The sequence below is a fragment of the Strigops habroptila genome, chromosome 6 (genome assembly GCF_004027225.2).
Source record: "Strigops habroptila isolate Jane chromosome 6, bStrHab1.2.pri, whole genome shotgun sequence".
Taxonomy (NCBI): domain Eukaryota; kingdom Metazoa; phylum Chordata; class Aves; order Psittaciformes; family Psittacidae; genus Strigops; species Strigops habroptila.
Genome location: NC_044282.2, coordinates 65,164,995 through 65,296,004, shown reverse-complemented (window position 1 = coordinate 65,296,004; position 131,010 = coordinate 65,164,995). Strand labels below are relative to the sequence as shown.

Here is a 131,010-nt window from a genome sequence, read left to right as displayed (position 1 = left end):
CAAATGATGTCTGTGGCCTTAACCTGCTTTCAGAGGTTGGTTTGAATGGAAAGAGGCATCCATGATAATGGAACAGGATGGATGGGAGATCACTGCAGGTATGAGGAGAGGATAAGGGAATGAGGTGAGGTGAGGATAGGCCTTTTTCCAGCCTTAGAGTTCTGTGCAGACCTGCAGAAGTGCCTCTGGAAATGAGCAGCTATGCTTTCTGCAGTTGGTTTGTGCATGGCCGCTCTGTTCTGCGCAGCTCTTTGTGTCATGTGTAAAGCAGGTGATTTAATGAGCTAATTTGCTTTTCAGCTGTAGGAAACTGCCTGGATCTAATGCTGGTGAAAGGCAGCAGCTTGGCACAGCAGCTGGGTAATGAAGCCCCTTCTTCCTTTCCAGAGCCAGGAGTGGGGCAGCTTGGTGTGTTGACTCACGGCAGGGCAGGAGCATGTTGGTGGGAGGTTGCTAGGGGCTTTCCCTGCGGAGGCTGTGGATAGCCCAGCACCAATGGAGCCTTCTGTTCCCTCTGCTGACTCAACCACCGGGTTCAAGCAGCACCATGGGCACGTGGTGTGGCTCTGAGGTGCGTGGTGCAGGCTGGGGATGAGGTTTTCTGATCCCATCTGTGCCAGGCTTGTTACGCCTGCAAGAATGAGGCTGGTACCCTGAAAGGTTTAACAACGTGATGAAGTCACCCCAGCAATCCTCCTCTACTCGAAGGTGCTCTGCAAGTCCCACAGTGACCCTGCTGGGGCATACTTGATCTCCTTCTGAAGAGACATTTTCCAGCCCCAATTCTAAAAATACATTTCCAATTTTGCAATCTAAATCTATCCCGATGACTACAGATACCTACCTGCACACTGTCTTTCAGCCTGGATTAGGACTGGTTGCTGTTGAGTTAGACCAGATTTCCCGGTCCTAGCCTTGGCTCGTGCAATCCCTGTTTCCTTTCCTGTAAAAGCATTGGCAAAGCTTGTCTATTTTTAATTGTAGCACTTGGCTTAAACATAAGGGCTGTGATCATGCTGGAAATGCAGCTTCTGAGGCTCTGTCGTGGCTACAGATCACTTGTACATGCGCTGTTGTGTATCCTGTGAGAAGGACCTGGGAAAGCATCTCTGTGGGAGCTGTGATGATTCCTGTGTCGGGAGCTCTGTGGCAAGCGTGGCCTCTGCATAGGCAGCAGCAAGCCTGCCCCTTCCCAGGTGCTGCTTCCAGGGCAGCAGCAGGAGCTGAGGCCCCTGTTTCCTTGCAGAGAACAGCACTGTTCAAACCGTGCTGTTGGATGCGGTATCCCATGGTAACGTACACCGAGCTGGGGAAACACGGATGTGTGCTACTGCGTGAGAAACAGCCTGCTTCAGCTGTGCTGGGTGCTGCTGGTTGTTGGTCTGGTCCTGTCTCCCTCCTGAAAGAAAAAGGGGTGGCAGGTTTAAAGAGCAGAAGAAAAGTGCTTTTATTTCCCCAGGCCTACGCTGGTGCCCTGTGGGAGCAGCCATACTCAACACAGCCTTGGGGACTGCAGAGCCTGCGGTGGGACCAGTGGCTTCACATGTGCCTGAGGCTTAAGCCCCAGTGCCTGAATCTTTACATTGCTGTCTTGGTTCCCTTGTGAGCTGCTGCACATCCTCCTCCTCTTCCCTCCAGCCCTGATATGGTCCTTGCAGAAGCAGGCTCCCGGCAGAACCTTGCGTGGGATCAGGTGGGGCATCGGCTGGGGCTGCATCCCTGAGGCTGAGCCTGGGAGGAGATGAGTAACTGGAGGCAAAGCGCCAGCTCTGGCAGTCAGGAGCTCCCTGACACTCTTGATTTGGCTGCTGGTGCGCTCAGCTCTCCATCCCTGTCCTACTGCCCCTCTTGCAGGGCTGGAATGGGAACCACCACCAACGTTGCCCTATTCTCTGGCCACCACAGATGTACTTGCGGCAGCAGCAAAGGCACCAGCAGATACTCAGTTCTGCTGTCCCTGATGAGGGCCCATCGCTACCACACAGGGGGTTAAGACATAGCTCATCCTCTGCGTGGGTACCAGTGACCTTACAAATCAACTAGAGAAGCATTTTCCTGCTGGCAGAGGCAGCTCCTTTGTAATTTGGCAGCGCCTGCAATATCGTGATGTTTTTATTTTGAAGGCTTTTGCTGATTTAGTGTCACTAAACAGCTCTGAGGCAGGAGTAAATTATTAATCTGCTTTGACTTCCTTCCTCTACCCTGTCTACATACATAACAGCTCTGCACTGAGATCGCTACTGGAGATCTGGTGCCTTTCAGAAACATGGTGAGGGTATAGAGTCCTTGGGAGTGATAACTCACGCCAGGATTGTCTGTTTTATCTCTTCATAGTGAAAACATCTCATTAAAAGGCTTCCCCTCTGCAGCACATGATGGACTCCTAAGGATTCCCCATGAGCGTGCCACACAAAGCAAGGGGCACAGAGACAGTAGATGAGAAGTGCAGTACACTGTTCAATCACTTGGGGAGGAAGCTTCCTTATACATGTTCCTACTACTAATGCCCAAGATCATTCTGTTTGTTTATAGCTCATTGTCTTTTGTCTCTTCATTTTGTTTCTGCTTCAACCCCCCCAAAAAAGTTAAGTCAGATCCACTTTTCTCTGCAGTTTTTATTCGGCAGTTTCTCACTCATGTTCACTGTGGTTATGATTATTTTTTTAAGTGTTTCTATTGAAATATGTGACTTTTAATGCATTGAACATTAAATTGGAAAATGCTGGAAATGTGAGCTGGTCAGGGATAAGGGAAGAGCAATGGCTTTCCTGGGCATCAGCCACATGAAGCATGAGTCTTGTGGTAAGCGCAGCATTTCATCTCTGGGCTGAGGGGATCCACTTCTTTCCCTGGATCAATCCTCAGCACCTCCCACATCCCAACCCCCCGACACCTGTAAAATAACACTTCAATACAACCACTTTACAAATGGGATCTACCTTCGCTACTCCCTTTGCTTGGCTGCAATTTAGGAGCTGAACGAACACAAAGCCTTTAGTGCTTCCCTATCCTCTTCTCTCCGAAATAGTATTTTTAGCTGATCCCAGAAGATTTGAAACAAAACAAATGCATGCAGCGATATTCTAAACTTGCCTGGATGCAAGGCTAAAAACTGCAGCTCGCTGTCATGCGCTGTAGGAGAGGAATTGAGTCAACTCATCCTTTCCAAAAACCCATGCTGCTTTCTTTTTTTTTCCCTGCCGTGTGGGAGGAGGAGAGAATTAGTTATTCAGTGGAATGAGGACAATTAAAAGCAAACGCAGCTTCCAGCGATGCCATCATCTGTTCTGTTAGCCCTGAGCAACACAGAGACAACCTGGCTTTTTAATTGGCCTCTTTTTCTCTCTCTCTCTGGCCTGTGCTTTCAGTTGGTACAGTGGCTGACACTTTCAAGTCCCCATAGGTCTGCGATGTTGGTGTGCCCGCTTTCATTTTGCCTGGACAATCGCCTTAAATGTGACTTTAAAGGGGATGAAAGGCTCCAAATTGTGGTGGATTGTGGTGTCACCTGCCCAGCTTGCCTTCTGTGGAGTGCATGGGGATGCGTCCTTGGGTCCCACCATGGGATGAGCCTGTGGTGCCATCCTCCACCACTGCTGGAGGATAAATGTTGTCCAAGATGGGTCGCAGGGATGTGAGCACATCTCTCATCTGCTGCCCCTTCCACACAACTGGTGGTCAGGGTGGCAAGCCAGGCAAAGCCAGTCCAGGCTTTGCAGAGCAAAGTTGCCAGGGCCTCAGTGCATTTGGTTTAGCTTGCTCCACTTCCGAAGGGAAGCTACAGCAGAAGGTCTCTGAAATGCCATAGAACAGTACAGAGCATGGGTATTAAATGCCTTTAAAGTGGCTTCAGAGCAGCTTTCCAGAGAGGCAGGGAGAGCAATGCCCAAGACCTCAGCTCCGCCGTTGCTCCGGGTGTTCTCAGTGTTACTCAGTGTTTCTGCCAGCGTCACTTTTTATCACTTGGAAATCTCGCTCCGCCTGTTCTCCAGCAGCAGAAGCAGAAGGTGTGTGTGGAAGCGCCTTTGGGCGTCGATGAATCAGTGCTCGTGTCGCTCATGTCGCACTCCTTGGCAACTGCCTGCCAGGGAAAGACATCGCCAGAGCCGGCGCAAATGCCTTTGCAAAAGGGGACCTTGAGTAGAGCCTGTGCGAGCCCTAAAGGAAAAATGACTCCATCCCCCCATCCTTAAAACAATACTGCCAAATGCACAGTATTTATCCAGTGGAGTGGTTTTCATACTGAGGAGTGCTGGGATTAGTGTTCCTCACAGCAGCATAAATATATTTATAGACCATGCGTGCCTGCATTTTGTTATATTTTGATCTTTATAGGCTAATGGTTAATAAAGCCAGGGTGTATTTATGTTTCTGCAGGGAAAAATATGTTGAATGGTATCACATAAGAGGCTTAGGTTCTGCTGGCCCCAAACAATCTTTCAGAATGTAATTTAGTGGCTAATTCATAGAATGGTTTGGCTTGAAAGGGACCTTAAATCTCATCTAGTTGCAACCCCCCTGCCATGGACAGGGACCAGGTTGTTCAAGTCCAACCTGGCCTTGATTCACACTACAGAAGTATAAAGGTGGGATGTTAGAGGTTGGCTTCCCCAGGACAGAGCAGAGAAAGAGAAGAGCAGCTATGGGAGTCCCCAGGGTGGGGGTATTTAACCCGCCTTTGCTCTAGGTATTCAATGCATCCAGCCTGTTCTGTGTAGCAGCAGTCTCTGAATGACTTTTCTCATCCCAGCTTGCCACCTGGCAGATCCTTACATCCTAGAGTCACAGAATAGTTTGGGTTGGAAGGGACCTTCAAAGCTCATCTAGTCCAACCCCCTGCAATGAGCAGGGACATCTCCAACTAGATCAGGTTGCCCAGAACCAGATCCAGCCTGGCCTTGAATGTCTCCAGGGATGGAGCATCCACCACCTCTCTGGGCAACCTGTGCCAGTGTTTTATCACCCTCATTGTAAAGAATTTCTTCCTCGTGTCCAGCCTGAATCTCCCCTCTTTTAGATTAAAACCATCACACCTTGTCCTGTCGCAGCAGGCCCTGCTAAAGTCTCTCCCTGTCTTTCTTATAAACCTCTTTTAAGAACTGAAATGCTGCAATAAGGTTTCTCCAGAGCCTCTTCTTCAGAGCGAACAACCCCAACTCTCTCAGCCTCCCCTCACAGGAAAGGTGCTCCATCCTGTATACAACCGGTCAGAAATCACCTTATATTTGCTCCCAGAATCTGAGTAGCAATGTGAAGCAGTGTTGGGTCCAAGCACCCCACAGGTGATTCTGTCCCATCCGTGGCAGAACCTCCACCAGGGAGCTGTCAGCTGATCCATTTAATATGGGCTTTTCTGAGAGGGGACACTGCTAATCTTTTACTCATAGTGTCATTTCACAGCAAGTCAGGTGTCTTACAAAACTCCATTGCGACTGCCTTATATCTGCCAAACTTGTTATCTCAAAGGAGGAAAGCAGGTTTGCCAGATGTTTTTCTTCAGAAAAAACCCATGTTGATTTGCATAATGTTATTTTCCTTTATGTGTGAGCACTGATCAGCTTTCACTTTATTTTGCTCAGTAGGGATGTCAGATGAGCTAGTCTAAAATTTTGAGTAGCAGATCTCAGTGTCTCTGGAATTTCCTTACTATTTCAAAGGAAAAAAACCCAACAATAACACCATGGAAGGTCCTCTCCTGCATTGGTCTGCTCCATGGCAGGGTTGGTTCTACTCAAATCCTGCTTGCAAGCGTTCATTTCACTTACCCTTCGAAAACCTGCAGTACTGGAGACTCCACAACTTCTCCAGGCAGCTTCTTCAACTATCCTCCTAGTGAGAAATTGCTCCTCATCTTGAACCTAGAGTCCCCAGAAGGAAAACTTATAGCACATCATTACTGCTTGCTCCCCCCACAGAATGTGGAGTCAATAGTTTTTTCTCCCTCCTTCTAGCAGCCTTTTACATAGTTGAAGGCAATGAGCTTATTTCATCTCATCCTTTTCTTCTCCACTCTAAAGCAGTCCTTTTGATCTTCATAGGCTGTGTTTGACAGGCTGCTGGGGTTCTTGCTTCTGTGTCCTGAATGCTGCCTTCAACTTCACCATGTCCTCCCCCAGGCCCTCCACTTGACAAGTGAAGTAAGAAGGTCCCTGCCAGTGTCCCGCATGCTGTGTATCCTCCAAAGACTCCTACTCACCTCCTCCACTAGTGAAAAATATCCTGATAGTTCTTCATTTCAGTGTATTTTTGCACATTGGAAAGCATTGCAATTTTGGGTGCCTGAGCTCCGAACATGGAGCAATTGGGATCTTCTACAGAGTCCTTCTTTCAGGTTTTAACTGCAAGGTGAAGGGGACGATCCATACCAAAACTATGCAAGCAAGTATTAGTGCTGCTGACAGTGTTGCAACTGACACTGCCGCTGGTGTACATGGAAGTGGGGCTGTGCACCCCTGGGATGGGCATAGAGCAAATTCAACCCAGAAAAACTGGATGGAGAGGCTCCCTCCCTACGATGGGCTTCTGTGCTTCTCCTGGAACACCTGCAATTTGTTGCTCTTTGGAGGACAGATCCTGCATTAGGACCAGTTGTACGTGGATTAACAGTCTTAGACAGCCAAGCCTCTTCCTTGTGAAACCAGCTCATTAATGAACAAAGCTAGAACTCATCAACTCCCCCTCTAATCAAAGTATCTGAAGAGCAAGTTGAGACCAAAGACTTACCTACTGTTTGGGGCTATTTTTTGTTTTCTTAAAGAAAAAAGCCCCAAACAGCTCAAAGCCAAAGCTGTTGTGTCCAAGCACTTCTGCAGGGTGTGGAAATAAAGATGTTACAAATTTCTGTACTCCTGTTATCGACCAAGAGCTTCCCCCATCTGACACTGAATGAACTCATCCAACAAATGGGCCTGGAATCAAAAAAGGGAGGAAAGGTGCCTAACAAGCCTTAAACCTCTGATATTCAATTTATTAAAGTTTAATGATGAGCTATTAATAATGAATGGAGCCAGGACGATGGGAGAACTGCAGTATAATGGCCTCAAGATTTGTAGTTAGCCAGATTTCTCTACAGAGCTGGGAAAGAAGAGGGCAGCTTTCAAAGGGGATGAAAAGGCTCCTCGGAGGGACATATGCAAGCTGCAGTCTGCGGGCTGGGTAGATTGGTGGAAGAGTGTTTTAAGTGTTTCTTCCATTAAAAGCTGAAATGGGGGTGGGTGTTGCACATGGCTTGTAAGGAAAAGATACTTGTGAATGCCAAGACCTTGAATATAATATAGGGAATTTGGGTCGTTTCCTCACTGATGGTGATTTCCTCTGTGAAATTAGCACTTTCTCCCTGCATCTGCCATCTCTTGTGGTATGTGCACAGAAATACAGCCTCCTGCCTCTTTGGGCAGATATTGGGAGCCGGTGTTCCCGTGGTGGCGGCTGTCAGGGACATACAGAACTGGGGATGTGATGAACATTACACCGTGAGCATAAACAACTCGCTCGCCTGTTCACCTCGTAGTAACGTTGTCTAGACCGTTTCCTTTGGTGGCTGCATGAGCCAGGGTTACTCAAGTGAAGATGTACAGTGAAGATACAGCACATTTGTGACTTCCCTTTCCTAGCTGCCAGGCCAGCTGCCTTATCAAAGAGAGAAATGGAGTCGGTTAGGCACGGCTTGTTTTTGTAAGCCTGTAGCAGTTGCTTTAGGATCACATGGGTCTTTAAGATTAATTAATGCTGTATTTGGATGTCTCCCTAGATATTGAGAATAGGTTGTCTGGTCCTGTGAGACCTCTCCTGTCCCCTGCAGTTTATAAAGTCATTCACTAACAACCATTTGATTGGTTTCTTGAAGGCTCCAGAGTAAATTTTACTTGTCCCTGCTGACTCTGAATTCCTCTCATCTCTCTCTTTACTATTGTTTAAGCTGTTCTCTTCCTCATCTGGCCTGTATTTCCTGTCTCTGGTTGTTACTATGAAACGTGTTAATAAGCATCTGGATGCCATTAACATATTTTGTGAGAACAGAAGCAGGATAAAAAGTGGAAATTGCAGACAGAGCCTATTCAGAAATAAATCTGTGTTTTTTCATGTTTGCACCAGGAGCAACTCCCAGAGGAAGACATCTTGCACCCTTCTCGTGCTTGTGAAACAGACCACTAGGACTGATTAATAGCAGTAAGGTAGGTGTAAAAACACCATATGAACAAGGCAATTGCCATGTGGTTGTAAGAAATGCTTTCGCAGGATCCAGAGGGTATTAGAAAGAGCTTGGTGTGCTTGTGGTCATCTCAGTAAGACATGTCCTTATAAGCATTTCTGTTCTGGCTCTGCGAGCAGGGAATAAAAAGAGGCAGGACAGAAGAGTGCTGATCACTTTTCTCCTTGCTTTTCAGGGCTGGGTGAATCCACAGAGTGTATCTGAAGCTCTTTTGAACAGTCACCAGCAGATGAAGTCATTGGAGGCCTCACCCACACCACACAGTTTATTCAGCCAGCTGCTGTAGGTCTTTTAACAGAGGTGCTTTTTAATATTCACTGACATCTTACTAAGTCAAGCACTGAAAAATGTCACTTTGATTTTGACATGCTACCCACAAAGTATGATGTGTTTTCTGTTGTGTGTTGTTGTCAAGGTGAAGAAATGCACTAACGTGGATTTTTAATTACTTTGATCTTGAGCTCTGATATAAGCTGTAAGGGAAACATCATCCTAGATGAATAAAGAGGTGGTGCAAGAGCTGATCAGACCTCTGGTGAGGAGCCAAGCCCTTCAAATGCAAGGAGGTGATTTCAGTCTTGTTTCTATCTCTAGCTTCTTCCATCCAGTTACTCAGTTCCTATAAGAGGCTTGTGCTGGGAGCAAGCAGACACCAGGAGACAAGAAAAGACATGTATTGTCTGAAATTCAGGTACTCCTCATTTCTGGAAATCTGGGGAAAGGCTGCCATCTGCTGTAATACAAAGCGGTTGCTGGAAATAAATCTGACCTAAATGAAATCATAGTAGTCACGTTGAAGCTGTGATGAGCTTAGCGTAGAAGCAAGGTTAAGACAAACAAAGGCAAACGCTATGCTTAAAGGCCTGTTGATGCTTTCCCCACGGATCACTCTCCTAATAACGGCTATTGCTCATCCCTACAAAATCGTGCCTTTAGAGTAAAAGAATTATTCTTGTGGTCCTCACCTGCTTTAATCCCTGGGATTCCCAGTCAAGGTCAGAGATGGGCAGAGATAGCAGGGTAGTCTGCTGCAAGGGGACAGTGTGCTGCTCCCTCAGTTCAATCTGGGCACCCATGTACTTCTGAAGCCTCTCAGTTCTACAGTTTTATAACTCACAAAGGTGTGTGGTTTTCTTCTCAGATACCTAAAATAGCAACAAGTTAGCTTGGCCACTTCTGCATTACTTGGTTGAGATTCCTGTGGCTGTCCTCTCTACCAGTGGACCTTGCAACCTAGATGAGTGCCAAATCTAGAAAACCATCTATAATTCAGGGCCTTTATCTCTGATCTTCAAAACAAAATCTGTACTGAACCTTATGGTAAAACTAGAACCTAATTCATACCTCTGAAAATTCCTAAAATACCAGCCTTGCTTGCTTGATACCTTCTTTACACATCACCAGCTTGGTCTGCTTTTTCTGTACTTCTTAATTTTTCTTACTCCACATCATCACTTCCTTTGAAGCTGCACATTTTGATTCACAAGTAATCTCAGAAACAAGAGCTTTTAGTTTTGCCTGAGTAAAGATAGACTGAGGGGTCAGAAAGAATTGTTCCAAATAAACAAGTTAGTACGGGAAAAGGTAGGAATAAAGGACAGGAGCTCCAGACACCACACACACTGCATGGCTGTGGTGCGGCAACTCCAGCAGGGGCATGTTCCTTGAGTCCTTTAAGAATCAAACACCTCCTCTCAACCATGCTTAGGTGAAAAGGATGCACATAGGAGACGTAGGTTTTAGAACATTTGGGTTGTGTATTGTCTGCTTGTAGGCATGTGTCCGTCCCTCTGCCAATCAGTGCCTAATACATTAAAATCCAGTAAAGTCAGGATTTTTCGCTGTTTCTGGGATACCAGGATGGTTGGAAACAGTGAGGTCTGCCAAGGAAAATCACTGATTTTTGGCTGCGTTTTGTTACAGTGGTCAGGAAGTCTAACATCATATATTGCTGAAGAGATGGTCAGCTCAAGATGGTAGGTACTTGAGCCTAAATGGTGGAAGTGGACGGAGAAGGGCCAATAAAAGAGAGGTAAGTATTTGTCAGCAGTACAAAGGTGTGGATAACACTGGTGAAGACACCCGGGATGTGATGTAGACAGAAAAAAGGTACGAGAGAGAGAGGAACTTCTTCGGGAGTATCTCAAAGAGCATCAGGATTAGAGAATAAATCTACAGGATGCAAAAGGAGAAGACTTACATAGACCCAGCAAAGTTGGAGGGCTTGATAAAGCATCTTAACCCCTGTGGATGATTCAAGTAAACGCTATAGGGGAATTCAATATCCATCAGACATACCTGGTCTCTACACGGTGATTCCTTGTTGCCCAACAGGAGAACCTCTTGTATTTTTCAGCAACTTCCCATGTTGCTGTTTAATTTAAAAGGGAAGCTCAGAGTCCATGGTTGATGATATTGGAGTTGCTGCTCAGACCAGACTGTTTCCCATTACACTTCCCTGAAAGCATCCCACTAGAATCCCTCCTTTTGTAATGTTGGGGTGGCAGTGGCCGAATTCAAAGGGAGTGCTGCGCATAACAAAGCTAGCCTGGAAAGCTGACATAAAAAAAGCCAGAGCCCCTGATGACTCAGGTATTAATGTACTCCACTTCATCAGAATAAGCTGCCATCTGATAAAATGTGCTCACTCCAGATACAGAAGCAAGAGCTTTCAATTTTATGCAGCCTCTTTACTAAAGACTGACAGTACCAAGAAGAAACTGGGTTAAATGCAGATACATCTGCAGCATGTCTAATGTGCCGAGGAATGTCTTAGAGCCAGGAGGAGCTCCACTACCATTGCAGTTATGGAGGAATAAATGCTGTATCATTTAGGGGCAACAGGAGAGATTTGGCATCCCTGCTTGATGGGCTGCCTTTTTGTTGTGACAGTGTCTTGGTGGTGTCTGCTAAGAAACTGTCCTAGACAGAGCTATTAACCTCTACCCTGATGCAGCCACTTTTCCTTCCTGCAAACCTCTTCTTCTCACACTTTGTACGCTCTAACATGCAGTAACGGCCCAGTTCATTCTCATCTCTGAAGGAAAATGTGGGTATTGTCCTCCAGCATCGACCAGGCACCCATCCTGCCCTGTATCTTGCTTCCAGCAAGGATACAGCATGTCAGGTGGTGGCCTGTGAGCACAGAGGTGGGCCAGTCATCTGTCTTCTCTACCTGGGTCTGATCCTGAGCTCCAATAGTTAGTATTTGGTTCAAAATTGTTGTATGTGTTAATTTTGAAAGCCACTAATGTTGCCCTATGAAACCATCAACCCATTCTACGCCTTTCTAAGCCCCTGTCTTGAAAGGTTTCTTGTGGCATTGAGCTCCATGCTCCACTTACACATGCTATTGGCATGAAAAATTCAGTCTTAATATCCCTTCACATCACTGAAGACAAGAAGAGCAGAAACTCTCCATCTGCTTTCTCCGCAGTGTTATTTTATATATTTCTTTTATACCCTTTGCTTCATCCAAGGAGAGCTTTTCCTTGATCTTTGGTTGTTCCTGTCGTTGTTTAATGCTGTTCTTTCAGAGACAAGATTACCCACTACACTCGGTGTTCCTGGGGGACCTGCCCCTCTAATTACACTTAATCATTATTTTCCTTCATGTTCCCTATGGATCCAAATACCTTGTTCACTTTTTTCACTTGCAGTTCAAGCTGAGCAAAGGTTTTCTGTGAAAGCTTCTGAAGGCTTGCGATACCAGGACCTTGCAAGCAAGAACCTTCTAAAAATACCACAGCATCCCAGGAAAGGAGCCCAGATATTACTAGAGATAACCCAGCTTTTACAATAGTTGGCTACTAGTTCTGCCACCGAGCAATAATATGCATTTCCTTACTTTTTATTGTCTCTTGCACTCTCTCATATCTGGGAAAACATTGCACTACTTTGTTCTTTTTACTGCTTATTTTCTACATCACAAAACCCACTGTTTCCCCTGTTTCTTTTCCAGGAAGACTCCCGAACCAGAGTGAGTGTAGGAAAAAACCCTGTCATATTTCTGTTGTTTTTTGAGAATGCCAATTTAACTCACAGGTCTGAAAAAGTAGCAGTAGAAAACTTTTCCTGGCTAAGACTGCTGGGGATTGGACTTGTTTACCTAGGAGAGTCTTTATAGGACTATGTCCCACATTCACAGGAATAAGGATGTTTGTCATTTCATATCACCAGGGCACTGTACCACGCTGGCAGTGCTGAGTCACGCTTCCCTGCAAAGCCAACGTGGCCCTTGGCAATCAGTAGGAAGCAGAGATAAGTGGAACGCTGCAGTCAGAAGACTTACCATAAAAGCATACTTTATGGAAATAAGTTGTACTAGAAGAGGTAGACAGACAACACATCAAGTGAACTATGCTTGACTGACTCACAATTTTCTCACCCAACTCTGCTGGTAAATCAATGGCCGTTCTTATCTGCAAAGAACCGTCAGCACATTCAGGCTGCAAATATGAGAGTTCACAAGAGCAGACACGCTGTGCGTCTTGGGGGAGTTTAAACCAGCCTTTCTTCTCGAAGTCACTAGAAATCACACACTGAGTACCCTACAGTCCCATGGGGAGGGAGATATCTCGGGCTGGACTGGCGTTGTTACTGCCACTGTGGTGTTTAGCCAAAAGATGACAGTCAGAAAAGCAAACAGCAGGAGGTAACTGCACCTCTGTCACCCTTTCCTTCTGGTCCACAAATCTGTTGCAGCATTAGTTTATTCTTCCCAAAAGGAACAGAGGGCTTTGCTGTTAATACAAAATGCAACAGAACAATAGCATTTAACTCAGAGATAACGTCAATGAAGCATAAGGTAGAAAATCAAACAAGAAATCAAACAATTTGTTACTTTTCCTGTGTGAGCGGGTAACAAGGCTCTCTTCATTGCAACTGAGAAATACTAAAGGTCATGGGAGGGGGCATGGCTAAAAGGTCACTTTGAGGGTAAGGCTTTCCCCTGTGTCTCTGGCAAAATCAATCACCGTGGTTTTGAACATACCTCTCTGGTGAAAGAGAAACACAGACCTGAGGTTTTCAACCAGATCAGTACTTCCTGGGTAAATGTCAACTGAGGGCTAAGCCCAGCTCTACATAAAGGTCATTTCACGCTAAGTGAGTGATGCAGAATTTCTTTTTAAAGCTGCTCTGAGTAACCAATTGAGATTAACCTGGCAGGATGTCTCCCTGACTTGGGTGAAGGTGGTTCAAGATCAGAGTTGTGAACCTCACCAGCTGAGCGCTGAGGTCAGTCCTGCACAGCTGGACTTGGCCCCAGCTCTGTTTGCAGACAAGGACTGGGCACATTGCAGTGTTGAGTGTGTCAGCCCATGATTCATCCAAGGGAGGCACAGAAAATAGTATCCATGCTGCAGCACTCACCTTCAGCCTCAAGCTGACACATAGGGCTGGAGAGGGGAAACTTGGTTGATCACTGAGGCTGTGGGAAGGGTTTTCCCTTCAAAACCAGCATCTGTAGTTAATAACCACCCATAGCTGCTCCTCTGCTGGGGATTCCCTTTCTTTCCCCCTTTCCCCTCCCTTCCCATCCCCTCCCTTCTGTCTCTCTGCCAGTGGAAAGTGGTTATGTAGATACTCCCAGGTCCCTTTCCAGAAAGTCAGGCTGCTGAAAGCAAACAATGAGTATGATTTGGGCAAGCCCAAACTTTCCACCTCACTGGTGAGTGCTCGCGGGAGCCATGGGGACACCCCCAGCCAGCTGGCAGCAACGATGAGGCAGCAGGGCAGGAATGGCATCCTCAACCCACACGGCTGAGGACATTCGTCTGACACAACAGTAAGTAACACAAAGCAGAACCACGATGGAGGACAGGGCTAACGCAGCCTCCATCCCTCCCACAGCCTCTGTGATTTCACTGACTTTATCCATGTGAGAAAATTCTGCAAACTCAGTCTTTCTGTAGTCTGGATCTATACACAGTGATCAGTTTTACTCATGCTCATGATCTCTCACTTTATTGCAACTGTGTTACATTCTAGGGGTTAGAAGACAGATGGACTGCAACTAATGTGATCCCCAAGCAAAAAAACCCCAAACCCACCACACTTTCCCCATGAGGAGCGTGTTGAATGTGTGTCTGCAGCCTGAACACAGTTGAGACTGCTACGGACAAAGAGGTTTCTGCCAGGTAGTGGAAAAGATGCTACGAAAAAATTGTGAGTGACATTTGCAGGTTGTTGGAGAGAAATTCCCATTGGCTTCCTAACAAGCATTTCATATTTAACATGGGTTTTTTTACTGCTTTGCTGTTCCAGATTTCAGTAAAGCCTGTTTGAGCTGTGCTGAGCTGTTATTAATTCCAGCTCCTCAGAAAGCCAAGGATGGTATTTTGAAGCATGAGAAGGTACATCTTTATTTTCTAAAGCTGTCTGGGAAAGGTACAATGGATGTAAAGAGAGCGCAGCAGTGGCGGTGATGACAACTGATGCTAAAGCCAACAGTTATGAAGTAAGAGTAATATTAAACTAGTACTTCTTTCTGGTGCTGCCACATTTTCTCTTTTTAAACTCATTGTATAAAACAGTTACCTCTTGCTGGGTAAGATGACATCAGATTTCATTGCAATTTCACATGCAAAGCAGCAAATGGAGCCATTTCAGCTTACGTCAGTGTCTCCCAGACCATCACACACACGTGAGTGGCAGTCAGCCAGCCAGGCTGAGTAGCCTTCAGTCCACATAGGAACACGTTAAGCTGTGCTTTCAATAAGCTTTGCAATGAAAATTTTGGTGCTGTACGAGCCGTGAGCCACAACCATTGTAAAAACAGCCAGGAATATTCTGATGCAAAAAGCTTGGGATGCACAGCCGCAGTTTTCCTTCTCCAGTTGTTGTGGTTTTAGGGCGTTAACATGAATCAACAATAGCAACAACACCACCACCACCCAAACCTCCATCTGGGCATGAAATGACCACTTGCAAACAGGGCTGGAATGTTTTGCCTATTGGAAAACAGCTGTCCTCATGCTGTAAATAAAAGGGATTTGAAGGTACTCCCTGTGCGTGCAATAAATTGTGATGTTGCACAACTAGGGCTGCAAGACGTGAGGGCTGAGGCTGTGATTATCTCAGGGAAGTGTCCTGGGCTGATCTTCACCATGTTCATGCTTTTCTGTGTGGGCTGTGGATGAGTTTGTTTGGCTTTGTAGCATCCGGCCTTCTGGGCCTTGCAGATAGGCAAGTGATAGGCAAGTGAGAGGGAAGTAATTGCATGGTAGGCATCTTAAGATCCTTATTTGTGCCCCATGGCATTACTCAATATTTCACAATCTGAAACCTGGGGCCCATCAGTTTATCCAGATGTGTGGTGGCCTGAGAAAGTGAAATTAAGCGGTAAAAGCAGTAGCAAAACACAGGCTTGAAGTGACACAGAGGCCGCACAGTTCACCCTGTGAGCACAACATCCACGCACATGAAACCACAGCCTCTACTGCGGGATGTACAACGGCTTGCTTGCTGATGGGTCTGTGCTTTGAATGTGCCAAACCTGGTTATCCCTTGCGATAAACCTTCCACAGCCTGTGGTATTGACGCTAGTGCATATCTTTAGCCTGATGCAGCCTTTTGGCATGTTGCAAACTAAGTATGAGGGAAGGAATGAAATGGGATACTGCAACCACAATATGCAGCCTCCCCAAGACAGTGTCTGTGTCTGGAACAAAGCAAATAATGTCCTTAATGCAGGGTTGTGTGGGGAACAAAGTGTCTCCGCAATTCTCTTGTACTTTCTTCCTGCTATTTGTTTATCTTATGTGTGTATGCATATATTTCTTCTGCATCTACAATTCATTCCTTCTCTTGCAAACAGCCCAGCCTGCTGCACCAGCGACTGGCATGGGGTCAGTATAGGTGTCAGCAGCTTTCTGTTGCCATTAGTACATTAGTGACAAGAGAAAAGCTTAAGACAGGAGCCTGCTATCTGACAAATGAGTGTCCTAAGCCAAAGGGCGAACATGGATGAGGTCAGACACATCTCTCAAGGAAGCCATCCAAGAATCCCTGTGACTCCCAAGCACCTGACCCGGTGATGGTCCAAAGTCTAGAAAACAATTTGTACCCAACAAACATCTGCCAACATCAGCTACCGAGGAGCAAAGAACCATCTTCAGCTGGGCTGAGACCAGCCTGCCCAGTGTCAGCACAGGGGCAGACACAGAAATGAGTTCGCAAGCCGCAAGCCAGGGTGTGAACCCATGCATTTCCACATACATGCATTTATGTGGCCCATACCCACGTACTCATGTGCGTGGAATTATTGCTATTAATTAATCAGAGCTTCCTTGTCTTGCGATACCTTTTGTTGACTAACACAGGACTATGGCCGAGGATTTAAGGGTGTTGAAGGTACAATCAGATATAAGGCTGTTTTGCATACTTGGGACCTAACGTGTGTCTCTCTTTCAGCATCTTTTGTAGCCTGATGGAGAATTACAGCCTAAAATATAAGTCTGAATAACAAGTTACGAGCCAGGGACTGCCAAGTACGACACCTGGTTAAAGTCTCTGAGCAAGACCATGACCGCTTGGCATGATTTCCCCACCACTGCACAATGTGGTGGCGGCAGCCAAAACCCATGGAGGCACAGCTGCCATCACAGAGCCTGGCTGCTGCGGCTCACCGCTGGCATGGAGGGAGCCCACAAGTCCTCCATGGCCCTGAGGAGACCCTGCTCCCCCCACCAGGCCACTGCTGGGGCACACGTGTGGCACCCCTTATACTCTGGGATGGCAGCACCTTGGTTGTGGGGCACTTGTGGGGAGCCTCAAATGGCAGCAGCTCATCTGTGGGGCCTCTCAAATGGCGGTGCTTTGGCCATGGGGCCCTTGTGGGGCTCTCAGATGTGCTTTGGCCATGGGGCACTCGTGGGGCTTCTCAAATGGTGGTGCTTTGCTATGGGGCACTTGTGGGGCCTCTCAAATGGTGGTGCTTTGGCCATGGGTGCTTGTGGGGCTCTCAGATGGTGGTGCTTTGCCCATGGGGCACTTGTGGGGCCTTTCAAACTGCGGCGCCCCGGCCACGGGGCACTGCGGAGCCTCTCGCCCCCCGGGCCGGCGGCGAGCTCGGTGGATCCCGTCCCTCCCCATCGCCCTGCAGCACTCCCGGGACGGGCCCAGCGCCAACACCCTCAGCCGCTCCCGCAGACACGGAACCCCCCAACCCAGCGCGCCCGGCCACGGGCAGCCCCTTCCGCCGGCCGCGGCGGCGGCTCCTCCCCCGGGCGGCGGGGAGAGGCGGTGCCTCGGCCCCTCCCGCCGCCGCTGCTGCCGCCGCCACCCGGGCCCTTCCTGCGCCGCCCTGCCCTGCGCGGCGGGGAGCGACGTGTCGCCGCGGAGGCGCTGCGCTAGGCCGCCCGCTCGCCCGCCCGGCGCCGCAGGTAGGCAGCGGGGAGCTGCCCGGCGCTAGGCCGCGGCGCAGGTGCCTCCGCCCGCGGCCGCGGGGCTCTCCCGGGGAGCGGCCGGGAAAGTTGAGTTTCCCCGGGTGCCCCTTTGTCTTTGCGGGCCGGGCCCTCCGCGGGGCGAGGGCAGGGGGGCGGCCTGGGCCGTGTGGAGGGGAGGAGGGCGTGAGGGAAGCGGCGCCAGCTTCGAGGCGCGGGGGGTGCCGCCCAGTTCTCCCCTTTCTCCGCGAATTTAGGTTGTGTATTTCCATGGTAACCCCCCGGTGGGAAGCGGGCGGTGTCTGGAAGCGGTGCCGGGCAGGGAGGCACTGAGCGTGTGTGGCGGTGTCAGCGCCGGGCCGCCCCGAGCACGGCCGTCGCGGGCCTCTCTTCATGTGGGCTCTCTCCCGCAGGTCACCAACACGCCATTCCCAAGCTCTGGGACCACCGGGCAGTTTTCCATAGGATGCGACGGGGAGAGATATGACGACGGCCTCCCTGAGATCCTCCTGGCGTGTTCTCGCTAAGGTACGGCCGGCTCCTCGGCAGGCACGGCTGTTAGAAGCAGTTGGAGTGGGGAAGTAATGTTTGGAGCGAGTATTGGGGGTTTTTCTCTATAATGCTGGGACATGACACCCATGTTAATGGCAACCGGGATGGACTGGGATGTGGAGCGCTAAAGGATTTGTTGGTTCCAAAAGCCCTTTAGGCTCACAGTGGTTCCTGGGTTTATAGACAATCCTAAACTTGTGTGCATAGACAAACATCATTTCTTAGCTTTCCTTACTGTAAATTTTTCAAACACAGTATGTCCTGTTAAGAGAAATACCCATATGTGTTGGTAAAATACTGACCTCCTGCACTCCCAACAAAAAATTAACTTTCTCTTTGACTGTGCAGTTTTGGCCTTAGTATTGTATTGATTCTCTTTTCCTTCTCTCTTTTTCGTGTGTTCTCTAAATACTTAGCATTTCTGTTACAGAACGTCATAGAATCATAGAATGGTTTGGGTTGGAAAGGTCCTTAACATCATCTAGTTCCAACTCTCCTCCCATGGACAGGTACACTTCCCACTAGACCAGGTTGCTCAAAGCCCTGTCCAAGCTGTCCTTGTGTTCCCAAACGTGTAAAGAACCTATTTATAGTATTATAAAAATACTTACTTGACAACAGATTTGCACGTGTGGTGGTTTTGAGAGTTTTCAAGTGCAGGTGGTATACTGACTTTACTGTCTTACTGTACCCTATCTGATGGAGTCCTGAATGAGAAGTGCTATGGACTTCTGCACAGCTGTGGCCATCTTCAGCCACAGCTGCTTTGCAGGCCTGTGAAAAAATGCTCTTACTAAAAAAACCTGACTGCAGTGCATTAATTGTTGAGGAGGCTGCAGTAATTACTACTTTAGCATGAGAGCCAGGGCGACTCTTTGCCAAACTGTGCATAGACAAAAGCTATAGTTCCCTTGAAATCCTCTGGGCAAAGGATGGTGTTTCTGTTGGGTAGGAAAACAATGCCTAAAATGAATTAATTGACAGGAGATCTACAGTTGTCTAAGCCAAAGCTGCTGTGCATCATGTGGGCAGCAGTGAGGTCTGAAGGCCGCATGCTAGGAAGCAGCTCTAACTCTTCCATCCTATTTGACATCCCTGTGTCTTCAGTACTGTCTTTTCTGTAGTAGGCATCTGGTGCATGTGTGGAGGAATTTTGCCTCTGTGTTGACAGGACAAGCTTCATGGAGGAGAAGGGGATGTACATTTCAGAGGTTGAACAGGAATATTGTTTGCCTGAGGAGTGTCAGGAGCCACTAGAGAGAGGGGAGAAAGCAGACCACAGTCTTGCTCCTTGGCAGTTTGAGCAGGAAGAAGTTGAGAAATGGAATCGTGTAGGCATAAGTTCTTCTTTTGGGGCAGCAACTCCATGTAAAAGCTTTTCCACTTCTGCTTTTCTTCTTCAGATGTTTGGGGAAATGAGCTGAAAGTTTCTCAAGAAGAGTGAAGGGCCACAAACGTCTTACCCTCATTCCAGTTGGGAGGCTTAGTTTCCTTTTGGTTTTTTATTTTATTACACGTTATTTTCTTTATTCCTTATTTTATGAATGTAGAATGAAAAAAGGAAAGGTCGAGCATGAATGGCATACATACATATTTCTGGGGTCTTATATGATTAAGTCCAAAGAAATCTTTACGAGCACATCTAAGATTTGTCTTCCCCATGTTTTTAACTTTTTGCACCCACTTCACCTAGGTGCTAGGTTTTAGAAAAGATCTGAGTATTCTTTTCAAAAGGTAAGGAATCCTTAATGTATTTTCCTCATAGTCAAAACTGGTGGATCCATTTACTGATCAGAAGTTCCAAAATACTTGTATTTGGATAGAGAGAAAGCTAGGCTATTTCAGCTATTCACCTGGTTCTTAAAACAAAAAAAGGGAGCCACTTTGGAGGTGTGTGTGTTTAAAATAGATTATTAGAGTTGGAGTAGTATATCTGGTGCTTTGCAGTATGGCAGTGAGTTCCCATCAGTTTTACACAGTTATTGTAAGCAGCGGTGCAAGACCTTCCTTTTATTTGTTGGCATTGTAAATGTAGCATAACCGTACTGGTTTTTATGTTTATAGAAATACTTATTCTTACTGTAAATGGAAGCTATTTGAGGGATGAAAAGGAAGTGATGTGAGTAGAGGTGATCTGTTTAATCTGATCTGCTGCTGGGTTGGTATGAACACCACAGGAACTATCAACAAACATTGGTGGCACTTTCTCTTGCTCACCAAGGTGAAGTTTGGATGGTCTTGTTTGCTGAGTACTTGCCCTACAGTGACTTTATGCTTCTTGCAAGCAGACTGGCATCTGTGTCAAGACCACTAGATAAGACTTGCTGTGAGCTGTGCTGTGCGTGCTTTTGGATAATCCCTAGTCTCAGCTTTTTTGCATGATGTTAAAACTATTACGTATTTTTATTTGGCTCTTTCATAGCTACTTGCAGTTGTCAGGGCTTTGGTAAGGCTTTGGAAAGATGCGATTCTCATGAGAAATCACTGTTTTTAGAAAACTAGTTTCAGATTAACAAACTGAGCCTAACTCTGCTTAAGGTAGCAAGTGGAGAGCCTGCGCAGGGAAACTTAATGTTGGTGCAGATTGCATCAGCTTCTGTCAAACTCCTTTTGTGAAGTCAGGGGCTTAGTGTTAGAATTTTTGCTTGGGCTGGTTCAGTTCTTCCGCCTTTCCTCAAAATGTCACTGCTCTGTGGTCTCTGCCTTTGACAGACTTCTAGCTGGAATGCCTGCCGGGGCTCCTTGATCTTTCTCCAAGCTGCATGTCCCTCCGAGGAGCTATATGAGATGCTCATATTTCACCATTTTCCAAGAGGATAATGCGCACTGTAATGGTGATGCCTGCAAAAAAGAAGTACAAAGGGATTTCACTCTCATCTTGTGTGATAGTGTGGGCAACTAACCACAAGGCTTTTTCTTTACCAACATATTTCTTGCTTTGTTAATTGTTTCTGAGTGATTCTACCACCCCTGGCATGGAAGAACTTGATGCATAATGACCTAAATAGCTGTAGGGAGGTCTGTTTCTCCAGCACAGAAACTGCCTTCCAATTTCAAATTAGTGTTCAGCATTGGGAGGTTAGGTTTCCGGATGGGAAAAAGTGCATTTGGTACATTGGGTATATCACAGATGTTTCATTTGATTGTTTTGTTCAATACCTGAATAAAAGTGAGATACTGCTTTTAAGATAGTTTGTCTATAGGGAGATAAATTGCTTTCCAGTTTTTGACAAAATGTTTACACTTGTGTATTACTCTAAATAACTTGTGCATACGTGCATTCAAATAACTACATTATTCAGTGGTGGGGCTTTTTGAGATAATTTTTTTCAGAGGATCTTGTTGTATTTAAAGAAGTGAAGCTCAATTAAAGTGGCTTCAGCTGGAGAGGGCAAAAGAAACTGATAGAAAATAAAATAACATGAAAGTGAGATGCTGTGTTACTGTGGCCTTGCAGTCTACCCGCAGTGCCTTGCAGTTGGGGATGCAGCTGTCCTGTTCTTTCTTTGTATTCACATCCTTTTTTTCTTGCCTGTTTCCCTGTTTGAGGGGAGCATTTTGAGATGGCGTTATGAAAGAGATGATTTAAGGGAATTGTGGTGGTGTCATTACTCTTCAAGCTATTCAAGTGCTTTTGCTTTTCCACAGTTCCCATTATGCAGTTTGCTGAGAAAGTTGCACAGTCTGGCTCAGCTCCGCACTGTCCAAGGAATTGCAGAATGTGCGGGATCGTAACAGTACATGTGGCTAAGCAGGGCTGATGAGAAATGCAGATAACTCATACATAGCTTCCTTGTCAGGCTGCTTTCATCCCAGCAAGGCTAATCTAGATGGTCATCACTCATGCTAACTCTGCAGAGAAGGCATACCCTCAGTGTGGGAACATGAAGTCTGGGATACTATTAAAAGATGTGTGGAATGCACTAAAATACATGAATATAAATGTATGAATATAAATATATGTATATTTATTAGGCTTTCAGAAAGGTTGGGCTGACACAAGCTCCTCTCCAAGTTGTGTAAGGAGGTTTGATGTTGGTGCGTGCACCAAATGTAGATGGTTTGCCATAGGGACAAGTCACAGTCACTCTGACTCTAGCCTTATTGTCTACCTGACAATCATCTGCTTCTTACTGTAAAACCCTAGGGTGGAAATAGGTGTTCAGAAAGAGCTTGGGTTAGCAGAAGAGCTTCCGCAGCCTTAACCTCATTCTCTGAAACTGCTTAAACATTTCTGCTGAAAGCTAACCTTCTTGGCTCCCCTGCTGAAAGAGGGATGTCTGTCTTGGGGCACAGGGACATGTGTGGAGATTTCAGCCTGAGGAATTTCAGCTGGTTGAAAGAAACGGAAAGCATGTGTTAGTCCAGGCTGGTTCACATTGTCTTCCAAAGGTGGTGTGTACTTTCGTCATACCATGGTTTCCTTGTTACAGAGTTAAATCCTGCTGGTTTAGCAAAAAGAACTATATAATAACAGCGTGGGAAAGCTAACCTTTGAGGACAGAGTAAATATATTAGACCAGTAACAGGCATGTTGTTGGTTGTTGAGGTCCTGGAAGGAATCCCACGTGCATTTTTCTCTTGTAGTTCAGGTATCCTTTTCCTTTTAAGTATCCTTGGTATGTATCACTTCTAGAAATGGTGAAATATTTTGCTTTAGGGTGACTTGTGGGTGGTTTCTGATGGTTTTCTGTTCCAAAGGGCGTTGAGTAACCAGAACAGTACTTTAAAATGTTTTGATTTCACTCTGTTGTTGCCAGACAAAGCCATGAGAAGCAGCAGGGATTTTAGCATGCCATACATATTCATAGAGAAACTTCTTGCTTTACCTTTGAAATGCAGAGGGTACCTCTTGCAAAGTACCTGGTGGTGTCCAAGTGTGGCTCATTGTGGTCAATGTGAAATACTTAAAGGAGAACTTGCTCAGTGTTGTGTGGTCAGTGGAAGCTCCGGGCTGTCTCCCCTGGATGCTTAGTGTCTCTTCTCAGATGTCACTATTTTCGAAGCCAGAATTGAGTTTGGAGAGCACATTCTATGAATTGTATGAAGGGCTGAAGCTAATAAGCAACATGTTCTTTGGTGCCTCTTGTAGTACTAGCTAACTTATCAAAACTACCAATTTAAGTTGAAGGTGTTATTAGTAGGTTGTAGATTTATTTTCATTTGGGAGGGAGGGCACAGAGAAGTGAGAAATACAGGTTTCTTCAGTGCATAAATTGAGACTTTCTTCAGGCACCTTGCAGGGGTTGTGCTGGATCGTAAGTCCTAATTTGTATTATTAATACAAATTACAGCTTTACAAACTGAAGAGTGTGCACATTAAAGTTCCCAGTAAAAATTACTAACTCATGGAAAGCTGTTACCTTAAGTAGGAAATAGAAAATTGTTTGACAGTGCTAATGGGAAGCTGCCCAAAAACGAGGAAATATGAAGTTAATATCCATGAATAGGTGAGGTTTAGTTTGCACCTTCTGTAATATTGTGTTTATGTAGAAAGAGCACTGGATGTTTTGGTAGCAAAGACTTACCCTCTGAAAAACTGAAGTGTGCAAATGACACAATATGGAAAGGCTGTTTCTGAAGAACTTCCTGCAAATCTTAATACTTACAGAAACAAGCACATGCTCAAGAGTTATAACCATCCTGTGCAATTAATTCTGAGTAATACACTTGTTGTTGTGTTTTTCTTCTAACTGCTGAAACCTCAGGTGTGAAACTCAAGAGTCATAGTGTAGTCATCACAGAAGTAACTTCTTAAAATTCATGTGATTAATACTTCACTAACTGCAACAGATCTACTTTGCTGACTGTACAGTATCCAAGCATGTGGTTATTACATTTGTCTTCACAGTCATTTTATTCCATGCTGTACATTGTACAACTGTGTCATACCATAGTTGCTGAGCATGTTATTGAACAAGTTTGTTTTTAAAGAGGAAGCTGTAAGAATTTTGAAGATGAAATGTTAATCTTCATGTGTTCAGGTTGCAAAAATACCATAAATTCAAATAATCAAAACTGTGTTTGTTGTTGCAATGGCTGATTTTTTTAAAAATGTTTTTAACATTTGACTTAATGTCATTTTTCAAACTAAAGGAAAGTAATACAGTGTACAAAATAAATTTAATATATTGAAGGCATGTTGCAGACATAGCCATTATCATGTGTTCCAACTTCCATCATTACTCTTGTATCTCACCCCTGAAGGTTTTTTTTATTGTGTTAGTAACACACATTGCTAGATAAAATGTCAGTAAATTATGGTGATTACTGAGACAACAGAGCTAATCTAACCCAATTTTATTTGTATATAATTTAAATATTGATGTCATTAAGTTACACGGTTGCATATTCTTATTGCTGCACATATGCTCTTCTAAGTAGGCGGCTCAGGGGACTCACCAGTTCATAATTCATTCTGCACAGCTTGTGCAGTTAACTACACTTACCTGCACTTGCATTTAAACTTGAGTGAGTTAAAGTATTCTGCAGCAGTTTTGTTCTGTGTTAATGCTGAGTTTGGTGGGTTTTTTATGTTTAAATCAGCAGATTTATATATAGTTGCATATTTCAAAATGCTGATTCAGAAGGCCGGCTATAGATTTGTTTGTCTATAAAATGTTTGGTAGTGTAGCATGAAGAATGGCTGTTCTCTTGGGGAACAAATAAAACTATTCTTCAGTTGTGTGCAAGGTTAGTGTGCACAGAAGGGCTCAGAGGCAGGGCAGGATTTTTGTCTTCGTATAGGCTTGTCACAGATTCCTTTGTAATTTGAATTTAATTCAGATAATATTGTTCAGTTTTCTTTCTCTGAAGTGATACTTATTTGGCTAATTTAAGGACTGCAGTTTGAGGAATGCCTGGTTTTCGGCAGTACAGATGGGTTTATTCCTGTGCAAATGTGGCTGTTCGTTGAGGTTAATTATCCATAAGGTTCTGACTTATGAGGCTACTAGAATAGCTGTTAACTATGAATAATTTAGTACAGCATCATATTGCGTGCCACTTAAGAAGGCCTCTGCCTGTGAATCCTTATATCTTGTTGAAATTCACTCATTGGTATGAAGGTTACTGCTTGCACTGATATTTTATTGTACTCTTTTCATTCTATTTTAAGATTTGTCAGTGTACAATGGCAATGTGAATAATTTATGGCAATAAGTAATCGGTGCAAGAATAGGCATAGTTTGTTTTTGAAAAGCTGAGGTATTGAGCTAGTCTTCAGTGTTAAATTGTCTTATTTTAAATCTTGGACTGGCATAATGCAGTTAGTTTTCTCCACTGAGATTTATGTAGTTGAGACAATTCTTGTCTTAGAATATGCTTCATTATGGGGAAAGGAAGGAAACTTAATGAAAAGCTTGCTAGCAAGAGTACAAGATTTCAGTGCTTTCTGCAAATTGTCTTAGTTGCTCATACATCTGGCTAGAGCAGACCGTGCCTCATATTACAGAGGCTTTTTCAGGAGAAAAGCTGCAAACGCAGAACTTTGAAGCAGTTCCAAATGCAGATAAATTTACTGTATGCTTTTAGGAGACTTGATCATTGTAACTCAGCCCTGGCTCTGTTTTTTTAAGAATGCTAAAATGATAATGTGTTGTCATTATCATATACTAGATTTTTTCACAAAAGCACCCAAAAACATTAGCGAAGAGCAACGTGAAGAGAGAAGTTGCTTTGGAAATGTCGAGGGAAGAACATAAGAATATAAACATACAACAGTGGTAGTAGAGCAAAATGTTTCTTTGGGGCTTTTGGGGGAGAGGAACTGATGCTTTATGATATTTAAGGAAGGTCTGTCAGATGTCTGGAAAGGGTTTTTCCCTTTCTGACTACTTCCACATTTCCATTAGTGCTGCCATTCTCTGTCTCAACTGGTAAGTTTTTCTGGTACAAGAAAGAAGGGAATCCCCTCCCAAGAAAACCTCGGAGATGGATTTTCAGTCCTTGTGCAGAATTTTTTAGAAAGGGTTCTGCTAGTCTGTTTTCAACCCTTTTAAAAGTGACTTTTACAAGCAACAGTGGAAGCTCCTTGTCTTGCTGTGTTGTCAGATGAAAAGAGAGAGAAGCAAGTGAACATCAGGAATAGTACCCAATGAACAGTGTTTTGGCCAGAATACGTGTTAGTTATGGGTCCATTCATTAGGATGCTTTATCATAGCTGTACATATCTTAACTCTTCTTTTTGAATTGTTCTGTAGGACACTTGCAACCTCATTTAGAAAGTAGAACTTTCTTTTTCCTGTTCCAAATGAGATTTGTGATGCTGTTAGAAGTTGGCACGGTGGCGTACAGTCATCCTTTGGTGCCCACTTCAGCGATTGAAGATAAAATAGGCCTTTTATCTTTTTGTGCTCCTTCACAGGGTAGTGAGTAATATAGGTGTCCATTAAGGGTTGGTAGGTAAATGCTAAGATCTTGCTAGCTGTGTTTATTCCTCTTTGAAGGTGAGGAATCATATCAGTCCCTTTGAATGGGCACTCTTTGAGCTGTACATTATGGGGGTGCTTTAGTAAATTCTCAAACCTCTAATAGTTCTGCAGTTTACTACTGACTCAACCCATACTTTGATGAAATGCAGCTTTGTTTACAGATGGAAAGAGCTCATTACATTGTTCAGCCCTGGTGTAAAATTTGTAAGGCAGTTTATTTTCCAATTGGGAGCTTAAAATCCTGAGAGCTGAAAATTAGTGGGATATTCCTTACTCCAGAGCTTTTTGAATTATTTTTTAATTGTCTTCTCTCTGCTAATACTTTTTATGCTTAAATAAACTGTAGTTTACTTTACGAGGCAGCCGTGAAAAGTCGAATTGTCAATTTTCCTGATTCAAGTAGTAAAATACGTCTCTGTTCTATGCATAGTATGTGCTTGTGCTTTTCTGGTGTGCTTGTATTCTTCAGATTCTGATTTGTCTGAAATCTGATTATTTCAATTACTAGAAATCGTTCATAATATATGGTATCTGTGAGTAGCCATTGCTTGTCAGAATCAGGAACATAGTTTGCAGACCTCCTCCTTTGGAAAAAAGAGCGAACCTCCTGTTGCTGGGATCCTAATGTTAAGGCAGTGCAACAGTGAGGGCACAGAATATCCCACCTTCACCTGTTGCCCTTCTCACTGCAGCATGTATCTCACTGTGGTTAAACCTCACCGTGGCATCCCTTTACAGGCCTCTCACAGGATGCTCTGCCCATGTCTTGAGTAGAGCAGTTGCAGGAAGCCTCTTGGAGGTGGGCACAGGCAGCTCTTGTGAGCCCTCTCGGCTGTGGTTTTGCACCACTTTTCAGGCTTTTAATCCTGGCCTAAGCCCATCATGCAGACGGATCCATTTTTCTGAGGGTTGTCTTAACGGCCAGTAGTTGCTGGTCTACAAAGCAGTTTTTTGAAGACTGACATTGTTTGTGTCTTTTTCCTTGCCCTGCCTGGGCTGTCATGGTCGTTGTGGAGTGCAGCTCCCAAGACATTAAAAGCATGGTGGGAACCAGGTGCAAAAGGTGATCTGTGCTCCTTGCTGTCACTGAGGGTAGTAGGTAGGAGGGCAGAGGATGTGGAAGGCTTTAGATTTGTTTACTCAAGCTTTCTGCTACCTGTGAGGAAGTTCTACTGTGAATGTGTGCAGTATGGCTGCAGTACTTACAGCAATAGAAAAGAATAATTGCCTGAAAGGCTTCTTTTTTTAAACACATAATTTTATTGGTCCTGCATGCAAGAACAAGCTACTGTCCAAACCTAAAAGTGTGGGAGACAACAGACTGTGAAGTTACATTCTGCCTTTTATTTTCACCTGTAAGATAAACTTCCCCCTGTTACTGTTGAAATGTCAGTTAGTGTTGCAGTGTCATTGTTTTGATACAGTCTGTAACCAATCTTTATATTAAAGCCTTGATATTTATTGTTTCTTATTTAGCTTTTATCAAGTGGTGATTTTATGCAATGGCATCAAGCCACAGTTCTTCACCAGTGCCTCAGTCAAACAGCAGTGATGCTTTCTTTAAAAAGGAAATGGATGTCACGAAACGCTTTCGACCTGTGCAGTCACTGCCTGATGTGTGTCCCAAGGAACCTACAGGTAATGTTGGTGTGCAAGGAGAGTGAAAATGGGATTAAACTTGCTAATCCATTGGCAATTGTTCAGTTCTTGTATACTGGGTGTAGTGTACTAAGCCGTAGTCTCATTTAAAAGTATGCTGTAGTTCTGCTTTGTACCACCCAGTGTCCCTTTGGAGCAATAGGAGAGTCCTTCCTAGTTGCAGCTTGCTTTCAGATGTCCACGTTAGAGATGGGATCTTGCTTGTGTGTTTCGCATTATAGCCATGATCCATACTACATGCAAGAAGAGGGTATATTCTGTCAGAGCCTGTAACAGACCTGTCCAGTGTGCTTGGAATCGAGCTGCATTACTTCTGTGAAACATCCCAGCCCTCTTGCAGTAGGAAGCAAGAGACTAAGGCCTGTCTCTAGCACTGTCATAAGTCTCTAGTGCTATTGTAAACCCAGGTTTTGGTGACAGTTACAGCTGCGGTGCTATACTAAATCTTAGTTTATAAAAACAAGTAGGTGGGGTCTTAAGAATTATGAAATGTAACACTAATGAATTTCAACTGTGCTTCTGATTGAGTTCAGATTATTAAAAATATGTTTGTGTTTGGAATTTCTCTTCCGTAAAAGCTAATGTTGTTGAGCTAAATATATTTAATGAGTATGAATGCACCACTGTTCAAACCTTGTGTTGGTTAATCTGATAGAAGAAGTGCAAGGTAAACTGTTGCAGGAGGAGAATATCACGTGTCTTTTGCATAGATAATTCCAATCCACTATGTAATTGTGAAAACATGGTTTGCTTAAGAACCACGTTTTAGCAAAAATACAACTTTCAGTTTCTCACCTTAAACTGTCTTGTCTTTCGTCCTGCAGGCGATCCCCATAATTTATGTGACAGCCCATCTCTAGTTGCGGATCAGCACAGATGGACTATTTATCATTCCAAAGTCAATCTCCCAGCAGCACTAAATGATCCTAGGTTAGCAAAAAGGGAATCTGATTTCTTTACAAAAACATGGGGAGTGGACTTTGTGGACACTGAAGTCACGCCTTCATTCTACCTCCCACAGATCACCAAGGAACATTTTGCATTATACCAACAGGAAATCGCTCCGGTAAGAACCCCGAACTTGATACACATAGTACTAGGAGAGATTTGAGATCGTTCTTCTAATTAGAGATTGTCCCTGCTAGTGGTCCCTCACACAGTTAGCTGATAATTAATTTGCTCTTCAGTGCTTGTTGAGCCTTCATTAGGCGTTTCTTGTTTTGTAATCTCACTATTAGTAGTGTGGAAAATGCTGTCTAAATTCTCTCTAGACAATTTCATGGGGTTTTCTCATTTGTATTTCTGAATACTGAGCTCTGCAGCAGTGCTTACAGCAGTGCTTACAGATCATATTTATTCTTTCTGATTATTAATCCTTTTTCTGTAAGGATTGTTTAATGATTGGGCTCTACAGTGCAACATAGCAGTTTCAGACCTTTGGGTCATATATAAAACATGACTATGTACTGCAAGGATTGGAGATTTTTTTTTTTTTTTTTTAAGTCTCTAATTTAAACATTTATATGTGGAGTTCTTAAACTATAAATAGGCCTATTATCTCAATGATTTCTTTTGTAACAGGAAAGTTTAAGCTACATCTAAGGACACCAGGACCAGTAGGAGACTTCTACAAACTCTTAAAATACAGGTGTCAGTAAGTATGTAGTATTCTTTTTTCTTTTTTTTTAACTGAAAGAATATGTAGAAGTCTCCCACTGTTTTCTGCTTCCTTGGTTTGTAACTTTCTTTTGTGTTTTTTTTTCTTGCTGGTACAGAATTGGCTGCAGGAAGTGTTACTTGTATACATCATAGTTAAAGAATGTCAAAGTGAATTGTCTGTAACTGAACTATTGCCATTAGTTCACACATTCAACATTTAAAATGTCTAAGAGCTCATCCATTGAAATGAGTGTGTAATGCAGTGACTGCTAAATGAAAGAAGATTTGGGGAAGAGGGAGCTGACCTGTGATGTAGCTTCTGGCAGTGATCAAGCTAACATCCGTGTTCTATAGAAATGCAGTTTCTCACCGCTGTAGTCTCTGGTGGTGTTTACACTGGTAGATAAAGTCTGAAACTCAGCATGACAAAACAAGATGTGTGGTTTCAGCAAGGCACTCATTAGATGTGGAAGCAGTTTGTACGTTGATCCAGTTTAATTTAACAATGAAAAATCATTCATTGTGTGTTGAGTGTACTTTCTGGATTAGAAAGCAAATATTTGGATATGTAATCACAATTGATCTATGGTTCTGTCTCATCATGTAGAGAAGTTATTACACCTCTTCAAGAACTTTTGTGTCCTTTTTCTCTTAAGATGTAAAGATACAGAGAAAAACAGCATATCAACTACAGGCTGCAATTTTTGGTACCTTTCACCTGGACAAACATCATCTGAGCTTTTAAGAGGAAAAAAATAGTGGTGTGAACTTAAGAGAATTATTTGATTTCAGTGAACCTATGTTTCACTGAAAATATTCAGAATATTCTGTTTCAAAGAAAAAATAATCTCTTGTTTAAGCTTCAGAATAATTCTTTAGTATATTTTCTCTTTTACAGAGAGAGAAGGTTCATGAAAGATGCAAGAGCATTTGTACTCCTAAGGATACCTTCGACGGGACTCTATTACACACCCACGGTACAGTCAAAGCCTTCCCCTAGTCTTTAAACAGTAATTTCTTTTTGTTATCAGTATGTTATAGCATTCAAAAATGAGCGTTATAGCATACTGATAAGCTCCTTTACTTGCTTGAAGGCTTCATATGCAATAACAGCTGATGATGATTTCTTTGTAACAATAATTGAAAACCCAGATATGGTTGACTTAGAAGTATTCATGACCACTGCTGATATTTTATAGGTCAAAATGCTTGTTATACATGCTCTTAAACTTTTCCTTGTCATGTTTGCGTTAATGGCAGGTCATTATGTGCCTCTCAGCGCTTTCTTTAACTTCCTTTTATTTAAGATCTGTGGAAACTGTTGTGTCAGCAGCTGTTGACTTTGCAGTGAAGAATGGCACTGGGCCATTCCTGTCTCTTTGCCCTGAGGATCACACAATGGCTGAGGTGGGAGGTGACATCTCAGAATGGTCTACTCCAAACTACCTGCTCAAGCAGGATGACCTATAGGAGGATGGAGTCTGGCTGTGTTTTGAGTTTATCCATGGATGGATAAACTTACACAGCCTCTCTGGCTGTGTAAACACTGTTTCAGTGTTTGACCACCCTCACAGTAAAAGTATTTTCCTTATGTTCAGATGGAATTTTTCATTTATCAGTTTCTGCCCATTGCCTCTTGTCCTATCAGTGGGCACCACTGAGAAGAGCCTGCCCTGTCTTCTTTACGCCCTCCCATCAGATATTTGAAAACATCGATAAGGTACCCCCTGATCTTTCTGAGGCTAAGCAATCTCAGCTCTCTCAACCTCTCCTGGTCTCTTAATCACCTTTGTGACCCTTCACTGGACTTACTCCAGTATGTGTAGGTCTGTCTTGTACTGGGGAGCTCAAAACTGGGCACACTGCTCCAGATGTCTTACCAGTGCTGAGCAGAGAGAGGGAGGATCACCTTCCCTCAACCTGCTGGCAGTGCTCTGTCTAATGCAACCGCAGGATGCTTTGCCGCAGGAGTGCACTGCTGCATGATGGCCACTTTGTTACCTGCTAGGATCCCAGGTCCCTCTCTGCAGGAGTGCTTTCTAGCTGCTAGACCACTTGCCTGTAATGGTGCCTGGAGTTATTCCTGTCCAGATGCAGGATTTTGCCTTTTCCTGTGTTTCATGCGGTTCCACTCTGGCCAGTCTTCTGCTTAGTATTCCTCTGGTTACTGTTAGCAAAGATTACCTGGCAAATCCTTCTTGGAGTCTGCAGTTGTAGCAAGGCTGAATTTCAAGATTTTAGAGGTATAGTTCAGCTAATGTGACACTGAACAAAGGAAGGCGAGAGGCGAAATGAAAAAGAAATGACAAGAAAAAGGAAAATAAACAGTCACATCCTGGAGCAAGCTTTTAATGTTTAATTTATTTTATTTTCTCAAAAACATTAGCATAAAAGGGTTCATTTGCCAATCACTGTTTGATCAGGCTTGTCTATATCCATGTTTACAGGTAACACAGCAAGAAGCATTCAGTAGCTTACTCCTTTTGATCAAGTTCTTTCAATCGGCTTTCTTCCTCCTTCTGCATGCAAAAGGAAGCCCTTCTGTAGGGTTTCTCTGTGATTGGTGTTATTTTGGAATAGCTGTTCCTGAATGAGTCTGTCTGTGGCGCATACTGCAAAATAAGAGTTCCTTCTTCAGGCTTAGCTTAATCCATTTTGAAAGAGTCCTTTGTTTTTACAAAAGAGAAAATTACTGTGTCACCAGAGTAGCAGTGTGCTTCTGGGGTAGGTGGATGGTTCCTGGTAGAAGCATCATTTGGTAAACTGAAACTCTTTATTTTCTGTAATTTCTTTTTTTGGCATTGCCTTTCTAACTCTAGCCCACAAGACTTGGTCTTTCACTTCTGTTGCAGTTGGTCTGTCCAAAGACTGAGGACAGCAGAATGATTCCTAGGTTGCCTTATGTATTTCAAACCAAATAAAGTAAGGAGCAAATCAGTTAAGAACCAAGGAGTGTTTCGAGGAATCAGAATATTTCAGGTTGGAAGGGACTTCAAAAGGTCTTTACTGCAACTGCCATCTCAAAGCCCGTTTGGCTGGGAGGTCAGGCCAAGCTGCTCAGGGCTTTATCTAGTTGGGCCTTGAAAGCCTCCAAGGATGGAGCATACCCAGCCCCTCTGGACAGCCTGCTCCAGTGCTCGATTGTCCTCGTGGTGAAAAACGTTTTCCTCCTGTTCAGTCAGAACATTTCATTTCAGTTTTAACCTTGTCCACCCACCCTGTCTGTCCCCTGTGTGAAACCTGGCATTGTTGTCTTGAAAACTTCCTCACAGGGTTTAACGGTGTTCAAGGTAATTGTTTTTTGCTGTTTGCTCATGAATGACTACTCATATTTTGTTTACTTTTAGATAAATCCAGGACAGATCTGGAACAAGTACCTAAGGTATGGCCCTGTGCACGCTAAGCTTCTGTAAGGGTTCCTCACGTGTAGTCTTGAATATAAGAATGTACTCTCTTCTTTGTAGAAATTTTGTCCAAGCTGATTTTCAAGAGCATCTGCAGTGCTCAGAATTTAAAAGACTAAGAACAATCTGCTTTTTCTTGCCCTTTTTTGTTTGTTTGATGTTGCTGCTGTTTGCTGTGGTCTTGACTTTTCCCTTACTTGAAGTAGAATACAAATGCCATTGTTTTTTTCATCTTTAATAGTTAAAACCTCAGAGCTGGGCGCAGTTAGCCACTCTGTGTCCTAGGAGGAAATGAAAACTGAAGAGTTTGATAGAAGCTTGAATGTTACACAGTGTACGACTTAGCATTACATTTAACTCCTTGAATCCTTGAGCAAAGCCCTCTTGCATATACGCTTGCAGTGTATATGATGTGGGGGGTTTTTTGTGACAGGTTGACAAAAGACATAACTCCAGATTCCATTTCAGTCTGAATAATTTTTTCTATGTACATTAAGAAGTCAGTGTTAGTATAGGTCAGCATCTCTGTGCCAGTCGTGTAGGCTGTTGCTTGAATAGCTGTCACTGCCATGTTTAAAGTCCATGAAACAAGAATGTTTTGAGTGTGGTGTGATGCTATAGTCTATGTTAAAAATTCATAAATACAGGGAAAGGGTGCTGTTGTCTTCCTGGAAGCTTAACATTTGTACCAGTTTTGTCAAGTAAAAGTAACATTATCAGGGAAAGTTTTGGATTAATAGTTCTCTGAGATGTGTAGCTAATGTTATGTGTAACTGACTCTTTCCATGACCGGCACGTTTGCTGCATTGTGCTAAAGAAGATGAGCTTGGGGCTCTGTTCCCTCCCAGGCAACACTTGGTGCCCCCTGGCAGCTGGCTGGATCCTCACTCTGGTAGAAGCTATGGCCCCAGGAATGAGCAGATCAGCAGTAGGATGCCCCTGCTATTGAAAAACTCTGTTTGCTCTGATCCTTTAGAGGATGCACCTAAAGTTTAAATGCTGCCTACGTTTTCACACTCAGGATGTTTAGATCATCTGGGATGCTTGATAATTTGTGTAATTTTGGAGCTGTGCCTTCCACTTCTAGGAAGATAAGACTGTCAGATCACACAAGCTTTTAAGGTGTGAAGAAGATTGGTTGGAAAGCCTGGAACGAATTTGTTTGCCTGGATAAATGAAAACTTGTTTTTTGAAATTAACAAATAAGGTCCCTTTTAGCTTCATGAGATGGGAGGTGTGTTTAACTGGGGAGGAAATTGTAGGGGTGAGGGAGGCGCATTTATTTCTTTTGTTTTTCTGTTTCAGATTTTTATGAAACCAGATTTTGCATTGGAAGATTCCTTAACCTTTAATGCCGTTTTACCATGGTCTCATTTTAGTACTGCTGGTGGGAAAGGAAATCGTGATGCAGCTTCCTCCAAGTTACTTCAAGAAAAGGTACAACTGTCATACACAATGTCATGATCCACCACAGCTGTTAGTTACTACAAAGAAACATTGCTGCTGTTCTGTACTGTTTGTTGAGACATCACTGTTGTGGGCTTTGTTATCTCTCATTTTACATCAGGCTGCAGATTGTTAGTAAACAATGCAGGAAGCATCTTACTGAAAGAGAACTTTTTTTTCCCCTGCTGAATAAATCTATCAAATCTGGAAAAAAAGAATCTGTATATGGCATAATAACTGGCTCTTTGTGGCTACTAAAACTTAGTGAAGCAGGTATATACTGAGAACTTCAGAGGAATGGAGCTATTTGTTAGGGAGGAGGAGCATTCTCTGAGAAGGGAAAGCTAGAGGTTGTACACTATTGAAGACCATTGCTTTCTCACATCTCAGGAAAACTAGATTCAAGACACTGTGGTTTTTGTGCTGAAAGAAATATTAAATCCTAAGGTTTTTGTATGTCAGGCACTTCCTATCACTTTTGTCATGTTATCTGCACTGATCCGTTTTTGTATTTCACAAAGGACTTGAGTGCATTGGAGAGTGTGAAAGCAGAGGAGATTCTTTCATATTGGAAACATAAATCTTTACTTGGTCTTTTTTCTTTTATGTTAAGTAGTCACACTATAGAAAATCCCACAAAGAATCATTTTTATGGTACAAATGCCTATAAAATACTTATAGAAAATCTGCACAATTTTGGAGTGTTTTCTAACTTCAGTTTTCCATCCTGTGTTGTCTACTAAAGCTTCTGGGAGCAAGGAGAGAGAAAGAAAAGAAATAGTAGTGAGGTGCCTTAAGAAATAATAACATGAGATCCTCTGGAAGGTGTTTCCACATTTCCAGGAGTTATCCTTCCTGCTCTCCTGCCAGGTCTGGAGGAAGAGACGGGCTCTGCGGGAGGCTAACTTGATCATTTGTTGGGTTGTCCTCCAAACCTAAATTTGGAGGAATACTTCTTTGGAGTTTCTTGGCAGGATGGACACTCAACATGGACTTAGAGCAAATGAGACCCAGAGCCCTCTCTGGTGCAGTGGAGTGAAAATAAGGCTTTGAATAGCCATAAGCCACACTTCTTTGGAGAGATGATAACAAATACCTAAATAGTATAAAGCAGTTCTGTTGCCTCCAAAGCCACATGCCTGACAAACAAATTATTACACTGCTTCATATTACTGAAGTGGCCAAATTTTTTTGTTTTACTTTCTAAAGACTCTGAACTGCACGAGGTTTACACTTAACCATGTATAAATAGGCACCCTGCTGCCATAATTAGCCTTAGCTCCAGGCACTATTTTTCAACAGGATTTGGAAAACCCTGCTGTAGGCACACATACTTAGGCTATTAATGCTTTTTTGACTGCTGCTGATCTACTTGAACAATTTCTCCCTGACATTCTTCTCTTCCTTACCTCCTTCCATGTCTTGCCCTACATTGGGACTGTAAGCTCTATGAGGCAGGTACTATAATTTTGTTCTGTTTGTTCTACCTCACTTAGCATAGTGGAGGGACCTGGGGCATCTGGTTGGTATAATCAGATAAATAATCATCATAACCCTTCCTCTGATCCCTGTGTCACAGTCTGTCTCAGCTTTTCCTGTGGGCTAGGTGTGTCACAGCTGGTAGGTGGAGAATTTTTTTGATTAAACTTACTACCAAAAAGGTGGGTTTGCATATTGAATAAATCCCTGGTGTTAAATACATGCAGGATGAAAATAATTGTAAGAAGGTAACATTCTCCAGCTGATTTCCTTTCCATCTCTGGATGGGCCTTTTGAAATTCAGCATGATGTTTGAGTGCTTGGCACCTCTTAGAAACCAGGTCATCTGAGTATTAGCATTCAGATGAGCATCCTAATGCCTCAATCCTTTGAGTTTGCATATTCAGCATAAGCCAGAACACAGAGCTTTTACAGCTCAAATAATCAGGGCCAACCCAGTGGTCTGGTAACCGTTTGACATAGAGATTTTGAATTTTAGCTTCTAAACATGTAGGCATACTCTGTGTCTGGGAATCCCACAGAGCCAGTGCACATGAAATACACTTAATAGGAACTCCAGCTGGTTGGCAAAAAAACCCTGCAGCCAGATATATCCTGAGGATTTTTCTACAAGAAGATGCTACAGCCTTTTAAATGAACATAGCCATTCCGAAGCCATGTCATCCAATATAGTCAGGCTGCATCTTTAGCAGCTTCAATGATCCGAAGTACATAGTGTATTTGCATATGTATGCTGTTCTTATTTGCAAGCCAATATCCAGAGCTGTCTCCTGGTTAATGGCCATATTCTTACAGGGCCAGTGTGCATTCATGTGGTACAAAAGCTTGAGTATCTTAAAATTATTTGCTCTTCTACCTTATAATATTCAAGCAGAAGAGGCTGAATTCAGCCTTCCCAAAGTGACTTTGAACTCATTTAAAAACAAATGATCAAACCACAGCACGTAGTTATTTGCTTGCTAATCTGACAAAAAAGGCTTTAATTTTTATTAGCAAAATTTTCTGGTGATGCAATAAAACAAATACCCTGGAAGTGTATTTGCATGGTCATAAACTTGTCAAGTCATGACAACACTGTTCGTTTTTCCTTCTCCCTCCTCTTTCTAGCTGAGCCATTATTTGGACATTGTGGAAGTCAATATTGCTCATCAGATTTCTCTGCGCTCAGAAGCATTTTTTCATGCAATGACCTCTCAGCATGAGTTGCAGGACTACCTCAGGAAAACCTCCCAGGCTGTAAAATTACTTAGAGAGAAAATCGCCCAAATTGATAAAGTAATGTGTGAAGGATCACTTCGAGTTTTAAGACTGTCACTCACCAGAAATAACTGTATAAAAGCATACAATAAACTGAAGTTAATGGCTACTGTACACCAAACACAGCCCACAGTACAGTTGCTGCTATCCACTTCTGAGTTCGTTGGAGCTTTGGACTTAATAGCAACCACACAGGAGGTGTTACAGCAAGAGCTTCAAGGCATTCACAGTTTCCGGTAGGTAATCATCTAGGAAATTAATAAAATGCAAGTAAAGCTGTAATGTGTTGAGCACATAATGTTGGCTGAAGGGGTTTCTTTTACCTTTCTTTGTTCATTCTTAGAGAACGTAGTACAAAAGGTACAAAATGTAAGTGTGGCATAAGCAGTGTGACTCATGCATGTGCCAGAAATAATGTATTTTGGAGGGAGTGAATCTAAATGCTTTATACCCCATTCTTATTTACAGGTGGTTTAGGAGTGCAGATATTAGAGCCAAGCAGTGGCTGGACCTTCCTCTTGCAAGGCTTGTAGCCCACAGCTGAGACATGGTTTCCAGGTGGTGGTGTGCAGTCCTCATGCAGGCAGCACCCCAGAGATACTCCAGGCCGGTGTCTTCAGTGACTGATCTAGGCTTGTGGTGTTACAGGAATATGCATGGACCATGTGTCACATAGGTCAGCCTCTAGCCTGTGCTTGTGCTGGAAGAAGCTTTGCCAGCAAAAGCCAGTGCTGAGCTGTCAAACCATGGCTCAAAATGTGGTCCAAGGTTGACATCTGGACAGATGGGATGGTTTCAACCTTGTCTGCTCTTGTGGAGAGCGGTATTTACTGTGGCCAGGCGGTGCTTCCTTTTGTTTCATCCGACTGAGAAATCCAGTTCTGTGAGCTGCTGAAGTTGGGAAGGGAAGAAACAGTGGGAAGGTGCTGCCCAAGCTGCTGTTGCTACTGTTTTTCACCCATATTTGCTAAAGTGACTGGAGTTAGTGAGTCCAAGGTCCTGTGCTGGCTGCTTCTGTTAAGCGTGGGTGCTTAGAGCTCCACTTGGGAGGTGCCACTGCACAAAGCAAGGTCCCCCTGTGATAGGCAAGAGTATTAATACAGTGGAATCCTTTTAGCTGATACAAAGTAAACTATCATAACTGTCATGCAGAGTTTAAAAGTGGTGTATGCAAAGCTGACACTGTGGTATGGTGCTAGCAGAAGTAGCCTATGTTAAATCAGCTCTGAGACTTGCATCAGCCAGTTCAGGAGCTGTATACTTAGTTTTAGAACTTGATGCTGTTGGGGGTGGTTGTAGTGTTTTGTTTGGGGAGTATGTGGTTCCTGCAACCTTGTGGTTCTCAGCTTGTACAATAAAAGCATGGTTGTTGCTCAATAACTGTAATATGAATGTTCAGAACTGTGTACAGTTACTACTCTTGTCCATCTGTTCTCATGAGTTCCTCTTCTAACATCCCTTCTAGCTGGTTTGGGAAAACACTCAAATTTTATGTAGAAAAGATCTTAGAAAAAGTATTAAAAAAAACCCCCAAAACAACCCAAACCCTAAATATTTAAAGAGCTAATAAACCATTGGAAGGAAAGTTGTTAGCAGCTGTTAGTCTTTTTCTTTTAGCTTAGGTGGTCCATCTTCAGACACCTCAGCACAGTTTCTTCCCTCTTTACTGTTCCTACTCTCAACCACTTGATTATGGTGCAGAGCTCTCAACTGAGTCACATTTGTATTTTACCTTGATGATAATGAGTGTACTTCTACAACACGTAGTTGTTGGAGAATGTTGTCACTTCCCTGTGACAACATCAATCAATTAGTTGTGTTTTGCAATTGAGTAACCTACACGCTACGTCAGCAGAGTGTGCAGTTCTGCTGTTACTGCGGTTGGTGTACATCATGTCCCAAGAATGTGCCATTCTTTTAAAATTACACATTTGAAGAGTTAAAAATAGTGATCTGAGTGGGAAGTGTCCCCTCTCCTTCAGATATTAACGGTTCAGAAAGGTGACGTCAATATAACCTAAGTCATCACCCCCACCAGAGATGCAGGTGTGGTTGAGAAGCCCCGCACAGTTGTTCTCACAGTGGCCTGTGCGTATAGTGTCTGGAGAAATAATGTGCAGTGGAGAGATGGAGATCTTGATAAAACTTCTCAGTAGAATGTTATGTTTCTAAAAATAAATAGAACTTAAAAAAATCTAAATTGATGGCATACACAAATACTTCAGCTTTTTCCAAGAATCACCAAATGGATGTTCTTGCTTTGTTCTAAGCAAGAATACCACAGTTGTCAAGTGAGTTAAGTACCTAATTTATTTTAAGAAGAAATTACATCAGTATCTCATTTTTCTAAATAATTAGTATCTCTTCTCATCAAAACAAAACATATACAAAAACTTTTCTCTTCTTGTCATGCCATATGCAGGAAAAAAATGTTATTTGGTTCTTGTTATAGCAAAAAATGAAAGCACCTTAATGATACTGTGAAGTTATAAATCGGTGTCTTTAATCTAGGTTAATATCCCCAGTGATTATATGTATCAATCATAACTGTGATTATTGCTTGCTACTACTATAGCATAGAATTAAAGTTTTGGAGGTTTAGAATTAAAGTTCTTACCTTTTCAAGTTCATCTTTTTAATTTTACCAGATTTTAAATCTACCAATGAATTTTAATTTTACCAAAAAACTCCAAAAAACTTAACATGTTAAGTAAATTACAAGTCCATACTGCCAGATTTTATACTCTCAGTCCTTGTTGGGGTGATGAAGTTACAGTGATTTTTTCACGCAGGTATGCTGGCAAACCACACATTTATACTTTTTATACAGTAAAATACTGATACTTGGAAAAGTAGTTCTCGTGTGTGTTTTTAAATAATTTTTACCCCGCACTCCTAATTTTACATCAGAGGATTGTAGTATTCAGCAATTGAAAGGATGTGATGTGTAACTGGTACCTCTTAAAAGATAGCTGCCAAGGTATTTCACTGGAGTATGAATTAAGGTTTAACTTGTTCCTGCATCTTTCAGGGTGGAGGGGTTTTTTGTTATTAAAGGCTAGAACATCTTGGACAAAATGCTGGCTACTCTTGTTGGATGTTTCCCTACCTGAGGTTTGAGAGGGTAGGTTATGTTGTGCTTCAGTGTATGTAAGCATAGTTACAGAAATAATTTACTGAAGAGATCTCTGTGCTTACCTAAGAACCTTTGTGTTGTAGTCTTGCAGTAAGTTTTGCAACTCCAGTCATTACATTGCAAATAATAATCTTCAGGGTTTTTTTCGGTTTGTTTTGTTTTGATGTGTCCATGATGCTACTGGGTTGGATTTCCTAGAGGGCATTTTTGTTTAAATTAGATATTTGAAATGCCTCCATTTTGTCCATTCCAGCCAACTCTTGACCAACAATTTCCAAAGCAGGCGCATCCCTGGTCGTCTTAAAATTAAAGACATTAATCTGCTTAACTCACATTCACCAAGATTCATTCAGTTCAGCTTAGTGCTGGGCCACAGGGGCTTCTGCAGGGAGGAGCAACCCTGGCATCATCCTTCCTCACACCCTGGCACTGACTTTGCCCTGCGTGGTCTGTGAGGCTGGATGCTATGGGCTTTGCATTGGTACAACAGTGCTCCTACCAGCGAGTCCCAAGACATTTTTGTTGCTCTATGCAAGCTAATGAACCAGCTACACCAGCACTAAATTAAACCCAGTGAGCCATGCAAGTTCATTGTCCCTATTTTGTGTTCAGGTTTAGCTAAAATATCACTGGTCCTGTTAATTCTCGTTGGAAAAGTGTCTATTTCTTTTCTTTTCTCCTATTTTCTTAAAAGAAGCAGCAGTCTGATTTTCACAGATCCTTGGTGCTCGTGCTGTCGGTGGAAGCTGGAAAGCCTGCAGTGTTTGGCATGTCTGAAATTCTCACTTTTAATTTTACTCTGCTAGAAGTTTCTCTAGCTGCACAACTTTTAAAGACTGGTCGATCGATATTTCTGATGTGAGAAATTCCCTTGTGGTTCTGTATGACAACAGTCTGCAAAATAGGCCTGAAAATCTGCAATCCATGGAAAAAGTATTTTTAATTTAGAGTAGCGTAAAAATGGGAAATGTGGAAAGTGTTCTGTGTTCTCTGAAAGCCATTGTATCATTTAAAGCTATTACTGTATCTCAGTCACACGAATTAAATCTGTGACCACATTAAAAGCTCAAATGTTTGAAGTGGAAGAACTGATGAGCTGAGGAACTGGGATAGCAAAAGAAGTATTCCCTCTTTTTAACACCTTTATACCAACAAGCATCAAGTATTCTCAGTTCTGGTTCACTTCACTGGGAAGAGAGGTATGCAACACCTTCCAAAAATAAAGTCCTAATTCCAATTTTTACCCTCCATCATTATTCAAGTCCATATGTTTCACTGCAAGGTGGTGGTGCCTGCCTGGTTTCAGCTGCTCTAAGAAGTGAAAATTTGAGCCCCCCATTAAGCCAGCATTGATTGCATGGAAATTACCTGCTGGGTGGTTATTTTCTTCAACTGTGAACTAATGATTCATTTTCAGGTTGATTATTTAGCTCATCTCTCCATGGCTGTTTTTCTTAGGCATCTTGGCTCACAGCTTTGTGAACTGGAAAAGCTGATAGATAAAATGATGATTGCGGAGTTTTCGACGTACGCTCGCAATGATTTAAATAGACCCTTAGAAGATGATTGCCAAATTCTAGAAGAGGTATGTCTGTTATCGAAATAAACTGATGAATATGTTTGCATCTTTAACATACTTGATTAGCACTAACTAATTCACTCAGGTCCCTAGTAGCAACATTATAATTTCATACTATTTCACTTTTCCCCCTGCTCCCTTTTCTGTGCTTGATAAAATTAAATAACTGTAACCAACCTCATGGAACTGCAATCCAGTCCTACTTTATTTCTTAAAAATAATCAGTCCTCTTTTCTCTGATTAAATGTACTGAGTTCACTTCGTGAACCTCAGCCTGTAAGTGGAAAAGAACATGGACTCTCCTATCTACTTGACTGTAAAATGTCAGCTTTGCGATGAAAGCTGATAGTTGCATGCTGTTCTCATTCTGTCTCCCTATGCATTTATGGGCGCTTATATCAAGCATATGGGTGCCCTGAATACATGCTACGTTTGCAGTATATAGACATATATTCCTCATTCCTCTGAAGATCATAAACATCTGAAGATGAAGCTATTGTGATGGCTTTCTAGCCAGGAAAAGGTTTTTCTGGATTTTGCCTGTACTATTCTTCACTAGTTGCTAGACCCTGTTAACTGTTTAGTCTTGTTTCATCAATGGGTTTCATGAAACACTTAAATATTCCCATTTCTGCCCTATAGTTTCTTCCCACCTTTGTGCTGCAGTGTGATAGCCTCTCACATGTGCTGGTGCAATTGTATTTAGTGTCATTCTTGCTTGGAGTAAGGAAACTCACTAATCTCTAGAAATACCCATGTTCTTAAGCACAAGTGGATGAGCTCAACTGAGGAACAGGCATGAAAGGGGCTGCGAGGAACTCAGATGGTGTTGCCACAGGGGGCTTTGTATAGGCCCTGGACTGATCTAAATATTGTTCACTGAGTGTTTCATACATGAACTTTCTTACTGCTCTGCAATTTCTTAAAACTGTTTCTTGTCCTCACCTTGATATTTTTAGCGTGGTTTTTTTATTTTCTTCTTTTTTTGTTTTCTTGGTAGGAGAGACTGGTATCACTAGTATTTGGACTTCTAAAACAAAGAAAGCTAAATTTTTATGAAATATATGGAGATGAAATGATTATTACTGCAAAGAACATAATTAAACAGGTAAGCCAAACACTTCCAACATATCTGACAAGCTTGTCTCAACCCCTTACAAATTATTGTTTAAGTAGTTAAAGAATATCTCTGGTATTTGTTGGCTGATGGTCTCATGTAGAGCAGCTGAGCTTGCAGACACTAAGGAATTCCTGAAAAAGAGGTCTGTTTGCAGAAAAGACCTTCTGGAAGGAGTAGGCAGCATAAGTACAGCACATCACAGCTTTCTCTATACCAGAGACCATTGCTCTGGATTACCTGGTTTTAGCTTAGTTTTTTTCTTTCTCTTAAGACTTAGCTTTCCGAAATAGTATAGTTGTGTTATAACACTGTGTTTCAAAAAAACCCAATAAAAAACCAAAAATCAAACCCACACCAAAAATCCCCTCAACCCTCTGAAAAACAAACTCCCCAAGTTCTTTGCGTAAATACATAGAAGTTAAAATCTTGTCAGCTGAAACAATTGGTTTCCTAGACAAATGCTACAGTAACCATTGCCTCAGTGTTAGCACAAACCAAGCATGGGCACATGATAAAAGGTTGGGGAAAAAAAGTCTCATCCACACTGGTGTGGATATTTGCCACTTAGGATAGTGTATCTATCTTTTTCAAACCAAAAGTCTTTGTAGATCAAACCAGCTAAAACCAACAAATTAACAAAGTTCAGATGACTTCTGTGGGGGAAATGCATGGACTAGTTTGGGCAGTGACCTGATGGCTTTTGTTTGCAAACAACTTTGAGCTTACGTTTGGTACTTTTAATTTTAGTCATCTTGTTTATTTGTATGTGTATGTGAGGATATTGTGTAAAGGGTGTTTTTCTCCCCTAAAGGTATGTGATTATATCGGGAGTTGTGTTCTGATGTGTTATGAGCTACCTGATTTGTATCTCAAAGGCTGGGAGATAGTCAGGTGGTGGGTTTGCCATCAGATGAAGACACTCTCCTGTCCTCATAGTACAGTATGCTGTTCACAGCTGTATCATAAACCAGATTGGGAGCCTAGCTTTTAAAAATTGGGATTTTCTTTTTTAATTATTATTTTCAGGTTTTTGTTTTAAAACAGATTAGCTCTCCCAATCCACTTCACATTGCAGCCCCATGGTTCTGCTGATCTGGTTGTGGTGGGCATAGATAACATAGGCCCACATTGCCAGCATTGTGGCAGAATTAGAAGGCAGACAGTGATGTGTGTGGCTGCACCACCACTTCTTGCAAAGGACTCAGTGATGATGCAAGTACTTTCTCACTTGACTCCAATACAGTTTAAATTGAGTTAAGCACTTCTGTACCTTGTTCTCTCCCTGCCTGAAAGCAGTGGGGTGCTGGGCCAGGTTATTGCCAGGCTCCCTGAAACGTTAGCAGAGGGTGTGAGTGAACACTTCTTTCTGATCATGCTCTGTTACTGTAAGCCTGGAAAAACAAAGGCATACAGATGTGCTCTGGCCTTCCCATAAGGATTAGCACCAAAGAAAAATACACGTGAATGAATAACACCAGGATAGAACTGTTCATCTGCCCATCAGTCTCTCTTGGCTTTTCACTTACCTGTGTCAGCAATCATAAGGAGATTTTTTTTTCCCTTTAAATTCTTTGTTTAATTGCATAATAGGCAGGTAGCGCTCCTGTTTTCCTGCTCATTCTTAGTCACAGTGCTTTTCCTGTTCTGCTGGGAATATTTGTCTTTATGTTGGATTTTTCAGGTGTCACCTGTGCTCATTAAATAGATGAAGTTTAATCAACCTGCAGTGTAAGTTTCCATTGAATAGGGAAAATAGGATCAGAGTATTTCTGTGTGGTTTGTGCAACACGTTTGTGTTGTGGCCTATTGTCTTAACTCTTAGCTATATTTTTCCTTAATAAGGAAACTGTTTCCTTCCCGTGTCTCAAATGTGCTTCCTGTTCAAATGCATTGCTGGGTGGTTTGGTTAGTAATTTAGTAGCTCTTTAAGGCCAGACAGGTGAAAGAGCAGAGGTGTTTAAGCACTGAACACACTGCATAGTTCAAAACCAAAGTGTGTTTTAAGAGGCTTCTGTACTGACCACCATTATTCAAAACACTGGTAGAATCCATGTAGCTTGAGACGGCAACCCTCAGTCACCGTTTGGGTTGTACATACTCACTTAAAGGCAAGATGAGTTCAAATGCTACTGACTCATTTGATCAGGTTATTTATTGATTGGCATTTGGGAGAAAACTCCTAATCCAGTCTGAATGGAGGTGATTTGTACCTAGGGCTTACAAGTAACGTGAAAAGAGATCAGTGAAATTGCTGTAAAACAGTAGATGTGTTTAGAATGAAAATCCATTGTTCTAGAGACCTGAAGAACCTGGCCAGTTTTGTGCGTAGTTGAAGAGCAAGTGTCCTTTGAGGAAAGGCCACAGCGTAGCAATAAAGATGTGGAGAAATCTAAAGCCAGGTGCCCTGGAGGTGAAGAGGACAGCCAGCGAGCAAATACCATGTCTGCTAGGAGAGCAGTTGAAACTGGGACAGCCTTCACATTTGAAAGCACAGGACTGTAGGTGTGTGCTTCCACACTTCCCTGGTGCTGTTGTAGGTTAGTTCCAAAGTCCTGTATTCAAAGCAGAAAAGGAAGTCAGCCAACATGTTCCAAAGTCAGTCACTTTGGAAGGAGGAAAATAGGGCTTCTAAAGTACCTGACCTAAGAGATGTTTTTGAAACAGTGCTTAGCATCCATGCTCAGAAAAGCAGTACCTTTGAGATGGAGCCAGTGTGCCCTTTTAGTACACAGTTGGGAACATTTTGTTCACCTGTATTTTGCAAATAGATGTTTTTGGGGGTGATTTGGGAGGGGGGTGTCTTTTGGGGGATTTTGTTGTTTTTAGAGAAACAAGTTGTAAAATGATACAAATACATCTTTATTAGTTTACTTCTCCTTATTTAACTTGAGGATTATTGTGTGTGTTACTGAACTCAGCAGCGGTTAGAAAGAAGCTAAGATCTTTTTTTGTTTTGTTTTTTCCCCCTTTAAATTTGACAGTGTGTGGTTAATACGGTATCGCAGATAGAAGAAATAGATACAGAAGTGGTTGTTAAGTAAGTATACAGTCAGATCTTTTGTTTTTTTGGTGGTGGGTGGGAATAGGAGATGGATGTTTGGCATAGATAAATTTACCATTCTAATTTGTGGTTAAATATCTCTATAAGTATTATCCTTCTCTTTCACTTTAAGCCTCTGCTTCCGTCTGCCTCTGTGAGAATATTGTGTATTCCCCTTCTCATTCAGATTCTAATATGACCTTAAACTTACCTTTAAAATAAATACTAAAATTCTGGGCACCTCATTGTATGAAACACAAACTACTGTATTCAGGCATATATCTCTTAACTACTTGAAAGCATTCCCGATTGTCATAATATGGGATTTTGTAATAAAATGTGTCAGTTGTTTCAGTACATCCTACATAAACGAGTATAGGATCCATCCAGAGAAGAGACCAGGCAACTTCAGCCCTAGAACTGGTCCAGCAGGAACCTCACAAAGCCCAGCAAAGGCAAATGCCAAGTCTTGGGAGGAGCAACCCCTTGCAAGAGGAAAGGGCAGAGCTGACTGGCTTCAGAGCAGCTTTGCAGGGCAGGACCTGGTGGAGAACTGTCTGACCATGGGCCAGCAGTGTGTCCTTGCAGCCACAGCATAGCCAGCAGGTTGAGGAACAAGAAAGACATTGAGATCCAGCAGAGGCCACTGGGTTGGTTGAGGCTGAAGCATGGAGTGTAGGAGGAGCAGCCAAGGGAGCTGGGTTCCCCTCCAGCCTGGAGAGGGGAAAACTCAGGGCAGAACTGCCCACAGCTACCCCATGGGAGGATTATAGCAGAGCTGTAGACAGAGCCAGGCTGCTCTCAGAGGTGTGTAGGGGAAAGACAAGTGGCAGTAGGCACATGAAATACGAGAAATGCTAATTGAATCTTAGGAAAAATGTGTTCCTTATAAGGATGGTCAAACACAGGAGCAGGGGCCCAGAGAAGCTGTCGGATCTCTGTCCTGGGACATAGTTAAGCCTTGGCTGGGCATGGCCCGGAGCAGCCCAGTCTGGTTGGACATGCATTGAGCAGGGTTTGGGCAAGACACCTCCAGCGGCCCCTGCAGCTACTGTTTTTCTGGAGCTCTACAATTCATTTGGCTGAGCAAAGGGCTACCCCAGGGTAATAAAAACAGACCAGCTGATAAAGCAAAGCAAGTGGCAGAATCTGCATGGGATTCATACCAGATTGGGAAAAAACTGGACACAGGGTCATTTTAAAGCATTGAATATTTGCTCACCATTCTCCAGTGTTTACTATTCTGCTGTTGGGTCCTAACTGTGTATTACAGGGTTTAACTTTCATTCTGCCAATGACTTTTCTGCCCTCTGCCACAAACAGCTGACTTGCACTTTAATAGCAGAAGTGGTCTCATTGCAGTGCAACAAAATGGCCTTAATAACACAGCTTTTGTAAGACTTGCAAAATATTTTCTTCCTTTTTTTTTTTTCCCCTTTTCCTCACATGATTTGCAAAAATGTTATTAACCCCCTCCCTTGTTGGTAATACACACTTATTCCAGGGAAAAGAACATTATTCCCTGGAAAAAACTAAATGGTAAATGTGAGGCTTTCACTTTTTCAGTATGATCTGGTTTTATATTTGTCTTTTTCCATTCTGCTTGCCTGCATTGTGTTGATAGTGACTGTTGTTCAGGTGATGTCTGTTGTTTTGCCAGATAAAACTCCACACAGTTTTCCTTATATTTACGATATTTTTTATGTGCCAATAGGCATCATGGCCAGTGGGCATTTCTGGTTTACTGAATACTGCTCATTTTTTAGGCTTGCAGACCAGATGAGGATGATGAATTTTCCTCAGTGGTTTGATTTACTGAAGAATATTTTTTCTAAGTTTACTATCTTCCTCAAGAGGATAAAGGTAAGACATACATTTACCAAGAGCTTTGCATAGTTCAGACATGAAATGGAATGAAGCTACTTCTCATTTGAAGTCTTAAGATGTTGGTTTTGCTTATGGAGTTTCAAACTTTTGATTGAAAGAAGGATATGTGAATATCAGCATTCAGGGCAAAAATGATTAGTGCTAACAAAGAGAGTAGTGGGAAGAAGATAATACCTCTTTTTGCATGATTACATCCATTTCAGGCTTCTAGGGATTAGGACAGAACTTTTGTATGTGTTAGATTGCTCCAAATGAGGTTTCTTTCACCATTCTCAGAGACATCTGATATTGGTTATGGTCAGACAAATGAGTCTGCCTCTGAATGATAATTACAGAACAGAAAATAAAGCTAGGATTTAGTTTAGTTTTGTAGGTAAAAGAAAATCTCTTTCTAGCACAAGCTTGTGGCACAGAGTTTTGGGGTGGTTTTTTTTGTAATAAATGTTATGTTTCATTCTAGGCAACATTAAATACTATCCGTAGCGTGGTTTTCTTGGTTCTAGACAAGAACCAAAAAACCAGAGACCTGGAGGACACCTTACAAAAGAACTCTGCTAAGGACAGTACGGTAGACACAGAAGTGGCTTACCTGACTCACGAAGGCATGTTCATAAGCGATGCGTTCAGCGAAGGGGACCTCCCGCCTGTAGCAGCTGACACTACCTCTCAAAGAAACACTTCTCCAAACAGTGAGCCCTGTAGCAGCGATTCGGTCTCTGAACCGGAATGCACTACTGATTCCTCATCCAGCAAAGAGCAAACGTCATCTTCGGTTACTCCAGGGGGAGTAGAGATGATGTGAGTAAATGTGCTGCCTGTCTCCACTTTACAGCGTGTCGGGAGCAAGATATTAGGTACAGGCAGTTGTTTCTGATGATACAGTAGAAATTTTGAGGGAATGTGCTTTTCTAGGTAAGTGCACTGGCTCTCTGCCATCACCCCTAGAGACTACCATGAGATTGCACTGTCCCCTGCTCCCCTTTATTTCATTTATTTGTCTTGTTTTCCCCTTCTATGTGTAGTGGTATGGGGACTGATTGTGTCACTTCTTACAGAAGGAGACCCATCTCCATCTGCTCTGCTGGGGACCCTGCTTTGGTAGAGAGCAGGAGAGATGAAGCCTAGCCTACATGAAAGGCATTGTTCATCATGTCTTTAACAGGCAGAAGCATCTTTGTTCACTGAGGCTATTTTTTTCCTGGGTTTTTTTGTAGGCTGGCAATTATATAAATTCCACAAAGCCAGCTAATAAATAAATAAATAGATAATTTCTAGAGAAAAATCTGCAGTTCATCATCAACTGTTTGACTTGCATGGTTAAATCCATTTTGCTTGTATCCCTGCTGAAAGATGGAAGGTAGCAAGTGGCCTGCTTCCTCTAGCTGATTGGTACTCAAGTGTCTATACCTGTGTGTTGTAGGCAACTGACAGTTTTGATAGAGACCTTGCCCCTCAAATCAAAATGCTGGTTGAAGGAGATAGATCTAAATTAAGTATGTAGTGCATAATACAAATTCAGGCCTCTGTATGTCTAAACATCCGTCATACTCTGGAAGAGAAATGCAATGTGGAGTCTAGGGTTAGAGTGAGGAGCTGGGAAGGAGAAGGGGGTTGGATCTGAACTGGTCTGGAGCACTTTGCCAAGTTTGCTAAAAATATACCCCCCAGTTAGAGCTCTTGAGCAATAATGTTGTTTCTGAGGCTGGTTGCACAACTTTGTTCTGAAATGAACTCTCTTCATCCGTCTTCTGGTTTTCTTTCCACCTCTGCTCTGTGTTTGGAGTAGGCTAATAAAATTACACAGTTAGAACAATGTTAGCCCAGTTGCTGCTCTGCAGCCTCTCAGTTTTTCTCTCTCCTCTCATACTGACTGTCCCTTGAGCAGCCACACTGGACCAAAAGATTATCCTAACTAATCACATGAACGGCAGAGCCGTGCTAACAGCAGGCAAATCACAAAAGGTGTTTTTAAAAAGCACTGACTTAGGAGCATGAAATCTAAAAAGCTAATAGAATGACAATCTATAGATAACATCATGAGGAGTGCAGAGTATATGTTTTAGGCCTTACGCATGCATTGGAAGAAAAATGTGATTTATCTGCCATATGCTTGCAATGCTCAAGTGTTACAGGAGCTGGGTAAATTTTAATATTTATTGTATTAGTAATGGCTATATTGTGTTTTCTCTTAGACCATTAATAGCAAATAGAGCGTGGATTTGAAAGAAAATATAAGGATGTGCAGTCATGCATTTCGTTGTTAAAGGGTCTGACATGGCACTGACAGCAGCTTAGAAGATCCCAACTGTCCCAGCTGACTTTGATGACTAACTCACTGTCTGTATTTGACAGTTGCTGCAAGGCTCTTCCTTCCTTCAGCCTGTGAGCAGAAATACTGGTTTTCTGATAAACTGATGCTCAGCCAATTGATTCTGTCATTTGTAGGATCAGTGATGACATGAAGCTGACTGACCTGGAACTGGTCAGGCTGGCGAACAATATTCAAGAGTTACTTTATAATGCCTCTGATATCTGCCATGATCGTTCAGTCAAGTTCCTCATGTCAAGAGCAAAGGTAAGGAGCATGGGTCAGGCTGCTGTTGGTGTCTCATCCTTAATGAGAATTTACTCCTAAGTTACTAGTTTAATGAGTGAGAGTTCTGAAATAGCAGTCTCAATTGAAATTAAGTAACCTAACCATTCTACAAACTGTTCCTGCTGCCTCAGGCACTTGATCTTAATGCCCAGAGCACACAACCATTAACATATCGTGTCATTGTAAGACAGTGTGGGTTTCTGCTACGTTTTTTCCCTCCCTTTTAAAAATATTCTGACTTGCAGTCTTTGAAGGTCCATACAGATAATTCATATCTATGGCAAGGTAGCTGCTTGCACTGCAGTCTGCCTTCTCTGTCCTATGTAGGGTTAAATAATTTGCCTTTTAAAATACTCGTAGCCCACAGACATGCTGATGAGTTATTTCTTTACATTTCTGAATTTGTCTCCTTACAATGGTTTCCTTTGCATATAGGATGGCTTCCTAGAGAAGCTGAATTCCAATGAGTTTGTTACTCTTTCTCGCTTGATGGAAGGCTTTATCTTGGATACGGAGCAGATCTGCGGCAGGAAAAGTATGTCCTTGCGAGGAGCGCTGCAGAGTCAAGCCAATAGATTTGTGAACAGATTCCATGAGGAGAGGAAGACGAAACTAAGGTATCTGGGTAAAAGATCTTTGTGTTCTTACGTGAATAACTTTATCAATCGTGTGCCAGGCAAACACAATCTCTTGTTGCCTGAAACACTAGTAAGCGAGAACACTGGTACTTAAGAGCAGGGGGTGAAAAAAACTGTATTAAACCCCAAATATTTTCAATCGGTTTAGACTTTTGCTGGGTTTGTAATTTAATTTCTTCAGATTGGATTGTTATACACTTAGAATCATACTTAACCTAAATGAGGACAGTAATTAGCTACAGGAAGTACTCAAGACTGACATTGAAGGGCAGGATTGCTTTGTCTCAGGGGTTAAGTAACATGCATCAAGTCTGTTTGCTCTCCTCCATCAAAAGCTCTTAAAATTCCATCATTTACATGTTACTTCAGTGGCAGTGATCTCATAAGAATCTTTATTGCCTAGTGAAGTCTTTTTTCCTCTGTGATAGATAGAGTGAACAAACAGGCCAACGCTGTGTTTTTCTGTTTTGTTCCTGCCAGTTGTTGGGCGCCTCTTTCTAATGGAGATGAATAGCATAACATTTTGGGCCAGCGGCTTTGTTTAAGTTACTGTAGCTTTGATTCCACGGCATTACAGGCAGGAGAAGTGTCAAGACAAGGCACTTCATTTTCTCAGCCTCCTCTCTTTTGTGTTTATAACTAGCCTACTTTTGGACAATGAGCGCTGGAAGCAAGCTGAAGTTCCTGCCGAGTTTCAGGATCTTGTTGATTCGGTGTCAGATGGCAGAATTTCTCTCCCTGAAAAAAAACCAGCAGGTGTGTATCTTCAGACCTACTGTTAACTGAATTATTAGCAGCAAATGTTGCTAAGCTATTGAATGTTGATGGACGTAATCCGATGTGACTCTTGATCTGTGTTTGCTCGCTGTCTTTGAAACTTCTTTTGCTGACCTTAAAAGAGTATTTATTTATGGAAAACCCATTGAAGTGTTAGCACAGGGAGGGAGCTACTTTTTTCTACGAGTGTTCCCAGTGTAGAGACTTACAGTCTTGGCACAAATTCAGTCTTTCCCCAGAACATACCGCTGAAGTGTTGCAAGGGACCAAGGAGCACGTGTGTGTGCTCAGCCCCCTTGTGTTAAACAAAGCTTGCTCCTTCACATTACTTCATCTGCCAGTTGTTCAAATGAAAGGCAGCATGCTATGTGGCTGCTCATGGAAGTGAAAACTCATGTACATTCAATTATTTACCTTGCCACAGAAACCTCATTTGACCTCAGACAAGTCACATTTTTCTCCTCGTGCCCCACTTCCCTGTGTGCAAAGTGGGAATGGATAATGCATTCTTACTTTGTGGGGATACTTATCCAATATTGCAGTGATTAATGTGTGTAAACAGCTAGAAGAAGAAGAAAACGTACATAGAGGGGAAGGAAAATTGCAGTAGATGAGTGAGAAAGAAGATACAGTAATGTCATGGTGGAGAAACCCTGACCCTTCAAAGGGAATATAGCAGATACAGAAAGTGTGTTACGCAAGAATCACTCCAATTATTGAACACAACACCAAAATATGCTCATTGACCATTGCTCTTAAAATAAGCTCTCGCAGCTTCCTTCAAGAAGATAGGAAACTCGTGGCATCAAATTTAGCATGAAAAACTGCATCAGTAAGAGCTTCTGCTATGAAGCCTGAGGAAGAAGTGGTTGAAGCTAAAATATTAGTATACACAGCAAATCATTTGAGAACGAATAGTGGAAAACCCAGTGACTTTTTCTGCTTTTCTTCTTCTATTTGTAACCTTTTATTTGAAGTTTCTAATTGCATGACAACTGTGGGGCTTTGGGGGGTTTTTGATCTAAAATACTAGCAGATAATACAGTAACTTTACAGGTCATACTAATTATGATGGGTGACCAACTCTATAATAAATACTGTAAAAGAGAGCAGGATTGATTGTAGGTTTTTTCAAGACTTAGCAAGGGAGAACTAAATTTTTAGAAACTAGCATTTTTTGTACTTGTTATTAGTTTAACTCATCCCTTTTCCTTTCTTGCTAAAATACCTAGCTACTGAAGAAAGAAAGCCAGCTGAATTCCTTATTGTTGAAGGACAAAAATATGCAACAGTTGGGTAAGATACACTCTTTTCTCTTAGCAGTGGGTTAGTTGGCAAGAACTTCAGAGTAGAACTGTGATGAATACTAACAGCTTTAACAATCTTTTAAAGATAAAAAACCCCTTCTCCTTCCACAGACTAGTTTCTCTTTAGTTCCCAAACAGTTATAAAACATTGCAAGCTCTTCTGTGCATTAAAATGCTGTTTCTTCTCTGAATGACTAGCCTGAAATTTATGGTTTCATTAGATTTTACTTTTTTCCCCCAATTATTTCACAAAAACACACAGTCATGGAAATAGAGGTTTGTCTTCATAGCACACTGTTGTTATTTCTTGCAATATAGGTTATCTCTGTCAAAATCATAGAATCATATAATAGTTTGGGTTGGAAGGAACCTTTAAAAGTCATCTAGTCCCCATTCCCCTACTAAAATATCTGTCCCCATCCTTGTTATAAGCCCCCTTTTAGTATTAAAAGGCTGCAGTAAGGTTTCTCTGGAGCCCTCTCTTCTCCACACTGAACAACCCCAAAATACTCGAGTCCACTAGTGAATGATTGCTTATCTTGCTCAGGATAAGAGTTAAGATACGGGCTGTCTCAGAAGCTGCATATGCTATTGCTTTGGCTTGGAAGGTAGTTTCTTAAAGCTGGTTGTATCAAAGACATTTTAAAATATGATACTCTCATACATCTTTCATTTTAAAGCATGCTGTGTTTCCAACAACTGTGAGGCTTGAGCATTAAATATGCATGAGAGTGGTTTTGGGGAGGGAGTAAAACCTGAAAGATCTCACTCCCCAGAGTCTTAACATCAATTTACCCCAAACTTAGAAGTTCTGATTTACATAATGTCTTTGACCAGCTGTCATTTTATGAGTTGCTTCACGATGATGTGTCGTTGTTCAATTAGAAACAGAAGCTGATGGCTCAGAACTTCTGTGCCAGCCAACTGATATCACTGCAAAAGAGCATTTCAGGTTGAGCAGAAGCATTTGAACATGCTTTAAAGGATAAAATTTACTTAATGGATGATGTGTTTGATAATCCATCTCTGCTTATTTGAAACTTGATATATTTGCCTTTATGAAGCAATTGTCAGCTTCATGTTGCTGCAAGTATTTTTTTTAGTTCTACACATTTTTGTATTTAATCAAATAAAATGCATTCATGAAAAGAAGCCCAAATAATTCTCCAGGTATTTATTTTCCAGTTCATTGTTCATCATCTTTCTGCACTCTGCTGCCTGAAGGAAGAAAGAGATTTAACTTTTTGAAATGGTAGAATATCTACTCTGAACGTTTGATCTTGCCTTAGTTTTTGTGCCTCCTGAGTATTTGAATTCAAAGGAGCGTACCTGCTCTTTGTGGAGCCTTCTGAATTCCATCCAGTAGCTCCCAAATTCTCCAATGTCTGCTGAATTCAAGGGAAATTACCAGTGTTGAGCATCTTTGAATATTTGGTGACTTCTCTTCAAAGCTGCCTTCTCTGTTTGTGGCTCCTTAGCATTCATTACATCCCTTTCAGTGATGGTTGTTGTCTACATTCTCTAGATTTTTATATTTGTTCAAAGTTGTCCAGAATTATACAGCTGAATAAGAAAGGAGCTTTGCATTATTTGTCCCCTGCCAACATCTACATGAAGACTTATAGTTCCACTAGAACCACTAGTAGCGTTTTTGGAGATAAAAAATTTCTGTCAATGAACCTCAGAGATTTTCTCTCATGTATGTTTAGTACTTTTCCACACACCACCCTCCGGAGTTGGATATTCTTTATAACCATCTTTATGTGCATCTTCTTTTATGTTTTACTTCTATGTCAGATCAGTTATTGGGTTTATTTAATGCTATAACATGTAGCATTAAGTAGCTTTCTGTCAGCATGACTGGCCCATGTTTGATTTTTTCAACATCTTCTGTGCACTGAGATGACATTTGGCTGTTTCCTCTCTTGTAGGACAGTATTGCTGTTAATAAGAATAATCCTTGAATACTGCCAGTGTGTAGATAACATTCCATCTATCACCACTGACATGCTTACCCGCCTGTCTGATTTACTGAAGGTATGGCTCCAAATGTACCGTCTATGCTAATCAGGGGTATGCAGGGCAGAGAATGTGTCTGACTCTGTGATGCTTCACGTGTTTTAATGATTTGACATAAATGATACAAATTGTCTGTAAATGATTGTGTTTGTTACTGTGCCATAAGGTAGCCTTTTAAACTAAGGGCATTAAAGATGCAGTTTGTTGTGTGAATTAACTTCAGGAAGGCTGTCTTTCCTCTTGTTTAATTGGAAATCCCATCTAGTTGTAGTTGTCATAGCTGCTTGTCCTTCAGGCTGGGTGTAGGATTAATGCTGCTGAAGAAAAAGCAGTTTGATCCCAGATGCTGCAGAGATATACCTATATTCAGGGTGGAAACAAGTCCCTTGGTTTTTACAAGTCAGTAGAGGTGTAGTCAGTAGAAGCTTCTGTTGTAAAATGTAAAGATGATGAAAGAGCAGGACCTGCTTGTCATTTATTTCTCACTAGAGAAGAGGAAAGCTGGTAAAGCACAGGTAGAGCAAGGGAATATAAGTAAACAATAATAAAAGGAGCACAAGAATGCACCTTAAAACTGTCATGTATTTATATAGGCTTCAAGACCTAGCAGTTAATTTATTTCAAGGTTTTCACTAGTGTCTTTGCCCACGAAGCTTGTGTCAGGTATTGAGAGTTCTAAACATAAGCATAATCAATAACAGATGACCAGATTCTACTCTCCAGAAGTATATTTTAGTTAAGGTGGGGGGCAGGGGAGGGGAAACACAGGCTGGGAGATGGATCTTTAAATCCTCCTGTTGGTAGTTCTTACCTGAATAACCAGATGCAGAAACACTCCTCTCTACAGTCAGTATTCAGGTTCATCCATGAACCTTCCCCTTTGAAAGCACCATCCATGGCAAATCAGTGAGCCTGGAGCTGGGGACGCCCCGCTTCACCTCTTGTTCTCCAGCTGCTGCTTCACTCAAGTCTTGCAGCACCTTTTTGCAGGCAGGTAGAATAGCAGGAGATGCCTCAGACATGGCCAGATTTACATCTACTTCTCTCTCCCAACCATATCTTGTTCCAGCTCTATTGTATTTTATTTTATTCCTTGGTAGTCACACACCACGTGCAGTTTAAATACTGTATTTCCTATCTGGCAGCAAGGTCTCATCAATTGGAAAGATGACAAGAACAGCTAGCAAAAACAAAAGCTGATTTTTTTTTTTTACCACTTTCAACAAATTAAGAGCCATTCATCTGTTCTTGCAGGTCACTACACATTTTGTTTGACAACTGTCAGAGCTAGCAAGCTTTGAAGGTAGCAAGATGTGATGGAAACTGCAAAGAGTTCCCAGTTAATGAAATTCCAGGCCGTTTTGACCTGTGGCTGCAACCAGAGTGAAATGACACCTATTTTATCATGGATAAAAACATGATCATAATTACTGGAGTTGTTGAGGTGGTGCAGACAAGAGGCGGCTTGCAGCCATGGTGCCGGAACGCAGGAATGCTTTCCTCCAAGCAGTCACAAGGAGGGGATATTGCTCTTTCAACGGTTCAGGCATGCTGCTTCCTCACTGCTTTGTCTGCAACAGGCTGTCCGATAGCTGAGTAATATCCACAACAGGCAGGGGGAGAGTATGAGTGTCTGTCATACTTTATAAAGCATGTTTTTAATGGTCTGCCACACAGTCAAAGGGTTGGCGCTAACCTGAGCTAAATGCCTCAGAGGAGCTTAGGCTGTGTAGGATACAGGTCTTTGGCTCAGTGGATCTACTACTGAAGTCCACCAGGAGGCAGAAGAAAAGGTTTTGCTTTGCAGGAGGAGGAGATGAAGTGACTGTCAGTTTCAGACCCTGACTTCTGTCTGAGAGCAGAGTAGATTATGCCTCTCAGGTCAGGGGCCACATGTATCTCAGGTTCACTAGTGGCACTAAGTCTGAGTTGCTTTTCTGGCTCTGGATACATCCCTCTGGCAGTCCAGAGCAGGTGTTTGGGGTTCAAAGTGTATCCTCTGTGCTCCTGAGTTTTGGGACTGACTCCAAGCAATAGCCAGAAAAATTGTTTACTCTTTTCACTTGAGCTGGTTTGAAATTTTGGGTCTGTTCTTGCATTATCATGAAGCAAGACCTGTGAAGCAGGATTGTGGCTTCCCCCCCAAAATGAGCTCTATGTGAGTGAAATCCAGACACAAGCTACAGGGCAATCTTGTCACAATTTCTTGTGAATCTTTCTTCAGGTGCATGACAAGGAGTCAGGTCTCTGTATATTTTGCCTCCCAGTTTCCACCCTGGTCAACAAGACAGTTCTGCTCAAATGTGAGCTCTGGGACTTCTCATTCAGTGCAGGAAATCAGGGACAACAGCAATGGTTCCTCTGTCTCTACTGCATCACCCAAGCCAGTCTAGATTGTCTGGTGTCTCAAGCTGGGTTGATGGAGCAGAATTCAAAAATAAGAGAATATGCTAACAGGAACTGTGTTACTGTCCAGAGACTTTGCTGGCCTGTGTGCGTGGTGATAACTTTTCTCCTGGAACTAAGTTGTCCACTGTACCTGGAATTCTTACAGAATTGGGTTTTGACATGGCGTAACATCATCTGTGCATCATTTCTTAATCTTGGTGTTTTGTAGTGTTACAAACACAGATTCAGCCACCTCAGCAGCAAGTTTAAGCGCTTTCAAGTCTTAATATCAGCAATGGTAAAAGCCTAGAGCCAGAGCAGAAACTTGTTCTTTTGATATTTTCCATTCTGATGTTACACTTACCTCCTCTACTTAGCAGAACTAGTGAGATCCTTACCCTTCTCTCCATCCAAGGTCCTCGTACCGGAAGCAGGTTTTATAGATTCCTAGTACAAAGCTGTTCTTGTGTGCAGCTTTCAAAGCAAGGCTGAACACAGCAGTCTGCAGTCTGAACAGTCTGCAGCAAGTCTGACTTGCTGCTTTTCTTTCACACTCTTGAAACCTCACCCAAAGGTATCGTAGAGAAGCAGAGATTAATCCCTGAATTGAAATCACTGTGTTTTTAACAGCAGTGTTTCCCTTTGCTGAAATGCTGCCTTGAGTGCTCTAGCATAAGCTGAGTCAAAAAATGCTACTGGCCAGTGACTATTAAGAGTAGTTTTGCCTTACTAGTTAACAGTTGTGGACTCCTCTGTAGTAAAAAATATGTGAAACTCCGGAACTGGCCTTCATAATAATCTGTTTAATCTTGCAAAGTTGTATTGATGGTATTTCTAAACTGTGGCTATGTGTAGTTGAAGAGTCAGCATGCATTTTCACTGTTTTTTCTTTCTCACAGTATTTCAACTCTAGAAGTTGCCAACTAGTGCTTGGGGCTGGTGCGTTACAAGTTGTTGGTTTGAAAACAATCACTACAAAAAACCTAGGTATGGATTTCTACATTTTAAAATCTCAAAGCGTGTTCTCCTGCCTGTTAACAAAAAACAAACACAAAAAGCCCCTAAACATTTGTGTTAAGCTATGTTTGGTGGTGCTGTGCATAGAACACAGAGGGTAGTAAGACCTTGCTGGTTAGGGGGTAAAACATATATAAAAGCTAATTAATTGTCTGATTAAGGGATGCAGTAAAATCCATAAAGTTCCTTTGCTGTCTACTGGACCACTTTAAATGTAAAGCTTTGCTATGTTACATGAAGGAAACAGGAACAAATATACAAGCTAGCAAGTTTTCCATGGCAATGTTTTGACTGTGGGAAGGTGTAGTTTCTTTTTTGGTGATGACTTTGGCACGCTTGGAAGCTGCTTAGTGTTCAGATCTTGAGACTGGAGGTAGGTAGAGGAATGCAGCCAAACCCCTGTCTCCCTGTGCGTTTCGCTGAGCTGTGCTGTGCTGTCTGCCCCATGGTGCTGTATTCTGTCATGCTGTGTCCACACATAGCCTCTGTGGGTTATAACCACATGTCAGTAATGCACAGAGTGATTTCTGTGGGTGGCTCTGGATCAAACAGTCTTTATGTGGCTGAATGTCCCAGCACAGTCAGGTAACTCAAGGACTCTGTGGCTGTGTGCTGAATCCAAATTATGGTGTGGGTTAGATTAGAGTTTCTCATTTTCAGCTGAATTGCCAGCCCCAAGTGATCTGCCTCAACTGCTTTAGCTGCTTTGAGGAGCTGGGGAGAACTAGGTGCCCTATTCCATGCTACAGAAAAGTCTGACGTGCTACTCGAGACTCTCAGTTTCAAACTATCTCCTGAAATTAAGAGCCTTTAGTTGACGGTTGAAGCAGGTGTTTAAGCTTTCAGGATGTCCTGATCACCAGTCTGCATTTCCCTTTTTGAAAGGGAATAGCTTGAGGAGGATGGGTTGAGAGGGGCCACGAGCCAAAGTGTTGGTGCAGGCAACACGCAAAGAAAAGCTGGCTCAGGTCTGGTGTGGTGGTGTGGTGGTGGTGGCTCCTGGTGTGGTGACCATGCTGTAGCACCACCATCTGTCCTGCTGCTGGATCAGGCCCTGCTGGACACAAGAGAAGATTAGCTTTGGGAGTCCTACCGGCACCACGGGCAGGAGCAGGTTATAAGCAGCTCAGCAGTGGCAGGGCAGGGTGTTTACGTATGTCTCCTGCAAAGGAAATATTGATGCCTTTAGAATGTGGCTGCTGCTGGGGTTAGGTAACTGATGAGTCAGGTCTTTTGAGATCTCTCTGATGTCTGCGTGTGCTCAGGGCTCAAAATGTCAAGTAGACACTTAAAGCCTCTTGTAAAATGAGTCTCTTATCCCATATCTTACAGAAGCTGGGTGTGATCAGCCAGGTACTAGTCTGGTGTGTTCACTGGGTGAGGTTTTCCAGTGGAAACAAACACCTGTTTTAAAAACTAACTAAATAAAGGCATGTTAAATTGTGTCAGATCCGTTATTTATGTTAAAGGAGATACAGTCTGTGCAAAATGACTCTTCCTGTGTAATAATGAAGTTATTTTTCTTTCCCTCTCTCGCTTCTGGATTTACAGCCCTTTCTTCACGTTGCCTACAGCTAATCGTACACTACATTCCTATTATCAGGGCTCATTTTGAAGCTCGTCTGCAGCCGAAGCAGTATAGCATGCTCAGGCATTTTGACCACATTACAAAGGTAATTCTTCTGGCATTTCCTAATGAAACACAAAGTTCTGCTTTTTCAACTGTGCTCTGAAGAATATGAATGCCATTAGATAGTAAATGAAACCTGCTTTCTTCCATTACAGGATTATCACGACCACATAGCTGAGATTTCAGCAAAGCTCGTTGCCATAATGGATAGCTTATTTGACAAACTGTTATCCAAGGTAATGATTTATGGAAATAATTATGTGATCTCTAAATTTCAACTGGAGGTCTCATTGTATACAGTCTGGATATTTCAAATGGAGCCATACACTTTCCTAATCAGGACTTGTTTAAACTTCTTTAAACCGTATAAACACAAAGCTCTGTGCTCTGCTTGTGAATGTGTTTTGTCTTTAACATTTGCCACCTGGGTGTCATTTTTCCCCACCAAAAAAAGTTGTTTGTTTACTCCTTCAGCAGTAACTTCAGAAATGCTTTGGTTGGTGCTTTGTTCTGGCATTTAGAAACTGAAGTGCTCTCCTACCCTCAGCAGTTTTATCCACTGACAGCTCTTATCTGCAGTCAGGCTCAGCCAGTTCCCGTTTCCTGCTCTTCCCAGCGGTGCCTCTTTGGAAGTGGGGAGTGTGTAATTTCCTGCAGCTGAGGAAACAGCAAAAAACTGCTGAGGAGGATGAGTTTTTTGGAGGGGAAGGACCAGCCCATCTATTGGGCTGCAGGCCTGGGGACTGAAGGTCTGCACTTAGCAATGTCTGCTGTGTAGCAGCGTTAATAGCTGAGCCATGAAGTGCTCTTGGTATTTTGCTTTCTGAGTGCTCATCAGTGGAACAGGTTGGTCCTGAGCTGGATCCACTCAAGGTGGAACGTGCTGACAGTCTGCACCGAGATGGGACCTCCTGGGCCCAAGATCCGATGGATAAAGAACAGGAGCTTTTAAAGCTTAGTGTTTTGCTTTGGATCTTATGCTCTTTAAAAAGAAGCTGTTGCATGGGAGAAATAAATTAATTCTTTAGTGACAGATTTGATATATTGGCCTGGGCCAACCTCTTCCTTGTAGGAGCTTAGGAGAAGCCCAGGTTGGGGACAGGCTGATGGGGCCTGCAGGGAGACAGCTATAACAGGCAGCATTTCTGCCTTCCTTGCTGTTTCTATTATTTTATTGTTAATTTTATGTTGTGCTTTCTCTTTTCATCTGTTTCTCTGGGCTGTTAAATAGTGTTACCGAATCTTATGGGGGGGGAAGCCAAAGCATTTAAATGAGGATTCCCTGCCTCCTGTTGTGTTTGCACTTTTTAGAACATGTTTATGTCCTTTTCTAGAGATCCAAGTAGTTGTCTGCTGCTTTTTTGTTGTTATTTTATTGGGTTTTTCCCCCATATAAAAATACCTGTTCTATGAAATAAATTGACTTTTTGGTCACTTTACCTCTTATCCCTTGAAAATAAAAGACAAGTGCAAGAGTTTAGATTATTGGTACTGAACAAGTTAGCCCACAACAGACCAGTATCGCTGTTTATGTTCTTGATGGTAGGTAGTAAGTATCCATCCCTTACTGTCCTTCTATCTCTACAGCCCATTCTCCCCTTCTGAGCTGGCACAAGATATAAACTGAGAGTATTCCTATCCTTTACAGCTCTTGAAGGCTTGAGTGAGAGTGCCTGGCTCATGTGAATGCAACCCACAGAGTACAGGAGAAAAGGAGACCATGTGTTGATTTTCCTCCATTCCTAACTTACCCCATAATTTGGCTCATCTTGTTCCTGAAATAATAAAATCTTGGCACTGAAGGCTTTGAGGAACATAAAAACAGGAAATCTGCAAATGGGCATGTCAGTGCAACCATGTCACTGTGTCCTTTGGCTTATATGTTTTTGTGAGAGTCCATTTCAGTGCAGCCTGGATAAAGTGGTCACCTGCTTTGAAGGGTGTAAATGGGAATGAATAAGCAAGTGAATTTCACAGCAGTGCATGTCCAGCATGCTTTAAAGGCTAACGTGGCACAGCCCAAAAACCTGCTTTGTAGCAGAGCAGCAGTTTGGTCCAGTAGGTGGGACATCGACCTGGCACTTGAGTAACATGGGCAAGTTACTTTTGCATTTCCAGGCTGTGCTTCCCTCTGGGAGCTCCGTGGAACAGGAGCTGTCTTCACACTGCCATGAGATGAGGCTGTGCACTCAGCGAGGCGTTTCACAACAGCATGGACAGTTCCCAGCATCTGTCTATTAGCTCTGGCAGGGAGATAAAGCAGGAACAGGGCATTTACAGCTATAATTAACAAGTGAAAAAGGCGTAGGTTTTTATAAAGGGATAAATGTTCATGGAAAAAATCCAGTGGGAGTTCTGAGCCTCTCTTGGAGGTTGCTGTCTTGTGACTGTCTGGACAGAAGAGCTGTAAATTTTTCTCTGATCCCTCGTGGTATTACAGGCTGTTGACCTTAGCTGGAGATAAAAATGGCCATCACCTCGCAGGGCTCAGCTCATGTTTCTTTCTGATGCTGTTGCTTTTTCCTCATCACGATGAAGGGTTTGATGTGTCTGTAGTCATGCAAGAGCCATTGCCGCAGCTTGCCAGGCCCCTTTGGCTTTAAAGCGTACTGGTAAATAGTAAATTACTGTTGCCTAACTCTCATGTCTTGAGGCACAATCCTGTGTGCTTTGCGGTTGTCCCACACAGAGCTCCTGGAGCAATAAGCACTGTTCTTCTGCTGCTTCTCCTGTTAAAATTAGGCCATTGGCTTGGCTTTTCATAAAGACTTTCTCAAAACTCCCCATTTCTTTTATTCTCTCACACTCAGGCAAGCTTTGATCTCTTTCACAACCCAGCCCAGTGTAAGAGAGACCATCTCCTCCAATGTGGTTGTAAAGAATTTAGTTATAATGATTCAGTTCTTCCACTGAATTGTGCCAGGCTCTGTGGGGAAGAATCACCCTACCAAAGGTTCACCTACCAGTGTTTAACCCAGGCCTGTGCTAGCACAGCCTCTCCACCAGGAACTGAAGGGACATGTTGTTTGGGTTTTTTCTTTGATAAATATGGAGTTTTCAGGAGCTTCCATTACTTTACACTTTCCTTATTTCCTCAGAAATTGGGATGTTTCTGAGCTCAGAGAAGTAGATTTCTCTCATGAAGTCCTTGAGAGGCACGTTCCTCAGAGGTAGAATTGCTTGTCTGTCATTGACTCACACAAATTGGAAGGAAAAGGAGTGGGCCAGCTCGCAGGCCACATGGTGTGCATCTGTGGAGCTGGCACAGTGATTATTCTCTCTGTAGCTGTATTTCACAGGGTAGTGGAAACCAGCAAAAAGCAACGAACAAAGAGAAGCAATTCAGGGTAACAAAGATGAATAGATGGAGTTATGAAATCCTCAGATTTCACACTGCTTTGAGTGTTCCTGCTTGCTTATAAAGCAAGAAATGCTAAAAGACTGTACAATGCGAGTCCTTGGCTGAACCAGATCATGCCCAGTTTTAATTTGTGATGTCCTAAATGAACCTTGATTTGTGATGGCATTAGCAACACAGGGCTTCAGGTTGGGAGCTCTCCTATGTAAACCTGTTTTAAAGTGGTAGGAAGGAGTAACTGGTTGTGGTTTTATTTCCAGTATGAAGTGAAAGCTCCTGTTCCTTCAGCATGCTTCAGGAATATCTGCAAGCAAATGGCAAAGATGCATGAAGCTATATATGATCTCCTTCCCGAGGAGCAAACTCAGGTGAATGTTATTTTTGAGATTCATGTAACACCTCCCATGCAAGTGCACATGAACTCGGTAACAGGAGAGACTTCTGCTTTATATAGGGGGGAGGGGAATTCTTTTTTGAGTCTTTGTGAAACCCACACACTAAAGGGGTTGGCAGCAGTCACACTGACAGCTCGGTCTGAGCTGAAGGAAGTGTTTGGATGTGCAGGGAGAATGATAAGACATGCAAAAGAAGTGACTGATGCCAGCGTTTTGAGCTGCCTTTTAGTGCCTGGAGAGGTGAGTCTTCAGTTCAGGAATTAGTGCTGAAGTTCTACACAAATGGCAACACTCTGGGGCTCTAGTACAGCCCTTTTAGAGAATTCTTCTGAAAGGCTGCTCGAACGCGGTGGCTTTTGAAGGTCCCTGAATGTGTTATGCAGCCAAATTGTGCCAGGTGTGCTTTTTGGGTATTTTGCTGTGGTTACTGCTGCTGCAGAGTTGTAAATCTAATGACAGGAAGAACTGATCCAGTGACTGAATACACCAAGTTGTAGCTTCTCTTTTGCACTAAACTAAATGGTCCCTTCAAACTGTTTTTCTCTTGGAAAAAAGACTTTAAGTAGTTATAGTACAGGAAAGAGATTTGTTATTTTCTAGCCTTAATACAAGTTGCTGGATACTTCAGAGAACAGGAAAATTCATGTTCCAAAGACCGTGGCCTCTAAGAGCAATATGTAACAAATAAGTGAGGGTGTCCACTGTCCTGTGTGGTACAAACTGTGTATGGCCACAAAGATTAGGAGGCCAAAGGACTGGCGGAAGGGAACACCATGTGAATTGCAAAACAAAAGCAAAGGTCAGTGTTGACAGTGTATCTCCTCTCTGTGGGCAGTGGTGCAGGCCCACAGGGGATGGTTCCTCACCCTGCCTCTGTGGTTTCTTCCAGATGTTGTTTTTGCGCATTAACGCAAGCTACAAACTTCACTTGAAGAGGCAGCTGGCCCACCTCAACGTGGTCAATGATGGAGGACCTCTGAACGGGTACGTTTGGGCACTTGGGTTTTTACTGCTTAACTTAGGTAGCAGGCTTTGTCTTGGGCAAGAAGTTGTGATTGCGGAATGCAGCCACGCTCCGTGTTTCAGTGTGTCCCATCTGCAGCTTCCTTACGGCAAAGGATGTGACTTGTGCCTCTGTAACTAGGAATGCAGACAGCTTAGTAATCAATTGGGAGTTGGGCATTGTCCTACTGGAAACCTGCTGTAGGTTTCCTCGTTTGTGGATTGCTTTTTCTCCTCTTGTGACAGCTGTAGCCACAGTTTAATTTGCAGGAATTGCATGATTCATGAAGCAGTTTTGAAACGTGGAGGATGACTCACGGCGCTAGCAAAGTAAATATAGGAAATGGTATTTCATCTGTGCCATGGGCAGCTTCTCTTCTGAAACTGTTTTTTCAGTAGAACTACATTGGAAACACAGATGATGCTCACAGAGCTCTTCCCCTTGCCCAGCCCTCTATCACCACGCTGGTCAGTGGTGCCTCTCCTGGGAGGACATGGCTGGCTGTGCCTGGTGTCCCACACCTCCCAGGAGAGCCATCAGTCTCCTGCAGCCTGAATCCTGCTCTAAGTTGGGTTGTCCCTGGAACAGAGGGGTATATAGTCGTTCTTAGTGACTTGGCAGTGGTTATTTGGAGCGTAGTAAGGGTGGAATTCAGTTGGCCTACCAACTGGAGACCTTGTCTTCCAGTACCTAAAGGGGCCTAGAAGAAATCTGAAGAGGGACTTTTTACAAGGGCCTGTAGTGACAAGGGGGCAAGGCTTTAAAGGGGGAAATGGCTTTAAACTGACAGAGGGGAGATTTAGATTAGACATTTGAAGAAGTTCTTCCCTGTGAGGGTGCTGAGGTGCTGGCACAGGGTGCCCAGAGAAGCTGTGGCTGCCCCATCCCTGGCAGTGTTCAAGGCCAGGTTGGACACAGGGGCTTGGAGCAACCTGGTCTAGTGGAAGGTGTCCCTGCCCATGGCAGGGGGTTGGAACTGGATGAGCTTTAAGGTCCCTTCAACCCAAACCGTTCTGTGAGTCTAAGAGCTTAATCCTGTTCAGTTTATTCTTGTGTCCTGCACTAAGCTTATTCATCCTTGTACCTTGCAAAAGAGCTTATCCAAAATGGTTTTCTGTGCTTGTGGTATATGTACAGGATAACACCCAGCTGCCTTTGGTACTCCCTGAGGTATTTGTAAGCCAACAAGCTTACTGCATGGGAGTGAGGGCACAGCCCCAGCAGAGAGGAGAGCACCCAGAGCATGTTGGGGAGCGTTTCAGTGTGCTGTCCTGTCTTCATCCTGCTCTTCTGTTTCTCTCTGACGCTTGCAGTCAGATGGCCTAAAAGGATCCCTTTTAGATGGGAGGGCCAGGGTAGGTGTTCCCAGTGACGTGCAGGTGCTGTATTTCCCAGCACACTCATCCTCCCTGTCAGAAGCGTGTCCCAGCGGCAATCCTGCCCTGAGCCTGTTTGTTTCACAGCAGCAGTTACTTACTTCAGGGGGCAGCTCTGGGAGTGTGGAGTCGGGGCTGTTGAAGAAGGGAAACATCAAACGCTGCTGTTGTTCTTGCTGCAGTTCCAGCAGTCTTCACTGACCTACTTCTTAACATGCTTTTCTGATCCTTGTCCTGTTTTAAACTGCTCGTTTCTGTAGGAATAGTAACAATCCAGGTCTGTGAATCCTGGTTTCATTTTTCTACTGGGAAAATTTTTAATCCTACATCTTGCTCCTTTCTAACTAGAAACATTATGATCCTGTTTGTCATCCCCTGATACATTTGTCCTGGTGTGCATGAGGGATTTTTGCTCTGTATATACTGTTATAAACAGTGTAACTGTTCCGCTGTTTGGTTGCTGTTACGTTAACCTTCTAGGATACAGAAGTTAATGTTGCAGTAATTAATACCCCAATTGATGGAATGGGGGTTTAAGTCCAGATAAGCCTGGGATTACAGCAAAAGAATGGAAGTTTTAGATGCCCAATTCCTGCTGCTGAACTCGATGTTTGATCTCTCTTCCCTATTTTTAGGGAAGCTTTACCTACTAAAATGTTAGTTTACACCTAGTTGTAATCCTGTTACGTACAATCACTGCTGTAAAATAAACCACATCTGTAGCAGTGACTTTTGAATTGATACTTAAAAATCTCTCATCCAGGCATAGTGTTTGAACATGTATTATTGCTGTGATTGCCCGAGTCATGAACAAACCCTGCTTGTTTTTGACTACTCCAGGTGGACGTGAGAGGTTCAGGTGCTAACCTTGTTGTATGTTTCACTGCAGACTGGTTACTTCAGATGTAGCTTTTTACACTGGAAACCTTCAAGCCCTGAAAGGCCTTAACAACTTAGACCTAAACATGGCTGAGATTTGGGAGCAGAAGAGGTGATAATCCACTGGGAGCAGTCACTTGGCTCTGACAACAGACTGACTTTCTTCTAAGCAGCCTGACGACTGTGAGGTGAATACTTAAGACCAGAGTCCAAGAAAGGACACTATTGATAGTCGGGGAAACTAGATGCAGAGCGAGCTGCAGGGAGTGATCTTTCCAGTGTCCTTCAGCAAGAAACAAGTGATCAGCTGTCTGTGCAATGTTTTTTCATTCTCTCTGGAAACAGACTCAGGTTTCTTTGGACCAAATCCAAAAGAACACATAGCTGTAACACAGCTGTAGTTGTCTAGAATGCTCTGTATATCTTTATATTAAAAAGATGCTTTGCATTTCTTCTAGTGCAATGAAATTCACATGGTGTCCCACCTTATTTAATGATGGTACAATATGAAAATCCTGCAGTTGGAACTCTGTAGAAAATGTTTTTTCTCTATGAAAACTATGCTGTTTAAAATTTATTTTTTTACAGAACTTTATATAAATAAATGTCTTTTGATTGCTTGCATATAGGATTCAGATTTGTTAGGGAGCAGCCCTGTTCCAGTGAGGGTTCTCACAGCTGGGCTCTAAACTGCCACCTGAAGATCTGACTCCAACAGGCAGGTGGCTGAAGCCATCATGGACAGGATGGAGTTGTGAAGCCATCATCGAAGCAGTGAGGACAGAACAGGTAGAAAAAGAGGCTGGGGTGGGGATGGCTTCTTGCCCTTGGCACAGCCACTGCCAGGAAGGGGAAGGACAGGGAGTGTGCCTCAGGGCTTTGCTAATTGCAGTGCTTATAGACACAAAGCGATGGGTATAACAAACATCAGAAGAGGACACGGAAACCAGGGCAGGAAGGATTTTAAAGTTTTTAGGCTGCTTATAAAAGGTTGCATCACTGAGGAAGCTGCAACCGAGATTAATTTATTTAAGAGTTTTTAATACTACCTTTTAAGACTGGACGCTGCCAGTACTAAGGAAAAGTGCCTGCGTATCTCACCTCACACCTCTGTCCCAACCCCTAGTCCGAGTGCCTAACCCTGTGCCGATGATGTACGATGGAATGGTCTACAGTGTGTGCGTGTGTATGTGTGCGCCTCGGGTTCTCCAGCCAGGCATGCTTATCTGTCAGCAGAAAAGATGTCATTAATTGTCAGTCAAAATAAAGCTATAAAATCACAGTTGTTTTTAAAGACCAACTTCTTTAATGATACATACCAGTGTTATACTAAGCTTATAAAATAAAAGTTGTCTGCATGTAAATACAAGAGAAACATTAAGAAATCAATAGTGATCGGGACAGGGATTTCGATTCCTGTACAAATTTAGAAATGACTCAAGAGAAGATAAATTAACATACATGGCTGTGACAATATGAACATGGGTGTAGTCAACGTGATCCATTTATTGAAAAAGAAGAGGGCAGATTGAGGATTCAGATATGAACAGGAGATCCAGTCTTAACGGGGATGTGAAAAAGCAAACACCACACGTGGATACTGAGGCATTTTTCTCAAGTATTGGATTCTTTGGGTGAGTTTGGAACAGCGACGATTCCCACTCTCACAATACAGAAATGGAGGTATCGGCAGCCTCACCCCAACTATAGCAATGTACAACTGGGATGAGACATCGCGCTTGTAGTCTGGGGGGGCTGAAGAGGGCTCTGGGGTGGGCGAGTTGTGAGCACATGAACTACAGGGGTTTTAACAGCCCATTTAGCAGTAGTGAAACGTTTGGTTTTCAACTGTGCCTTCATGAAAGTCACACGCGTAGCTAACCACGTTGTCCCACCTGTATTGCTTCACAGCTTGCTTTCTGCAGTTACAAGCAATTCAAAACTACTAAATGTCAGAGGCAAGCCTCTTCACTTCTTATCAAAGAAGATCTGTCCATCTTACCGCAAGACAAACAGTATTGCACTTCAAGGTTATATTAACTGAGTTACAGAATCTCTGTGAAGGACTGAAGCGTTACTCACGCACATCCATGGCGCTATGTGTCTGCTTAACGAGATAAGCACGAGAAAGTAATTGGAAATTAATACTGCAGGGTACTATGGAGATGACAAAGCGTAGGCCCTCTGTGTACTTATATTTCTAATGCTTAAAAGGTTCTTCCATCAGGAGGCTGGTTTAGCACAGCAGGCTGCAGAACTGACCGTGCTCTTTCACCCACTCAGTGGTCCAGGATCCGCAGGTTGCCAGAGACGATTTTGTTCTCTAGTAGAGCTCCAGCTGGGATGTCAATTCTGTCACCGTGATTTGCGATGATGATAACTGTTCCCTGGATGTACAGGAAAGAAAACAAGTGTTTAGAAACTTTATATTACCTGTTGACTTGGGCCAAGCAAGCACAGCACTGTCTGGAGGACCAGTGAGGTGCCAGCTGTAACACAGCCAGGTCCTGGATGCAGCCAGTTGTATTGTTTCTGCACAGACTGTTTGTTTTTTTTGCCCAAAGACAAAGGTTTTAAGCAAGCAATATTGGAAACACTGTAATTACCAGCATAGTAGATACTATCAGTTTACAAGCAGAGCTGATGCCTTCTTTGAAGACATGTGCTTGCTGTAAGCACTCCTATCGTGTCTGCTTGCTTTTAGGTGGAAAAATGTCGCCCATGAGTATGTTGTAGCACAGCTTGCCACTATGGGGGCAAATACACAGAACCGGGAAGAGACACATCTGCGTGTGCACGCTGCTAACAGCCTCAGTTTGAGTGCTGGTTGGTGCAGCCCCACCATGCACCACCCCTCTGTGACAGCAGCTGAACTGCCCTGGACTGTTACAGGACCGTGACAAAGTTCTACTTAGGACTGGCCAGATCCTAAGGAAGAAGTTGAGAGAGAAACTAAGTTGTTCAGCTTCAACATCTACTAATGAATCAAGAACTCCAGTTGATAAGGGGCCTGTGGCTCTAAAGTGGCCTGGGAGGCAAGGTGGTATGTGCTAATGGACAAAGAAGTGAGCCTTGTTTTGGACCCAGTGTCCCAAGGTTCACAGATAAGCCTCATCTCTCACTAGGACTACAGGGAAGCAGATGTAGTGGGCAGTTAATTCCTAGGGACATGGACTGCATGTAAAGGCCCAGTCCAAGGCAGGATCAGTTACCAGGGAGCAGAGATAAGTCATGTTTATTGTAGGAGCATCCCAATTACACACTCACCTTTAATGAAACATTCTTCCCAAATGTAACATCACCTGAAACCGTGAGATGATCCAGCTCCAGCATGTCTGGAATACTTTCAAACCTCCGCAGGTAATCCTGAACCTTTAGGAGAGAGGAAAGAATAGGGACAGTTTTAAATCCATCTGCGGATCAAGACAAGTGTGGGAGCTTCCCTGAAATCTCCTTTCAGGGACCTTTCTAGAATCTACATCTGAGTTAATGCAGGAGTTGCTACTTTGAAAGCAACCTGCTATTGACATTTTTTTCAGAGGTAACCATGAGAAGCAGTAAGGGCAGCATCTCACCCATGTCGGGCAAGCTCCAGAGAGCACCCACAGCCCAATTCACCTTCTCTTTCCTCAAAGGACAGGGTAAAGAGCATCTGACAGCAGTATCACATAATGCAGGCATGTGAAGCAGTTTGTATTCTAACAAACAGTTCTTTACAAAGAGCAAAGGGAAAGATGGGCAGAGGTTGATAAACTAAACCTCACTTTTCACTTAGTTATTGCTACGGCCTGTTTTTATTCAAAGAGATAAAAACCAAAGTATAATGACAGGAGTTTACCTTTGTGAAAGAACTTCCCAGTTTGACAAGAGGCACAGTTGGAAATTCTCGCTTCTCACTCATCGTCAGGGATCCAGCATTAAGGCTATACAAATTGGACATCACAAGCAAGAGATCTGACGTGGTCTTAACAGGCAGAAAACGACTACGAGGTACGTTTATCCCTAGGGAGTTCTCAAAACTCTTAATAGCAGCACCAACTGCAGTCTCCAGCTGGATGATGTTCAAGCCTCCATCCAGGGTCTGGAAGAGAAAACTCATGTCAACATAACCAGCAGGTAACAGCACCCAGAACTATAGTTGAGCCTAAGTCAGAGCCGTCAGACCGGCTCCTTTCTGAAGGCAGCAGTCCCTGTTCAGTTACCTAGAAACAAACACTTCTGAATCCGTTTCCTCTAACGTCTTCCTAGCTGATTACCTTTGGGTTAACAATGATCTCCATGTCAATAGCATTTTTCTCTTGCAGCCTTTTAATCGCAGACAGAGCAATCCACAAATTGTTGGTATTGAAGATTTTGAATTTGGACACGGACTTGAATTCATCCACGTGTGCTTTCGGGACCTGAGCTATCTCCACAAGCCTCAGCTTGTTTTCGTATTGCGTGAGCGTGCCACCCTGCGAGGGGCAGAGAGAGAAGAATTAAGTCTTGTTCATGACAAACCTTCCCCTCACCCCAGAGACACTGGTTTGTTGGCATTTAAAGTTGAACCTCAGTGAAAACATGTTGCTTGTGTTTAGCTACCAGGTTACTAATTATAGAGTATGTTTAAAGTACAGTCAGGACTGTCAAACGATCATGTTTCAGCACTCAAAGACAGTTAATTCTTCTAAGGAAAGTTGCTGAGAATCATTTGCAAGTGCTGCTGTTGTAAAAAATCACCTTCAGCAGCCCTCTGCTAAAATACAGAGCAAAATCTAAGTGAAATCCAATAGTTCTGTACTTGTGGCACTTACTGAGAAACAAGTGGTACTTCACTTACCTGAATTGTACTCCTACAGTGCATTTCTGTGGTTTCATAAGACTAAGCCAGAGCTTTCTTAATATCTAATGAACACAGAGGAAATCACGTTTCCTCCCCATGCACACATTTAAAAGAGGCAAAGCACAGTTATGGCACAAACTACTGCACACTGAAAGTATTTAATATGTGTCATAAACATCTCTCAAGTTGTCAAACCTCGACTTCATACAAAGTCAAGGGGTTCGGGCAGTAGCAGGCTGGCAGCCAAGCTGAGTTGTGCAATGCACACCTTGACAGCTGGGTAAGCAGCTGTGGTGGTTTACAGTCAGTGGAGATAAAACTGCCGGATCCCACCCCTCAGTGCTCTGCTTTTACCATCCTCCAACTCCTCCCCTGTGGAAGTGACAGTGTGGAGGCTGTGACCAGCACCCTGCAGAAGTCACCTGTGTTCTCAGTCATCAGCCAAGTCCAGGCTGTCCTTGTCTGCTGCTGCCCAGAACCTAGATCAATTTGTTGCATGGATGAGAACTTCATAAACTTGCTGATTTTGTGCATCTTGAATTAGATCACAGCTGATGTGTTAAATGGTGCCTGAAATAGCTCTAAGAAGATGTAATGTATGTCTGAATTCATGCATACAGAAGAGATGAGAAGCTGGGATTGTCACCAACATGCCAAGCATTCAGACACTTGCACAACCAACTCCCTTTACCTTCACATCCGCCCTGGTTTTGTTTGTCACCTCCATGACAAATTCACAGCGTTTTCCATTGGGTGGGTTCATAAGATGGTTAAGAATGTAAAGGTCCACAGTGGCACCCAAGTTATCTATATTGGACACAAAAATATACTCCTTTCCCTCTGCAATGAGGTTATCCAGCAGACCGGAGTTATAGAAACTGGCATAGATATCCCCATGGCCTGGGGGATACCAGCACTCTGTATTCTCTCCTGAGTAAGACACATCCTTGGCTATCGGCAGCAGAGTTTCCTTGTTAATTCTGGGATACCTGGGAAGACAATGGGTTGTGTTAAGTCCTCGCCAACGTCAGACTAGCGGAAGTCTGAAGGAAAACAGAAGAGCAAAGGTGCGACTACAGGGGCTTTTCCATACAGCTTTTGAAGGTACCATGTTTCTAGATCGGTGTAAGTACTCCGAATTGTAAGACCCATCCAAATACTGAACTGTCACTGAGAAGCTGCAGAATTCAGCCTCTAATTCAAGGATTTAAAGCCACAGTTCTCAGACCATGCTGTAAAACAGCTTTCCTCTGACAGGCAGGTGCAGAGCATGCTGAGCACACCTCTAACACCATCAGCCACTTCACATTAGAGATTGTTCTTGATCAGGAACAAAACTGTTCCCTTTCCCTCCAGAGCCCAGGTACCCAAAAAGCAAGTTCAGGAATCAAGTGGTCAGCATCCAGTACACCATTATCCATAAATTTCTTAGAAACTGTCATCCCCACGCACCCCTCTCCCTAATTTTAATAGAATGCCTTTGACTCTGCTTAACACCGTGATGCTTCAGTCTTTCAGAGAGGCCCAAAACGGAGACTGAACCTGGGTACAGAAGACATTTTGCTACCTCAGCATCTCAAACTAAACCCCACACCATTTGGAATGTGAAAAATGCAAACCAGCTTTGCCTTTCAAGCCAAGTGCAGAAGTTTTGTGATACCTGCTCTGATTAAAAGTATATATCTTCACACGGCTGTGACTGTATTTCTGCAAGATTTTCTTCGTGTCGTCATCAGTGTTGAAGGAATTCATGAGAACGAGAGGAACATCGGTGTTGTAGGATTTGTTTAAATGCTGAGATGGGAAAGAAATGGTAAATTCAGCATGTATTGTTAGCTTTAACTCCTGACACCTAAGATTTTGGGAGAAAAAAAGTAGATAAAACAGACTGAAAATAATAAATGCATGAGATAAAAGTGAGATGTGCTTATGCTGACAGAAAGGATAATAAATCAGGTAAAGGAAAACAAATCTTTGTAAGTAGTAAAGATAAGGGCCACATTAATTTATGTCTAATTAACCTTTGGTTTAAAATCTGCATTGAGATTTACAATTTGAAAAGCACACCACCACAAAATAATGATTTCAAGTTTTAGGCTGCTGTTGACTACAAAAGGCGTGTTCTCCTCAAATTACTAATGTCTGTCAGGGTGAAGTTTCAAAACCTTCCCTTTATAGTAAGCACTTTGGAGCTGTCTTGCCAGGCTATGAGATGGACAGGAGTATCGAGAATACCTCGTGAATGGAACATTGTCCTGTTAATTATTTGGAAATCTACAGAATGGAGCTGAAATACACAAAAGCATTTCCATGTGCGCAGGCAAAAACCAGAAAACACGACAGCATTCCACCAAAGATAGAGCGTGCAGGGAAAAAAGATACTTCAGTGAGTTTTAAGCTTTGTGTATCAGATATAGTGCTTGTCTGCTGGGGAGTGTTTGGGATCATTAACCTCTGGTGGAGATCATCAACCTCTGGTGGAGTCAGAGACTTCCACCATGACCCTTTTGAGAAAGCAGCACCAGAGGATTAGGGCTGCATTAGCTGGATATAAATTTAAGTCTGCTATAGAACTGTCTAACATACACTGGAGAGTCACTCCAAACAAACACCACACTGAGGCAAAAACTGTTGGAGCTCCAGAAACCATGGAATAGGCACACCCAATTTCCTGCTCTAATGAGCATCGTAATTATCTGCTGTGTGAGGAAAATTCTGCATTAAAAACATAAGCTGAAATGTCCTCTCAACACCAGCAGCTGTTATTTTCTTTTACTTCTCTTTTTTTAGAGGAAAATGCCAGCAATCTCTTCCAGCATGAGGGTTTTAATTCGACAGGGAACTTGAAGCTGCTGTGAAGAGCTTTGTTCTAACACACATAAAAAAGGCTTTTAAAAAGCTGAAACTCAAACTTGCACCTGGAGGAGTCAGAAACAGGAGTGAGCCACGCCAGGCCAGCTCTACAGTTTGATTGATTGTGTTTCTGGAGACAATCAGCACTGGCTGGTGTGCACAGGCTGAATTACACTTGTGCTAACATGTACTGAGTGGGCAGAGTTCAACGGCTGGTTGCCCTGCCCCTTTCATGCCTATTCTTTCCAAAGCAATTCCCCACTTCACCACTGGCAACCGTGACCAGACCTAACTTCCCTCTCCTCTTCCTTTTGGCAAGATCCACTGCAATCTCTCTTCAAGGGTCATGCAGGAAAGCTCAGTGTGTCTTGCTTCCTCCAGCACAGAAAGAGAAGCCCGTCAGAAGTTACCTCAATCTGCTGAACTGTCAGATCCAAGAAGGTGTTCTCGTTCCGCACCCCGATGAGGCTTTTTGGGCCTTTACAACCCATGCTCGTGCCCAAGCCGCCATTTAGTTTCACAACCACCAGCTTGTTCAAGACAGAAGCAATGTTATCGGGCAGTCCTCTGGCCTTTATCTTCTCATAGGGCTGGATCTGTAAAAACAACCAACCAAGCCTCAGGAGTCAGATATTTGGAAGGGAATTGCTTTCTGCTGAAAACCATCAAAACTTCAAATTTGGCAATAATATCCACATTTATTTATATGATTTATGACACTGAAGAACATTTGCAAAATGAGTCTGCAATAATCTGATTTGTTACAAAATACAAATAACCCAATTTGTTACTACAGGAACCTCTTTTCTTAAGAGGTTCTATAGGTTTTGTGACACAATCAGCTTCATCCAGATGTAACAATGTCTCTGCTCTTCCAGATAGAGGGGACTGACTTGATAGTGAAGAGGGGTAAGGCAGAAGTCAGGCCAGTTATGCCAGTTATCAGGCAGTTATCACAACCCTCCTCTTACCCTGCAGAAGGAGAGGGGTCTCCTTGTGAGCCATCTAACTCACCTCCCCAGTAAGATGACCCCCTTCACTCAGGAACACAGGCCCTGCATGCAGGATATAAAACTTTTCTTCCCCAAACAGCTTAAACTTTGCTTTGAGGTTGTCAAAGGCAACGTTCTTGGCAAAAGGTCAGTTCTTTGACTCAGCTTCAACCGATTTTTATTCCAACTATTAGTCCTATATAATAATTTATCTCTCCCTATAGCATGCTACGAAGTGGAAGAAAGTTCCTAGTTCTTATCCTGCTATTTTCAGGATGAGTTCATCCAGCTCACATTAAACCTTGCAGAAAGTTCTACCTTGCTGACAACTATCCTACAGGTATACAAACAGGGTATAGGCTACATTTGAGGCTAGTGATGGAAAGCAAAATCAGGCTTGCAATGACTGTGTGCCTTGCAATAGGCACTGCTTGTCCACTAAGCCAAAGCACCCAAGTCAAAGAAACAAAGGTAACAGTGCAATTACAGGTATCATGCCAAAACTGTTAGAGCAAAATCAATACAATTATCCTTTTGCCTGCCCTTCTAGAGATTTTCTTGTGAAGAAAAGCCTTGGTCTTTCAGTGCTGTGTGTATTCTAGCAGCAAGAAATTTATTCTAGCTCTGGTAAGGGGTGTGTAAGATTCACAGCTGACTTCCAAAACCAAATACATACAGAATAGCTTTCAGAACTGTTTGCTTTGGGCAAGGCAGGCTGGGGTTTGAATGGAAATTCATGTTGCACTGGAACAAGAGTCATATTTCTCACCCGGATGTGCGGGGGTAGAGAGGAGAGTCTGTGTATTCCAGATTCCAGTATGCCACAGGCAGCAGATTAGAGCAGATCCCTCACATTATGGAAATTCTGCCTTACGGGATCTGAAAAGCTTATGGCCTATATTTAAAAATAAGATCACGGCACATGGAGTCAGCACAGCTCAGGCAGCAAGCAGCAACATGACCACTGCCATTTCACACAGGACACATGCAGGAACTTCCTTCCAGAGCCCCTAGAACTTTTCAGGAACAGAAGCGTGCAAAAAGCAGAACCTTGCTGTGTTTGTCAGCAACAGAGACTGTGTTCAGGCTGGGTAGACACCTTGAAAAACAACCCTTCTTCTCACTAAGAGATGATAAACACAGATTTCAATGTACTGATAAACATTGATTTTAATATACTGAAGGAACATTAGAAAGCTTAATGAACAATTCATTACCAGCAGGATCTACAGAGATTTACATTCAAGATTTACTACTTCCCATCCACTCCAAGGACAATACCATTCCTTATCAGACTCCAACAGCATTTAAAACATTTAGGTTTGAGCTTTAGCTGGGTGGGATGTGAGTCACACCCACAGTGCTCAGAAACCATATGAACAGCCAAAAAAATGATCTCAAGTCTCACTACGTTCTCCTTGCATCACTCACAACATAGCTCTCCAAAAAGCAGGCAGTCTGCCACTCAGTTCAGGGCCAGACTGCCTCAAAATCATCTGCTTTTGCTGAAGCACTGACTACCTTTTCATGCCTTCGCTATCATGCCTGAAACTCGCTTATGCATTAAGCTCAGAGTAAAATCCTGGTGAAGTTAATGGTTCCATCAAGGACTTAGTTCACTGGATGTTGCATCAGCTACAACACAACATTTATAACTCAGCCTTGCTAAATATTTCAGTTTTTCTGGCACAGGCATTGGAAATAACAACTTGGCAAAGAAGCCCTGGATCTTGAAGGGTCTTTAATTCAGAGAATAACAAATGTCAAGAACTCCAATTCAAGCAGGATCGCTGCAGCATCAGGACTGCTGGATGCCAGTGCCATCATCTAGCAGTTCCTGTCATGTGTAGGCACCAATATGCAGAACTACCTCATCACCTCTTAGTATATACACAAGCATAAAAAGTGCTCCACAGTAATGAAAACAAAATCTTGCTCTAAGGGTCTGCAACAGTGGATTTGACAAGCAAGTGCTGATGGAGAAATACTTCAGGAACAAAAACATGCACGAATGACATGGCTTACAGATGCATGACTATGCATCTGTACTTGCATTATGCATTTCCCTTTACAAGAGATTTGAGGTTTGGTACTTCAGGATCAGGAATGTTGAGGAAGATGATGATAAGGGATCACTCAGGTCAGAAGAGTTCCCACAGAAGAGAACACCTCATATTACAACCAGCTCTACTAGGAAAAAAAGAGTGGTGGTGGTTGGTGACTCCACCCTAAGGGGAGCAGAGGGCCCCACATGTGAGCCTGACCAGACTCACAGGGAAGTCTGCTGCCTCCCTGGGGCCAGGGTAAAGGACGTCACCAGAAAACTCACTTGTCCTGTGAGTCACTACGGCCCTGTGACTACAATCCTTTATTAGTCTTCCAGATGGGCAATCAGGAAACCTCTTCAAGAAGCCTAAGGGGACTCAAGAAGGACTTCAGGGCCTTGGGGTGACTAGTTCAGGGTTTGGGAGCCCAAGCAGTGTTCTCATCCCTCCTGCCAGTCAAGATCAATGTCAATGGTTACATCAGAAAAATCTTTCTACGTAATTCCTGGCTCCATAACTGGTGCCAGTGTCAGAATTTTGGGGTTTTATACCATGTTCATACAGCACCAGGCGTGCTGGTGGCAGATGGGGTACACCTGTCCCAAAGGGGGACAAGGATCCTAGCCCAGGGGGTAACAGGGCTTACAGAGAGGGCTTTAAACTAGGTTTGAAGGGGAAAGGGGATAACACCAGGCTTGCTAGACATGAGCCAAAGGGTAGCATGCCACTGTTGGAGTCCAGACCCACAGGGCAACTTAAATACATCTGTGCCAATGCCCGCAGCATGGGCAACGAACAGGAGGAGCTGGAAGCCATTGTGCAGCAGGGAAATCATGACATTATCTCCATCACAGAAATGTGGTGGAATGATTCGCATGATTGGAGTGCTGCAACGGATGGCTACAGGCACTTCAAAAGGGATAGGCAAGGAAAAAGTGGTGGCAGGGTTGTGTTGTATGTCAGGGAGTGCATCAACTGCTTTGAACTCAATGTTGTGAGTGAGAAGGCCAAGTGTTTGTGGGTAAAGACCAGGGGGAAGGCCAACCAAGCAGATATCCTGGCAGGAGTCTGTTACAGACCACCCAGCCAGGATGAAGCTACACACGAAGTGTTCTTCAAACAGCTGGGAGAAGTTTCACGATCACTTGCCCTTGTTCGCGTGGTGAACTTCAACCTACCAGATGTCTGCTGGTTGATGAGGGAAAGGTTGTGGACATCATTTATTTGGACTTAAGTAAAGCATTTGACACTGTCTCCCACAGCGTTCTCCTGGAGAAATCGGCTGCTCATGGCCTGGATAAGTGTATTCTTCACTGGGTTGGAAACTGTCTGGATGGCCGAGCCCTAAGAGTGGTGGTAAATGGTATCACATCTACTTGGTGATGGGTCACTAGTGGTGTCCCTCAGGGCTCAGTGTTACAGCCAGTGTTTAATATCTTTCTCAATGATCTGGATGAGGGGATTGAGTGTACCTTCAGTAAATTTGTGGACAACACAGAGTTGGCTGGGAGTGTTGATCTGCTGATCTGGGGGGGTAGGCAGGCTCTGCAGAGGGGTCTGGACAGGCTGGATCAATGGGCTGTGGCCAATGGTATGAGATTCAACAAGGCTCAGTGCTGAGTCCTGCATTTGGACCACAACAACTCCACGCAATGCTACAGGCTTGGGGAAGAGTGGCTGGAAAGCTGCTCGTCAGAATAGGACCTGGGGGTGCTGATTGACAGAGCTGAACATGAGCCAGCTTGTGCCCAGGCAGCCAAGGCAGCCAACAGGCATCCTGACCCGTATTAGTGACATGGTTTAGTGGTGGTCTTGGCAGCCCTGGGGTAATGGTTGGACTTGATGATCTTAAAGGTCTTTTCCAACCTAGTGGATTCTATGACTACAGCATTACTCATTCGAGACATGTCTCAAACCTGTGGTTTGGGACTGTTCTAAGATGACATATGTAGCTTCTTTTGGTTTTGCAGACAATGTCACAGAAGTGATTTTCAGAACAGTCTGCATGAGGCAACGTTGGGAGTTTGACTAACAGATTTCAGAAGCATACTCCTACTGCAAGGAGGTTTGCAAGAGTTTGTCAGAGACAGACAAAATGAGCATCAGGGCTGTCATCGTGGGTAGACTGGAAAGGAATACACCCATGTTAGTCAATATGTACTTACAGAGCAACAAGGAAATATTTACTCAGCACAAAGGGACAGTTTTAGAAATAGCAACAAGTGAACCCTTAAAATCTGTTTCCAGAGTCTGAGATTAGGAAGATATTTTGCTTTTGAGTAAAAGCATGATATTCATTCTTTTCCTTCATAATGTAGTTCATTGAGACGACAACCTGAGCTGCAGACAAGAATCCAACCACTGGAGAAAAAAAAAAAAAAGCCTCTAACAGACAAGCTCCTTTCACACTCACATTGCTTTGGATGCTTCCTTTATGTCCTAGATGAGGTTTTGCATGGCTACTCGGAGGTTAGCTCAATCACTGCAGCTCTCAGAGGCCTCCCAGCAGGACTTTGCTATTGCTTCCAATTCAAACAAACAGACTGCTGCAATGTGCATTAACAGATTAAATTACACTTGCCATGTCCACATTCTTTACCTCCTTCTCCTTGTTAACTGCCACTCTGACTAAGTATACTTTCTTCTCTGAAGACTGCAACAGTAATGGGTCCCAACTATGCTAGCTACCACTGCAAGCATTTGGACATATGGAAGCAAAGCATCTGGAAGGAAAAAAGCAAGTCACATGTTTACCAATATAGTGTGAAATGGGTTCAATCTTCTGTTATCATTGTGTGGAGCTTACAAGTTGCTTGCCCTTTAGCATTAAGGAAAACATGGAGGTCAGGGATGAAATCTCCCATTGCAGATAAAAATGGAAGAACATTACAAGACAATCATTTCTGTTTCAATTTACTGACAAGAGCCTTTACTTGTCAGCAGATGCTGCAGGAAAGAACAGAAAGCTACATTCAAAGAACAAGCACAAAGGATAACACATTATATGACCCATGGAAGTCTGATCAGAAATTCTGCCCCTGCATAGCACAGTCCTGTGGCATTGGGAAAAAGCCTGAAAACCTTTCCAACCTAATCTGAAAGTCAGAAGTAGCTTCTGTAAGGTAGAAAATCAAAAGACAAAGCCTATAAATGCAATAAACTATTAATGAACTTTTTTTAGCTGTTAAACACAAATTTCTCCCCACCCCAACCCCACACTTTTGTACATTTTTTGGTGCTTTTATTTTTTTTACAGATATACACACACGTGTATGTCTATGCATACACACATACATGCACATATATGCCTAAACAGATACTCTGAGCTCTACTAGGCATCAGCTGAAGATTGCACTTGGCAGAATTCTCAGTGCTTTGGACTGATTAAGCAGCAAACCAATCCTCCAAAACAATCTTCTGGTATCCTCAACATAAGAAGGACATGGAGCTGTTGGAGCGAGTCCAGAGGAGGGCCACGAGGATGATAAGGGAGCTGGAGCACCTCCTGTATGAAGACAGGCTGAGAAAGTTGGGGCTGTTCAGCCTGGAGAAGAGAAGCTGTGTAGAGACCTCACAGCAGCCTTCTAGTATCTGAAGGGGGCCTACAAGGATGCTGGGGAGGGGCTCTTCATCAGGGACTGTAGCAATAGGCCAAAGGGCAATGGGTTCAAATTTAAACAGGGGAAATTCAGGTTAGATATAAGGAAGAAGTTCTTTACAGTGAGGGTGGAGAGGCACTGGAATAGGTAGCCCAAAGAAGTGGTAAATGTTCCATCCCTGGCAGGGATGCTCCATCCAGGCCAGGCTGGACAGAGCCTTGGGCGACATGGTCTAGGGTGAGGCTTCCCTGCCTCCGTGCTGTTGTAACAAGACCAGGAGGAAAGCATACTGTGAGGTGTTACAGCTAGGAAAAGAAAACTCAAGTGGAACACTCATAAAATCTGCATATATTCACAGATGGATTCACGTGTCCCAACTCAGAACTCAGTACTGCAGTCTTTATTCTGAAGCCCTTCTAAAATAATCTTCTAAAGGCTCATATACTGTTCTTACCTATACTAGCTACACTAATAATTCTGGAATTCTGGTCTTTAAGAAATCAACTTTTATCTAATAATTCCAGAAGGCATCACCCCTCAGCAAAGAATAACTTGAGAGAAGTTAAGCTGCAGGTCACCTGAAAAGGGTTTCCTGTAAGACACATTATCACTTTTCACAGTATGTCCCCTACATGACTGACATGTTAAAAGGAGGTGGAGGCAGGATAAATCCATGCAGGGTTTGAGGAGAGGAGGGAGATGGAACTCCTGCAGTCAGCAAAAAAAGAAAAGCTTGCTCTCACTTTTTGAGTGCTCAACCCACATCCTGTCAGATCAGGAAGTCTAAGTATCATCCAAGTAATCCTAAAGCATGAATGTGAAGAATGCATGCAAGGAAGTTTGTTGGCGGGTATTTTTCCCTAGCTTTCTTCTGTGACATTTACCAAGCATGACTATTTGGTTTGGAGTTCATTCTAGGAAGCAAAATTTCATTTAAGATCACACGTGCATCTCGCCTGACCCAGAGAGACTTGATTTGGCAGGATTCTTCCCTTTCTCTCTCTCTCTCTGTCACAAGCTGCTACGCAGCTAAGGGACACATTTGAGAATGAGCCAGTACAGGCCATAGAGAAGAAGAGAGATAACTCCTTTCTAATCTTGCCTCCTTTCAGCCCTCTGTGACCTCAGACCTTTGTCTAAATTCTTTTTTAAGCGGCTTGCCATGCCTGGGAATCTCCCATCAGACTATTTCAGCGTCTTATCATAACCCTCCTGTCTGACATTTGCTCCCAATGTCCTACCCGATAATTTTCAGTCTTTTATAGAACTTGAAAGTTTTTCCACTGAAGGTGTGCAAAACTTTAAAAATAGACAATAGCTCTCCCTCTCCTAAAGCAGCCCATTCACTCGCATCAAACTGCTGTCATTTAATCCCAGGATTTATCTTGACCCAGGGAACAGTTTATTCCTTTCATTGTTGCACCTACCTTTTTACACATATAAGAGACGTACCACTCCCCAGTCTCACACCCTCTAGACTACAAGCAACCCCTTTTTCTTCAGCCTTCCTTGTAAGTCATGTTACCTAGAACTCCAGTTTCTCACCTTGGTCTCTTTATTGACAGTGGATTTTTCCCCCAAAAGCAACACTTCATTCAGTGTTACAGTACAGAAGACAGAGACATCACATGTTTTTGAAGTTAAAAGAAAACACTCAACCTTGGAAAAACCCTAGACTTGCTCTAAAACAGCATCATTCTTCAACGCTTTAGAGAGCAGCACTGCATCTGTTCTGGAAGTAACTGGACAGCCTGCCTTTCAGTTGGAAACAGAGCCTCGATTGAATCGCCACAGAGAGGCTAACAGAAACCCAAATGTGTGAGGACACAGAAGTCCTGCAATATGCCAAGATCACTACACTGGGAAAAGCAAGAATTCATAGCACAACTACACCGTTAGCTATGCAAGAGTCAAAAGACAGCCTTAGGACTGCAGATGAACCAATAAAATGAGGTTAGGTTTAATAGGACGTATTTGTTTCAGTACTAAACCGTGCTGAAAAAAATTATTTAGTGCTTTTTCAGCAGCAGCTCAAGTGGTAGGTTTTAAGTTACAACAACATAGATGACATTCGAAAATTATACTCAAGAAAACCCCAGTCAACGGCTTGTTTCAGATTCCTCACTTTTACTGAGCTGCTGTAGGTTACAGAAGTTGCTAAATGAGCTACATAACCCAGCCCACCTGCCATATGTCCCTTCCAAATTATTTAGCAGCATGGATTGCTGGAAACAGTTTCATCCGAGACATGCAACCTTCTTTCACGGGCAGGTGGGAAATTGGAACAACCAGGGTCCTACCTACTTCCTTTCCAAACAAGTTACCATTTACTCCAGAGAAGGTACCAAATGGTGAGATGGCATCTGTCCCATCCTGTTCCCCTGCTCAAAGAACAGCTAACAAAATAACACCAAAGTACTTAACACATATGTTAAGCACGGCCTGATGTTCAGGAACACATACAACATATGTCAATAAGTAATTATTTTTCAGTTAGAACCCAACGTGTTGCCCTATGTGATTTTACAGAACCATAGCAGATATATCCATATCCATTGGGTGACTACAGAATTTACCACAAGCAGCAATTGCCAGTTTAATGTTCGTTACAGACTGCCACTTCATCACAACTTACAGAATCTTCTGGAGGTCTCTGAATCTTCCCCCAGTCCACAGATGGTCCCTTTTCTTGTAGGAATCTATGAAATAGCTTCTTAAATCCTTCCAGGTCATTTTTAGTGTGCTACAAAGAAGAAAAGCATTAGTTAATGCTGGTATTTAATGTTTATCTATTCAATCACAGAAGCATTTCTACAAACTTGATGTACAATCTACTCACAAGAGTAATTTTATCAGCACTGAAGCAGACTTGCTAAAATTTAGGAAAAATTCTAGAAGGGACTAAAAGCTCATTTCCACTAAAACTCAATGTACAAAACAAACTTGGATACCCAAAAGACAAGTCAAAATCATAACCACTAGAATTTGGCCCAATCTTCAGGGTAAAAGCTTTACCCTCCCTTTCTGTAACCCATTAAACAGAAAACCTTTACTAACTGAAGATGATTAAACACTTAGTGACTCTGTCACCCAGTTAATAAGGAACTGAAAGTCTATTTACACTGCATCCAGGCTACTCTTCCACACAGAACCAGAACACATCCTGAAATTAAGGATCATAATATTCTATGATTTGTCTCCCTGCATGATATTTGCCTCAATTTCCTGCATCTAGTTTCTCATGCTTTGAATTGCATCCACATTGTGCTCCTTACCTCTAGCTCACTTGAAGGTGCGGTCGCGAGTATCTTATCAAGTTCTACTTTCATTGAATACTCCAGCTCTTGTCGAATGACTTCCTGAAACTGTGAAGTGCCAGCTTGAGACATTGCTTTGCTGAAATCTTAAATAAAAATTACAAAAGGGTTAAAGGAAAAAGAAGAAAACCAGCTTATTTAGACTACAAACAGCCTTCATTTTAAAAATTAATAAACTCATATAATCCAGCCTCATTTTACTACTGTGCTAGCACTCCAGGAACCTAGGTTTTGTTCTTTGTAACTTGGAGAACAGACCTTAAATTGGGGCCAAAAGAACAACAATTCTTCTCTCAAAACTCAAAAAACTCTCAAAAGACCAATGATCTATCTCAAGAAGTGTCCATAATCCACAGCAGCACACTTTTTCGCTAGAGAGCCAAAGAATTCACATCCTACTGCCTCAACACGCTTTAGCAAGTAGAAGTGTGAAAAAGCTTTTTACTAAAAAAATTCTTTTATGTAGAACATTGTGATCAAGAGTATCCTTCTGCTCACACAAGCAAATAAAAACATATGCTTTAATGATTTATACAGTGCACTTTCACAGGATCTTCAGTTTGTTCCAGTAAACACTCCGTTACTTTCTCGTGTGAGCATTTTCACACTCCAGCGTGCGTTTCAGTTACTAAGCAACACAGAAAATTCGTCTGTCTATCACTTCAGCATTTGTTTTGCTTTTGAAAGTGATAAGCTCCGTGGAAGTGAAAAAGAGTAAATACACAAATGTTCTACACGGTAAAGTCCACATCACAGAAAGAAGCGGGAGATGACAGGACTATTTTCCAACAGAAAGTGTTTGAAGCGAGCGTGTTCTCCAAAGACATTCTGAGTATGTTCTCTAAAGACCTCACTTAATTTAATTTCTGCCAAATCCCTTGAGTAATCACTTCTCGGTAACACAGAGAGTCATGTATTGCCAAATATAGCTGGATTTTAGAAACACCCTGAATACTAGTGCAAAAAGGGATAGGAGGAAACTTTGCAAGTGAACAGAGTGATACTGCCAGAAAATATTGTTAGAAGAGGAACCTGCATTTAAAGTTTACTGATTTAGAACACGCATTAAAAGGCTGTTCTATTGAGCATAAGACAGCCAGAGGCAGTTCATTTTAATACAATTTTGGTTTTATTTTAGGTTTTTTAAGCAAAGTATTCCACAGCCTCAGCGACAGTATCTAATCCTTGCTTTGAAGCCCACAGAAGCCATTTTCCTGACTGCACTGTTTTGCAGGTAGGGGAGGAGAAAAAAAAAGACAGACAAGTGCTGCAGTGCACATAGTGTGTGAGGTGCAACACAGGGGAAACGCCAGCTCAAGATGAACAGTGCAATGAACAATAGGTTCTTTTTTTTTTATTCAAATGCTTCATTTAGTAGAAAAGCAGGTAATAGTTGAAAGCCTGCTAGGCATATCTTTCCAGGTTGAGCATGTAAAAACATGGACAGGACAGCTCTTCATTAGGAAGCACTTCCTCCTACAGGAAAACGAGGAGGTCTACACCAGCTTGATACGTTCATACCAAACTGCTACAACTTATGTCTTTTCATGCGCACATTTTGGGTTAATGCACACTGAAACATGGTTTAAACCTCCAAAAAAATAACTGCTTGGAGATGCTTTCATATGTATGTAATCCTCCTGACAACATGTTGTAATACATGACTTCTGTTACAGCAACAGTGGCCATTTCTCACAGTTCATCAGTCTGTAAAACATTTGAACCTCCCAATATGATGCAATGCATCTCAGAAGAAACTCTGCAAATACCAAGTATCCAACAGGGACCATCATTCATTTTTCTTAAACACATTGAGGCTAAGTAAGGCAGAACCAGCTAGCAACTTCCCTGTGTGAGTAGGAAAATCCTGTTCACTCCTATTAGCCAAAAGACTTGTATCTACCAGATAAAAGCATTTAAACATGAAGTAACATCACAAATCAAAAGAAAAAAGCATCATTAAAATAAACATGTGATAATGTCCTAGTTTGTCTTGGGTTTTTTTAATATATATTATTTATATATAAATACTAAAAATTCTCCCCAGCTTAACAAGCAAATGCTAAACACGTTTGATCACCAAAGTCCTCACAGAGAAGCAAAGCCAACCTGTTGCTTGTTCCAAGCACCACGCAGAGCAGCCTGCTAGATGAGACATTTCTTACCAAAGCCCAGCCCGCCAAAGCTACCAGAGCTGTCGGCTGCACCCTTTACTGGCAACAGAGAATATTTAGGGTTTATGTTGACCATTTAACAACTACTGCACCCACTCATCTCATCCAGATTCAACATGCCAGGGCACGGTTGCTTGGGGAAAGCATTATTAGTACTATTATTATTATTTTGGGGAAAGAGAGAGGTAGACATGGCTGCAGTCCATAAGAGCATGTGTTTGCCTGGTGCAGGAAAAGTATCTATTCTGCTGTATCTGTTCTGCCTAAGTAAGGATTTGAATACTGTAACTAAGCAGCCAAGAGAAATAGCAACTCAAAGCTTTTCTGCTTTTAAGGTGCCTCTGCAAAGCAGAGGGTTTTAAGCATTTATCTGAAGAGATGTCCACCAAAATCTGGACTGGATGGGGATCTATGGCACTCTCTAAAGGCCCCCCAGAGCAAGACCATGACGGCAGCATTAGCGTATCCACTCCCAATGAACGAACTCGGTACTGGTTATTCCCATGTTGCTGTCCCTCAGAGTTTTTGGGAAGAAGCTGGTATTTATGCACGACAACTGCAGTCCTTTAGTGTGAGCTACTGTTAAATTTAACAGCCCGGGCGAAGGTTGATTTCCCTTTTCACCCTAGCAGGAATGAGGAAGTAGAAGGGCCAGTGCAACTGCATATCTGAAAGCAGTTATTTCCTACCGGCAAGGAAAATTTCCTAAGGCTTAATGAAAAGTAGTTATTGTGCCTCTGAAAGTCAGATGGGAGGCAGAGGTGTTGGGTAATTGCAGGAAGAGATTTCCAAGGGTACATGCGGACATAAACTCACTACTTCTTTTTAAAAAGAAATGCCTCTTCCAAGATATTTTGCTACCAATGCCTCAGATTTCAGCCTAAGCCCACTTCTATGGGATCAGTGTTCTTAAACACTTATCTGAAGGAAGAAAAGGGTGGGATAAAGCAGTGGAAGACTCTTGGGGAACCAGCCCACGCAGGAGATTAGCACAGAACAGAACAGCAAGACTAAATAGTTGATCCTTCGGAAACTGGGCTTTGCAAACATGACCACCCAGGATATCTTATTTTAATGCCTTTAGCAGAAAGAGCTTCCTCAGGTAGCAGAGAAAGGGAAGCTCTTTCACCAAGCTCATAGTGGTGTCTGACACGTGGAGTTTCACTCAAACCCTCCTGCCCCCACTGTTATTTCTAGCCTGCTTTTGTGCTCTGCTCTCACTGCTAACCTGGCCCCTGCCCTCACAGCATATGGCTGAGTATTTGCAGGTTTATGATACAGAACTTCAGAACTGACATATGAAAAGACAAAATATGATAAATCAGATCAAGCTAATAAAAAGGAGGTCTTTGTACACTGTCAGAAACAAAATGAGGGACAGATGTCCTCAGGAAAACTGCACAAGAAGAGAACAGCAGTGACCCCTTACTTAAGGGTCTGCACGTATTTCCTCCTCTCATTCTACATTAAAAGCAGAGAATGCATTAAAATTGATTAGTTTTGTTCATTAATTCACTCTGAGGAGAAGTTCACTGCCTTGGTACTCCGTACACAAGGACTCAGCAGAGGAGGGAGTCGTGGGACAAGTCAAGCAAGAAGTCCCCTCTCTCATGAAAAAAAGGGGAATCTTTTGGGCTGAGGGTTATGAATTGTCCTTACTTTTGCAATCCAAGTCAGTACACAGAAAGACCTACAGTAGAAAATTATTCAGGTCTCCTTGGAGCCAGACTACTTGCATAAAAATCAAGGGTGGCCAGTAAGTTATAACACGCAGCTGAACTTTAAATGCTCTATCCTTGAACTCTGTGCTGAGGGTACTGAATGTCTTCACTTCCACCAACTCTGCTGAAAAGTTCAAGGCAATTTTTATTTCTGATGAGGATAAAAATCTCTCCTTACCCACGCTATAATGTGCAATGGTAAGAAACAGTAGTTCACTTGACTTTGTAGAACTGAACATACCCACTCAGCCTTTGCAAACATTTTTCTTTTCCTACTACTACAGGCAAAGTTTGTCAACATATGTTGGACTGAAGCACACGTGAAGCTAAACTTGAACGTGCTCTCTCCTTAACAGATGAGCATGTCAGCCTGAGCTCACTCAGAAGTCTGCAGCCTAGGCAGCCGCTCCTGCCAGCTGCACACACCAAGGGTTTAGGTGTTACAGTCAGACACAGCTGGATTCCTCAGTCTAGCAGCTGATCCTCATGCTAAATATATCACTTGACATTGGCAACATGTTGTAGTGCTATGGGCCCGATAAGAGACTATTTAAATGGCAGGTACTTTCTTTAAAAGCTTCTACGATCGTCAAGTCTCCGGTAGTATTTTAAAAACTGATTATGATCTTTATCTAGGTTTCTCCAGCTTTCAGTTTCATAAATAATACCACTTGCCTGCAAGATGGCCACCTTCAGCAGTAGGCTGAAATAAGCCCTCTCTGTTTAAAAAGAACAATTCAGAATGTATTTTCATAACGTGTCTGACTGCAAGAAGGGGCTTATCTTGATAAGTTTCAGAGCAGAGGGTTGAGCAACATGGCTCCAACACTTCCCCCCTTTGGCTCACTGCATTTTGCCCAGGTGCTACAGGACTTTTGGAGACAGTCAATGCCTTTACACATCGATGCTGAACTGTCCTAGACATCCACTGGGAAAGCAACAACGATTTCCCAGAGCCTGCCAAGGCCCTCGGTTGCCTGCAGTGTCCAAGTTTGCATAGTGAAAGACCTGCTCATGTTCCTTCTATGGGCAACATTACATTTGTTGATAGGCCTGCATGGATTTCTCTTAGGGAAACCTACAGGCAAGGATTTCATTACAAAAAGCACACAAGCACCATTAGGAACACAGGAAAGCAGGGGAAGAAAACTGCCACAGCAATGCACCAAAGTTGTTTTTCTTCCCAAAATGACCTCTTGTGGGCTAGTTCCCCATTTCGCAATAAAGGAATCTGAAACTCAGACCACGTACACACACGCTCACACATGCGGAGAGTAAAGGAGAGCACTGGAGCCCACCGGGATCAGAAAACGCTAAAATACACTCCGAAAAGAAGTGAATACGTTCGACCCCAGTGCTCTTTCACCCTCAAGTTTAACAGACCGCTTAGTGGAGACGGGGGATTTGTGCTTGCAAGACCCCCCCAGATCCCACCGGTGCACCGGCACTGGATAACAGCCCCACCGCTACAACCGCCTGGTTTCACCGTGCGCCTGTACCGCACCAGAGCCACGCATCTAACGGAGGGAAGCCAACCGAGCCGAGCCGGCAGAGGCCCCTCTGCTCAATAACGAGTAACACTTGGAGCAAGCCCTTGCACATCGCTGCTCGGCTGCCGATCGCGCCGCTACACCTATCGCTGCCTGAGCTCTAACGGGCTGCTGGAAAGAAGTGGGGGGAGAAAAGAGAGATCTATGTGCACACAGCTGAAGAGTCAATAAATAAATACATTACAACGCGCGCCAGCTTACCTTTCGCAAAAGCCGACATTTTCGCTCTTTAGTAAAACAAATACTTTGCCCTTATAAATACAGAGTGACCCGTTCCGGGTGGATTTTGCCCCAAGGCTGGGGCGGGAGCACGGGCTGCCTCCCCGCGCCCCTGCGGAGCCCGGCCGCCGGCGGTCCGGCTGCTGCGCGGCGGGGAGGCGGCAGACACGGCGGTCCCGGTGGCAGTAGCCCGCCCGCCTGCCGCGCTGGCCCCTTCGCCAAGCTGTCCCTCCCGGGCCGGCGGGCGGGAGGCAACCCCCGAGGAATTTAAATTTCATCAATGAAAGAGGCGGACCCGCCGCGCCCCGGGTTTCGCCACCCCCGACCCTCCCCTCCTCTCCCCTCCCCGCCGGGCTGGGCCGCCCAGCCTCCCCGGGGCTCCCCGCACGGCTCCTCCCCGCTCCCGGACGGGACGGAACAGGCCGGGCCGTGTGCCCCGCGCGGCCGTTAGGCCTGAGGGCGGCCCCGCCTCTCCCTCAGGCGGCGGGAGAGGCCCTGAGGGGCCTCCCCGCGGCGCCGCCGCTCCCTCACGCCGCACCGGGGCGGGGATGTGGGATGTGGGGGGGGGCGCCGGTCCCGCTGTACCCACCTCGTCGCTGCCGGCACCGGGGGCGGGGAGGGGCGGGGCGGCGGCGCGGAGACCCCCCTTCTCCCTCCCCCCTCCCCCTCCGGCCAGGGCGGGGTCCCGGCGCCTTCCCGGCGGGACCCGCGCGGCCGCGGCGGCGGAAGTGGGCGGGGCGGGCGCTGAGGGGAGGTCTGCCCCCGCCGGTGGCGGGATAGGCCGCGCGGGGAGGGGGGCTCGGGCTCGGGCTCGGGCTCGGGCTCGGGCTCGGGCTCGGGCTCGGGCTCGGTTCCTGGTCGGCTAGGTTCGGCTCGGCTTGGGCATCAGCCCTGTTGTCCTTCACGCCGCTGCCCCCCCGGGAGTCTCCCGCCCCACGGGAGACGCGTGGAAGTAAATTGCGGTGGTTGTTCTATCGCGACATCCGCGGTTCAGGGGTGGGAGCTTCGAAAAATGGGGCTCGGAGGCAAGATTAAAGGAAATTCGGTGTTCGGTGTGTGTAATAGCTCTGATTTATCAAGTTTAGCACGAATCTAAAAGTCTTTCAGTCCCGGCTGCCCTCAGCGTGGGGACACCGCGCTGGTGGAGCGTTGTTAGTGAGCAAGGAGGTCAAGCACTGCTCCTGGACTCGCTGTGATTTCCCTCTTGGTTTAATATTTTACCTATTTCTGCTTGAAGGCGCTTCCCAGCAGCAGCTAGGCATCGCCCTTTGAGGTGCTGACACCCCGTGATGGCAGGAAAGCCCGTGTCCCTGCCCTCCGTGAACACTCTCAGCACCCTGCAAGTGTGTTGGTACCACACAAGTGGATACCAGCACCCTGGTTTTATATCAGTGCGCAGGAGCCGACAGCACAGAGTCCCAGCAGTCCAAAAGGGCTGGGAGCAGGTACAAACTCTGGACCTGAGAAAGTGGGATCGGCAGCTTTGCTGATGAGGGTGAAGGTGCAGTAGGGCTAAGGCAGCTCCACGCCAGAGCACTGCCCTGCTGTAGCACCTGCAGAAGGGAGATGCCCCTGATGCTCCTCTGCAGCCCGACATGTTGGTCCAAGCCCACCTTCACTGGTGGTGTGGGTCGGCATGCCCAGCTCTGCTGTGTTTTGGGGGACACAGGGGGGCTCCTTTCCTCCTGCCAGCTCTGTATGGACTATGTTGTGGAGGTGATTCTCTACCTCTACTCTGCTCACATGAGACCCCCCCTGCAGTACTGCATCCGGCTCTGGGGGCAACAACACACGAGGTATGTGGAAGCAAGTCCAGAGGAGGCCACGAAGATGATCAGGGCGCTGGAGCACCTCTCCTGTGATGACAGGCTGAGAGCGTTGGGGTTTCAGCCTGGAAAAGAGAAGGCTGAGGCAGTCAGTTCATTTTGGCATGATGGTTCCCATCTGGATCTGCCCATTTCTTTCTTTCAGCTTTAAAGAAAAACAACAATGCAGAGATCTAAAGTGCTGAATGAATTTTATATTCACTTGACCTGGGAGCACCCCTTTGCACTTTGCGCTGTCAGATGGTTTCAATGACTCACTGCATGCTTCCCGTCAAGGAAAGTTCCTTGTATATATTGTATACATACAATAACAGTGATTTCCTTTGGTTTCGTCAACTGAGAAGCTGACACCAATGCAAGGATGCTCCTCTTCTGCCCTAGACGTACAGCAGGGAAAGTCCTTGATTCAATGCAGGACTTCAGTAAAGTCCTGATCCTTCTTTCCAGACAATGATGGGAACATGGTGTTACCTTAAATGCATGAGCAGCCCCACAACCAACACCTGCAAGCCAAAAGTGCAAGCTAGATGATCTCCAGGTAGTACTGTAACAATTTATTTTACAGTCATCCTTTTACAAGATAATTACAGACATAACTTACAGGGTAATAAACAGCGATAACTTTTCATCTGCATGCAATAAAACTAATGCCAGTAACCTGTCTCACTGTGGTGGAACCAGAAAAAACCCTCACTCCTTCACTGAGTTTAATGGAAGTAAGGGAAAAATCAAGCCTGAGCAATGATGGTTGGTAAGGTCACTGTGTCACTTGGGCTGTGCAGCACATGTCCCTGGCCTTATTTTTAAAGAACTAATTGCTCAAGAGCTAGATAAAATGGGAGAGTGTGGTTTTTCTCACAGGACACATGCAAGCAGATACATACAGCCTCCCGATGTCACTGCTCCTGAAAACTCCAACAGGGCATGCACAGGGAGCAACGTGCTGGCAGCCCATTTGTTTTCACTGACATTTTGGGTTAAGTAGACATAAAAATGCCAACAACAGGAGGTCGAAATGGCCTGAATAAAAATTAAGCTTTTGCTCCCACTGTGCCTGATGTCACTGTCTCACCCAGGGGTTCAGCATCTTCCAGGAATATCAGGCTGGAACATGTCACTGATATAACAGCAACAACAGGAGAAAGGCACCAAACACAAACCACCGCACGGTTTTTTGTGCTTCATAAATAAAATGCCTTGTAAGTGCGCCTCATAAATAAAATAAATACAATAATAGTGATTTCCTTTGGTTTCATCAACCGAGAAGCTGACACCAATGCAAGATGCTGGCAAAAAAGCTAGTCCCATCCTCCCTTTACTCCAGGCTTTCTCCCCATCCTGTTTGTGGCTCAGGTTTTGGCTTTTGGATGGGCTCATTTCTGGTAGGCAAGTGGGTGGTGCCATGGGAGGTAAAAAAGCCATTCTGGCTTTCTCTCTTCATCTCCCTCTTTTATTTCTTCCTTATCTCTCCCTATTAAGTTTCCCACCAAGGACATTTATTTTCCTTCTATCCTCTGTCTGGTTTTAAGCCACTTCATTTATTGCCAATTAACTGACTCTCCCGAGCTGAGCAGGATCAGCAGATAATGGAAATCAGTGTTTATTGGGGAAAAGACAGAGGAAACGCCAGGGAAACATGCCCAGGAGGTGCTTGAAAAAAAAGCCAAGGAGTGAAGACAAGGGAATAATAGAAAAAAGTTAATTTTTTTGGTTCTCCAAATAAGATAAATAGCAACCAGATGCTTTACAGCCATTTCTCCTTCAAGTCGAATGGTGACATCCCAGGTTTCTTTTTTCTCTGCAAGGTGAAGCAGCATCCCCAGCTCCAGCCATCAGGGCATGGGAAACCCTTTCCCCTTCATGCCCAAGCCCTTTTCCCCCAGACACCCCCTGAGGCCGTTTCAGAGCAGGGGCTTGAGCCTAATTTGTGGCATAAGGGTAGAGCAGGAACAGCCTGAGGGCTTGGCTCTGCCAGGAGAGTGTCCTGGCTGCCTTGGCAGGGCCTTGCGTGTAGCCAAGGCTAAGAAAATAGGGGTGAAGGTTGCAGAATTTAATGTATTTCCTAATTTTATAGGTCTGCTCTTCCTCTGAAATGGTTTACTCCCAGTTTTGTGGCCGCTGGGTCTTGCACTTAGTAAAAGCACCATTTAATATTCATGGGTATGTGTATATTAAAAAATACATGACTATATATTCTCTCTATATTATATATTTTCTATAGTATATAAAATATATTTGCATATTTAATATAATCATACTTAGATAAATCCAAGAATTTATAAATGTATATTTATATTATATACATATAATCCCAGCAGATGCATCCGGGTGTCCAGCCAAGCAGACATGCTACACACATGGATCCCCAAGGATGTGTGTATTTATATTTTTTATACAAATATATACATTTATATTTATCATATAAACATGTATTACTATGTATCTATATATATTACTACATATAATTCTATATAGTCCATATATTTCTTAGATTCTTATATATTATATAAATATGTGTATATATAAATCCATATTTTTTATATATATGAGGTACATAGAATACTTGTAATTATATATAGCAATATATTATTACCATATTTAGGTTTTTGGTTGTTTGGGAGTTTAAAAATCAAGTTTTTGGCAGGAAGGGGCAGTGAGTGGCTGTGAAACAGTAAAAATCAACCTCACAGCCCCCTTGGCTGGGGCGCATAGAGCACACCCCATCTGAGCTCCACCACCTCCTGCTTGTCCAGTGAGCGCAAACACCCTCCTGACAGATTCCCAGGGTGCCCTGGGACTCGTTTCCTGGGAACAACACCCATTTGCAGTATTTCATAAGGGAGAAGAGGCTCATCAGCGAGCACCATTGGTCCCTCTCCAGTCCCCCCTTCAAACTGCCTCTGCTGGCTGGGGAGCAGCGAGTTAAAACATAACCCCGGGAGGATGTAAAGCATTGTATTAACAAATTTAATAGCCCCAAACAGTTCAAAGCTTTAAGATCACGTCTTTAAGAAACATCCTTCTTGGGTGCAGGTCCATGATACCCCAGGACTCCAACCCAGGGTGCAGGAACCTGTGACTACATTCTTCTGTAATCTTTCCCAACTTCTTAAAAAGGCATAAAATGCCATTATCTATGGCCAGCAGCGTAAGGCTGCTCCAGCATTGAACCAGGGGGAGTTGAGCGAGGACTGTGTGAGCACGGCATGGATAGGGCTGTGTGAGCAGGGCATGGATAGGGAGACCACTGTGAGCAGGACTGAGCATCGGGGAAACTGTTGAGGTGCTTCACCAGGCAATTGTGGGAGCTTTTCTTCTTAATTTTATATAAAATAAAATAAAATAAAATTAAATTAAATTAAATTAAAATAAAATAAAATAAAATAAAATAAAATAAAATAAAATAAAATAAAAATGAATTTAAATTCTATGGCTTTCTCTCTCTCTCTTTCTTTTACACATTTAAAGCCAGGACACACAGCACACCTTTGGGGCAGCAGCTGGAAGCCACTGGATCAGAAACAAGCCTGGTTGCACCCAAAAATCTGCTCTTAACAATATCAGCAGGGACTGTCTGGAGGTTTTGGGCACTGCCACTCAGAGCTGAAGCACTCTTGAACAGTGTTTTGAACCGTGTTTTTGTGAAGTAGCAAACCAGCACACAGCAGAGGCAGCAAGGGCAGGGTTTCCTGGTTTTGGGGGGCTTTGTTGGTGGTGGGAATGGCTGGAGCTGCTCAGGCATCATAAGGTAATGGGGGTTATTTTGTCCACAAATAGACTGGAATAATTCAGCATCTATTTTTAACTCCCTTTTTCAGTAATTCTGCATCACCTGGTGCCTTGTGGCATGTTGGCATGCAAACAGCGTGCACATTACTCCTGATTCAAAGCTTGTGAGGGAGCTTCGATTGGAATAATGAAGCTCGCTCTGGTCTGGATATGTTGGCATGGCAGAGGGAAAGGTGGGGTTTCTATATGTCCTGTCCCATGAGCTGCTTCTCCACACACTGGAAGATCTTTCTGCTGACTTTTCATAGGAAATAAAACCCTCGGGACAAGCCCTTATGGCAAATGACAGATGAGTCTTGTCCTTACCACCACCCAGTCATCACCATGTCACATTTGCCCCTGGGCTGATTCCCACCACTGTAATTAAGGGCAAATCAGGTGTCAGCTCACTCCGTTGGACATAGCCGTAGAAATTCTTGGCATGGTGCTCTTCCTTTTGGGGCTGAAAGCCAAACGCTGGAGAGATGGGAGGAAAACAAGCTCTTTACAGCCACGGCAGGGTGAGAGCCTTCCCTGTTTTCCCCCGTGCGCTTAAGGCTGGACCCAGGACCTAGCTCAGACAAGGTGTCTGTGGTTGGACACAGAATCATAGAATCATAGAATAGTTAGGGTTGGAAAGGACATTAAGATCATTTAGTTCCAACACCCTGCCATGGGCAGGGACACCTCACACTAGGCCAGGTTGCACAAGACTTTGTCCAACCTGGCCTCGAACACTGCCAGGGATGAGGCATTTACCACTTCTTTGGGCAACCTATTCCAGTGCCTCACCACCCTCACAGTAAAGAACTTCTTCCTTGTATCTAACCTGAACTTCCCCTGTTTTAGTTTAAACCCATTACCCCTTGTCCTATCTCTACAGTCCCTGATGAAGGTGGGCACCTCTGTGTGCCCACCCAGAGATCCCAGGTGGAAAGAGGCTCGCAGTGCCATGCCAGTCTCACCCACCTCCTGGTGTCTGTGCCTACGATCAGGCAGGTCCCCTGCAACCAAAGGCATGGTGGACCTTGGCATGGGAATGTCATGCTGTGCTGCAGGTGCTGGTGTGGGTCTGGAGGTGATAGTAACACTCTGTGTCTGTGAGGGATGAGACTGAGCCACTGGATGGTGAGTCTCTCCAATGATCCCCAGCTGCCCCACTGAGGTTGTCCGGGGATGCTAACATTGAAACATCCTGCTCTGTGGTTGTAGGTGAAGCCATGAGGGCAAGGAGGCTCTGTTGAAGAGGCACCAGGAATGGGCTGTTGGTATTTCCATGCTGGTAAGACAGATGCAACAGGGAAGCAAAACAGAGGTGTCATGATCCCTTCAAGTAGCAGGATGGGGAGGAGCGAAAGAGGCAGCAACCTCCTCACCCTGAGTCCACACTTGATGGCTATAGCTTCTTCCTCCACACCAGCAGACCTACTCCAGGGGTGCAGGAGGTACATCAAGGAGCACAAACCTCAGCACTCATCCAGGATGGGAAATTACAGAGCTGTGCTACCAAGTGTGTGCCCAGCTTTGCACAGCCAGCTTCCCACCAAATGTCCCATCCAGAGAGGTGACCTTTTTTTTTTTCCAAATCAACACATTTTTAATTTTTGTTTTTTTTTTTTTTTTTTTTTTTTTTGCATGGTTACCCAAGCAGCAAGTTTCTGAGGGAAAACGAAGTCCATGCTCACAAGCCCATGCGCAGCAGCATAATGGAGTTTGTCTGAGTTTGGGAATGGTGCTCTTCAGCCAACTCCTAGTCCTGCAATGCTGCAAAACCAACCAAAAGACCAACCCCATTGTGTCCAAGTAGCCCTTTTATCCCCTGAAATGCATAAAATAATTCAACTTGCATTTTATTTCTTGTGCCAAGCCAGTACTTTACTGACAGATCACTCCTTCCCTTGCATGTGCAGGATTATATACACCACTACTGGGGTAAAGAACCAAATATCACCCATTCTCAAGCATGTAACAAATTCTGCAGGCCACGTGATCTTTTCTGGGCCCCTATGATTTGACTGGAGGAAGCATATCCAATGATGGTGGTGCTGCTCTGGGTTTCCAGCCGTGCCATGTCCTCAGTGCTGCCTTTGGGCAAGCCAGAAGGGAAACCCTGGGCTCACTGGTTTGCTTTGTATTAGTGGGCTGCAGGTTGGAGCGACAGCATTGGGAAGATCCAACAGAAAGACATGACCGAAGCTGCTCCATCCCAAAACTTCATCAGCAACGTGAGGCTTCCCGACAGCCGAGCGCCTCTCCACAGCTGCTTCTCATAAACACAACACGTGGTGCAAATACCACCTTCGTGAGGTCACACTGCAGCAATTTCAGAGAGGAGGAATGAGGCATCCCCATGGAAATTTGGCAGGGTTTTGCTGGATCAAGAGCCAGGATGGCCTCAAGCCTGGAGCCACAGCTCGGTGAGGATGTCCTGCCCCTGGGACAAATCCTTAAAGAACATGTGGTCTCTTTGGGCCCCCAATGTCACTTCAGGTGCTTATATTTAAGGAGATGTAGGAGGAAGGCAAGAAACACCAGCTGCTAGCCCGCTTCAAGTAATAGGATTGTTATTGTTGGCTTATTGCTTTTGTTTTGGTTTAATTTTAGATCTTTTCATTTTGGGCACATTCTCTGAAAATTCAGTCTGTAATAGGAAGGAAATAATGTATTTATTGATACAAATGAGCATGTTTCTTATTTCTTTCATGTCTTGCATTTCTAGCTAAGCCATCCAATGCCAGGCAAGCTCCCTGGAGCCCCTGGGACATACTCACAAGGATTTTTGTGGTAGGACAGTGACTCCCCACAAATCCTGCTGTGCTCTTTTACCCCTTCTCCAATGGAAGTGGGTGTATTTAATCCTTCTAGTTCTTGCCTGCTCCATGCCGGACTCCCCTGCTCTGTCTCTGCTCAAACAATTCTTTTTCACAGACTCTCCCTTAAAAAAGTGCTTAGTAAATCCTTTTAATTAAGGCCATGTTTGCTTCCCTTCCTTAGTTACAGAGGGACAAAAGACTTCAGCTGGAACCCCTGCGAAAATGTTTTCTCTACGGTACTAAATAGTCATGGAGAAGCCAGAAGAAATGTCAGAAAACCATTTATTATTTCCACCGCCCACACCACAGCATATTGTCACCATGTCATTTTGGTGGCAAAGACAGAGTCTGAATTGTATTTAGATGACATGTCAGAGCTGCTCAGGCTTTGTTGGTGGCAGCACAAATCATCTTGGAGCACCATCAGCCACCATCCTTTCTACCCAGGCTTGTGGTTGAGGGGGTTAAAATATGCCTACAGTATTGTTCTTTAAATGTTGGATGGTAACTCTGTTGGACAGTAAATGTGTCTGTTGATTATAAATCACAATTACTGTGTTTTAGGCATTTTCAAGGAGATGCTTACCAAAGCACAGTCCATTCCTTCGGTCCTGGAGGCTTCCTGAGGGCAATCATGATCTATCCTGATGGACCAGGTGGTGGCTGTAGGACATAGCACAAGCAGAGAAAAGGGCTGCAGAGGGGCTAGTCAGCAGATTCCAACCACAGACGGAGTCCCTTCTTTGAACCAAAACCTATATGTCTCCAGCAAAAACCATAGAATCATAGTCATAGAACAGACTAGGCAGGGTTGGAAGGGACCTTTAAGCTCATCCAGTTCCAACCCCCTGCCACAGGCAGGGACATCTTCCACTAGACCAGATTGCTCCAAGCCCTGGCCTACCTGGCCAACCTGGCCGAAATGGCAAGACCGAGCCATGGTTGCATTTCAAAATGTCTTGAACATGGCAGCACCTCCCCAGAGGAGGGATTTCCCACTTCTTGATCAGAAATAGTAACTCCGAGGCTTGTCTGGGCTGCCTGCAGCTGGGCAGTGAGGGAGGGGATGGCTGCACCCTGTTTGCCAGGCAGCATTGTGACCTGGGAGGGCACCAGCACTGCGGGAGGAGGCTCGAGGGGAGCGGTGCAGTGTTTTCCCATTAATCATTTACCGCCCAGTGATGTTTCTCCAGCAGAAACGCATGGTCCTAGAGCACACGTGTTTTGGTTTTCCACAACACTCCCAAGTGATATGCTGCCTAACATAACGTGTGAGTAAGAGGCAGCAAAACCCAGACAGGCACAAATTAGGTTTGTGCTCCAGTCTGCATCCTGCTTGGTGGGGGAAGCCTGTCTCAGGCAGATCTTCCTCACCTGGCTGCAGCAGACCTCTGGCAGCGTGAAGGAAGCATTGCAAGAAGCCTCTTTAAAGGTGTCCACACTTCCACCAGCCAAATTTGGGAGTGGGTGTCCACAAGGAAGTCCTTATGGAGGCTGTATTTGCAGGATAGCAACGAGGGCTAAATCCCAAGGTCCTGGCTAGGCTTTTTACCCAGCAGTGAAACTGTGCTTTGACTGCAGCCGTGAAGAATGAAACATCACAAACGTAAAGCCAAACCTTTCTGTCCCAGGTACATTTTCATGGGAGGGTCCTAAAATCTTCAATCCTGATCAAGCTGCTACTGCGGTTGGCACATAACAAGCCCAGAAGTATTCCTTGCTCCAAAAAGCTCCTTGTCAAGGGAAGCACAATGAGCGATTCCTAAGGATCATCATTAAGCAGCTCAGAAATAGAGGGCAGGAGAGGAAGCCAGGTCTCTGAATGTGTGAATTCTCAGCAAGATGGGGCTGGTGAGGAGCGTGAGTGAACAACCTCTCTGCTGGGCATCAGAGAGGCCAGGCAGCCTGAAGGACAGGAGACCTGAAGCTGCCTTGGGCTATGCTTGTTACTGGGAGCATATAATGGGATGTGCTCCGAGATCTGTATTTTGCCTGATGAACAGCTGCTAAAAGCCAACAGCATTTCCTATTCTGCAACTGGGTCCTGATTGTACAAAAACAGGAGCTTCAAAGCCAGGTTCCAACCTCAACCACATCTGATGTCTCCAAGAGCACTTTCCTTTTTTTTCCCCCTAGTTTCCTCAAACTATGAAGCAAAACACAAGCAAGTTTAATCTTCTACTACACGTCTTCACCAGAGAAATCCAGTAACAGCCAGAAATGTTTTACAAGCTTATCAAGGGCAATAAATGTTCTCCGCTCGAGTGAAGAGGCTTTTACAGGAGTTTGGCTATACTGGTGGAAGACCAGCTATACAACACAGGCAGTTTCTCCCTTCTAAGCCCCCAGGCTTTATCTGTAGCTGTGGGAAATGACCTCATGTGCCATCAAGATCAGGCTGTGGGGAGACTGCAATGGGACCACTGCATCACAGGGTAGCAAGGAGCAGGCAGGAGCAAGAGGCTCTCACTGAATACAAATTGCAGAGAGGAGCCAAATCCTGCAGCTTTCAGTAAAAAAAGCTTGGAAACCAATTCGTTAGGAAGGGCAAACCACAGGGCTTGTGGGGTTGCCAGCTGGAAGCCTCAAATAAGGAAAGCAACAAGTTGATTTGCTGTGATGGTGAATGTGCTGGGCCACATTCCTGTGTTAGTGGTGAGGGGATGGGGCTGTTGTCAGCTGCACAGATTTGGCCCAGTGCTGGGCCAGGCAGCAGCTGAAAGCAGTCTATATGGGCTATATGCTTAGTATGACCAAGCTAGCCTGACCGTTGGCATCTCTCATCCATGCATTGCCGCACTCTAAGGCAGGGCTTGTCATTCTGCCCCTTTGAGAAGTTTGGGACTGAATAAAAAAGAATTAAAAATAAAAAAATTTAAGGGGAGGTAGGCAGAAAAAAATCGAGACCAGAAAGGCACATGGCCATACAAGACATCAAACTGCCAGGTCCTGCCTCTCCAGGGGATGTGCCATTTTTGCTTGGTGCTATTCCCACCGAGCCTGGAGCTCCAGCCACTGCTTTATAACCTATTGGCTCCTTAGCTGGTGGCACCTCTGTCCAGCCCAGTGCAGATGCCAGCTTGTCCTCCTTGCCCTCTGCTCCAATGGCACTGCAAAGGTTGCTCTGCTCCAGCAGCTCCATGGCATGGCCAAACCCTGCCTCCGGCTGCAGAGCCAACACCTTGCCTGGTCACGGCCACCGGCTCCCTGCTCGCAGGTGGTTTGTTCTTTGCCAGCTCCAACCATGAGGGAATGCAGTGGGGTGCTGCAGTCGCCCCAACCACAAGGATCCACATGCCAGAGCTCATGCCCTGAGGAAAGAGAGGTCCCAAAAGCTAACATGGCAATGCAAGAGGTGGTTAAAGCAGCCTGCAGGGCTACTGGAGCATTATCTCATGCCTCTGTTTGGCTGGGGTCCTTCTTTTAGGGGTCTCCTAACACTCCCCTGGCAGTGTTCAAGGCCAGGTTGGACGGGGCTTGGAGCAACCTGCTCTAGTGGAAAGTGGAAGGTGTCCCTGCCTGTGGCAGGGGGTCAGAACTAGATGATCTGTAAGGTCTCTTCCAAGCCAAACCACTCTGTGATTCTATGATTCTCCCATGAGGACTGCAGTTATTACAGCAAGCATGTTATTTATGGGAAGTGAGAGCATGCAGCACCCCCAACACTTGTAACCCTGCACAGTCCCTTATGCGCGTTCTACTTGATGCTGCATATCCAATGCTGCAATGAATGCGCTGCAGGGCTGAGCACAGCAACATCTTTGCTGCCACAAACCACTTTGTACCTGCTTAGTGTAGAGCTCAGCAGCAGAGGACCTTGCAATGGGCATTAAAATGCTAAATACCCAAGCGACCAACACCCTGAGGATTGTGCTGTACTTTATCAGCTTCCTGAGTCTCTCCCAGCATCATCATCCCCATGTGTTGGTTGCAACCCTGTGGGACGGCAGATTTCACCCAAGTGACTGGGAGGTGGGGACACAAAGCTTCACACAGCTGGGAACACAACAGCTTGTCAGGAAATAAGCACAGGACTTATTTTCCTGGAGACAGAAGTTTGATGAGATCAGCTCATGAATTCAGCTGAAGGCGCAGAGTAACTTTCGCCTTTTTCAGAGGCCCGGAAGATTGGGAGCTCCCATAAACTTTAATGAGATACTTCTGTAAAACCATTAGTAGAAGCTGTTGAAAAGCAAATTATAGCCATTTATGGGGACTCAAGAAACTTCAGTAGTTATTCACTCAATGAGAGCTGGCACAGCAGCCTTCCCTTCATTGCATTGTCCCCTTTGTCAAGAACTTCCTCCTTTCTCTTGTCAGGTTTTAATTAAATTTGCCCAGGATGGGCATATTTTCCTTCCCAAGCCACTTCTCCAAGGGCCAGCCTGGAGCCGGATTCAGCCAGGCAGAGAGCCTGGATCACTGACTGTGCACTGGGCACTGATTATGGGAAAACCACAGTCCTCAGCAAACCAAGATCTCACCTGATGTAAGGGCGATGTAACAGGTGGCGTCCAGATATCCTGACCTCTTGGCAATTGGATCTTTTAAAGCTGATTTAGAGAGACTCCTGATCTGGTCAGAGGAGAGGCGGATATGGTTTTTGAACATATCAAATGGATTTTCAATGCCACTAATGAAACCTGGGAAGAGGGTGAATTTCTTTGCTGCTTGGCTCTCCTATAAAATAGTTTAAAAAAGGCACAATACCTCTCAGCCTTTCCCCAGATAAGAGAGCAAATCTGGCATGTCACCTTCAGGCTTTGTCTACAGGGCTGAGTCATTACTGCAGCTAATTAGAGACTTCAAGCTGATTATGAGGACTGCAATAAGTGGAGTTACAAAATCTCTAGGCCTGATACTCCTTAATACAAAAGCCACTCTACATTGTCTCCCGGCCTTAAAATAACCCGGGATGATGTAAAGTGCTCTTAGAGCAAATGGGATGAGTCCGCCATCTGCATTTGGAGAGAGCGACAAACATCACAGACCACCAGCATCCGAGGCTGATGGGACTCTCAAAGGCCCCATTTTCCCCCAAGTGAGATGAAAGCATCTTTCTGGTCACAGAGAGTCAGGTCTTTCACAACAGATAAAAAATAGAAACATATATTCAGGCAACTACCTGAAGAGCTGACTGATATTGATCCAATAAAAGCAGAACAAAATCTTGCCAAGTCCATTTGTGGGTACCTCTAGGGGTATCTTAACATCTTAACAAGTCAGTAAAACTCCCCTCCAGGTCGGTTCTGCCAGCACTTCCATGGGTGGACACTCCCTAAACTTTATGTGTATTTTCAACTCTATATAAGCCTGAAGAGAAGAGCTCAACTTTTCTGTATTAGTGATACAGAGAAAGGAAAAGAGCTTCCTATGGTGTTTTAAAATAACTCAAAGCAATAGATATCAGCCCATTCTCCGCAGAACAAATTTTGAACCAAAAGCACCAGGGATGCACGATGGTCTTGTAGCCTGGAGGTGACCATCTGGGGACAAGGTGCCAATGTTTGCCTCAAACAGGGAAGAACCACCTTCCCCAAACTGGAGAGGACCCTGCCAGCCCAGCAGCCCAATAGCTGCTCCATATCCACCCATAGGGTTCTCCCAGAAGCTGCCAGTGATGCACCCTAGGGTGGAAGACGACGCACAGGGCTGTAATCTTGGCAGGGAAAGGAAGTTGCAAAGGGAAGCCTTATCTCTGGCCTAAGCTCAGCTCCAAAAATATGACAGTAGTCATGAGACCCACGATCCCAGTCACCCAGTGTAAGATTACCACTGCGGTGACATTTGGATTACGACATCATCCATCACGGCTTCGAGTCAGCAGATATGTGCAGACAGTGGGTTATGTTTCCCCACAAGTAAAATAATGCAGGAAAGGCGTTTTGCTGGCGAGTGTGGTCCATCATCCCCACCAGCTCCCCGAGCCTATGGGGCAGGGAGGGAGGGAGGTAGCTCATGGGTTTGAACTCACTGGAGTGACACCTCTATTCACCATAGACTCCACAAGGTCCCGGGTACCACCATCAGGGCATTTAGGCAGAGGAGCCAAACTACTACAGGTTCCCTCCTACTCACTTCCCAGGGCAGATCAGCCCTCTCATGTGCAGAGGCAGTGCTGCTGCTCAAAGGTAATCTGTGATATGTGAAAGAACACGAAAATCCAGCCAAACCAGTATGCCCAGCTGGTGGTATCGGTATCAGGGAGAGCAGCTCGACCCTGGCTGGTGGAAACTAGAACTCCATCTCCTTCAGCCCAGGAATCCTGCCCTGCCCCAGCACCAGTGCTTTGGGCAACGGGGAGTGCAGAAAACCTCTGTGGTCACCTTTGATCATCAGCAGATTAGAGATTTTAGGAAGGACCTTTCTCCTTCAATGGGGAGTTTTGCTGGGAAACAGGTATGAGCTGTGGGAGAACATAGTGGCAGCCCCACACCTAGTGGGTTAATGGAGAGGATGGGATCAGCATGGATCCCTACATCAATGGAATTAGAGCTTGGATTGCTGCCATGGCTCTTTGAGGAGAAATTAGGGTTAAGTAGCGTGAAGAACTGAGAAACAACCTCTTTTTGCATGAGGAAGAGATGCTTGTGTGTAAATAAATACATGTATGTAGGTATACAAGCATTTTCTGATATAAAGAAAAATACGTTTGCATGGCTTTGCAATCTCATATTAAAACAAATAAAAAGATGTGAAGACTTCTTCATGTCCTGAAACCTTCCTGCTGCCCTCATCTGTCTAAACGTCTGAGCCAGAAGAGATGCTGTGGCAGGATACAGGGAGGCAGAGTGGGGCGAAGGACTGGCACAGCTGGAGCTTGAAATACTTTTGGATCACATCCTGATTGTGGCTGATATAAAAAAAGCACACTAACAGACCTTTGTGTGAGCATGTCGGTGGCATGCGATTTCCTACTTTCTCTATTCTTATCCCATTTTTCCTTCTAGGACTTATCTCTGCAGACATTTCCCACTCTTAACCTGCTTTTCCCCTAACCACTGTCTTCTGCCATGATATTTTTATCCTCGCTTTCCTTCTCTGTTTCCCTCAGGTAGCTCTATCCTTTTCAGCTCTCTCTGTTTCCTCCCTCTCTGTTTCCTCTGGACCAGCTAGAAGGAGGAGAGTCCTGAAGCCATCCCTTGTCCCAGATGCAAGAGGAGCACTTTGGACCATGAGCAGGGAACACTTCCAGACATGCTGTAGCTGTGCTATGAAGGCTGTCCCTGGCAAGCTGGACCGCAGCTCAGGAGATCTGCTCCTCTACTTTATGAACAGCAGCGTGCTTGGTTTTCAACACCAGCCCTCTTGCATCAGTGTGTGGACTGTGCTCTCTGTGTTTGCCACAGCTACAGTCCTCTGGGAAGCGCGGTGTATTTGGGAAGAGGAGAAAAGCCTCCCTTGTTGTCCCTGTGCTGGCTAGATTACACCACACAGAGGACAGAAGCTACACCAGTCTCTGCAGCCTGGTAGCTGCCAGGTCAGAGAAATACCAGAGCTGCAAAGCTCCCACCTAAATTGAGATCCATGCTTTTCCCACACATGGAGTGCTCCAAGCATGATTTGGGGTTTCTTCTAAAATAAGGACCTGGTGCTTATTTCTGATCCAGCTCCTCTGAAGCTCAGGAGGTCTTAGATGGTTTGGAGCCTCTGCACCAAACCAAAACCAGAGACATCTAACAATGTGTGAGTTAGCAACCAGAAAACATGTGAACAGAATTTAAAGTATCAAGGCTGTGTCTGCCACTGTTGTAAATCGCATGGTTCTGCTGTGATTTTGTCAGCAGCACAGGGTATGTATCACCCGTGATTTCGTCACAGAGCATTCCCAGTCCATGGCTTGGCTGGTGACCTTGGCAGCTTGGACGTGGTTGAGGGTAAGAGAGTTTAAGAGTGTGGATATGACCTGCTCTTTGCCAGTTGGCCCCTTATGCCAAAAAACCCTCAAATGCATGTTCCCAGCTTGGACAGGGCAATTGTGAAGCTGTGTCTAACAAAAGGCTTAAGAAAAAGAGCTACAGAAATACTCCAGCAGCTTCACGTTTCCCAAGGGGATGAGATGTAGCTGCCAGATCCCCCATCAAGAAAACGTATTTGCAGAAGGAAACACAGATTTATTGCAGATAGAGTCTGGGTCCAGAATCTATCAGCCCAGTCTGGACCCAAAATACCAGGAGTAAAAGGTCCAAACCCTCTACCTTGGACTCACAGCCTGGTTTTACACTAGCATGTACTAACATATACAGCATAGGTGGCCATGGAGGTTCCAAGTGCAAGGTCTTGACCACTTCTGTGGGTAAACCATTAGCACAGCCCCAACAATTTTGGCCAAGCCAACCAGCCCTGTCCCAAACCATTCCTTAGCACCTCTCCTAGCTCTGTGATGAGCAAAGAGGTGGCTGAGCACAGCGGGCACCTTGCTTGCAGAAGAGGTCTCTGGTGCCTTTGAGGGATGCACCTAAAGACAAAGGCAGACCTGACCAGCCCAAAGAAGCGGTAAATGCTCCATCCCTGGCAGTGTTCAAGGCAGGGTTGGACAGGGTCTTGGGCGACATGATCTAGTGGAAGGTGTCCCTGCCCATGGCAGGGGGGTTGGAACTGGGTGATCTTAAGGTTCCTTCCAACACAAACCATTCTATGATTCTATGATTCGACAGAGAGAGAAACATGCTTTTAAAATACGCACCTGCAAGTGCCAAGTGGAGCAGAAGCAAAGTGAGAAAAGAGGCATTTTTCTCTCTGGCTCATCTGTACATTTGCATCTGCTCCCTCAAGTGCACCAGCACCTGGCTGAGCCACCCAAGAGGAGCCAGCATGGAGGAAAACAAGCAAAAAGATGCCCTAATAAACCATGTCTATAACAGACCTGCCACTGCAAACACACATAAATAATAGTAAACCAGCATGGAAAAAATGTCTGTGGTTGCTAGGCAAATTAATGCTCCAGCATAAACAGCAAATATAAATTAGCTCAGGGTGTGCACACAGGAGAGCAGCCTTTGTAGGGGAATGAGATGCTTAAGAGCTAAATGCTGAACAAGGCAGTAATGCTTGGTGGGAAGAGAAGTTAATGCCCCATTGTTAGAAAAGTGGGCTAGGTAGGAGTTTGACAGTGCATCGCTCCCATTAAATCTTTCTTGTATGTGCTTTGGGGGGAGCTCTGGCTAGCTCAACTTCTTTGTACCTTTTTTCAAGCATATAATAAGGTAATGGCTTGTAATTCCTCGTGCAAGGCTTTCCATGTCTTCCAGGTCGATCCAGTGCTCCCATTTTGCTCTCCTGGAGCAGGTCCTGGCCATGTCCCCTGCGGCATTTTGAGGCAAAGCTGATCACACGACAAGATGGTTAAAAGGCACCGAAAATAGCAGGGACTATTTGAAAAGGCAGCTCTGTGCCGGGAAGGCAGCAGGCAGACCTTGGGAAGGGAGGGAAAGTCGCATTACAATCCCTGCATTGATAGCACTGCATGCTGAGTGAGCTTTTCATTGCTCACTGCTGCAGAGAGACAGGGGAGGGTTATTGAGCCATTCCCCATCCTGGTCCCACCGGCTCCAGTGGTATTGGCCTTCTTGTACCCATTTGAGGTGGGGAGGAGAAGCTGATTTCTGTGCTTTATTTCCCTTTAAAACACATCTTTGTTGGACTCAGCAGCATGCTAGGACTTCAGTGGAATGTTTTCAGTGGCTGTGAGTTGTCCTGCGGTTAAATAATAAACATGGCAACAAAACACTTGTGCATTTTCCTAGTACAGGAGACAGAGCATCTATTGTCATCAGTTCTTAAGAAGTGCTATTCTTATATGCAGTCCCTGTCCTCCTGTTTTATTCAGTTGTCTGTTCCCCAAATGCTTTACTGTGAGCAGATGCTAACTATATATCATTAATTCTTACCATATACTGTTCTGATATTCAGCAGTGGTCAACTTTTTGTGAAGTCTTGCTACAGAGAGAAATGAAAATTAGATGGCCAGTGCTATTCAGTTAAAGAGATTTCATTTCCTAATTCTCCAAAAGGGAATAAGCAAGCAGCTTTATTCAGATGAGCAACTACTTGGACTGAACCTGTGTCCTCCTGTAAAAGTGAATCCTTTATAATGAACTCTGACTGTAAACATTTGCCATCTAAGCGTTACATGGTATAATGCAAGGGAAAAAGCATAACACCAAGAGGAATTTAAGTTTTAAAATGCTGTATTTTCTAAAACTCTTCATTGCCTCTCTGAATTGTATGTTTCCTACCAGTAATTCTACCAGGAATTTTTCCTGTTAAATACAATATTGTTTCCAAGACTGGCCTGTAAATCAGGACTATAATGGGACCCACTGAGAGATTCACCATTTCCATGGGAAATTAGGAGGCTGAGCATGTCCAGATTTAGAAGTACCCACGAAAACCACAAGGGACACTAACCAAAATCTGCTCCACAGTGGGGCTTGTATTAAAGAACTGTGCTCTGCAACTGAGGAGCAGCAATTCCTGCAGAGGTAGATGAACCCTTCCATAGTGTCCTCAGTCTTGGTTCAACAACAGCACATGTGTTTGGCTACGCGAAGACAGAATTTGGCCTTTCATTACCATCACATGAAAAATTATTTTAATATGATAAATGAGGTAGTACAAAACCCAGCTGGAGTGTGACTCGTGTTTAATTTTCTGGGTATAACTCAGCAAACTTCCATCCACGAGGCTCCACGTGGCTTTTTTCATTAAACTGTACAGCATGTACCAAGCCCCCTGTCTTTAAGGTGACATTTCAAAACCCCATAGAGGAGGGACAGTTGTCAGGGCTGTGATTAAAATAGATCCTTGTTTGTTGGCATGACTTTTACTCAGCTCCCGGGTGATGCGGCAGCGAGCCCTGCCACCTCTCCCAAAATAATATACGCCTCAGATGGATGCACACAGAACATCCCACTGGATGCTGTCAGCTTCCAGCCTGCCCTTGTTTGCATCCATCCTAGTTGGGCTAGTGATTGCCTCCGACTACCTTTCCATCATACAGGTATGAGGACATCCAGGGTACATGCAGGACTCTCAGATGAGTTTATAGAGTCATTCCACACACTGGGGAGTAAACACAAAGATCCCCTGGTACCACCTACAGCAAAGCACGCTGGTTTTATGGAAGAGCAAGAGCAATAATTTGAGGTCCTAAGGCTGCATTTGCTTGTGCTTCTGCAGTTCAATGACTTTTGGGAATCTGCAAGGATTTGTAAGAAGCCCCGGGAATTGATGTCCCGTAACATGTCCATCACTTGGCACAGCCCCATAGCCCTGGTAGTGAACTTAGCCCCAGATATAAATAGGGCTGAGCCAGTGTGGCTGAGCCCACATAAACAGCTTTAATGCAACACCTGCTAATCACCGGCTCCTGGGCGAGACAGGCGTGCAAAGCTGCCCTGCCAGGGTGGGTTTCCAGAGCTCATACTGGAAGAGAAAACATCCTCTGATGTTACTGTCTCAAATGAAGCAAAACGGATAAGGGGGAGCAGCTGTGGCCATGTGTCAGGTTAGACACTGAGACCTGGAAAGATGCTCACATGTTGGTAGAGGCAAGGCAGAAAAGACAGGAGCTTCGCAGGGGGAAATGAGACAATAAAATAATTTCATGACTTTCACCATCTTCTTGAAAGAGCCCTATAAGAAACTCCAGCAGCTATTTGCCCAACAAGAGCTGGCAAAACAGCCTAAATCCCCTAAAAGCAACAAGCCAGGAGGCAACCGCTTGTGTCCCATGCCATGGAGTGTCTTGTCCCTGGTCAGTAAGCTTAAAACAGGGACTTCATTGCCACTTTCCTCCAGATATGCCTTTTCACTGAATCTTACTCTGACTTTGGTAGCCTCCTGACAGGGACACGATACCTACCATGACCCGGGCCTCATTAGCTTATAGTTATCCAAGTGTCTCTGATCTCCTCTTTTTTATCTAGTCACATATCCCAGCTGTCTCAACAGCTTCCTTGGAAAAGGAACAAGCTATAAAAATACTCTCTCTCTTCTAACAATACATCCTCTACCTGTCGTCCCCTCCTTCTCTAAATCCTCCAGAGCCCTGCCCAGTATTTTTGGCGGGGGTGCCAGCAGTCAAGACCCGTGACTCAGTGGCACTTCTCCTCTGAAGGTGAGAGCTGACAAGGGCTGGGCGAATGCCAGTGCTGGAGCTGAGGCTGTCTCAGACCCGGCTGATCCACCTTTCCCAGATGGCCACAGATGACTACATTTGCCCATCACTGGGCAGACCTGCGGAGTGAAAGGCTGGATGAAATAAGTACAAAGCAACTTAAATAGTGCTTTAGAAATACATTAGGTGGTGAGGATGAGTAGGTTTTCTGCTCTTTGTAACCAGGAAAATCCTTGGTTTGTCTTTGAGTCCAGCTCGATACCAAGTGGGATTATTGCAGGAAAAGCAAACCCTGCTTTTTTAATGATTTTTTTAGTGTCAAGAGCTCCTAGGTTGACTCAGTTCATCTTATCAAAGGGACTTTGACAAGTTAAGATTTCATCCTTGTTATCAGTGGGCCAGTGTGTGTACACTGTGAATGGAGGACCTGCTTCCAGGCTCCAGCTCCTGCCATTGCATGTGCCAGAGGGCCGGCAAACCACAGGTGATTAAATATTAAGATTTATTGCAGTGCATCCACATTGTTCTAGATCCAATGGAAGATCTTTCCTCCAGGAATGCAGTAGTTAATGGTAAGCTGAATGATGTGGGAGCTCAGTTATGCACAGTACTGATAGTGAATAAAGCCTTCAGTTAAATTGACGTCATACTCCCATTTTGGGTAGGGTGAATAGCTACATAAATAACATAACAACATCTAACCTATCCTTCCAGCTCTGATTTAACTCTTTGAGATTGACTTGCATGCTTTTAATTACAGTTCTTCTTTTCTCTCTGCTCTACAACTGCTTGGGAAAAGTTCATGTGTCTTTGAATAAAACTCTCCAGAGAGACAGACCCAAACCAAACCTTTTTTCCCAGTTGGCTGATTTTATAGCACTTACAATGTGCTTCACCAAAGCATCACTTGCAGTTTCATGTACAGCAAAGAAAATCTCGGATCACCAGTGAAACAGTCACTTTTGAAATGATGCAAACTTGGGATAAAGTCATTAGAAACAGAAGAGAAACACTTAAAAAGGGAGGGATGGACTGAAAGTAGGCAGCGCTGTTAGGTACTGGATGCAATCATAGCTAAGGCCTTTCCATCTTCTTTACATTTCTCTGCTCTGTTGAAAATTGATGACTGCTTCAAGAGCTCAAATTTAGTGGCAATTATACAGCTACACAGGGAGGATGTTAAAATAGTTACTGTAAGAGTGTGCAAACTCACCTCCCAGCCCCATCATATCTTTCGTGACACAGCTAGACGGAGGTGGGTACACTGTGGATTAATGATTTGCTCTTTTCCCCTCCTCTCACATAAACGTAATAAATCTCTGAAAAAACCTTTGCTCATGTACAAAAGATAACACAAATGTGTTCACCCCAGGGAGTCTGGAAGGGAAACAGTAGTTTGGCCAAACAATTCATCTTTATAATATTGATTCTGTCAAAGCGGCATAAATGAAAGAAAAGACTTTGAGCCTAAGTACCAAAGTGCTGCCTCTGTTTGATATAATGAGCATGCTTTTTCGGGAAGCGTGGAAGCCTGGGAGCCACCTGCTTCCCAGACTTCTGGCAGGTCAGCTCCCGGGCTCGGATGAAGCTGTTTAAACGGCGGTGGCCTGAAAAATAGCGCAACCCTTTGCTTTTGCTAACCAATTGCACAGCAGGATATGAGTCAGAAGAAAAGGTGAGGCGTGTCCTGATTGCTCCCAGTTACTCAGGTGTTCAAGGACAGGAGCTGCCTCAGAAAAGCACGGGTGGAAAAGCGTGAGAGCAGCACATGCTGGGTTTTTGTACAGTACTGATGCTATTTTCTCCAGCTTGGGCTCCTGCCTCTCTCCTTGCATTGTCGCTTTTTGCTGCAGATAGGGGTTCAGCTGAATTTCCAAGCAAGCTCCAAGAGTTGCTGCAGGACACGCCATGCATTCACTCCTCAGAGAAGAAGCTGACTGGCTGCTGCCCGCCTTTGGCGCCACTGTGCACCCAGATGAAATGGCCATTAGATACAGCTGGCTGGCTGCTGAAACTGTGCCCAGAAATGGAAGAAATGACTGTCCTCCGCCCCTCCAGACCCTCACCTTGAGCTGTGCTGCATCCCGGCTATGTGTGGAGAGGGATCTTGCTGGGATCAAGGTCTGGGTGAGGACAAGAGCCTTCTCTGGCACAGGGGGACCCTACAGACCCCACGTGCTCCTGACTGAACTGAAGGACTTGGCTCAGTGGTGATGAGATGGACATTCTGTTTCATGGAATTTCTAGCAAATTCCGTAAGCCCTGCCCCAGCTCTGCACGCAGGGTCATTTCCAAGCACAGGCTCTCTTGCTGTCACTGCCTTGGTCTGGATTTTTGACCCACATGATTTCCTCCTAAGCCACTCCTGCAACCTCATCTGCTGACATTTACTCAGACTTCTTCATGGCAGTGTCAAAGTTGCTCAAGCAACATTTCTCCCTCTGTCTCTGCTCCCACACTGTCACTTCAGCAGGGCAAGATAACCTATTGCAACCCCCCCCAGCCACGCTGTCTGCCATCTGTATTCTGCTTTAATCTCGTTTGCCTGGCCAACGCCAGGGCGAACACAGCAGAGGCGCCACGTGGAACAGGCACTTCTCCTGCCACGTGCTCTCACACCTGTCTCCTAGTGGCCTTTGCTGCAGCTTGGTGGCCCGCCAGTTTCCTTCAAAGACGTGCTGGGAGTGATGGTGCTGCTGCTTGTCTCATACTTCCCCAAGCAGGGGGTCAGGTCATAAGATGGATACCATCCGCCCAATTTCTCCACGCATAGACCTCTTCTCTGTCCTACTTCCACCTCCTACCAGCACCTTCTGTCCTGTCTCCTCACCTGCTTTCTCCTTACTGCAAGGCTAATCCATCCATCCTTCTCCATTCCCCTAAATTATCCCTATTTCCGTATTCTCTTTCTCGCAGACTCAAACTCAATAACTCCCACAGACCACGCTGGCTCTCTTCCCACTCCTCTCATTTCCACCTAATCAGCTCCTCCTAAGTTGAGGTGACCTCCATGTCCTCCTGGCCAGGTTGTCTTTCTACCAGTATCACACATTTCCTTCTTTTTGTCCCCTCTCTTTGGGGTTCAGCAATTGGTTTTGTGAACTTCAGTCTACTGGTTTCTTTAGCTCATTTACTCATTTTCTCCTGTCTTTTGAAATTCATACTGTTAATAGCTGTTCCTTTACTTTGCTTTCAAAAAGTAGGTTAACCTGTGCTAGAATCAAAACCATACCTTCTATTGAGGGAAAAAAACCAGGAAAGCTCTTTTTCTTATTAAGCACACACCCACAAAAAGATTATTCTCAACCCATTCCAAAATGGAAAAAAAAGAAAAGAGCAGGCCTTTTAGCTGAAGTAGTCGGAAGGTGATGGGACATGATGCAAGAAAAAAAGGAAGGATGCTGAAAACTGAAATTGAGGGATCTCATTAAAGTTGTCTGGACAGCACAGCGTCTACCTACTGGACAGGCAAAAGGTACCTTGAGATTAAGTTCATGGACTAACCAGGGGAAGATAAAAACTTCATGATGAAAAATATCAGGTGCTATCAATAGCATATAATGGACTGAAAAGAAGGGTGAGAAGCTGCATTGATTTTGTGCCTGACCCTGCTTTTATCAAAGTCCATAACCAAACCCTAGTCAAAATCAATAGCAAAAGCGGTTGTGAAACCACAAGACAGCTTTGATCAGGTTACATCTCTGTGGATTTGAGTTTCAGTTCGAGGTCACTCAAACTGTGTTTCTTGACTTTTTTCAGTTCAACCTCCTTAAAAAAATATCTGAAATCCCCTTTGTGCCATGATACCCCAATGTTTACATTTCCAGAGAAATTGAAAAAGAAAGAAAATCCAAGGTAAACTTTGAATAATCATTTATAACTTCTTTTACCACTCTTCTGTTTGTTTAACTGTGTGCGTGACGATATACATGACTCTTTTGCAATCACTTCCCTGACCTTCCCCTTCTGCCTCTGCAGCACAGCAGCGCTGCACATGTCATGGGTGGAAGAGCACCACGTAAGAGCACTGTGAGTCAGGCGACAGGTTATTTGCTCAGGTATTACTCCCATTGCCAAGAGAAATACTCTACCCCTATGTAGGTGTGGGCCTCATCACCTCCTTTGTGGACAGACCAGGAACCAGATGGCCTATGACGTGAAAAAAGACTATGGCATTTGCAATAAGGGTCCAGGATGCGGCAGCCCTTCTCTCACTGATGAAGAAGTATTTGGGAGGCTTACGACTGGTTTTTTTTATGAAGATACATAGCAAAGTATTCATAGGCAATATGTCTGCATTTTTTTTTCCCGCTAAGAATTCAAGCAGTTTTTCCAAGATCATCTTTGTTGATGAATGTGTAATTGAAACACTTTGCTTGGGTGATTCAAGAGGGACAAGTGTCAGCTTCCACAGGTTTGGTGGTGTCAATGATAGCCTGTAGCAAGACAGCCTGGGGTTTGGAAGAGGAGCAGCAGTAACCCTTCAGCTGTGGTGTACCGCTGTCCTCCATGCAGCCGATACAGGGAGGCAGTAACCCCGAGTACACTGTCCAGCTCCCTGCATTCACTGAACACATCGCCAGCAATTTCAATGCCAAAAGCCAAGATAAGAGGTTATTCCCCATTCATCACATGGCCAAGGTCATTATCCAGGTTTAAAGACCTGGTGGAAAGACCAAAGGACTTTCAGTGCAGGTTACACTGAGCCATGTCTCAAAGCAGCCAGCTTGTAGGTTTGGAAAGACCCTTCAGCAGGTACTTTTTGGTCAGGTCTTTCCTTCTCTTGGCTTCTCTAGTCTGGAAGGGAAAACAATCAGTGCTGAAAAGTATCAACATCAGTCAAACCCTGAATAATAGCCTCATTCAGTTAATAGCAGTAAGAGTGAGAGGCCTGATGCTGAAGTGTAGAAGTCGAAATGTAGAAACTGTGAACCACCTTTTTTTTCCCCACTCACCAAAAAGAAATTCAATCTGTGGTGTTTTCTTCCATCATCGAAGGTTTCTCTATGAAACAAAATGAAGTATTTTGTTTCCATGCTTGAGTGAAAAGGAAAAGAAAGGGAAGGATAGTTTCACATCACAGAGGTGCTTTCGGTTGTGTCTACCAAGTAGCTCAGAGCTTCACAAAGAGCTATTACTTCTGCTGTCCTCTTTGCCTCAGAGGCTTTGAACTGCTCAGAAAAATGCCCACACTCCTGCATATTTTAGGACACTAAGGGAACTTCTCCTAATCTCACCTTGTAGAAATAACCATACAGCAGTAGGAACTGATACTCTCAAGACCTATTTGCTGTAATCTCCATGGGAAGTTAAATAGCCTTATGCCACCCTTTTGCTCTCTGGATCAAAAGAGTCGGAACTAGGATGGAAACTTTCTGCACCAAAATGATCACTTTTTGTGAAGTTACTGCTTGCCCAAGCAACATTATTTCTCTGTAGAGGATGTACTTCTTTGCATCTGTCTGGCAGGCATCCTGAGACAGCAGGGCAGTGAGAATAGAGGAGGACAAGGTAAATGGCACTTGTGTTTTCTCCTGCACCTATATGCTCTCTATTCCAGTTAGGGATCCAGGGGAGAATGGGAAAGATTGGGTGTTTTTCTGCCCAAATGAAAGGGAAGGACTGTTCCTACCATAAGCCAAAAAATAAACATTTAACATTAAAAAGACAATAATCGAGAGGCACATCTTCATGTCCAGCACTGCAGGGTTATGGCTGAAGCCACTTTGCCTTTCCTCCAAGTCCTCCCCAAGCCCATGCAGCTGCCCTGTGGGGACACCTCGTGGTTCCAGGGGCACCTTTGGTTTGGGTGCTGGTGGCTGCCTTCAGGGAAACAACACCTTGTCACTACACTATGATCTGTGTAAAATACTTTTAACTACCACTGTGCCAGCTGGGAGGTGAAACATGAGGTCATATTTGGAGGTGGAAGCTAAAGGAGATAAGTCTAATCTATGATTTTTGTCAAATACCCACTCCTCTGATGATCATCTTAGCAGCTAGTGCCCATTTCAGACAAAACCCAAAATGTTGCGTGAGAGATTCGGTTTCCCTGAGTATTCACCACTCTTAGATCAAACCGACAGCCAGTAGATTGAGGAAGTGATGGTTTCCATTTACTTGGCACTTGTTAGCTCCTATCTGGATACTGAACCCAGTTTTGGGGGCCCCAGTAAAACAGCAATGTCAATAAAGTGGGGAGAGCTCAAAGGAGACCACCAAGATGGTGTATGAGGGGATGCTGAGGGACTGAGGCTTGTTCAGCATGGAGAAGAGGAGGCTTCAGGGGAACCTAAATGTGGTCTTCCAATACCTGCAAGGAGGTCACTGAGAAGACAGAGCCAGGCTCTTCACTCTTGTGCACAGCAGAGAGATTACAGACATGAACTGAAACAGTGGATTTTCTTGGGTATTGGAGGAAAAAAATCACAGTGAGGTTAAGAAAGTACCAGAGCAGGTTGCACAGAAAGGCTGTCTGGTGTCAACCCTTGGTTTCAAAGCCTGACTGCATAAAGCCCTGAGCAACCTCGTCTGATCTTGCTATCAGCCTTGCTCTGAGCGCGGCGTAGGCAAGGGATCTCCTGAGGTCCCTTCCAACATGGGTCTTTCTACAGCTACATGGCAGATGGGCCTAGTGCTGGGTAATAAGGCCATGAACCCATTATTTTCCAATTCCTGAGGTTTTAAAACACACACCTTTGAAAAATGGGCAGTTAGGCCAGAAAGAAACAAAACCAGACCAGGACATGAGCGCTTCACTGATGGAAACTTGAAAATGAAGTTAATTACTCTGTGTATTATGCATTGTGGGGAAAATGCTTGATTTGCTTTCTTTTCCCTTTGCTGCATGTGTTTAAAACTCCTGCCCAGCTTGAAGCTACCCCAGCATTCATTTTATCCTTCTGGGAGAACAACCCTTGGTATTCTTCCTGCAAAGCATATTCTTTTCTTTCAAGTGTTTACACCTTGCAATGCATGTGTATGTCTAGAGACATTTTTCCTGTCCTGGAGCAGTGCCTGCCATGTGCTTGTGATAAAGGCTGGCCTCTAACATGGAAAGGTCCTGCTCCTAACAGCAGATTCTCATTTTCCTGTGATGGAAGCAGCAACAGGAGCCATGTTCTGCAGTGATGTCCTGTCTCTGTAAAACACCAGATAGCTGTGGCACAAGTTTTTGTTGCTGGCTTGCCATGGACAAGGGCATGACACCATCAGGGTGAAGACCTGTGAAAGACTCACTGTTGTCATGCGGAGTATGAAGAAAAGGTTGGGGTGATCTGCAGGAAAGAAAACCTGGTTATTTTTTATACTGTAGAGAGGTGACATGCTATTAATTTCGGGTGCATTTGTCATGCTGGCCTCCTAGTGGAAAGCCCATTTGTCCAAACCCTTCTTGCTGCTTTCTTTAGCGCAAGAGACTAATCATGTTGGACCATGCACTGGTTTTATGAGATGCCTCTGCTCCCTGCATAAAACCTCTTTAACTGCAAAGCCTTCACAGGCGCTCTTCTCATGGGCATAACATTGCATGATCAAGTTAGGCGCAGTGTGAGGCTCCTTACTGGCTTCGCAGAGGACGGACAGGTCCAAGGCAGATCCCAAGTGTCTGATGAACCTTGGCCTGAGTCAACTAGAAGTGTGGTCTTCACCACCAAGGCTTCAGGGGCTTATCATGCTCATGAACTAATCTTCTGATGATGGGAACCAGAGCAGTCCATCCACAGTACAGTTGATCTGCTGTACACCTCAAGAGCATCACGGCTAGCTGAGGAGGTGGCCCAGCTAGGTGACATACATGTAAACTCAGCCTTTGCAGGAGAGGCCACTTTCCCTCTCTCTGCATGACCTCAAGGTCTTTCTGTTCCTGTTGTTTCTTCCTTCAAAGCTTTGCATTTTTATTAAACCAGGTTATTTATTTGGAAGAAAAGCCAAATGATTTCTTCTTTCTGTGAAAAGCTGTGTGCCTAACAGTCTGATTTTCCAACACACATCAGTGGGTATAATAAAAGATATCCCTCCCTGCAGATTTTGCTTTACCTATAGTCTTAGATACTGCCTGGATACCCAGACATCCAAATAGAAAAACAGCAACTATTTTTGTCATTGTTTACTTTGGTTCTTATGCATCTTTGTAATGCATAAATAATTTAACTGAGTGCTTCTACAGGAACATCCAGAAATTATCTCTGCACCAAGGTGACCAGGTGGCCTCGTGGTAAGAAAGGCTCAAAGAGGCAAAAAAACAATGTGTGAGAGGTCTAGGCTCCTTCTACATCTCCCGTGCCCTCCAGTCCTCTAGGACCTCTTGCAGGCCTGTGAAGTTGCCACAAGTTACCAGCAAGCTAGGAAACCTCCATGAGTGATAACTCCAGGTAACTCCACTGGTGAATAATGCAGATGACCTGAGTGCGAGACCCACACATGTGGTAAGCAGTATAGAACTAGAGCCAGAGCCAGGAGAGCGTGGGGTGACTGAAAGACAAACAGACAGACAGCACCTGCTGTTAAAGAATACAAAGCTCTGAGAGCGAGACCTTGGGAATCTGATTAAGAGCAAAGGGATGGAAGGCTGGGGATGGAGAAGAAGAAAGCTTTGAAAGAACCATCCTGATGTGCTGCTTTCTATTTTTCCAAGCAGAGAAGCTGAACATGAGCAAAATGTGTTGGTATCTGCCACTATTCACAGGTAAATAGGTGCTGCTTATTCATTACAAGATGTTACAGACCAGAAAACAGGGGTAATATTGCATGCTGCAGTTGTGATAAAAATATTCATTCAGACAAGCACAAACCAGCTCCATCAAACAGGACTCGTGATGACAATCTTGCTTGGATGCTGCAAGAAGTCCTCCAATACACAGGTACACTCATAGACATACACACATCTCTGCTCATATGCTGACACAGTCGCAGCAGTGTTGCTGGTAGGCAGCCCCAGGAGCCAGAGTGGGAGGGAGGAATGAGCAGGTAGTTCATTATTCAGCAATCAGTGGACACCCAAAAGCCTCCAAGCGCTGACAGCTAAGCCTGGGCAGCCCTGGAGGCTTTCTCTGTCTGCCCCACACCTCCTGCAAGGGTGGCCAGCTCCATTTAGAGGTTGGACACTGCAGGTCAGTCTAGTGCAAACCTGCCTTAACTGGCCAAACGGGCAACAGGAGTGGGAAACTTCAACACCAGCAGAGAACAGATGAAAAGAGGGGGACTAAGATCCTGAAGTGGCAAAGCTTAGCCCACAGCCCACCAGTCTGTCCTAGACACTCATGGTAGTTGCAAGAGCCCAGTGATGGCCAGGCACAGCTGCTCAGCATCACCCTACTCAGACATCTGGCTCATTTCAATGAACACGTTAAGCAGGCTAGGAAGAGGATTTGGGGGTTTAATATTCTATTAGCAACTTATTTTATATTTTGGTATACTGATATATCATTTTATATTTTATGAGAGCATGCTCTGCTCTGCCAGGTGGGACTGACCAAGGAACTCGGTTGGTTTTTCCTGCTGTGAGCAGGCAGATTGGCAGAGCAAGGGCAGGAGCAGCGAAACACTCTCAGATATCATCCAGCCCTGCTATCCTATGTTTTGTACCCTCTACCTCCATTTAACCTTCACCCTCTCTGCCCAGGATGATGCTGGCCCCCAGGAAATGTACAATGTGGTCCATTTACTTCCTCTACAGAGATCAGCTATCGAAACCTCGGAAACCTTTAAGCATAAGTGTCCCCATGGTCGTGACAACAGGCTTGCCTAAATCCTGCTGCCAGGCATAAACTGGAGCAGTTTAGTGAAAGGCACATATGCCTGTGAGACGATGCAATAGGTTTCCTTCCTTTGCCCCACCATGGGAAAGGGGGGATAGAAATAAGGGAGGAAGGGATGACATTTTGTAAACTTCTCATTGTACACGGAGACAGCAGAGGCAAATGTTGGTTCTGCTCTACAGAAGGATAATGTGCTCTTCACATCACAGCACGCAACTGCAGGAGTGCTGGGAAGGTATCCACATGTGCTGCACTGGGCAGAGTTGGAGAAACAGAAATAGAAACAAACATGCCATGATTATACACTTGAGCAAACAATTGCCTGCCAAAAAGCAAGATTGCAAAACCTTGTTGTATGTTTATAATAGAAAGCTCATAGAAAAATTCAGACATATTGCTACAGAGCTCTTTCCCCTTCAGGAAACTTGTGATAATCCCATAGAATAAGACCCTAATCTTTTCCCTTTTTAGTATATTCACATGGATTTGGGGTAGGGAGTACATAAATTTCAGGTGCATTCTGCACATGATTTAAATCAGAATAAATACAGAATACATATGTGACAGAAGCCTTCTTAGGGGAATTATAAATGGCTGAGTTAGAAACCCCAAAACTTTCATGTGCCTTTACACAGCAGTGCTTGGCTGCTGTCCTCTCCTGCTGGCCAGTGAGTCCCATTAACACCAGTCCAGCCCCACAGGGGTGGCAGTGACGGTGCTAGGGAGGTGCTGACAGGGACTCAATTGCAGGGAGTTGGTTTGTAGCAGCTGAGACCAAACAGTTCCTCAGATTTAGCTGTTACCAGCCTAAAGAGCACTAAAGAGAAGCTTAATTTACCCCACATCAATTTTCGAAGTGATGCAGCCAGATAGGAGCAGGGCTTATGTGGAGCCTGTGTTAATTATTATCTATTTGTGTAACATGCAGATGAATCGCCTGGCACTTGCCAAAAAAGCCAACCTTGTCTTCTGTGGCTTTGCAGAGAGAAATGGGAATGGCTGGTAACCCTCCAGCTCCCTGGTAGGGAGGCTTCCTCCATCTTCCAGCTGTTTCCATTCAGTGACACCAATAAGCCTAAAACCCGCAGAGGTGGCCTCTGGTCGGTCTCCATGGGCTCATCTCCTCCATCTCCCTGCAGGAAGGCAGAGCTTCGAGGGAAGCTCTTGCTGTTTCGCAGGGCAGGCAGATGTTTATCATGGAGCGGGATGCTCTGCTCTGCAGGCATCAGCGCCGGCACCACCACCAGTCCACACTGAGGAGAAGTTACCAAACAGCATTTGGGTTTCTTGCGATACGATATTTCACAATGAGAAGCGTTGCTAGTCTTTGAGTTTTGCCTTGAAAGCCCACAAAAGCAGCATAGCCACCCCCACCTCACCTTAACTTCTCCAGTTAGGAAAGGAGAAGTTAATAGGTCAGCATTACTTGCTTTGTGGTGACTTGTGGATTAAGAAGTGGCTGAGCTTTCCTGCTCCGCTTGCCTTTCATGCCAGTGTTGCCTGGTGCATGGTCACCCTGTCTTCTCCAAAGTGCTTGGAAGGAAACTCTGACCATGCCCTTAATGGCAACTCATTCCACACATATCAGCTAAGAGAAGCTGAGGGGCACAGACGGGTTATCTGGCTGCTGTTGGCCAGGATGTCTCTTGCAGAGCCAGCAGCAGAACTCATTTCCTGCATCTATAACTGGATCTCAAGTGCTATTCCTGCTTGGGAATGGAAGGGAGGGTCAGCGGCCGGGATAGCACCAGGTGTCTAACACAACATGTGTCTGGAATTTATTCTCCTTGCCAAGGATAAGCTGCCTTTCATGTAGGACATGTCCTTTGGATGCCCACCCTGGTGGGGACAAGGGCTACCTTCCTTCTCCTGTTCAAGCATTTTCTGTGTCCCCAGCCTTGTAACTGCAGAATTGGAAGAAGATTGGTCTGTTTTCTCTTGGTTAAGTATTTAAATTCTGCAGGCTCACAGATTGAGGGGGGAAAAATCCTCTCAGTGTGACTCCCTCTCTAATAGCTCCATCTGGAGGTTCCAAAAAAACTTGCGTTATAAAATGACTTCTATTTTTATTTATTTATCTATTTGTTTATTTAGGATTTAAGGCTGTTTTGGCATTGAAAACCACTAATGCCTAAAAAGCATCAAGGCAGCAGCAGCTGTGAGGCCAGAAAACTCTCTCTGCTGCTGTCCAGCCTACTAAGCAGAGCCAAAAGCACTATATTCACCATTCAGCTCAAGGATCCATTTAAAAAACAGTTCACTTGGCAGTATCCTGGGATAAATACTATAGCATCACATATTATTCTTATAGTAAAGTCCCACCACAGATGCATACACTGCCCTCTCCCAAAGGAGGAGTTACATAGGACAGCCCTGGTGTGCGCACTTGACAGCCCAAGGTGAAGAAAGTCTCTCTGAGACTTCCCGCTCCACAAATCTAATAGTAACTAGGTGCAGAGGGAAGGGGACATGCCAGAGCAGTGTGTGCCCTCTCTGCCTCCACTGGTGAGACAGCCAACCTGGGAAGCTGCAACTGCTTCAGACATCCTGGGTAGAACAATCATAGCACTAGCAATGTCATCTGCAGGCTAAAGATGCATCATGATTGTTGGCCTGTGGTGGTCCAGGGAGAGGGATACAAAGAGAGAATGAGGAAGATACCTCCTGTTAGGGATAATAATTTTGAATGGGATAATTACCCCAGAAGCTGGATGAGTACCCAGCTAGAGTGATAATTAACGTACCCAGGGTGCTCCGAAGTCAGATGTTGTCTTGCCTGGTGTCCATGCAGCATGAAGGCAGGACGTTGCCAAATCTATTTTTTCCTCCTCTAACTGATAACAAGCCCATGCTGAAAGCTCTTGTTAAATCAAGCTTATGCTCTTGAACTCTGGGTCTGCAAACAGCTGGGCAGTGACATGTCTGTTAGTTTTAACTATTTAGGGAACAATCTGACCTTTTTCAGCCATGAAACGCATGAAAGGCCAGGCATCAAAACTTGGATGTGGTAAAATTCTATCTTGAAATTGTCCAAACCTGTTTTCCTTATCTTTTCCTGTACTGTCACACTTATGGTGTGTGACCAGGAATGGCACCTGGCTGCCTGACTACCTGACCCTTGTTCCAAGGATAACTGCAAGCTGTCCCGTGCTGGCCTCCTGCTCTTCCTCCTGGGACTTGGGCTTTCAGCTTGTCGGTGAAGCTGGTTGCTGCTTAGGTTGTGCTGGAATTGCAGCTTCTTTGAGGCAGTTATCAGCCCAAAGACGTGCTTCCCTCCTGGGACCCTCACCTCAAGTACACAGGAATCACTGGAACAAGTGCATATCTGTGAGATGAGCACCTAATGACTGATCAAGGAGAAACTTTCAGACTCTCATGTTTTACTTCCTGCTGAGCTGTTTTCTCTGGTTTTCAGTCCTAGAAGCGCTGTGTATTTTCGCTCATCTAACATAAGCTGTCTTTCTCCATCCTTGATCCAGCAGGGAGCGATGGGTATGGCTAATACACATCCCCATTCCCCTGTGGGATACATACACAACACAGCCATGAGTATTATGGCTTAGGTTTATTTTGAAGTCAATCTCCCTTTTAATATCAGGACGAATTGTTAACATTGCCTTTTAGGAGTTTGTTTTGCTGCTTTGTTTGTTTTATAAACTTAGAAAATGCAAGAGAACCTTTAATGAGATTCTCTTGGGGGGTTAATTCTCTCCTGCAACCTCTTGTCTGAGGAATAAACCTCATTCTTCCCTGTTTTCCCTGGCTCTTCACCTTTTTGGACTCCCTTTGAGCTTAGTTTCATAGAGATCTTCCAGGAAGAGCCTGCCTTAAAGAAGGTGGGTTTTTTTTCCCAGAACTGAAGTTCTGAGTGGGAATTAGCACCATGTACTCATGTTTGTGGTGCTGAGAAAGTGGCACATCCTCTGTTTAAAATCCTGCTGAACAGCAAGCTTACCTGTAGGGCTGGCGTTCAAGCCTGCTGTCGTAAGCAGCTCACAGTGTGCTCTCCTTGGTCAGGCATCCTCATATATAAAAAGCCTGTTGTCAGCTCAGCATGCAGAAGACATTTAGCTAAATATACTTATTATGCTTTCCCTCCAGCAGAAAGCCCTAATGTTCTTTCTTCCCCTCCCAGGAGCGCGCAAGCGCAAAGCTATGGACAGAGCTTTCTATTGCCACATTCCCAACCAAGAGAACCACCACCATCTGCAGGAGAGACCTGGCTGGGCTTTCCATGCGAGGCAGTATTTACTGTGGCACTAAAAAACTTAAAATGCTTTTCCCAAAAACCATCCATTTCAGTTGCTGTTTGGTTTCTTATAAACCAGTTTTCAGCCAGACTATTAAGTCTCTGTCAGTGAGCTTTCAGCAGGGGTTCAAATTTCTCCTGAAATAACTTCCATGCTGGTTTATTAGTGGCTTTCTAAATCCTCCATCTCAAGCTTTGAGAGGATTCTGTTCCCATTGGCTTAGGAAATAATCGTATAATAAGTTTTTTTCATTAGGGTCACAATAGCTAAGGTGTTGGTCTCATTTTAAAATGAATCAAGCCATCTATGTTGAGAAACAGGCCTGAATGAGAAAGCAAAACTGAATATATGAATATAATCAGTGAAAAATTCATGACAGAGGGCTATGCTGGATCTCTGGAAATCACAAATCTGTGGCTTTACAAATGCTAAGTTGATTTAAAAACTAGAGCCTAAAGTTTAGCAAACTGCAATGTGTGTTTTCTCAGCCTTTGACTTAGCTTCATTATTTTGCCTTTGCACATGTATGTGTGCACTGCTGCTGCTGAACACCCCAATGCTAAAGGATGCACAACTCAGTCCAGCTGCTCACTGAAGCCAACCCGAGCTGCCGGGCTGGAATTACTCGCTCAGGGATGTCCTGGCTGTTGTACTGCTGATAACAAATGAAAGCTCACCTTCATCCCAAGTGTTATTAGTTGCCTGCTACAATAAAAGCATGCATGGTTGATCTGTGTAGCTTGACAATAGCCATGAAGGTCTTGGCTTGTAAGGACAGCCAGTCAGGTGGCTCCTCTGGAGAGGTTTTCCATCATGGTCTGATCAGGAGAGAGAAGAGATTCAGAGCAGCCCTGCAGAGAAGGGCTTGGGGGTGTTAGTTGATGAGAAGCTTAACATGAGCCGGCAGTGTGCGCTTGCAGCCCAGAAAGCCAACCGTATCCTGGGCTGCATCAAAAGAAACGTGACCAGCAGGTCGAAGGAGGTGATCCTGCCCTTCTGCTCTGCTCTTGTGAGACCTCACTTGGAGTGTTGTGTACAGTTCTGGTGTCCTCAACATAAAAAGGACATGGAGCTGTTGGAGCGAGTCCAGATGAGGGCCACGAGGATGATAAGGGGGCTGGAGCACCTCCCGTGTGAAGACAGGCTGAGAAAGTTGGGGCTGTTCAGCCTGCAGAAGAGAAGGCCGTGTGGAGACCTCACAGCAGCCTTCCAGTATCTGAAGAGGGTCTATAAGGATGCTGGGGAGGGACTCTTCCTTAGGGACTGGAGTGGTAGGACAAGGAGTAATGGCTTCAAACTTAAACAGGGGAAGTTTAGATTAGATATAAGGAAGAAGTTCTTTACAGTGACGGTGGTGAGGCACCGGAATGGGTTGCCCAAGGAAGTTGTGAATGCTCCATCCCTGGCAGTGTTCAAGGCCAGGTTGGACAGAGCCTTGAGCGACATGGTTTAGTGCGAGGTATCCCTGCCCATGGCAGGGGGGTTGGAACTAGATGATCTTAAGGTCCTTTCCAACCCTTACTATTCTATGAGTCTATGATTCTATAATATGTATGCATGTGTATGGATGCACACAACATCTGTGTTAGTGCTGTTTGTTGGGAAGGCAGTGGTCACCTCTTCTCTCCACTGAGATGCTCTGACAAACACTCAGAGCCTCAAATACAAGTTGGCTTGAGCTTTTAATGCATTTCAACAACTCCCATGCGGTATGATGACTACGTTTTTTGACAGAAAGTAGGCAAAGGTCTCTGTGCAAACCCTTTGTATCATTTAGCTACAAACCCCTTGATAATTGTGGTTAGCAGACTTGAAAAAAGAAAGCATCTGTGCAATTTACTAATAAACTAAAATGCACAATTAAAGATTCTGTAAAACCAAACCAGTGGGCTCAGTTCTGGTGAAGTTGAAGACTGCATCTCTACCTATTAATTTCTCTATTTACCTGCAGTTACGGTATTTTATTTTAAGCAGCTGACTGGCCAGCCTCTGTTCCGATACAAAAGCATTTGTCATGCTCCTCTGCAAAGCTGCCACTTAAAAAGTTGCTGGAATGTTTGAAAACAAAACAAAACTTGGTGTTTGAACACAAAATACCTGCATTTTCAGCTGCAAATAGTTATATTTATGTAAGTTCCTCTTTCATGACAACCAAGCTGTAGTTACCCTTTAGGATTTGCTATTTGGAATTCAAAATGTGTTTATAAATCTAAAAAAAGTCCCCAAACCACAGGAAATGGGGGACAAGAAAGAAAGAATTCTAATAAACTTTTCCATGTCAACTTTCCTCTGTTCTGTAAATCTAGTGCTTTGAAAGCACACCATCTGTTTTACTTGCTAGAGAAGTTCTCCTGCCTTTCCTTGTGCAAAGTGAGATTCAAGTCCTAGCGATTTGATATGACATGATGCCTTATAGATATGCCCAGGCTGCAAAGCTTTGTGGTGAGCATCAGCATCATGTTGATTTACATTCTTTTGTAAGAGCTGGAGTTTCCAGCTTCACCCGCAGTCACTGTAAAAAATAGCAGGAATAGCTGCAGTACGAGAACAACAATGTGAGACAAACTTGAAATAGTTTTTATTCATTTGGGGAAAAGCTTTATTTCTTCTCTCCCTCAAAAGAATTCTTGCTGGGCATGGAAAGCTGTCGAGAAAGCACAAAGAGATCAGCTTAGAAGCCTGCCTCATACATCTTTCAGTGGCATGAAGGGAGGATTTGGGATCTGCATTTTCCAGGTGCTCCGTGACAAAGCATGCCAGCTGCACTGAACAATTTCCAGTCTTCCCTAGGAACCTTTCCCCCAACACAGAGATTCAGCCAGGAGCCCTAATGTTCTCAGCGGCTGCCTGTAGAAACCTTCTAGAAGTGGATCTGACAATTCAAATCTTAATTTCCCCAAGGATTTGTTTCTCAAAGAAAGTGTGTATGTACTCACTCAGGAGCTGCTGTTTGAAGTCCTAGCTTTTGTTCTCTTGGGGAAGGAATCAGCAAGTAAAAAATGGATGTGAAATTCCTTCCTGCACAGAAAGCTTGTATGTGCTGAAAATATGCTCATCACTAACTAAAGAATAACTTTTGATATGTATGTATTTAGAGTTGTTTACAAGATGCAGTTGGTGTGAACATATTCAGTGGCTTTCAATCACAGCGGTTAGAAGTCACTCAGTGCAAACTCCTGCTCAACACAGAGCTGACCTATAGCAGGTTGCTCTAGGCCAGGTCCAAGGCTTTGGTTGCTTCTGTATTTGATCATCCTCAGATTTGATAAATCAGTTTCTGGTGTCACAACTTGTGTACATTGCCTCTTGATCTTCCACGGAGCCTGGCTCTGCTGTCTCTGCATCCTCCCATTAGGTAGGCTTTTCTGAGAAGAGACCTCTTCTGAGCATTTCCTCTTCCAGGATGAGGAAACCCAGTTCTCTCAGCCTCATTTAGTACATCGTGTCCTCCAGCCCACGAACACTCAAAAAACCAAAATCACAGAATAGAAACATTTCAGTGAAGAGCAAAGTACTTAGTACTGTAAGTTTGGAGTAGCAATGTGCAAATTTCCTCTTGTACTTGAAAACTGATTGTCTGAAAGGCAGAGGGAAAAGCGGATGGCTACTATTTTTGCTTCCATATGCGTATTTTCATATATCTACTAAGAGATAACCAAAGCACCCTGCAAAAACAGTGCAGATTGTACAAAGTAATACAATAATTAAAAAATAGCTAACAACAGCACGAGGGAAACTCCCAGAAATATAGAAACTGAAGAAAGTAGAACAGAGGACAAAACAGTTCAGAAACACGAACAGAAAGAATATCCACCACTGAAGAATTTGTAAGTAGTGGGATAGTAGTTAAGTATGTGGTCAATGACCAGATGAGAGATTTGCTGTTGAATTGCTTCACAGAAGCCTGAAGGAAATACAAAGTGCTTAAAATTCATTAGAGGAGCCAAATGTAGATTCAAGTGTTAACTTGAGGAATTAAATATGCCATGAGATAGTCTATCAAGTACTGAGGTTAATTACACAATTGTTCCGATACACTAAGTGTTGTAAGCATCACTTTACTAGAAGTGAGTTGTCTCCTGGAGAAAGCTGTTTTAAAACAGATCTCAAACCCCCCTGAAGAAACAGATCTTCCAGATTTTTTTTAAAGCTCCTTCCCTACATTATGCTTCCGTAGGTATGGCACAAAACACCCTGCACACCAGCAGGATTTGTCCTCTCTTATTTATGGTTTTCAGGCACAGATGTGTACTCTTCTTACCTAGCCTGTTGCCACCTTAAACTGAGTAACAGTGTGGACTGCAACCACCTCCTCTAAGACACTTTGTTTTAAAATAAGTTGTAGGGAATTATTGGAATGAATTCCTTTGGTCCCAAGGTTCATGTTGAAATGAGATTTCACTTACTTTGTATTGTAACACCAGAAGGCAGTCATCACATTGGCAGCTTGCCTTACCTCCCTAATTTCCGCACAAGTTCCAAACTGTCATGGAAAGAGGGAAGTATGAAATTTTCTTATCAATCACAGCTGAACTCCAACTGGTTTAGAGGAACAAGAAAAACAGTGGAAAAATACAGTATATACACTTCTTGCCTATTCCTAAGACTGCAAGAACACATAAGTTCTTGCAACAGCTGCTTCATAAGCATTCAAGGCATTCACCTACTGTGCTGTCTCCAGCTGGCCTATGCTGCAGCAGGTATTCCCATTTTCCAAAATGCTCATTTTCCTTTTCAGCTATTTATGTATAGTCTTTGCTGCATTACTGTCACTGTACTTAATTGCTACAGTAATGTTCTGAGAGCAGACTCATTTTTAAGGATAAGCTTATTGATGTTTGCTGATTTATTTTATATTCTAGTTGATAAATCCTCAAATAAACCATTCAATTTCCTTAAAATTCAGTTTAAGCTTTTTTTTTCTTTTTGTCAAAATAATTCTGTATTTTGAATCTTCATTTAATGACAACAAACCAAAAAAAGGGAAATGAGATGACTCCAGGTATGACAGACCCAAGATTTATGTTAGTACAAGGCAGAAACACTTATATTGGAACAGGACAGACAACATTGACATTATGTGTATGAGAAGAATACCATTATTATTATTTAAGGTGCTTAGAAAACAAACAAAATGGGTAGTAGTACATCTAAGAAACTCTCAGAACAAACCTAGTCTAAACCTCTTCAGTCTACATCAGGTGGGTTACTATAGGCAGGAGTCTAGAAGAGTTACCAGCAACATTCACCTGCGTGTTTGCAAAGGAATAATTACAGTACAATGTATTTGAACCTTCCTGAAGTTAAAGGCTGCACCAGGAAAATTCTCAAGCAAGTATATTAACATCAGTTGGTCTTAATCAAGTGAGTCCTTTTCTCCTAGAACAAAAGGCTTTGAAGCTACAATGAAATTAATACTGAGCTACAGTACCAACACTGCTTTTGAACTGTAGTGCTGGAGTATAAACCTGCCTTGAGGCTTGTGTCTGATGTTGACATAAAGCAACTTTGCCTGGAAAAAAACAAATGG

The 131,010-nt window shown here is 44.1% G+C and overlaps 2 protein-coding genes and 1 long non-coding RNA gene across 10 annotated transcripts; 1 reads left to right on the top strand and 2 right to left on the bottom strand.

The window, feature by feature from the left end:
* The first annotated feature begins 17,460 nt into the window (after positions 1-17,460).
* Positions 17,461-68,934, top strand: VPS54 (VPS54 subunit of GARP complex). Of its 8 annotated transcripts, XM_030489073.1 has the most exons (25): positions 17,461-17,598; positions 18,012-18,126; positions 28,059-28,220; positions 29,066-29,171; positions 29,263-29,307; positions 30,799-30,877; positions 33,248-33,282; positions 34,684-34,741; positions 37,358-37,743; positions 42,102-42,228; positions 43,223-43,330; positions 46,324-46,379; positions 48,149-48,245; positions 48,730-49,067; positions 50,715-50,844; positions 51,301-51,482; positions 52,147-52,259; positions 53,513-53,576; positions 55,519-55,624; positions 58,894-58,981; positions 60,563-60,684; positions 60,797-60,877; positions 64,260-64,367; positions 65,284-65,378; positions 67,663-68,932. In XM_030489073.1, exons 3-25 carry the CDS (start codon positions 28,085-28,087, stop codon positions 67,766-67,768), a joined length of 2,766 nt encoding a protein of 921 aa, XP_030344933.1. In that variant the 5' UTR covers positions 17,461-17,598; positions 18,012-18,126; positions 28,059-28,084; the 3' UTR covers positions 67,769-68,932. The 8 variants fall into 8 exon arrangements, with proteins under 8 accessions (XP_030344933.1, XP_030344930.1, XP_030344937.1 ...); XM_030489070.1 differs by having other exon boundaries at positions 29,066-29,307; positions 34,610-34,741; positions 67,663-68,934; XM_030489072.1 differs by having other exon boundaries at positions 17,510-17,598; positions 18,012-18,165; positions 29,066-29,307; positions 34,610-34,741.
* On the bottom strand, positions 43,980-53,795 carry LOC115609219. The gene is made up of 3 exons (XR_003991780.1): positions 53,783-53,795; positions 53,361-53,365; positions 43,980-44,056 (listed from the first exon to the last, which is right to left on the bottom strand). It is a non-coding gene; the product is annotated as an uncharacterized LOC115609219 (long non-coding RNA).
* A 1-nt stretch (position 68,935) lies between the features above and the next one.
* UGP2 (UDP-glucose pyrophosphorylase 2) lies at positions 68,936-91,395 on the bottom strand. Its single transcript, XM_030489079.1, has 10 exons — positions 90,927-91,395; positions 85,239-85,366; positions 84,599-84,706; positions 75,738-75,923; positions 74,135-74,268; positions 73,166-73,463; positions 71,909-72,106; positions 71,491-71,733; positions 70,920-71,024; positions 68,936-70,039 (listed from the first exon to the last, which is right to left on the bottom strand). Exons 1-10 carry the CDS (start codon positions 90,943-90,945, stop codon positions 69,932-69,934), a joined length of 1,527 nt encoding a protein of 508 aa, XP_030344939.1. The 5' UTR covers positions 90,946-91,395; the 3' UTR covers positions 68,936-69,931.
* Positions 91,396-131,010: the final 39,615 nt, after the last annotated feature.

Bases quoted from the DNA above. Each gene is read 5' to 3' on its own strand.
- UGP2 (XM_030489079.1), bottom strand. The intron at 75,924-84,598 runs GTAAGTTGTGAT...TTGTTTTTACAG, and splicing joins AGAGACCTCCAGAAGATTCT to ATCCAGCCCTATGAGAAGAT. The intron at 74,269-75,737 runs GTAACTTCTGAC...TTCCCATCTCAG, and splicing joins TGACAGTTCAGCAGATTGAG to CATTTAAACAAATCCTACAA.
- VPS54 (XM_030489070.1), top strand. From the start codon at position 28,085: ATGGCATCAAGCCACAGTTCTTCACCAGTGCCTCAGTCAAACAGCAGT. The intron at 37,744-42,101 runs GTAGGTAATCAT...TGTTTTTCTTAG, and splicing joins CAAGGCATTCACAGTTTCCG to GCATCTTGGCTCACAGCTTT. The intron at 48,246-48,729 runs GTAAGACATACA...GTTTCATTCTAG, and splicing joins TCTTCCTCAAGAGGATAAAG to GCAACATTAAATACTATCCG.